Here is a 135,753-nt window from a genome sequence, read left to right on the forward strand (position 1 = left end):
ATGTATCGGTGAATGATGCATGCAGATCCCAGTAAGGTGGCTTTCTACAGCTGGCAGATGGTAATTTTGTCAGCGCCGATTGTGTTTAAGTGCAGGCCAAGGTCTTTAAGCACTGCCAATCACCACTGGGACCAAATAAATGCTGTATAAGATTGGATGGTCAATCTGTAAGATTTTATGAAGAAAAGGAAAACATTATTATTTGCAAAAACTTCTCATGTTTAGTTGCCTGTTCAACTTGTTGCTTATTTCTAAAATACCTTTACTTCAAGTTTCCCAGCTTTTATGGATCTACCATGTTTCTAAGAAGCTATGCAGTTCAGGCTTTAGGTTAATAACTTATTTACATGCCAATAATTTTATTGCCAAGTAGGCTGAAATAATATGGTGAGTTATTTGTGAGTCATAAGATGACTATGGTGCTAAATGTGGCCCAAAGATGCCTTAGAGGAAGAGGACATAATAGATGAGGCACTGTCAGAAGAACTAGAAACTAATGCATTTTGCTAGCAATGGTATTTTGGGAATGCTCCAAAATCTTAATCACTTGTCATTAAATATTATATATGCTACAACATATCTAGACTTGGCAAATTACTAAACACATAAAATGTCTGTGGTTCCTTTAGATTTATACATGAGGATATAACTTTCCAAATATATTTGTCTGAAATTTTGTATGTAAAATAAGATTATATAAAACAGTATAATGTTACACTCAGGCTTGGAAAGTTACCATTTGCAATGAGTTACAGTTATTGTGCTATAGAGCTATAGCTGGAAGGAGCTGCAAAGGCCATTTAGTCCAATCCCCTGCTAGGCAGGAATACAACACTTTCAAGAAGCAGTCATTCAAACTCTGGTCAAAGACCTCCTATGAACAAGAGTCCACTACCCTCTGAGACAATTTTTTCCTCCATTAAAAAGAAAAGTTTTTTTCTTTTTGTTTAGGCGGACTTTCTTTAATGTGCATCAAGTACTCTGTGGTTTGTGTAATCACTATCCAAGCCTCAATTGATGCATGCAGATCCCAGTAAGGTGGCCTTTTTCAGCTGGCAGCTGGTAATCTTGTCAGTGCCAATTGTGTTTAAGTGCAGGCCAAGGTCTTTAAGCACTGCATGCAGTGTGCCGATCACCACTGGGACCACCTTTACTGGCTTGTGCCAGAGTATTTGCAGTTCAATCTTTAAATCCTCATATCGTGTCAGCTTTTCCAGTTGTTTCACTTCAATCCTGCTGTCACCTGGGATTGTAACATTGACAATCCATACTTTGTTTTTTAACACAATCGTGAGGTCAGGAGTATTGTGCTCCAAAACTCTGTCTGTCTGAATCCAGAAGTCCCAGAGTAGCTTGATGTGTTCATTCTTTGTAACTTTTTCAGGCTTGCGATCCCACCAGTTCTTTGTTGCAGGCAGATGGTATTTGTGGCACAAGTTCCAATGAATCATCTAAGCAACGGTGTTATGCCTCTGCTTGTAGTCTGTCTGTGCGATCTTCTTGCAGCAGCTGAGGATGTGATCTATTGTTTCATCTGCTTCCTTGCAGAGTCTACACTTGGGATCTGTCGTCGACTTTTCAGTTCTGGCTTTGATGGCATTGGTTCTAATGGCTTGTTCTTGGGCTGCCAGAATCAGGCCCTCCGTCTCCTTTTTCAAAGTTCCATTTGTGAGCCACAGCCATGTTTTTTCTTTGTCAATTTGGCTCTCAATTTTCCCAGGAACTGTCCATGGAGAGCCTTCTTTCACCAGTTTTCTCTTCTGCTCTGCATTGTGTTTTTATGGTATTCACTCTTTGTCTTTTGCACTTGAAGCAGTTTACTACTAATGACTTCCCTCAATGTTGTTTCTTGACTGCCTTTCACATAATCTGCCAGTGCATGTTTCTCTTCTACCATTTGTTTCACTTGCAGAAGCCCTCTGCCTCCTGATTTTCTGGGCAGGTAAAATCTGTCGACATCACTACATGGGTGTAATGAGTAGTGGATTGTCATCAGTTTTCTTGTTTTTCTGTCCAGATCATCTAATACGCGTTATTTTATTCATTTTGTTTTATTTATTCATGCAAACCATAGGGACTATACATCTTTAACCAGATCTATTTCAATGACTTTTTCATGATCTTAATTGCCGCACTTTTGACCACAGAGAGAAATTCCTTGATATTTCTGTTAGGGAAAATATAATCAATGTGACACAAAGCAAAGAACTGCTAACCACTGTAAACTGCTAGCATGATATAAATCTTTATAAAACCGTTAATTTCATGATTATGTTTTGTGGCCCGCAGCAATTAAGATAGCCACCACAAGCCCCATGGAGAAATATATGCTTGCAGGATACTTGGCTCCAAATCAAAATCCTACTTCATAAATTTTCTTCACTTACAAGAACTTTGCTTTGGAAGAGCTGTAACTTTTTCCTTTAGGGACAAATAAATTAGGCAATGTAAATTTAGCTATCTTGTTATGTCATTGGCTTCTATCAGTTCAAGCGCACGTGTGTGTGTGTTCGTGCATACGAGCTTGCCTTTAAGATGCTTGTCAACTTATGGCGACCTCATGATTTTTATAGGGGATTTTTGGTTAAGGAATCATTGCAAATGATTTTGCCAGATTTTTCCTTTGAAATATAGCCATGGTTTACAAGCAAAGTTAAGCATGTTCAAGCAAGCTCAAATGAAGGTAAATCAAATGGTTACAAAAAGAAAAGAAGATTTAAGGCTTAAGAGGAAATCATAATATGATATACATGTTCCAGTCTTCTTTTCATAAGCTTTCCAAATGATTTCTTATTCAGCATAATTATCCCTAATGGATTGACATAGTTAGGAACTTTGTGTGCACTCTTTGCTCAGATTCACAGAGTCCTGCTTAAAGTCCAAGACAGCATATCTGAATCATTTCATGACTAAAGTCCTGGAGGCAAACATCCTTCTACTCAAACCAGAATAATCGCTATAAAAAGAGGCAAATAAAAAAGAAGCATGGAAGACAGAGGATTTATGAGGTGAAGAATTTATGTTTGGGCATGAGAGGATTTTGTTCTGAAACACTGGCTCATGAGGCCAGGCCTATAGCATGCAACAAAGGCACTTTTTTGGGTGAACAAATGGGCCATTTATTCATTAGTGACCGCCGGAACCCCCGGTAGCTCAATGGGTTAAACCCTTGTGCTAGCAGGATTACTGACCAAGAAGTCAGCGGTTTGAACCTGGGGAGAGCAGGCTGAGCTCCTTCTGTCAGCTCCAGCTTCCCATGCAGGGACATGAGAGAAGCCTTCCACAAGGATGGTAAAACATCAAAACATCCAGGCAGCCCCTGGGAAATGTTCTTGCAGACGGCCAATTCTCTCACACCAGAAGCAACTTGCAATTTCTCAAGTCGTTCCTGACATGAAAAAAAATTACACTACCCTATAATCCAGTTTCTGATCCCAGATTATCTGCTTTGGATTGGATTATACTGGATTGTAATCCAATTCAAAGCAGATAATCTGGGATCAAAAACTGGATTATATAGCAATGTAGATCCAGCCTAAGGTAAGTGAGCGAGAGCCAGATGCAGCTTTTCCTCCTTACTATCCCAGGCTAGTTTGCTTATTTTTTTATTCACCAATTATTTATTGTAGTTCAAATTATAACAACAACAACAACAACAACTTTATTCTTGTATCCCATCACCATCTACCCAAATGGACTTGGGGCAGTTTACATACAGCACAAGATACCTAAAAACAGAACATAAAATAAAAACAATTTAAAATACAATTAAATAAAACATAGAAGCATGAAACAGCAACTAATACTCAATGAAAAACAGTGCTCATTACCGATCTGGGAATGGGAGAAGTGCAGCATTGTAACCATGGGAAGAGGGCATGGGATAAAGTGCAAGGCTGCATAATAATTGTGTAGGTGAATTAGGGACTATGCATTCTCAAAAGCTTGTTTAAACAACCAGGTATTCAGGTCCCTATGGAAGGAGGACAATGTTGGGGCTTGCCTAATCTCCCTGGGGAGGGCATTTCAGAGCCAGGGGGTTACCACCAAGAAGGCCCACTCCCTCGTTCCCATTCATGGTGGGAATGTGAGGAGGGCCTCCCTGGCAGATCTTAGCACCCACAATGGTTTGGGGGCTGGGGAGTGGGATGTGGTCATGAAGATAGGCTGGACCTGAACTGTTTAAGAAAGGGGAAAAAAATAGAAGGCAGGAGTTTTCTATAATATGAAACTCAAAGGAGTGCTTTTAGAATGCTGAACAATTTTAGGAGAATGTGGCAGTTTTGCAAGCTGTCTAATAAAAGTTACCAACATTTACAAAGAAAGAGTCTCAATATCCATCTATGTTTCATATATTTCCAATCAGAGAAGCCAATGTCAATTTTAAAAATCCATTATTATTTCTTTATGTTGGGAAATGTACAATTATAGTAGTAGCCCACTCCATTCTCACATACAGGTATAGCAGAGGAAGAAATTAAATTTAGACTTTATCTGAAGATTATAAAGTAGTTTCACTCATGAATATTTGCATATAATCAACACAAATCCAACTTTTTGAAGAATGGTAAGGAAAGTACTATCTAATATCTGAAAGTTGGACCACATGTAGGCTGCAGATGGGTAGAAGGTCTCCGGAAGTCCCGCTTTGTTCCCACAGAAAATGATTTTATTCTGGAAAATGACATGATAATTTCTTTATTTTGAAGTAACATGTGTTCAGTTACAGATACAATGAGTAGAAAAGCTTTCAACAGATTAAAATAATTAATAAAATCATCCCTCCAAAGTAAATGCTAGAGAGCAACTTGAAAACAGCATTAAAACCAAAGGATAAGTTACTAGCATGCAAAAGTGGGATGTAAATAATCTTATGAACTGGAAATGCATTTAAATGTTTTAGTATGTTTGACATGTCTTGTTGCCTATTGTTTAAGTCATCTAACAATAGATTAGGAGATGTCTTCCTTTCTACCTCCCCATTAACTTGAAACCTTTTTTCAAAGTCAGAATACTGTTTGAAATATAAACTGAAACAAAACTTTCCCAGTCATCCCTATTGCATAACCATTGTTATTGCTGACACAGTTGGAGTCTGGAAACTGAGAACTTTCTGAATCTCACGGCAAAAGGTCAGCAGATGTTTGGTTGGGAGCCTTTCATTTGAAAATGGAAATACATTAAGAAAATTGTTTTCAAACTTTTTTCCAAAATAATTTTTACATCTCCTGTAAAATTATATTGGGATATATTAGAAAGCAGAAACATGTAACATTTGGAAAAATATGTTGTAATGTCCTTGTCTCTATCTATCTATTTCTCTATTACACAGCCTCTCTGACTGAGATATCAACATTATTTGATGATTACTGCACAAGCGGCTGAACTAATGTTCCATATAAGTGAGAACATAAATTCCTTCAGGGAAGTCTTTTGATGCCATGGGAAATGAGTGACCTTCTTTGCATTTTCTTGTTCATTTGCTCTCACGATGTCTCAATAGAGATTAAATCTCCTCTAGAAAAATATAGAAATGACATAATACAAACTAGACCTATTCAGGTGGGGTAGGGACCAAACAGAGCAAAATTGCATCCCGGTCTTACTTAAATATACAAGAAGCCTGTTTCACTGGAGCCATTTAGGACTGAATTATATGACCAATAAATTAATGGGATATTGGGAATTTACTGTGAAAGTCTATTCTAGCCAATTAAAAAAAGAGTCTTCAAAGAAAGGGTTAATTCCAGTTCAGAGAAAGAAATATGAGCTGTTCTTAGAAATAGTTCTTATTGGATCCTTAGGTTCAAAGTGGAGCTGGATTTAGACATTCAAATGGAAATCTGGTAAATCTGCAGTCTTGTGTAGGTCCCATAATGGCAAGCAGTGAGCTACAAAAAAGATAAAAATTATTTATGTGGAAATAGGAAGAAAGAAATTACTTCTTGCTAGTTGAGAAACCAGAGGCTAAGACTGTAGTTTGGTATCACAGGTTGTTGAGTTTAAGCCTAGGTTGTGAACTGCTTGCAGGAAGTCTAAGACCTTCTTCACTCCAGTTGTGTGAAGCTTCCGCTGAGTCCCACTGAGAAACCTTTCCAACTGGCATCAGATATCTCATTTACAATTCTCTCAGTATAACTTTCTCATAGATAAGATCTCCATTCAATTGCCAGGTGGCTAGCTGCAGCCAACCCAGAGCTAGCTGTCTAATGGACCCTGACTGAGAAGGTTGAAGGCTGGGCTGAACCAGAATCAGAACTGGGTTTTGGATCACAAGTGCTAAGAGATGGGAGAACCAATTCCACCCCATTTTTGACCAAAGAGGATAGAGTATACTTTGAGTATTTCCTTTGAGGGGACCAATTCTATGGGCCCTACCTCCAAGCAGTCAGAAATGACCTGAAGCATTGCAAGGTTGTTTGCGAGATTTTTGGAAACTAGTGATCTGAGAAAGCAGTGTTTGAGCTTTTGATTGAATTCTATTATGATGCTTTGCTTAGTGCCCTACTTCCATGGAAGAACTAAGGGAGGGGGTGATGAGGAATTCAGGGTGGCTTCCTCCTGCATATACGTGCTCCCCTTCTAACTGGTTTCTGTGAAATGATCAGGAGAAATCAAGCAATGCCTTAGATACAGCGAGAGCCCAGGATTGGCTTGTTGCCTTTGTGTTTTTCCATTCCCAGATACAGTAGGCGAGAACAATATGGTAACTAGCTCCTTGGAACCAGCTCAGAGACACTTATGTGTAATCCAGTGCTGCTTAACAGAGTAGAGTGTGATGTTTAACTATGTGATGCATTGGGTATAATAATATATATATATAAAGTAATAAATGAATGTATTATCATGGGCCCCATCAACATTGCCACTGATGCAGTTTGAAACTGCATTATATGGTCAGTGTAAACTCCTATAATGCAGTTTAACTGCATTGAAATATATAATATCAGTCTACACTGACCTTATAATGCAGTTTCAAAGAACATTATGTGGTAGTATAGATGGGGCCTAAGAGAGAGATGGAAATCCATGACCCATGAAGGATATCTGTATGCCCTTTCCACGTCTGAAAATCCTGTTTCCAATATCTTTGGGAAATACATTGACAAAATGGAGAATTTTGTCTACCAGCATGCATAATTCTTGTCTAAAACAAGCTTCTCCCCATAACTTTAGGCTCAAAATGCAGTTTTGGAAGGCGTAGGTACAGCCCATGAGCTTCCAAAATGTGGGGAATAAGGATGGTGCAGCTCCCTCCATAGCTGCTTATCCTAGTTTTAAAGAAGTAAAATATTAGCTAGTGCATTAGTATATATCTTTAATCATAATTTTTGAGAGAGAAAATATCTGCTTCCATATTATTTGTTAAAAAAACTCTGCCCTTTGTTGTTGTTCATTCGTTCAGTCGTCTCCGACTCTTCGTGACCTCATGGACCAGCCCACGCCAGAGCTCCCTGTCGGCCGTTACCACCCCCAGCTCCCTCAAGGTCAGTCCAGTCACTTCAAGGATGCCATCCATCCATCTTGTCCTTGGTCGGCCCCTCTTCCTTTTGCCTTCCACTTTCCCCAGCATAATTGTCTTCTCTAGGCTTTCCTGTCTCCTCATGATGTGGCCAAAGTACTTCAACTTTGTCTAGTATCTTTCCCTCCAGTGAGCAGTCAGGCTTTATTTCCTGGAGGATGGACTGGTTGGATCTTCTCGCAGTCCAAGGCACTCTCAGCACTTTCCTCCAACACCACAGCTCAAAAGCATCGATCTTCCTTCGCTCAGCCTTCCTTAAGGTCCAGCTCTCACATCCGTAGGTGACTACAGGGAATACCATGGCTTTGACTAGGCGGATCTTTGTTGCCAGTCTGATGTCTCTACTCTTCACTATTTTATCGAGACTGGACATTGCTCTCCTCCCAAGAAGTAAGCGTCTTCTGATTTCCTGGCCACAGTCTGCATCTGCAGTAATCTTTGCACCTAGAAATACAAAGTCTGTCACAGCCTCCACGGTTTCTCCCTCTATTTTCCAGTTGTCAATCATTCTTGTTGCCATAATCTTGGTTTTTTTGACGTTTAGCTGCAACCCGGCTTTTGCGCTTTCTTCTTTCACCTTGATTAGAAGGCTCCTCAGCTCCTCCTCGCTTTCGGCCATCAGGGTGGTGTCATCTGCATATCTGAGGTTGTTAATGTTTCTTCCAGCAATTTTCACCCCAGCTTTGCATTCATCCAGCCCCGCACATCGCATGATGTGTTCTGCATACAAGTTAAAAAGGTTGGGTGAGAGTATGCAGCCTTGCCGTATGCCTTTCCCAATCTTGAACCAGTCTGTTGTTCCGTGGTCAGTTCTGACTGTTGCTACTTGGTCCTTGTACAGATTCCTCAGGAGAGAGACAAGGTGGCTTGGTATGCCCATCCCACCAAGAACTTGCCACAATTTATTATGATCCACACAGTCAGAGGCTTTAGAATAGTCAATGAAGCAGAAGTAGATGTTTTTCTGAAACTCCCTGCCTTTCTCCATTATCCAGCGGATATTGGCAATCTGGTCTCTCGTTCCTCTGCCTTTTCTAAACCCAGCTTGAACATCTGGCAACTCTCGCTCCATGTATTGCTGGAGTCTTCCTTGCAGGATCTTGAGCATTACCTTACTGGCATGAGAAATAAGGGCCACTGTACGGAAGTTGGAGCAGTCCTTCGCATTTCCCTTTTTTGGTATGGGGATATAAGTTGATTTTTTCCAGTCTGATGGCCATTCTTGTGTTTTCCATATTTGCTGGCAAATGGCATGCATCACCTTGACAGCATCATCTTTTAAGATTTTAAACAGTTCAGCTGGGATCCCGTCGTCTCCTGCTGCCTTGTTGTTAGCAATGCTTCTTAAGGCCCATTCCACCTCACTCCTCAGGATGTCTGGTTCTAATTCATTCACCACACCATCATAACTATCCTCAATATTATTATCCTTCCTATACAGATCTTCTGTATAGTCTCGCCACCTTCTCTTGATCTCTTCAGCTTCTGTTAGGTCCCTGCCATCTTTGTTTCTTATCATACCAATTTTTGCCTGAAATTTACCTCCAATGTTTCTAATTTTCTGGAAGAGGTCTCTTGTCCTTCCTATTCTGTTGTCTTCTTCCACTTCCATGCATTGCTTATTTAAAAATAGTTCCTTATCTCTTCTAGCTAACCTCTGGAATTGCGCATTTAACTGGGCATATCTCCCCTTACTATCACTGTTTCCTTTTGCTTTCCTCCTTTCTTGGGCTACTTCCAGTGTCTCAGCAGACAACCATTTTGCCTTCTTGGTTTTCTTTTTCTTTGGAACGTACTTTGTTGCCGTCTCCTGAACAATGTTGCGGACTTCTGTCCATAGTTCTTCTGGGACTCTGTTTACTAAATCTAGTCCTTCAAATCTGTTCTTCACTTCCACTGTATATTCGCTAGGAATGTTAGTGAGATCATATCTAACTGGTCTGTGTATTTTCCCTGATCTCTTTAGTTTTAGATCTCTGCCCTTTATGTGCACATTTTTCTTCCTTTCCTTTGCTGTTCCAAAGTTTCTTCCTGATTGGAAGTGTTTTTGGTCCTTTTTTTTTTTTTTTGCATTTCAGGTTATTTTAGTAAAAAAAAGTGTGAAACACTTAGAAAGAAGAAAAACTCAGTATGTTTTACATAAATAATAATGTTTTGAAAAATGAATTTGCCACAATAAAGTTCTGAAACATAAAGAATCTTTGGGTGGTAAGCTATGTTCTCTTTGGGCAGGTCTTGATAGGGATGTGGGTTGCTACTACATCCCTAATATGAGCTCACTCAATGAAGAATGGTAAATGGTCAATAAGTTCAGTTGTTAGGAGAGGAGTAAGGAAGAAAGCAGTGCCTGAATCTACTTTCCTGCTTCCAAAGCTGATCACTGTAATCAAAGTTAAATATGCTAATCTGTGAAGGCTGTAAGTATATTGGAAACCAGGTTGCTGGTTGTCATGAACTTGGTGCTCTTATTTGCGTGCAATACTTGTCTTTGGGACTCTATGCAAAAGAAGGTGGTAACGGTTAAATGCAAATTGTTATTTGGAAATGGAACATTTGAAAAAGAGAAAAATTGCCCCCGAAGTGGATCATGCAATCACATTATGTTTTTTAAAATATTAATACAAGGTTAGATTTTGCTCAGCCCCACCAGTGAGATAAGGTTTGCATTGCTTCTGGCATAAATAATTAGTCCTATTTCAGTAACATTAGCATTCCATTTCATAATAATTTATGAAGAGTTTGAAGTGATTAGTAGATATTATAACATGTATTACAAGCATATGTAGAGCACATTTCCAGCTGGCTGACAGCGTATTGGGGGGAAAAGGAAAGGAAAAATTAAATACAATTAACATGCAAGCTATTGATAAACTGAATTCCATCTATACATCTATAATGGGAGAATGACTTAAGGCATCTCCTAATGATCCATAGCTTTGAATTAGTGGCAGATGATGTTTCCATATAAAGCGTGAAAAATACAAAAGCACAGCATCTGTGCTGGTTAAAGTGAATGTGGACTTGGCTGCTTTCCTAGAATCTTGCATGCAGATAGAGAGGCAGTGAAGAAAGAACAGAAGATTGCAAGACCTTTTCTGTTCAGCAAGAAAAGAACAATGCCAATATTTAAAGATTACTTACTCCTCTATTCCTCTATTTTAAGATTGTAAGTCTTTCAAATCAAAGCATTTTTGAAAGTCACTACTTGAAATTTTTAGGTTCCATTTTCTTGGAGTCACGTTATTGATTGTAGAGTATTTTCCAAATAAGATCTGAGGTATCGGCAAATGGTGCCCCATCCCCCTTTTTTGATTTTGACACTCTGGCCAACTAGGGGTTATACCCATTTAAAAAATGTGGAAGGAGACATCTAGTGCATCCTTGAATCAAGACTCCATCCCAGTGTGCAACAATAGCTGCTCAGTGCAGAGCTGATAGGCTATGAATGTGCAACCAGGCTTTCTCAGCTGCTCTTGAGCATGGAGAGAAGAAAGAGCAGCTTACACTGGGGTGGAGGCTATTCTTTCTTTCCCTAATGCTCATGTGCAACTAGAACAAACCCTGCTGCACTCCTGCAATCCCACAGTACTTGGGGAAACAGAAGGACAGAGTAAACAGCCCTTACTGCCTCACCTTTTCCTATTATTCTGCTGGTGGAAATTTAATGTTCCACTAACACAATGTTTCTAATATCTTTGGAAAATACATTGACAAAATGGAGAATTTTGTCTACCAGCATGCATAATTCTTGTCCAAAACCAGCTTCTCCCCATAACTTTACTATACTGCAGCCATTGAATTCTTACTCATTTTCATCTTCATATGAACTGTGGCATTTCTTTTCTCTACAGAAGTAGAAGAACATGGGTCAATTCTGTATGGCTTAGCATATCATAATAATTCTGCATGGAGATATACTGTACAGCCTGAGGCCTCATGCAGTCATTCTATGTCTTGTATGGACTAGGAAGGATTAGAGAAACTTATGTCCCCATAGCTGGTTGCAAAACAATTACAACAACACTGAAATCTATTGTGTCCTCTATACTTGAAGTGAAAAGACATCAACACTTGTATATAGAAAAGTCAAGGACAAAGGGAACCCTGTAGTATATGCCTGCTGTCTTGTTTTTCACCTGTGTTTCCTAGATCTATGCAACTCAGAGTGTTTTGTTTCTTGCCTTCACGTAAAGGTCACCTCCCCTTCTTTCCAGATGTCTTTAATGTGTTTTATTCTTCTTTGTCTGAGAAGGGAGCACCATAAGGCTTCTCCACATCAAGATGGCATGCATGGTAGTCAGCATTAGGAACTCTTATATCAAAGTTAGGTAACTTTCTTCTGTCTAGCTACTCTTTCATTGGAGATGTATTAACATACTTGCAACAATAAAGTAAGTTTTTTACTTTTAAAAACTTTACCAGAGGATTCTGCATATTTTCTTTCCTGTTCCCTACCATAAGATCATACACAGAACAGGCTATGCAACACTCAGCTTTGCTAGATGCCAAATATCTGTACTCTAGAGATGTCAGTATTACTTTGATTCTACCTACTCCACAAGGAATGGCTATAGGTTGGGAAAAGCACTTCAGATGTGGTACAGCAAGTCTGGTAGTAGGATTCGTTTGATATAAGGAGGGAAGGAATGTCAAGCTCTGCAGCACCCACAAAATGGACATATGCAAGTGCAAGGAAATTGTACACCAGCATTTGCCATTAACAGGATGTCAAACAATGTGTGAAAACAAGCAGTCAGATATAAACAACTGACAACTCAATATATAGTAGCAGAATAGTATTGTGATTTTTTTTGGGGGGGGGGGCGGGAAACACACGACTTATTCAACTTGAGATGTCATGGGTAAACCAGTTTCACAAACAAGCTTGTCTCATCTGAAGTCCAGTGTGCAGAAGGAAATAAGTGATGGGCTATTCAGGCTTTTCTCTTGTTTCTGCTCTAAAAATCATGATCAATCAATGTAGATAAAAGAGAGATTTCACAAATCTTGGAGCTTCGTTCACAGGACATAAAACCTACCTAATTAAAGGATGAAATTAAAACCACTTCATAGAATGTATAATATAATCTTTATTTTTTTCTAATCTCTTGGAAAGTTACATAACAACCGTGCTTTAGTTAGGACACCATTTATAGACATTTAAAATGCATCTTAATTTATAAATATTTTACATTTGGTCCATAGAATGTTGCAGTTTTCTAAATTATACTGTACTCTCTCTTTTTTAAAACAGGCTCTATATATATTTTAGAATGTGTATATATTACATATATATTTTATATAGAGATAAATTTGCTTGGTGTTTAGAGAATAATTCATTATTGCAAAAATCATATATGATCATATATTCTTTCTTTTAAGGGCAAATACTACAAAAAGATACAGCTATTCACAGTTTACACACAGTTCTACAACACTATTTTGTGCTATATATGATAAGTTTGTGCAGAATTTTGCTAAATAGCAAATCTGTCTAACATCTGTCATAAGTGTTCTACAATCAAACATTGAATACTGCATTTTCCTTGGAACAACATGGGACTTGGTTACATAAACAATAAAGAGAAAGTTTGAATTTGTACGTTAAGTCTAATGGAATTCACAGTTATAATGTATAATGAAGCATGTGAAGTATGACAAGTTTTCTTGTTCTTCTAAGCCCTGAAAATCTACAAGATGTTTGGATTTATTTGCAAGTTCATCTATAGACATTTAGCATGTATCATAGATTTCTGAATATTTTACAGTTGACCTACTGTATGAAACAGTTTAGAACCTACTAAACATTACTCTTTTTATGAGATTTTTTATTTGTTAGGTTGAAATATATGTATATATATATTTTCTACAATAATGTGCTTGACATTCTGAGAATAATACCTTATTGCAAGAACATATGTTTGTCACCTTCAGACAAAAACAACAAAAAAAACCCAACATTCACAGTTAACAGGTTGTTCACAGAGAAGTTCTACATAAAGTGTGTGCTATCTAACATAGTACGTTGCACAAGGTTTTGCTGAAAAGCATGTTTCATTGCACAGTTCTGTCACAGTCATTTAAAATCAAATTATCACAGACCACTTTCCCCATGATTCTCACTCTCTTCTCTCATAGCTGCCAACAAGAATTGCCATTATGGACTCTTCAAGTTTGCAATTTTCTACACAGGAAAAGCCCTATTAGCCAGAGAAGCCTGTGTGGAAACTGCAGACCCGAGCCCAGCGTGACACCGCATATGGCAAGACCGTTTAGTCACATCACCACCTTACCACAAAAAACACATCCCAAAGTAAAACCATAAAAATAAAATTCTTTCTTCAAAGTGCTTCATAATAGCTTTGCTAAACCAAAACTTTATTTTCGATAGACCTTCAACAGACTGACTAGAGCAGTGCCCATTTTAAAGCCCTAAATTTTATTCCTTGGGGGGCATTTGATCAAGAAGCAATTTGGTCCTGTTTCGGTGCTGAAATATTACACCTGTTGATGGTGCAACAGAAAGAAAAAACATAACCTGGCTTTAAATGAGAATGTGTACAGCTGTAAACATGGCAAACTTTAGAAGAGGTTTATCACAATTTGAAATAAAAATGTTGTCATATTACCATTTCTGTTTTGCTTTTTAAAAAATGTCCAAATACTCTGACAGGTACTTATTCTGAAAATAGTCTTAAAAACAAATAACTGTAAAATAATGCAAAAATATTAAATTCTAGAGGCCCAATAAATATAGGTAGTGGTGCAGTTTAAACTGTGCTGTATATCTAGAAATAGTTTGTTAATGGTAATTATATAGGAATGATTTAAAATACTGTTGTAAGTAAGGAGACTTTCAAGAAAATTAGAAAAACCAACCCAAGAATGAAGTTGGTCAATACTTTTAGGGCAGTGTTGTCACTGTAAATTTTCCTTGTAAAAAATACTTTGCTGGTGAATACAAAACAGCATTCCAATTTAACTGTTCTCAGAAATAACAGTCTGGGATTCAAAGAGTAAGAAAAATATTAATAAAAGTCAGCTGCACAAAACTTTAAATTGTTGCACTAAAAGGTAGATTAAAAATGGCCTACTTGTGTTGCCTATAAATCCCAAAGATATTCAACTCTTTGTGTGAGAGAATAAAAATGTTAACAGTCTATGGATTGCCAGAAAACACAAACATTGTCAATAACTGAGCCCACAAAAATGGTTTGATCATACCCACATTGCTTCCCTTATAGTGGTGATGGTCTTTTGTGCCACTAGAGGTAGGTAATTTTATTCTCAGACATAAATTTGTGGTCATTTTCAACCATGTTTCATTTGTGTATTTGTGTTTGCCCCCCAGAGGAAGGTTTGAATCATTTCCATGACCCAGGCATTATATGTATGCTTCTTTGTTTGCAGAGTTGCTCTGCTGGGCTTGTTCAGGTCCATTTTCAGGATGAGCAATGTCTTCACTTGGTTGAATCATTACTTGGATACGCTAAGTTTAATGGGAGGAAAAAAGAAAGAAAGATCACATCACCTTTATTACACCAAATGTCTTTATATGATACTCTTTAAATGTGTTATGTGTTTAGGGAAGGAAGAGAGGAGAAAGGAACGAAGGAAAAAAGAGTCTGCAGTATTTTTCATCTTCCATACAACATCAAAGAAGGCTTGGCATTGTAACTCCATGCAAGGAATAGTCAAAACTAAATTTAAAAACACCAATTTTGTCCAGCTATTCTTACTCGTGAATTGCATGAGAAGCATCTACTCAAGGTGTTGAATAGAAATTATGGCAAAACTTTTCAATGTGATTTGCTTTTGGAACCTGCAAATGCTTGTTTCAGAGTAAAGGGAAGCAGAGGATCCACATTCTTTTGGTTGAATACAAATTCTAATTGGAGAAGAATTCCAGTTCTGTGGAAACAGCCCTGGTTTACAAGTTAAATAACCGTTTAAATGTGCCTGAGGAAGTGGGTGGTCTTCTCTCAGTTTTCCTAGGAACTTCTTCCTAATATTGAAGGGACTAGAGCAGATAGCAAACACATATTGGTTCAGTCAATTTTGTCGAAGGCTTTCATGGCCAGAATCACTGGATTGTTGTAGGTTTTTTCAGGCTATATGGCCATGTTCTAGAGGCATTTTCTCCTGATGTTTCGCCTGCATCTATGGCACTACCTCACTACCTCTGAGGATGGTTGCCATAGATGCAGGTGAAACGTCAGGAGAAAATGCCTCTAGAACATGGCCATATAGCCCGAAAAAACCTACAACAACTCAGTCAATTTTGTTCTTGACAATCATTTTGAAATGCTTTCTGAAATGGCACATTCTCTAATATGTAGCAGTGCCAGTTACATTTATAGGGTTTTATTTTGGGTTTTCATTGATGTTCTAAGATGGGAATGGCATTTCTATATTTTTATTAGTTTTGTGTGGATATTAAAAAGCAACATCTTTGTTGCTGGCATCAGCACTCATTACCCCAAGCCTCTTCCTCAAGACAATCTACCGGTATTTACATGCCTAGGAGCAAACATACCTGAAATATGAGTCAGAGAAGCATTTCTTCTCTACCATGCAGTGTATCTATACTGTATAATTAATGCAGCTTTACACCACATTATCTACCATAGCTCAAGGCCATGGAATTATGGAATTTATAGTTTGATGAGGCACTAATACTCTTTAGCAGAGAAAGCTAAACACCTTGTAAAATTACAACTTCCATGATTTCATAGCATTGAGCCATGGCAAGAGCCATCATCGACTAAACAGGTAAACTTAAAGGTTGACGGTTCAAATGCGGGGAACGGGATAAGCTTCCATCTGTCGAGCTCTAGCTTCCCATGTGGGGACATGAGAGAAGCCTCCCACAGGATGGTAAAACATTGAACATCCAGACGTCCCCTGGACAATGTCCTTACAGACGACCAATTCTCTCACACCAGAAGCGACTTGCAGTTTCTCAAGTCGTTCCTGACATACACACACTCAAAGCCATAGCAGGTAATGTGGTGTAAGGCTGCATTAATTATACAATGTAAATGCACCCATAGCTGTAGGAATTAGAATAGCTAAATAAGACTGGATGGAAAGGGCTACAGAAACAAAGGACTAAAGAAAGGGAAATATGGCCAATGAACAACAGTGAAGATACCATGAGAAAATAGAACAGAACAGAATGAAGAGATCTGTTTAGGTTAAAAGAAATTGGGGGAAAACTCCACATATACAAGTATAACAATTATACAATTATAATACAATTATTGTGAGTTCAGTTTCCCATACCAAAATGCTATCTGAGAATTAATCACTAATCACTTTCAAGAAGGCAATGGGAAAGGAAATGAGATGGAGAAGCCTGTAGAAAACTGTCAACACTGTAGTCCACTTTGAAGTCAGGTGCAAATCTTATATGGATTTTCTTTAAAAGAAAATTCTCAGCTGGTAAGCACATAGAATCATGGAAAGGTTCTATGTATCTAATGATTGCTATTCTTCAGTTTGACAAAGTATGGGTTGCAACAACAAAAAGGGAGCCGTAGGGGACATTTCATTGCATTTTAGCAATATTATTTACTTTTACACTTCAATTGAAGAACAAGAACTTTCCCAGTTGTAGGTATGATGCAGTGTATATTGCTTACCTGTTTTAAGGAGCCTTTCAAGGTAAGGAACATGTATGCCATGTAACCTGGGATCAGCACCATCGATGAGAGAGCCATGAACCATCCGACTCCTTGACCCCATTTGGGAAATACGTAATCACCCAGAGTGAGAGGAGTCATTTGCACAGCACTGAAGATAAATACTCCCTGGAAAATATATTTGAAACATTGTTACTAGTTTGTTATGGTTTTTCTGATAACTCTTCACTTGTACAAGAAAGCAGAGGTTATACTTTTTAATCTTCTCCATCTAGCCAATCTCTATTGGTATATATTTGTGCAGAGACCCATTGTAGGTTTCAGATATGTTTTATTTTATTATATCCATTAAGGGTGTCCTTGCAAAGTATATAAAATATTACATGTATAAGAGGGACAAATGGTTTCATGGCTATCAATATGTCAGCAAATTAGAAAGGAAAGGAAAATTCCCCTTCTCTCATGTTGTCATTTAACATTTTAGAAAAGTGTATGTGTAGATGCAGTTGTTGTTCATTCGTTCAGTCATTTCTGACTCTTTGTGACTTCATGGACCAGCCCACGCCAGAGCTCCCTGTCAGCCATCACCACCCCCAGCTCCTTCAAGGTCAATCCAGTCACTTCAAGGACACCATCCATCTATCTTGCTCTTGGTCGGCCCATCTTCCTTTTTCCTTCCATTTTCCCCAGCATCATTGTCTTCTTTAAGCTTTCCTTTCTTCTCATGATGTGGCCAAAGTGCTTCATCTTGGCCTCTACTATTCTTTCCTCCAATGAGCAGTCAGGCTTTATTTCTTGAAGTATGGACTGGTTGGATATTCTCGCTGTCCAAGGCACTCTCAGAACTTTCCTCCAGCACCACAGTTCAAAAAGCATCTATCTTCCTTCGCTCAGCCTTCCCTATCGTCCAGCTCACATCCGTAGGTGACTATGGGGAATACCATTGCTTTAACTATGCAGATCTTTGTTGCCAGGGTGATGTCTCTACTCTTCATTATTTTATCAAGATTGGTCATTGCTTTCCTCCCAAGAAGTAAGCATCTCCTGATTTCCTGGCTGCGGTTTGCATCTGCAGTAATCTTTGCACCTAGAAATACACTCTGTCACGGCCTCCACGTTTTCTCCCTCTATTTCCCAGTTGTCAATCATTCTTGTTGCTATAATCTTGGTTTTTTTGATGTTTAACTGCAACCCAACTTTTGCGTTTTCTTCTTTCACCTTGATTAGAAGGCTCCTCAGCTCCTCCTCGCTTTCAGCCATCAGAGTGGTGTCATCTGCACCTCTAAAGTTGTTAATCTTTCTTCCAGCAATTTTCACCCCAGCCTTGCATTCGTCAAGCACCGCACATCGCATGATGTGTTCTGCATACAAGTTAAATAGGTTGGATGAGAGTATACAACCCTGCCGTACGCCTTTCCCAATCTTGAACTAGTCTGTTGTTCCATGGTCAGTTCTTACTGTTGCTACTTGGTCCTTATACAGATTCCTCAAGAGAGAGATAAGGTGATTTGGTATGCCCATACCACCAAGAACTTGCCACAATTTATTATGATCCACACAGTCAAAGGCTCTGGAATAGTCAATGAAACAGAAATACATGTTTTTCTAAAACACCCTGCCTTTCTCCATTATCCAGCGGATATTGGCAATTTGGTCTCTTGTTCCTCTGCCTTTTCTAAACCCAGCTTGTACATCTGGCAGCTCTCTCTCCATGTATTGCTGGAGTCTTCCTTGCAGGATCTTGAGCATTACCTTACATGCAGTATAGATAAGCATATCCCTGCACAAACAGTTGAGAGCCTCTACGGGTTACTAATGTTTTCTGTTTATAAAAGGATGTTTTAATGAGGTATGTTACTTTACTACTGTGTAAAGCACAAAGGAATTCTGCATTTTTAATTTGAATGTCCTGTGATTTACAGTGAGAAAAATGATAAAAGACAAGATATGAAAAAAGTGAGTTCACTTTTTATCTCTCTAGCTAAATTGCATTCTACTTTGTATTGTTATTAAATATAATTCATATTCCTAGGCAAATGTTTTTTTCTTACTGCCACAATGATTGGAGTAAAGAAAGACCAGCAGAGTTTCCACCAGATGCAGGGCCTGTACCCAACCATCTCCTGGATGTTATCATAAAATCTGTTTACACCTAAAGGAAAAGAAGAATACAAAAATAAAATGTGGGCTGAAGCCAATATTAAATGTAGAGAATACATAGAAACCCCTGTGTGTATATGTATGACAGTCTTAAACTTATAAACAGATCTATTCCAAAATATATCACAATCAAAGACCAAAAGTTCTATAGTCTTATTCCCATGCAGTCAACAGTTCATAGTAGACTTGATACTAATGGATAATAGCAAAACCGAAAATTGGAGAGGAGGGAGGAGAAGGATTTTCCTGTTACAAAAATGGGGAGGGCAGGACAGGAAATTCTCTGGGTATCTGTTGCCCAGGAATACAATTAAGCAGCATAAGAGCTGTAGAAGACAGCTATGTTCATCCTTGCTGGAAATAGCCTGATTCTCAAAATGACATTTTTTATGCTATAGCATCTACCTGCCCTTAGATATGTTAAAAAAAGATTATCTTATCCAACCAGAGGTGAGATCTTACTGGTGCTTTATTCTGAGGCCACTCAGTGACTAATTATTTGTGAGTACAGTAGAGTCTCGCTTATCCAACATAAACGGGCAGGCGGAACATTGGATAAGCCAAAATGTTGGATCATGAGGGATTAAGGAAAAGCCTATTAAATGTCAAAATACATTATGATTTTACAAATTAAGCACCAAAATGTCATGTTTTACAACAAATAGACAGAAAAAGCAGTTAAATACACAGTAACGTTATGGAGTAATTACTATATTTACGCATTTAGCACCAAAACATCAAATGTATTGAAACAGCTGTGGATCTGGGTGGGAGGCAGACTGCACTGGATAATACAGAATGTTGGATGAGTGAAGGTTAGATAAGCAAGACTCTACTGTATCTCTAAACATGGGCAGAAAATTGTTAAAATTTCTCATTGCTTCAAAGAATGAAATAAGCAAAGAATGGCTTCCCTAATTAACATAAGGTTTTTGAAAGGGTAACATAATGGTATTTTCTCACTAACCTTTCTATTTTTGATTAGCTTTAGGCCAACATGACAAACGTTTTACTTGATGTACAATCTTGTTACTTTCTGTGTTATAGTTTTATAGCTTATTGCAGGCTCTATTGTACACAGCCCTTTCCTTAAAGGTTTAATTAGCATCAACACTGGTTACATTTCAGTGCCAATTTTAAAACTGACTCTTCACTAATGCTTTTAGGACTGAACATACATTTAGTGGGACATAGGTTTTTGCTTTACATTCTGTAGATCCTGCTCTCCCCCCACCACATGCAAACACTTTTTCAAAAATCATTTTACATTGCGTTCAACCATATAATGTTATTTCCTTGTCTATATTCCACACAGATATCTTTAAATTCGGAACAGGGTATGATTATTTTAATGCTTTAATAAAAGAACACTACTTGTGTTAATAAATTTCAAGATACCAAAACATCACATACCATAGCACCAGGATATGGAGATACACTCAAAGAACACAAGAAATAACAGACTCATTCCACTTGCAGAATAGTAGTCAAAGAGCTTGAACACATACAGCCCGCCCTGCAATGTATAAGATGTGTTCAGTTCATCACATTAAATATGGGATATTTAGTGACTGTGAATTAATTTAATCAAAAAAGTGAAAGCCATGTAACATTCCTGCAACATTGGTGTTATGCTCATGGGCATTATGCTAATCAAAATCATTAGTGCAGTGGTAGGAATAATTTAGTCCTCCAGATGTTGTTTGACTACAAGGGTTCCAGTAGCTAAAGTCAGTACAGCCAAAGCTAAGGAATTCTGGGGGATGTAATACATCATTTGAAGGGATGCATAATTCCCATATCTGTGCTAGGGGATGTTGTTGTTTATTCCTTCAGTCACTTCTGACTCTTCGTGACCTCATGGATCAGGCCACGCCAGAGCTCCCTGTTGGCTCTGGCCACCCCCAGTTCCTTCAAAGTCAAGCCAGTCACTTCAAGGATATTTTCCATCCATCTTGCTAAGGGATATTGATACACAAAGGTTTTGAAAAAGCTGTATCCCTCCCCCCCCCCCTAAAACTCACCATCTTAAAATCATAATGCTAGAGAAAACGTTTATTGCTTAATGGGTAGAAAATATAACCACAACAAGATATCAATACATGTTTTACCTGAGTAATATTGGACAGTCCTATCAGATAAGAAACAACACACACGATGGCAATGAAGATTTCTCTTCGACTGCGCAACAATCTTGGAAATTCATCCACTAGAGCTGTTATGAATCCTTCAACGGTACAGAACTGAAAGTGGAATTAGAGTTTACATATAAATCGAACCAATAACATTCAGTCCAGCTTCACATGCATTCATTCTAACACTTCTCAATTTTTTTTTTACAGATCAATAATTCTGTAGCTGGCATAATATGACCAATCTGTGCAGTTTTCATATACTTCAGAGGCAGAGAAAGTACAGCCTGTGGACCACGAGACCCCGCAAGGATATTATGGACACAAGAGGGGCATTTTTAAACAGAAAATAACCTAGGATTTTACCTCCTGGATTCCCCCTCCCTTGCTAAATTGCCCCTAAGAATGATGTTGAGGATGGGGGAATTTGATGTGACACCCAAGGCGTCAGGCATCTTAACATATTACAAATGTTCATCCTTTATATTTCATGTATAAAAGGAATTAAATTTGTATTCCAAGTCTACAATCCTGTTAAACTACCTGTAGACTTTAAGACATGCTTGATTAGTATATTAAGATATGTCACAAATAGAAATAATGGGAAGAGCATTATTTTTATCCAGCCTAATGAGCCACATACCTCTATCCCTACCATAATTAAAATAGCTGGGTCCCGCTGAGAACACCTGCTGGCATGTAGACTGACAGTAAAAATATTGATTCTGGTTAGCTTTTACTTGGCTTTGAATGTCTTTGCTTTTAACCCTGGTTTTATTTTGAACTATTTATACATCCGTAAATTATTTAAATTGCTTTGGGTGCCCTTGCTAGGAATTAAATTGTTTTAACTGGCTAACCTATTTTACTGATTGAATTTATGGCTCAGGTTAGATATAAAATAAATGGTTGACATGTATTGTCAAAGGCTTACATGGCCAGAATCACTGGGTTGTTGTAAGTTTTTTGGGCTGTATGGCCATGTTCCAGAAGCATTCTCTCCTGACATTTCACCTGCAGAGGTTGTGAGGATGCCTGCCATAGGTGCAGGCAAAACATCAGGAGAGAATGCTTTTGGAACAAGGCCATACAGCTCGAAAAACTTACAACAACCCAATGGTTGACATGGTTTACAGACCCTAGTGAAACTACAAGAAACCTCTGGAAAAGTCTCTCTGGAGTTTGAGGTCAGGAGTGTGAGGCCACGAGTAGGCTATTATTATATTTTCCTTTCACCTAAATCTTAAAAATGCTCTTTCCAGGATAAACTGGTATCTGGCATCTTTAATGGACTGGATGAGGACAGACAAACTGAAACCCAATCCAGACAATACAATACATAAGAGCTCCTGCTGAATTGAAACATAGATCAAGGACGAGGATTTAGCCTATGCTGAATGGAGTTAGTAAAGTGTATTCCTAGATTCAGACCTGAACCTGGATGTTGCGATTGGTGGTTATGTGGGGTACAAATACACAATTAAAGTTCACAACCATCATCACATCAACAGCTTAATGAAATGCACTGAAATGTAGTCAGCACATACTTTAGCAAAATGTGCATAGTATATATTACCACATCTAAAACAGAGCTAGTGTGTATAAAATAAATAATACATTAAAAATAACACATTATACATTCATAGTTAATCTAGTTATGGTAGCCAAATTTAAAAACATAGTCATTTTTTGATCATGAAGACCTTGAAGCAAAATAATAATAAGAGACTCGGGGGAGCAATCTCAAAGAAACGTTGTATGATATTTAGTTTTCCCTAGTCCCTTATAACAGCATTGAAGAATACCTGAAAAATTCTACTTTGAGGGGGCAAATCTATTGTTCAATAGGATTTTATTATAATCCATTTTCCAATAAATTAAAGTGAAGAATACCAAAACTTTCCAAAGAAAAGGCTTTTCTATATAAAATAACACACAACAATTGTGCAGATAAATGTGCTGGTAGAGCTTTGTGCTTGCTTCTTAGATAAATATTTTGGTTCACATGCTGACCCTATTGAAAGTTTAGTGAGTGATCACTATGCCACTAAAGTACTTTGTGGCTTTTGTCATCAGATTATGACTGGCCTACATTTCTGGCAGGCACTTGGAAGAATGTTAAGACTGGCAATGTGACAATAAGCATTACAGTGTGGTATAGGAGGGCTAAGGTTTGTACATTGCAGGAGGCCACTTTCAGTGGTACAGTATGCCTGTGGTGACAGTAGAGAGCAAATATTTCACATTATTATGTACTACCAATGGAGCAATTGTACAGGGGGTGAAACAAAGAAACCACAATACCCTCAGACATATTTAGTTTGCAAAGTATTAGGCTACTTTTCTCAGCTCTTGAAAGTAGCCCTAAAGCCACAGTCAGTTAAGGATGTTTGACCCAATTAAATTCTCAGCAATTTCCTCAGAATAAATTATTAATGAGTTTTTTCTCCTTCAAAAAAGAGTGTCATGCTTCATGAAAGAATGATCAAAATGTAACAGTATTTAACTTTATTTTCAATGCCGTTATGTAATGCCATTGCTGTTGTTAATTTTAGTTTCCAAGGTGTATTTATCTCCTCTCTTCTCCCTCCCTCGGTTTGCTTCCTTTTTTTTCCTTCTCCTTCCTGAGTTTCTGGAAAAATGTCTTTTCCATCCCAGCACCCTTGCTTTCTCCATTCTCTTTCTCTGTCTGTCTGTCTGTCTGTCCATCCATCCATTATCTATCTCATTGATGCTCCTGCTCTAGTCTTTTCCATCTCTCCTCTTCTCTTTAACTTTCTCTCTCCCCCCAGTTCTTGTGGCTACATTTGTCTTATCTTTCCTTTGACATCACTCTCTTTCTGCCCTCCATATTCTTTTCTCTTTTCTCTCTCACTTCTCCCAACAAAATCCATCCTGTTCTTCTCTATTTCTCTCGTCACTTCTTTTATTTTGGCTTTCCCCACAGAAAACCTTGAAATTTATATTGGAATATATCCCCAGCATTTTAATGTTGTATGTCCCAATAAAACCAATAGGTCTTATTTCAAAATAGACATACATTTGTTTCCATGTGTTTGTGTTTATTGGAAGCTTCTCCTACCTCTTGTATTCAATTTATGAAACAGAGAAAAAGTCCAGTTTTTGACTTTTTGTGAAAAAAAACCAGAAGTCATGTTAGAACCCACAAATCATGTTCTCTGCCAGAATCTCTCTTGGTAAGTTGACGAGGTAGGAGATGATGGAAGTCATGACTACCTCACTGAACTCGCTGAGACTGGAAAAATGGTGAGGACTGCCAAGAGCTGTTTATCCTCCTCCTCCTCTCTTTGAGGCAAATGCACTTTTTCCTGTTTTAGGGCCCCCAAAATGCAAGATTGCATCAATTGCAAGACACAGCCAGTTTTTGAAACCCCTAAAGCAGGAAAAAATGAATGATATAATCAGTGAATTATGGTATATCATTAATCACTGACCTCTTGATTTTGTACATGTGCTTTAAATAACAACAACAGTATTGCATCTGTGTTACCTGACTGTCAATTCCAAGCATGAGCAACATGGAGAAGAAAAGTATTGCCCACAGTGGAGAAACAGGGAGTTGGGTCACAGCTTCTGGATAGGCTAAAAATGCAAGCCCAGGACCTGGTGATGGACAAAAAAAAATCAAGTATTGTTTATGTTAAGACTAATGCAAGAGCTAACGGAATATTTTTTGTTACTGATATTTTAAATTATAATTTGTATATCATATATCAGAGTACAAGAATACTAAAGGTGGAGAAACTAGTGGTTATGACTGATAGCAGTATCTAGAAACATATAAACTAAATTCCAAGACAATACCAAATTATATTATCTTCTTAATATTACAAATATTATAAATTAGGTTCAAAGATGTAAAATGACATACAGTAAATTCAGAGAATGAAATGTTCAAAATGAAAGCAATGCAGAATCTTATGACCTCATCAGATGGGGTAAATTTAGCAGCAAGTTGGTGCTGTGGTGACATGCACCGGTTCACCTTGCCTTTTGCCATGCAGTCTGCTGGCGGCATTCCCTAACACGCAGCTACTTCTGGTGGGGCTGCAAGGTAAAAAAAGAAGTTGAACTGGTTCATGCCACCACGGCATGCACTTCTTAGGCTCTTCAGACAGATTCTCCCTTTCCAGCCAATCTTTCATGTTCAATTGAGATCAATGGGAGGAGTTGAGTGGCCAATGCTTCCCGCCATGGGTTTGGATGATGGGTGAGTCAGATGATGTGGGTTCTCCATGCTCCCTGATGGGTACTGCTGGATTCGCTATGATGCGTGGCGATTCTTGGCAGCCCATCTGATGAGGTCACTAATAACCCATGCAGACATACAAAGTATGCTTTGCTGTAATTATTACTTTACAAATTATGAACTTAAAACACTGAACTTTCATTCCAGACCCTTGTTCCTTAGCTACAATTTGTACTATCCCATTCTTGTTTACAGTCCGACAATATCTTACGACAGTTGTCACCATAGGTTATTGGGTGTTGTTCTGAGTTGTTTTATATGCTATATGTTTTACTTTATTGTATTGTACTCTGCGTTTATTTCATGCTCTACTTTGGGCATTTTGGGCCATGTGTAAGCTGCCCCGAGTCCCTTCAGGGAGATGGAGACAGGGTACAAGAAAAAAGTTATGTGGTGTAGAACCTTGTCCATGAACAAGAAAGTATAGTCATAATGATGTGATAATGGGAAAATTCCATTTGTTATTTTTTCTTTCCAGTTTTACTATCCCTTCCCATTTCCTCTCGCTTTCTCCCTTTTGGATCTCTTGCCTCCCTTCACTGCTTTATTTGTAGCTTTGCCTTGGTGTTTTTTCTTCATACTTTTCAGTTCCATTGAGCTAAACATTTTCTGATCATAGTAGATTTTGGAGAAAGCATCCTTCTCTCCATAATTATCCCATCTATTGGTTGTATTTCTACACATTAACACTGCTACAATTTGCACACTTTTTGTATGCCCACACTTACAGACCCTTTGCTTCCTGACTTTCTTTAGTACAATAGATACTGATCTTTCTTTAGTGGCATGAAAACATGAATTGATAACTCACTCATGCAGGTAAAAAGAGCCCTATTTTCCTAGACAGCTTCCAGGAGGGAGATTTCCCCATACATTTCCTATTACTCTCTCCATTTCCACTTTCAGACAACCTCTCTCTCCTTTTTCCACTAGCAAAGAAGTTCACTAGGAAAAGAAGACAGTAGACAGAAACTGCAGATCTTGGGGACAACAGAGTTAACATCAAAGTCAATGTCAAATACTTTCTAAAGAAATTCAGGCCTATTGCTGCTGTTGTGAAACAAATCTGCTGTAACTATGAGAATAGTAAGTTCTTTGTCCTTTTGGGGTTTCCCATGGAAAAGGATGGGGTCATGTCACTTTCAGATGGCTGGATAGCAGAACAGCAAAATATTAGGTAAGAGCAACATTGTTCAGGAAGTGTTAATGGCCCCAATAGCTACCTGCTGAATCAAATCATACTGCAAGCATTAAAATGTACCACACCTGATTTTGCAACTTCTTCAATAGGACGTTTGGTGACATAAGCCATAAATCCTACAATGGAGAATATCACAAAACCAGCAAACATACTTGTGCAAGAGTTTATGCAGCATACTATAATAGAATCCCTGAAGGAAGAGAGAGAGAAAAAAGGATAGTGACACTGCATGAAATCAAGAGGTTTATCAATATTTTCAATGGGAGGACAGTTTATTTAATGCATATAACATTATAGGCAGAGCTGACTATTGTGAATAACAATAACAACAAATCAATATACTTAATCTGTAGTTAGTTCTTTGTCACTTGAAATCCAAATTATTTCTCGGTTTGTCTCTTATTACTTTTGTTATATAAGATGCTACAGAGGAAAAGAGACTATTCCCACCATGCATTACAGTGTTATGGGTGGATGAACAAGCTTCAGATTGCATTAACCTCTATGCTGCAGTATATAGAACTACCTTTCCTCCCTAGGCATTCTGAATTTGGGAACCACTATGGAGCTTGCTCCTCTGACATTCAGAGTAGGGCTGTGTATACCCCAAAAGTGCCTCTATTCTGGGTTCTCATATAGTTCTAAGACCAGCTTGCCCATGGTGCAAGCAGAGGTGACATGTTTCACCTGGCATTGGTTCTATGAGGTGCATCTTTGCTCTGGCCCCAGGCCACTGCTAGGATGCAATTCATCCAAAGAAGGGGAAGGGTTGAGAAGACTTTATGTTATAGCTTCACTCTTTTTCCCCCTCTGAAGATCTTCTTCTGGTGGGCCAAATGCTAGGAAACACTGGAATACTGTATTAATACAGAAAAAGGAAAGGTAGACGTGGGTGAGAGGAAGGGCAGACTGTTTAAGCAGCAGAAGCCATAGGTTTCCATGTCAGTGTAGCTGTGGCTCCATTCATATTTTTCTCCCACTTCATAATACCCAATGAATTTCTATGACCGTACTAACCTATGATATAAGATAGAAATCATTATTCTATTGAACTTCATTTTTTCTATTAAATGGAATAATGATTTCTATCTATATCATGCCTAGATATGTGTTTTCCTCGAATAGTAGTTTTGGATCTCTTGTTAAACAATTAACTGTCACTCTGATTTTAATATATGTGCTCTATGTATAATTGGAGAGGATTCTTCAATTCTGACTTCTCTGGCCAGTGAGCTATTATCATTCCTTTTTTTTACTTATAGCCAGAATGTTCCTGCACAAGAAGTTGTAGGGCATAGCTCCCCATTTTTCTTAACACTGGTTAGGCCAGAGGTCATCAAACTTCCAAAGCAGAGGGCAGTTCACGGTGCCCTAGACTGCTAGGGGGCCGGACTATAGTTCGAAAAAAAAAACATGAACAAATTCCTGTGCACACTCCACATATTTTATCTGTAGTGCAAAAAATATATATGAAAGAATAATACAATATTTAAAATGAAGAACAATTTGTACCAACACAAACTTATCAGTATTTCAATGGAAAATATAAGCCTGCTTTTGGCTGATGAGATAGTCAAGTTAATTAAAATTGTTCTTGTTGTGTGCCTTCACATCATTCCAGACTTAGGGCAAACCTAAGTCTAAAGTTTAGAGTGGGGCCAGGTAAATGGCCTTAGTTTAGGGACCCTTGGTCTAGGCTGTTTAAGACCAGTCATATCTGGAACGCCACACAATTCCCATCCTGTTTATGCGGTGACAAATGTTTATTGTATTACCTGTAAACATTGTTGTTGAAAGGATTGTAACTTCCAAGAGCAATCAATGAACCAAGACCCAAACCATAGGAGAAAAAGATCTGGGTGGCAGCATCCAGCCAAACCTAATAATAAAGGATAGATATAGTTCTGTAACCTCTTGATTTGTGGTTTCTAAATATTTTCAAACATGACAATTTTGCTAGCTATAAAAATTCATAAACATAATAGTAATAAAATTTTATGAAAGTTGCAAAGCCTGAATGCTTACCTCAGAATCTGATAGCTTCTCAAATTTAGGAGTTATATAGAATAAAATGCCTTCTCTTGCTCCAGGTAATGTTACCCCACGGAAGAACAAGATCAGCAGCATGATATATGGATATGTGGCTGAGAAGTATACCACCTAATTAAAAAATCAGATGCTTAGTGTTGGAAACAAAGGCCATGCTTGATTTTCTTTGATTCACTTTAGTATTAGTTTAAGGAATACAGTGAGCAATAAATCCAGTCTAATGTTGTGAAGTCTGAAACATGATGGCATCCATATCTTCCTTTTTACATCTTAAGTGCACGCCTTCCAAATTCTCTGTTCAGTACCCTATATACCACTGTTTCTCAACTTTCCTAATGCGGCAACCCCTTAATACAGTTTCTCATGTTGTGGTGACCCCCAACTATAAAATTATTTTTGTTTCTACTTCATAACTGCAATTTTGCTGCTGTTATGAATTTTAAAGTAAATATCTGATATGCAGGATGTATTTTCATTCACTGGACCAAATTTGGCACAAATACCCGATATGCCCAAATTTAAATACCGGTGGGGTTGGGCGAGATTGATTTTGTCATTTGGGAGTTATACTTGCTGGGATTTATAGTTCACCTACAATCATTCTGAACTCCACCAAAAATGGAATTGAATCAAACTTGGCACACAGAACACCCATGACCAGCAGAAAATACTGGGAGGGTTTGGTGGGCACTGATCTTGAGTTTTGGAGTTGTAGTTCACCTACATCCAGAGAATACTGTGGACTCAACAATGATGGATGTGGGCCAAACTTAGCACGAAAACTAAATATGCCCAAATGTGAACAGTGGTGGAGTTTAGGGAAAATAGACGTGACATTTGGGAGTTTTCGTTGCATTTTGAACCCCACCAATGATACAATTGGGCCAAACTTCCCACACAGAACTTCCATGACCAACAGAAAATAATGTATTTTTTGGCGATCCCTCTGATACCCCCTCATGACCCCCCAAGGGTCCCGACCCCCAGGTTGAGAAACACTACTATATACTAATGTAAAAGTCTTGAAAAAAACTGAGTCAACATATCTATGGCTCAGTGTGAGTATCTTACCTTTATTTTAAAAGAAACCATTCCCTTTTCTGAGTAGAATAATAAAAAAGTGAAACCTTAGTCCAACCTGGGAGGACATAAAACAAGCAGTAACCCCTTCTGCTTTTTTCATTGCAGCACCACTGACCTTTTCTGGCCTTTTTGAATGCTAGGGTAAGGAAATGGTAGTGACAGCAGCCAGGCGTAGCTGGTATACGAGATTGATTTATATGTAATTACATAGTAATATGTAATACTAAACAACTACATGCTCAGTTCTTGCCATCTTTACTTTCCGCTCTCTTTTAATACCTTTTACTGCTCAATTAATTAAAAGTTTGACTGGCACAGTAAAAAAAAAAGACAATGCAAACACAGGTCCAAGATCATTTTATTATAGCATAAATATCTGTGTTATGCATCCTTTCTATGTAGCACAACTTATGTGGATCAATGTTCAATGTACATGGCTAGCAACCCTTGTGCAAGTGTGATGTTCAAATTACGTACATAGTGGCAATACATATTCACACATTGCTTTGTATACTTTATCATGGTGCTGCCTGTGTAACCATTTCAAATACGCAACTCTGCTTGCACCACTATTAGCTGGATATAATGGCTGCACATTATCCACAAAAATCATTCCACATGTGTGGCACCACTTATATCCTGGATGTCAGAAATTTATTTAAATTTAATCATAAAGATATTTAAAGGACAAATATCTAAAACTTGTTGTACTCAGTATATCTCTTGGAAAGAATAATTTATTTTAAATACAGGCATTTTTGAATACTGTGTTGATTCAACTTGCAATGTATGTGATTGTAAAATACATTTTTACCTTTCCAGTCCATCCTACTCCTTTCCAGATGCAGAAATACACTAAAATCCAAGCAATTGCTAGAGTAATTGCTAATGGCCAGCGAATTTGTCCTGGTTTTTCCAGTCCATCTGTCATTTGATGCATATTACGTCTGAAAACAATGAAAATACATACAAAGTTACCTAATTTAACTGTTTAATTAAACAGACTAAGAAATTAAAAGTACATTTTCATAAGAATGAGAAAAAAAATCTTTCTAGCTTACTCCCAGAATTCCAAAACAGCACTTGTCATGTTGGTAGTATTTGCTATACTGTAATTGGAGAAACAGTGGTCTGTGTTCCAGGGGTTATCACAGTGTCTCCATGGAAGATTCTAATTAAAAAGGTAGGGATGGGGGTGAGGGAAAGAAAAATAAAAAGATCAAAGTTTTTATAAGCCAGGTTAACCTAAAGTATATTGGTTGTTTAGAAATTAATGTCATTTTGGTTTTTCTACATATTTATTCTCCCTTAGATTCATCTCTGCCACAAGTTTGCTTTTTCACGATATTCCTTATGATTTTGCTGAGGAATGTCTGTTAAATAGTCTTTATTTTCTTTAAACAGTTATAAACCTAAGGAATATCAGTTTTTAACGGGCATGAAAAATGGCTTCTGAGCTAATCTGTTCCCAGATTTTGGAATTATCTTTTACATTCAAAAAGCTATGTGGGCTTTGTCTCAGTTATATTTTTATTGATAATTTTAATTCAGAAAAACACACCAAACCTACAACCAGACAGAAAAAGCAAGAATATAAACCATAAGACAAAAACAAAAGAAGTAAAGGTACATTTTCTTAATATAAAAACACATTACTACATTACTTAATATAAAAACCCATTACTACAATATAAAAACACATTACTACAAATAAAACACATTATTTTCTTAATATAAAAACACATTACCCTACCACTGAACACTAACTACATACATACAAATCTACAGTACCTAATCTTATAGCTTTACACTCTCTGCCTGGTGGTTACATTGTTTAGATGTGTATACAACTGGGGTAAAGTTGTGCTAAATTTAATTATGTAGGTTCTTTCCCCCAAAAAAGATGCACCTACATGAACTGTTGTTATTTGTCATCATGTTAATCATGAATTATGATGATCTTATGAACAAGAGATCTTCAAGATGCCTTTTCATCAGCAGCCCTGCTCAGATATTAGGCTTGGTTGACCCTCCAACCCCCCCTCCCCCAATGGTTCAAAACTTGTTTCAGATGTAGGGGGTGCTGTTAAGTCAATTATAAAGTTACTTCTGATTTTTTTTTAAAAAAACACTCAAAACTTTCCAAAACTTTCGAAACTTCTGAATCACTTTGTTAATGGCAGATACGCATGCACAGTAGGAAAAAACAGCACTGGCACTGGGGAAACTTCAGAGGATTCTCCCTCCCTCGTTTTTAGACCAATCCTGATGAAGCTTGATACAGTGGTAGAACACATGGACCACTGATGGCTCACCAAATTTCATAATCTTTGACTTATCCATGGATTTTTGGCAAATTTTCAATTTTTTTATAAAAACATTTTTATAATAAAGAAAATCTGTTCTTAGTTTGAAAGTGTTATTTCCTGTTTCATTGGGTGGTCTTTACTTTGAAAGTAGTTGTTCTACTCCAGAGACTTTGTTTGTGTGGCACAAATTGTGTTAAATTGGTGGAGAACAGAAATCATAGTACAGACCCATCGAGGGACATCGACTGACCTCCTTCTTCTGGGCAGAAAGGCACCATCCAAACTCCTGACATCCATTTGTTTCCTCTACTGAGTTGGAGGGGACCCTCAAGACACATCCATCCATTTATTCCTATTTGCAGATGCAATCAATCATTTTATTTTATCATTACTTACTGATCTAAAGGGCTGGCTACTCCAGTGCCTTGCTCATGGCAATCAGGCCAAAGTGAAATGATTGGTTTTTAAGCAGTTTATATTCTCTTGGCTTTACAAAAGTTGCTTATTGCTTTGCTGCCTCCTTTAGAACTCTTTATAGATTCAATCAGTTTATTTTATATTTAGATGAAGACTGCTACAGACAGCTATAGTATTTTGGGGTCTTTCAGCCATTTTGGCTAATGAGCAGCCGGGCAGTGTGGGAAATGTAGTTTAACAGCAGGGCCTTTTGCAATCTCTACCATTGGGGGGGCGTGAATATTCTGCTATTCTATGTCCTACAAAAATATAAAACCCGAATATTATAAATGGAATTTCTAGTGGTCAAGGAAATAATACAGGGTTCTATAAAGCCCTTTTTTTGTTGATACTGAACTCTGATTTCTCAAATATGAAACAAAACACGATTAAAATACATATAACAAATATATGCAGGTAAAATGCAGATCAAAATTCACCAATAAAATGCAGGTTAAAATTCACAAGTTAAAATTGACTGGAAAGGCCTGCCAGAAGTGAAAGATTAAGTTGTGCCTTTAATTCTGATAGCTGGTTGAGCTGTCAAATCTCTTCTGACAGGTTATTCCACAGTCATGGCGCAGCTAATGAAAAGGTCCTCTGGGTTCTTGCTGGTTGGAGTAGATGCCTTCCAGAGGACTTAAATGTATAGGGTAGTTTATATAGGAGAAGGTGGTACTGTAGGTAACCTATACCAAAACCATGTAGGGTTGTAAAGGTCAAAACCATCGCTTAGTACTTTGCCCAGAAACTAATTGGCAATTAGTGGAGTGGTTGTAGTATAGATGTATGCTAACTCCCAGATGTTCCCATTACCAATCTGGGTGCCGTGTTTTGAACTAATTGAAGTTTCCGAACTTGGTACTGAGGTAGACTAATATAAAGCACATTGCAGAAGTTCAACCTTGAGGTTACCATCTTTAGGACCTCCAACTCTAGGAAGGGGTGCGGCTGGTGTATCAGTAAGCACTCCTGACAGTTGCATCTACCTGGGCTGACATTTGGAGAAATGGACCCAGAAGTCCTCCCAAACTGTGAACAAAGTCTTTCAGGGGGAGTGCAACCCTGTTCAGAACTCGTTGATATGCCTGCATCCCCAAGTTAGGATCTTTGATGGCAAGCCCCTGTGTTTTGTCTGGATTCAGTTTCAGTTTGCTTTTCTTCATCCAGCTCATTACCTTCTCCAAGCATTAATTTAGAGGAGACATGCTATTCTAAGTTAAAGCTGTTTTTTTAATGGGGAAATACTCTTGTGGATTACATTAAAAGCTAGTTCAGTCAACAGTCTGCCTCCATGCTGGCCAACTAGATGTCAATGGGCAGCCAATACAAAGAAGATTGCTATAGCAGAATGATGTGCATTTTCTCCAGTGACTAGCTTTGAGATGCATGCTTATTCAGAACCTAGCACTAATATTTTGCCTTTATGATAATCTTCTTATCCAAGATTTTCTGTAGCCATTAATAACTTTCTTGACCACAACTTTGTCTAATCTCTTATTAAACCAGCCTGGTTGCAGACAGCACTATATCTTACAGAAGCAAATGGTTCAACAAAATGTACATCATTTAGTTCAGAATTTAATCATGCAACTTTCTTGGATGGCCTCAAGGCAGCACTTCCTCACCCACCTTTCCATGGTATAAATAATTCCCTTTCTCATTTTTCCTAACCTTAAAAGCAACACACATTGTATCTTTTTCTCCTAGAGGAGTCATTCCAATCCAGTCATTGTTTTCTGCACCTTTTCTAATTTTACAGATTTTTTTAAAAAAGGAAAGCACCCAGAAGAATACACACTACTACATGTATGGTTTTATTCTATGAAGAAAAGACAGTCACTCTTTCTGAACTAATTTGGATGCTCAGTAAAAGTGATGACCCCCTGACATAAAAGTAACTTTAGGGAAATGGCAATATAAACTTTGTGGAACATATAATACATATTTATTATATTAAGATAATCTTTTGCATTTCTATACTAACACGCCGTTGAAACTTTCCTTTGCCACTCTGAAATGTAATATTGAAAAACATCAGCCCTGGTCAAAGGTCTTGCTTATATGGGAGCATAATACTTCCTTCCTTCTGCTTTATATGGTACAAAATGTAACATGGATCTTTCTCATGGAAACTTGATCATATCTGCAGAGACACTATCAGCAAAACATTTCTCCTCAAAAAGGATGAGGAGTTGAGATTAGACAGTGCAATTTGATTTTTAAACTACATCAGTATATGTTTGGAAAAATTATATGCTATGCCTGTTCCATAGCATATAATTTTTATTATTTTGGGGAAGAAATTTCCATCAACAATAGAAGAAGAGGCAATGCTTCTGAATTTAAAACTGCAGGTAAGGGCTGATATGTCTGACCATCTTCCCTAGCATACCATCTGATGAAGTAGTAGTAGTAGTAGTAGTAGTTATTATTTTTATTTATACCCCACTTTTCTATCCAACAAGGAGACTCAAAGAGGCTTACATTAAAAGCCTTTTAGTACAGTTTAAAATCTACAAATATATAAACATTAAAACAGAATTAAATATAAATGGTAGACCTGTGCAAAAAAAATATGGATGTGGGATGTAAGTCATACATGTTTCAATTAATCCAGATGTACAACTCAATTTACGAAGCTAGAGCCGTGCTCCCGCCAAACTCAAACAAATCAAAACACCCATTTACAAAGTTTTCGTAAGAAGTTGTTAATTTTTGTAAGTCTCATTGTGTCAGCTTGTTTTTTAGCACAAGCAAACTCTCCTGGGAGGCGCAGCCAAAATTGCCATGTTACATGCTCTCCTCCGCCTATCAGGGCTGAGGGAGAGGGGAAGAGTGGAAGCATTTAGAGGTGATTGCCTCTAAATGCAGGAGCCACGTTACCTCTGTCACCATTGTGCAAGCTGGGATGGAGATTGAGGGTAGCGCAGGAGCTCAGTTTGTCCGTTCTCAAATTCTTTTGCATGCAGTAGCTTTTTAGCCTACAGTTTAGGATTGTTGTATGCTCATTTTAACAGCAGCCAGCCAGCAGTTTAGTGCTGGCACACCTTAGGATCCTTTTAGGATCTTTTTTCTTTGCATGCGTGGGGGGTTTCCAATAAGGATTCACCAGGGCGGCTTAGTAAAGATTTATTTATGAGGTTTTTCTATTTTTACCCATTGGATTTCTTTAATAGAAAATTAATTAATTCTATACCCGTTTTCTTTATTTTCTAGTCTATTTTAATTTTATTTAATTCTAGTCTATCAACCTATCTATTCCTATCGTTTACCATATTTTGGGACAATTGTAGTACTACCAAGTGCCAACTGCAGCTACCAACCTCTTTCTTTGATTTCTTTCCCCATATTAAATATATATAACTGGTTCAAAACTATAATTCTACAAAGTGCAGTGTTTTCTTTATTTTCTGTTTTCTGGGAGGAAAATCCCTTTCCAGGGTGCTGCTGCAGGGCCATACTACAAATATTTTGGGATCAATTTTTATTATTGGTTAGATCTAAGCAATTTATAACATTGTCATAATAGCATATATACAACAAATTATATTTATTATTATTATTAACCTCATATAACATTCTGTTGATTACATTTTATCTTTTACAGTTCTATACATCTATCCATTTCCCCCTCCCTCTACCTCCCACCACCCTCCCTCCGGGAACAGATGAGACTCTACTCATTGATTTATATGATTTGTTTGATCATGAAGATTTTTCGGTTCAGTTCCTTATATTTTCCTTTCCCTTTTCCTCTGGCTCTTCCACTTCAGCTCCCAGTTCTCCTTTGGATGACCATTCATATATTTTGTTCTCCTTTCAAATATATAATCCTGGAGCATATACTCTGATAATATTTGAGCCATTTTTTAAATTCTCATTTCCCTTCATACTAAGACAACTGTTGTTTGGATAGCTGCTATAATACATTTTGCAATTTCAATCTGGTCTTTCTTCCTCCCATTACCTTCCATTTGTTGGACAAAGAATAGGGTTTTTTTTTGTTTAATTCAGTTTTTTCTCCCTAATAATTCTTTCATCTCATCCTTAATCTTTTTGTAGAATTTTATTTCTACAAAAAAAAATTATAGTCCCACCACATATGAATAAACCCGCCCATTCCCCCACATTTATGCCAAAAACATTTTGAGTTTTTTGGCAATGTGGGCCAGTTGGTGTGGGATTTGATACCATTTTGTCAATACTTGACATTGTGTTTTCTCAATCCTTGAATGTTTAATTTCCCTAATTGCTCTTATCCAATTCTCAGTTTCATTCTCTTTACAATTTAATTATTTGTCTTTCCATACCTCAATCAAAGTGTGTTTCATGTTGTGTGTGTATGTACACACACACACACACACACACACAAATATCCCATTCCTTTCTCCTTCTTAAATTTCCCTCTTAAAATTTGGCCGGTCTGCTTCTGGCTTTCCTTTCTTTTTCATTCTATTATCCTCTGGCTCATTCCATGCCACAATAGCTAGTTTATTTCCCCACACTTACTTTTTTTTTGGAGGGAGTATAAATTGATAATTCTAGTCTACCGACCAACCTATTCCTTTACCATATTTCGGGGTCAGTGTAGTACAAGTGTGGCAACTGTCAAGTTGCATCCTGATAGTCATAAAAAACTAGAAAGTCCAAAGTTCTCTGAGGCTGAGAAAAAGTGACTCAGCCAAGATGCTAAATTGAGAAAAAAATCCCTAATAATCAGTGGATGTGCAATTATTTCTGAAATGTTGGAGGAATGATGCCCTGGTTATTTCATGTCATTGTAGAGAAATTCAAGAGGATAGCTCTTGTAGCTTCTATTTAAAAAATGTTTTTGGTAAAAACTATAAAAATTCTCAAACATCAGGTGAGTGAAACATTTTGAAACCTGGGCAACTTACAGTGGTAAATGTGTCTTACAAGTGTAGCAAGGTTCATCCTGATAACCATAAAATGACAGAAATAATACCAAAATTTCAGAAATTCGAATTTGAAACAAAACAGACCCCCTCAAGATAGTTTAAATACTTATGAAACAAAATGGGGGCATACTAAATTTGTATTTTGAAACAAATCAGATTTGTGGTGTTTTGCACACTCTTATGATATTAAAAACCATTAACAATCCATAAAAACATAAAGAAACCACAGCACCCCCTGAAATGATCTTTAAAATCATAATCTTTAAAACCCTATCTGAATAAAAAGGTTTTAGCTTGCCCCTAGAAGGACAGCAGGGAGGAGGCCATTCTGGCTTCCCTGGGAAGAAGGGAGTTCCATAGCCGAGGGGCAGCCACTGAGAAGGAAGGCTTGCTCTCTTATTTCCACCACTGAGCTTGAGATGGAGGTGGGATCAAGAGAAGGGCAACTCCTGAAAATCTCTGGGCTTGGGCAGGTTCGTACAAGGAAATGCAATCAGCCAAATAGGCTAGACATGAGCCATTGGTAGTACTGTTATCATTATCATTTTTATTTACATTCAGCCTTTCCCCATATTGAGAATCAAGACAACTTGCAAAGGCTAAAAAATACAAAAAAATCACACTAAAACAGTTTAAAATAGAAATAAAATGGTAAAAAGAATAACCATGCAAAAAAAACAAAAACAAAAACAAATAAGCACTATAGCAAATTCTGAAAGATCAAATTCTTCTGAGCAATCAGGAGGGTGCCAATGTAACTTCTGTAGAAGGGAGTTCCAGAGCCTGGGAGCAGCCATTTAAAAAGCCATTATCTCTTTTCCCACCAGTAAGAATATTGGGACAAAGAAAAGGACATTCCTGGAAGATCTCAAATTATGGGCAGTCTCTCTGTGATTCAGATGAAACCCAAACCTCTTCACTTGATTATGAAAAAATATGAAGGAAGGTGCCAATCTAACATCTACAGAAGGAAGTTCTATAGAAGAGTTTCAGAGCATCCACTAAGAAATCTGTCTCCTTTATTTCCACCAGTTCAACCTGTGAAGTTGGTCAGTTAGAGAGAAGTATCTTCCTAGAAGGTTTCAAATCATGGTCAGGCTTATATGAGACAACACGGTCTTTTAGATAACTTGGACTTGAGCTTTATATTGCACTTTGAATTGTTCCCATAAACATATAAACAGTTAATGGAACTGCTGCAGCAAGGAAGTTGTGTTCTTGTAATTTACCTACAGTGGTCTCACACCAGAAGCAACTTGCAGTTTCTCAAGTTGCTCCTGACACACACACACACAAAAACCTACAGTAAGGGGTAGGACTTAGCTTTCCCTCTGTGGTCGGTATCTTGTGTTGAACTTATCAATTTATGTACACACTATCATGACTAAGTTCTGGAGTGGCTTTGTGCTTCTTGTATACACATCTCATTATGAAGACGAATTATGTGAGCATGAGGCTCACTATGTATAGCATTTTATAGGAAACAGTGATGTCCCAGCAGGACCTGTATCATGAAGCAGAAATGTTCAGATTTGCTAGTTGCTACATGGTACTTCATGCAGCAACACAAGAAGATTCATTTTTATGGCTATCAGGATGAAACTGGGCACACTGATAGGCAACATTTACGACTTTAAGTCTGCCAGGTTTTAGAATATTTTGGTCATCCACTGATTTTTAAGATTTTTAAAAACTTTTTTACATGTAAAAAAAACTACAAAGGGTCTCCCTAATGAGACAACATAAGTAGTGCATCAATCCTGCAAAGTTTCAGAAAGATTAGTTCATCTACTGATTTCTAGAAATTATTTTTTTCAATTAAAATTATTTTTAAAAAACTACAAGAGTATATACTCAAATTGTAGCACAGTGAGACAACATGAGCAGGGAAGCAAGCCTGTCAAGTTTTACAATCAGCCTATTCATTGATTTTAAAGATTTTTTTTCAATTTAAGCACATATTATTTACCTTCCCTGGTGCTATAATGTGGGCAGTACCATTCTTCTGGTACAAGCAGAATTCTGGAAAATGTAGTTTAATGCAGGGCCTTTTGAATACTCTGCTACAGAGATCATAGCTTTCCCAAACTTCTGCTCACTCCAGAAGAACGAGGCTGCAGTTTTAAGGGAACTGAGGGGAAGGTAAGGGCTGTAAAGTTTGAGTAGGGAGTGGGAATTTAGAAAATATAAGTTTGGGGTAACACAGAGATGATGTAGGGAGGCTGACAGTGAGGAGGAAGAAGCTACTAGGACTTCCTCCCACCCACCCTCTGGATCAACAAATCTTTTACAAACCTCTCAGAAAGTTTTGGAGGCTTGTGTTTCAATTTGTAAATGCTTCAGAGGGGTCCTTTCCAATTAGTAATTTGGAGGTTCGTATTTTCAAATTGTCTGAATATCCGAATTATGAGGCAGAGCTCCAAAGCTTTGCACATTCCTAGTAATATTCAGTAATTTTGTACCAGTCGTCCAAAATGGCTACTCTATTAGACTACACTCAAGTTTTTGATATAAATTTTTGACTCAAGTGATTCAGTTTCTAATTCAATTTGAATATGCATACATATTCCTATAGCATACATCTTTCATAAAGAACCAGTTTTCATAGGTTAAATATAATCTAGGTGTCTTTCCTCCTTCTATGTCCCAGACAAGATAAAATGTAAATGATTTTCAGGTGAGGAATTATTCTGTGTTATACCACTGACTGAAATACACCAACTAGTTTTATTTTAGAGTAATATCCAGGCTTTGAAACTGGCTACCATTGTGGCCTGTTTTCAGTGTCAGTTCAAGACTACTGTTAAAACATAGTTTATTGGAGGAAACCAATTATCTGGATCTATTTCAATCTGGTTTCAGACCTGGCCATGGCACAGAGATGGCATTGGTCACCTTGGTGGGTGATCTCTGAAGAGAATTGGAGAGGGGGAGTGTGTCCCTGTTAGTTCTCCTGGATCTCTCAGTGGCTTTCAATACCATCAACCATGGTATTCTTCTGAGGCATCTCTCCAGGATAGGGCTTGGGGACACTGTTTTGCAGTGGCTCCAGCCCTTCCTGCAGAACCGGTCCCAGATGCTGGTGCTGGGGGACACTTGTTTGACTCCCTGGCTGGTGGCTTGTGGGGTCCCTCAGAGTTTTATTCTGTCTCTCATGCTGTTTAACATTTACATGAAACCACTGGGAAAGATCATCTAGATTTTTGGAGATCGGTGTCAAATTTATGCTGGTGACACCCAACTGAATGCCAAGGATGCTGTCCTGGTCCTAAACTGATGTCTGTCATCAGTAATGAACTAGATGAGGGCTAACAAGCTGAAATCAAATCCAGACAAGACAGAGATGCTCCTGGTGAGTCATAAGGCAGATCAGGGTATAGAGTTACAACCTGTTTTGGATGGGGTTGCACTCCCCCTGAAGACCCAGGTTCACAGTTTGAAGGTGATTCTGGATTCATTGCTGACCTTGGAGCCTCTGGTGTCAGCAGTGGCCTGGAGTGCCTTTGAACAGTTAAAACTTGTGCATCCATGCCTTGAGATGCCAGACTTGGCCATGGTAGCCCACATATTAGTCACATCTTGTTTGGACTACTGCAATGTTCTTTATGTTGGTCTGCTTTTGAAGACAGTTCAGAAGCTCCAATTGGTACAGAGATTGGCAGCCAGATTACTAACTGGAGCTCTGTACAGGGAGAGATCCACTCCCATGTTGCCGCAGTCCCACTGGCTGCAAGTCTGCTTCTGGGCTAAATACAAAGTGCCTCCACAAGAGGAAATGAAATTTTTTGACGGATGATATATAAAAGAAGAGGCTCGGGTGGTGGGGAACACAGTGGTGAGGGATCAAAAATATGTATAAGCGTGAAAATAACAGTAGATGCAAAAAAATTATGTATTGTAAATAGCAATGAATATTATGTGTCTTCTGCATAACAAAGATGTATAACAATGTATTGAATTATGATAATATAAATAAAATATTTAAAAAAACATGAAATCTCACATGAAATTAATTTCATGCCTCGGTAATCTATTGATACATGAATTCTAATTTGGTTTATTCCATTCTTCACTAGATGAAAAATTATTATGACTGGGGAGGGGGGCTAGATATTTAAATGTACAAATCTGTCAAAATGAATACGAGTGAAAAGAGAAGCCTGGATAAAACTAGTAAATTTGTTTAAGTTCAAAATGTTAAAATCTAATTCAACTGAGATAAGCAATGCAAGTCCCTCTTCCCCAACCAAATCATAGCCTTTGGTTATTGGCATATCTAATGTTTTCTAACACCCAGCATTGGCCTCTAGTAACTATGTCTCTTAAATGGCAATAATACCAAACTTCTAGAAGGGATTGTAACATTTAAGGGTTCACTATTTTAATTTGCTGTCGAAGAAAGAATTTGAACACTGAAGTGCAATTAAAAGGGATTTAGTACGTTTGCAAAAAGTACTAAATCCCCCCAAAATGAAAAATGAATTATAGGTGGCAGCACATTGTTGGCTACAAGTAGGATATTATGCAGATAGAAAAACCTATCAAAATATATCAAATCACTTCAGTACTGGGTTTGGAAAATTTCATATTATAGCAAAAGAATGCACATTCTCAGCATGTTTTTTTTTCCAGTTCCTGTTAAATTTCTTCAGATGGATTTGGTACCTTTTGGAAACAAACTCCACAATTGGAATTATATTATGAGCAAATTTGTCATGTAATGAGTGAAGTTGACTACATCTGTTCAAAACAGATATATTGTTATAGATATTTCATATTTATTCCTTATGTTGAAGGTTGACAACTAGCTGAAATTCAGGAGAACTACATGATTTCATGCTCTCATGTGACTTTCTTTTTCTTTGAGTAATTAACAACTCATTTTTCAAACTATATTGTTTACACAGGATCTTGTTGCAGTTACACGGAAGTTCTGAACTGGGAAGTAATTTTGAAAGTAACTTGGAAATGCGTCAGCTCACTGTCCTCCAAATATCTCTGGGTAAAAACATGTTTGGTAGGATGTTATAGAAATAGAATTAATGCCAAGGTGACACCAGTGAGTCTTCAAAGCTACCCTCTAGTATTAACTCACATCCATTTTCATCTCTATATTTGAAAAATGTGCAATCAAGCCAGATAACACAAAAAATTAGCTTTTGCAACTGATTATTTGCTTGACTTGAGCTCCTTCATTAAAATGTGTTCATCAAGTGAAGATATCATAAGGCAATTAGTCCTAACACAGTTAAGAGATCTACATTAGTCTCTACAATTGAATTATTAGAGGGCCAGTCTTCAATATCTATCTTTAAAAATCAAAACCAAGGAAGTCATCTCTTTACATATCATTATTTCCGGGCCAATGCAAAGCATAGGAGTGAGGCATGGACCCAGTTATTATGGTTTCAGAGTTTTCAACTTGTGAAAATGCTTTGACTGCCTAACATTGCCTTGAGTATTCTCCTCATAGATAGTATAACATTTAGACCCCCTTTTACAGATCTCCCACCCAAATCCCTCCAAGGGTCCTTCCACACAGCCATATAACCCAGAATATCAAGACAGATAAACCACAATATCTGCTTTGAACAGAATTATCTGAGTATTGTCGAAGGCTTTCATGGCCGGAATCCATGGGTTGTTGTAGGTTTTTCCGGGCTATATGGTCATGTTCTGGAGGCAATTTTTCTCCTGACATTTTGCCTGCATCTATGGCAAGCATCCTCAGAGGTAATGAGTCCACGCTCACATATAATCCAGTTCAATGTGGATTTTATACAGCTGTGTGGAAGGGGCTTATGTCTTTTTCCTAACCATGAAGGATACTGTAACTGCTTGATCTCCCTCTGTAAGTAACCTATGAGATCCCCTTTTTCCAAGGCTTCCATTCCATCTTTTTCTGTGAGAAAGTACATTCATCCAAATGGGTATTTATTTATTTATTTATTTATTTACTGTATTTGTATACCGCCTTTCTCAGCCTTATTGGCGACTCAAGGCGGATTCCAACCAAACAGTATACATAGTATCACAACACAATTAAAACATTACAATTACATAAACCACAGCAGCAATAAAACAACATCATTAGCGTCTCCTTATTGTCTGGTAGTATAAACATTCCTTATTGTTCTTACGATTTGGGGCATGTTTACATTATCATTGATGGTTTGAAGGAGTGATAATTGCCTCCTTGTGGAAAGCTTTATTAGACTTCACAAGTGAGCTCAAATCCCAGCATCACAATTCCTTTCTTAGACAGGAGGTCTCTTGAAGTCAGCTGCAACAGCGATTGAATTGAGCATTTTGTGTAAAAAAAAAAAAAGATGCAGGCCAGCGATAGGTAATTACACATACTTCTCCAGAATCACAGGTGGGGAGATGTGTCTCATTTATTACATCTTAGTTATATTAGCATTCTGTTTCTCCAGTTGCCCATGGATAAACTTCCAAAAATACGAGATATTTTAATTCCAAGCAGGATAGGTACACAAAATAATTCTACGAAACAGTTATTTCCCAGGCTGAAAAGTGTATTTAATTTCTCAATTTCTTTGTTCAATGTGATTCCTATGTTCACAAAATCTTAGGCATTTCAAAGGCACCAGACAGCTTCTTTAAAGGATAAAGAGGAATAAGGGGGAGGGAAATGTGGTAGTATCGCTGGCTTTTATTTTTGCACATGTCTTTGTGGGTACAAACCCACTTCTTTGGATACAGTTTTGCCCTTCATTTTCCCCTCCTTTTTATGTAGCAAGAGGTTAATATAACTACCTTTTTGAGAACTTCAGTAAAAAAAAACATGAAGTGATAGTATACCAGCAATTGACACTTTAAGAAACAAAATATTTTGTTCCTCCTTCACAACTACTATAAAACTATGAGTCATTCAAAATAAACAAAGAGGTTTTAAATGTACAGTTGCCAGTGTCATGTTTGTAAAGGAATATTCTAAACAGCTACTAAAATGAGAAAGATTGGGATTAAAAACCTACAGTTTCCTTACACAAGCTGCCCCAGAACACCCAATTCTCCCCTTTCAGCTATGCAGATTCAAAATACACAAACTCACAGATAGGAATAATACACAATCAGCTACATTGTTTCTTTCTTTTTCTCTTTGCTGAACTCCACAGTCGTGACAAATACCTCCCTTTCCTGCTACTGTAAAAAATCAAGCGGCTACTGCCTTCCAAAGGCAAGAAAGTTCACCTTTCCTGATGTAATTTCAGTGAAATTGTACCCAAATGAGGAAAAAACGCTAAATCAAATAAAAATATTTACTACATTGATCACAATGTAGTACCAGTAAATATTAAAACCAGAGTCTTCAGTAAGCAAGTGTATTTTGAATCATGTGTTTTAGAGATGCTCTGCGAAGTTTTAGTGGCATAGCATGAGTTGTTGAGGCACCCAAAGTCTCCTATAACCCCTGCAAGTCAGCAAGTAAGGCATTGAATTTTGTCACTGTTTCTATGTAAACAGCTTTGAGTTCCCCCAGAGGTGAGAAAAGCTGTATATAAATACTGCAAAATAAATAAATAAATAAATAAATAAAGACAGACAGACAGACCGACCGACCGACAGAAAGAAGAAAGTCTGAGGGTTAGGTTAGAATGAATTTCTTAGGACCTCATCCCATGGGTGAAGGAAAAGCAGGGGGAAGTTGGGGGAACCATCTTACTTCATTCCCTACCACTGAGGTCCATCTTCTGGGATGGACAGCCACCCCACATTCCTTTCCCCATTTTTCCCTGTCTTCTCCCATTTTCTTCAGTTTGGAGTTGGATAGCACCTGACTCCTGAAGATGCATTCTGGGCTCTGGGTTAGTTGTAGGTTTTTCAGGATGTATGGCCATGTTCTAGAAGCATTCTCTCCTGATGTTTCACTTGCATCTATGGCAGGAATCCTCAGAGGTTGTGAGGTCTCCTGACATTTTGCCTGCATCTATGGCAGGCATCTCTGAGGATGCCTGCCATAGATGCAGGTGAAATGTCAGGAGAGAATGCTTCTAGAACATAGCCATACAGCCCAAAAACCTACATCAACCCAGTGATTCTGGCCATGGAAGCCTTCGACAATACATATTCTGGGCTCTGTTTCCATGTGCTTCAGAAACAGAGTCCCACGGAGTCCCACTGGAAGTGTCCTTACATTATGTGGTGGCCTCCATGGGAATCCATTTCTGAAGTGCATGGAAATGGAGCCCAGCCTGTGTGGGAGGGGATTCTTAATCTCTCTGTCCAAATCTTCTCCATTAACCTCTAATTCTGTCTTTTTCTTCTTATTATATGGGATTAAGTCTATCCTCCTCTCTAGAGCAACTGACATTCACGGTGGTATTCACCAAAAGTTCATGCCATTGGTACAATACAATATAAAAATTATCTTTTAAAATTGTGTTTAATTTGAAGTTCACAATCAAAATGTATGTTATGTTCAAATACTACAGTTCAAGCACCTACCACTTTTGTGTGTGTTTGGGGGGAGGGGGGCACTTGGGATGAATATATATGGAATATGAAGATCACTTGTCTCTAGCCAATAAAATGGTGAGCAAGCGGGCAGATGAGTTCATTCAGTAAAGTCAAATGAAATCAAGCAAAATAAAATAGCTGGCCTTAAAAATCATGTATACTATGGCATTTTAATATTTCTTCAGTTAATCAAATTGAATTAAAGAGATGATGTATCAAATGAGAGGAAGAATGTAACTTACTGTGGTAAAGGAGTTGTACAAGTAATATATTGCCCATGAAATGATCACAATGTAGTAAATATTAAGCCAGAAGGACAAGACTGCAGCAGCTAATCCTACACCTACAGGAAAGAAAAAACATGTCAGGATATTATAGATAACATATTCTTAGTTGCAAAATCATACTAGAAAGAATTTAGCCTAAAGGAGAACAAAAAAATACTTTTCTGGGCACTTATACTGGGATGAAAATAATTAGGTTGAGTATATTGATCATTTTACTCATTCTCATGAATAGCAGTAATTTCATGAGCTTTAGTCTGGAGTATTATCACTCCGGGGTGAGAAGGGCGGGGTAGAAGAAACCGAAATAAATAATAAATAAATAAATATTACAAAACTTCTTAATAACCACTGACAGCAAAATTACACTTTTCATATAAGATTGTGTTGAAAGACATGGTTTCTTTGCCAGGGAACAATTGCAGGAAAGTTTATGGGAAAGATATTTAACAAGAAGGGCAGTTATGTTTACTGAAAATTACCAAACTCAGATTGCTGTAGAAAGGAAAGAAGATGGATAAAATGGAATTCAGTTACCAGATTAATTTCTATGTGGCTTAGAAAATTAGCTGACAGGTGGGAAATTGTCCATTGAGAAATAAATGCTGTGGATGATGGATTGCATCAATGTCAAATATTGAAGGAATTAATAGGGAACTGTGTAACCAGTGGTTCTCAGCCTGTGGTCTGCCAGGTGTTTTTGTCTACAACTCCCAGAGATTCCAGCCAGTTTACCAGCTGTTAGAATTTCTGGGAGTTGAAGGCCAAAACATCTGGGGACCCACAGGTTGAGAAGCACTGATATAGACTTTATAGACTTTCCTGGTAAGCTACAATAACTGAATAGTTAGGAGGTCACTCCCTTCCTGTCTTGCTTATACTTCCAAGGGGGAGCAGTAATAGCACAAAGGAACATTAGCAATACCATATTAATGACACTCTATTAACACATAATGAGTATGAAAGCAAAGCTACAATGAAACAGAAGATTTACTTTGTCAAAAACAACAGATATCCTTGTTTGAGACGTTCATTCTGCCTTCCCACAAATTCAACCAGATATGGAGTCAGGAAAATAGTGATGACTTCAATGCATTTTGACAGCTTGATATTTGTTTGAGGGATAAAAGGGCAAACATTACACCAACAAAGTGAAAATCTGTAGCTATTCCCTCACAGATGTGTGAAATACATTTTGTCATATCTTACAAGTAGTAGTATTTTGATCAAATTGGAAATGTGCTGAAGTATGAAAGAAGGGACATTATGACTGAAGCTGTAACATTTGCACTCTGAAACTGCTGTTGATGCATGAGATGTGATAGTGTGTACATAACACTTACAGCTGAAATAATTTTTAAAATGAAAAAATCTTATTTTCTTTTATTCCCTCAAGTTCGAAATAACAGCTATTTCATCAGTAGTAACACCTATAAATTTAATGCATACTTTAATGCTATTGTGTAACTTTGAATTATTAGTTGAGGAAAAAAGCAACAATGACTTAAATAATAATAATACTTAATTCAATAGAGTACCTTTAAACATTGGAGCAAGCTTCCAGACTCCAAGACCTCCTATGGACGTGTATTGGCCAAGTGAACATTCCAAAAGAAACAGGGGAACTCCAGCAAATATTAAAGTAAGGAAATATGGAATCAGGAATGCCCCTGAAAGTGTACAGAAAAAGAACAATTTAAACAAAGTGTAATCATTTTTTGTGATTTTACTAAGTGCAATGATGAGCATTGATTTTGGCATTAATTTTCTCTTTAAATTAAGCAATTCTTTTTAAAATTGCAGTATTTGCTATATTCACACACTTATAGGATACTCTCTCCAAATTCTAAACTCTTACTATTGTCAGAAGTTGGAGCTAAATTCAGTGTTGTGCTGGAGTGCTTTAGACCAATACCACTTTCTCCTTCTCTCCTACCCAACTCATGCAACTGCTAGAGTGGTGGTTCTTAGCCTGTGGGTCCCCAGATGTTTTGACCTTCAACTCCCGGAAATCCTAACAGCTGGTAAACTGGCTGGGATTTCTGGGAGTTGTAGGCTAAAACACCTGGGAACCCACAGGTTGAGAAAGTCTGCGCCAGAGGTCAGCTTTGGAGAACTTCTCAGACCTCTATAGAGCAGATTTATAGGGGTCTTACTGCCTCCTGTCTCCAGAATTATGCTAATGGAACTTAGTAGTCCAAACTGAACCACTTTTTGGTTTCACTAATTTTTCTAGAACAAACCATTAACAGACTCCTTAACTTCAGTAACATGGCTTGTTTGACATGTGATACTATATGTTGTTACTAACTGCTGCTATGTGAAGTTTGATTTATGATGATCCTATGATTGAAAGACCTGACCTTATTAATATCACTCTTGCAGGAGTTCTGCTTTGTGGTTGTGATGTATGGCTTGAGTCACACATTGTAGAGAGGATCTGTCACTCAGTGATACAGCACAAGTTTTGCATGTAAGGTCTCAGAACCCATCCCTGAAAACTCTTAAGAACTGGAAAAAACAATACTTGAAACCATGGAAAACCAGAACCAGTCAGCACCAATGACACTGGGTTAGCTGGACTAATTTCTGATTAAGTACATGGTAGTTTCCTAGGGTCTTGTGTACTGATACTGCATTTCTGTCTGGTTTTTCAATGCATGAAAGAAGATACATATTCACCAACAATGATTATATTCAATTTGCTACTGAACAGCTAAACCAGGGGTCCTCAAACTAAGGCCCAGGGGCTGGATGCAGCCCTCCAAGGTCATTTTCCCGGCCCTCGCTCAGGGTCAACCTAAGTCTGAAACGACTTGAAAGCACAAGTTCTTCATTTTAATTATTGTATTGTTTTAAAGTGTTTTTTTGAACTACAAATAAGATATGTGCAGTGTGCATAGGAATTCATTCATATTTTTTTCAATTTATAATCCGGCCCTCCAACAGTTTGAGGGGCTGTGACCTGGCCCTCTGTTTAAGAAGTTTGAGGACCCTTGAGCTAAACATAATAAAGGGTTGTTGGCTTTTAAAATCAAACGAGACTTTCTTATTCTCATTGGCAGCTTTTTTCCAAAGGATAAAAGCAGATGTTACCAAAGTAAACAACTATGGTCATAGAATCATAGAATCATAGAATCAAAGAGTTGGAAGAGACCTCATGGGCCATCCAGTCCAACTCCCTGCCAAGAAGCAGGAATATTGCATTCAAACCACCCCTGACAAATGGCCATCCAGCCTCTGCTTAAAAGCTTCCAAAGAAGGAGCCTCCACCACACTCCGGGGCAGAGAGTTCCACTGCTGAACGGCTCTCACAGTCAGGAAGTTCTTCCTAATGTTCAGATGGAATCTCCTCTCTTGTAGTTTGAAGCCATTGTTCCGCGTCCTAGTCTCCAAGGAAGCAGAAAACAAGCTTGCTCCCTCCTCCCTGTGGCTTCCTCTCACATATTTATACATGGCTATCATATCTCCTCTCAGCCTTCTCTTCTTCAGGCTAATTTCAAATTTGGTCATTTCAAAAGAGGCTGCCTGCCACAGCTGTTACCAGTGATAATGAAATATAATTGTTTGAAGAATGAACCAAGGTAAATAGTAAGCGGATCAATTCTCACTAATCTTTCTGGACTGCTCCAATTGTACTGGAGGCTGGCAGAAGGGACTCAGCGTACTTCCCAAGAAATCTAAACAACTGGGTGAAAACTCAACTATATATATTATGGATTAGGTATGCAGTGCGGTAATGTTTTCAAATGTATTGACTTTCCTTCATTGAAGCAACCCTTTTTCTGATGAAGACATCCTGTGGTACACTGTCAGTGATGCTCCAAACTGTAGATTGGCACAGCTTTCAACCAAGGTATTGGCAGAAGTATTCCAAAATGGTTAGCAATTCTCTCCAAAGAATATCTTCATACCTTTCTAAGATCTATATTAGGAGCTTTAGTCTATCCTCAAGTGTACCTTTCTTTGCTGTTGACATTGAGTGCTAATTCGAAGTCCTGGGATATACTAAATAATTTAATGAACCAAAATATATACCTCCTCCATTTTTTCCACAAAGGTAAGGGAACCTCCACACATTTCCTAAGCCAATAGCATAGCCGACACAGGACATAAGAAAGTCAAATCTCCCCTTCCAGGTGTCTCTGTCTGGAATGTCTCCTTTTGTCTTCTGCACCTTCACTACCAATGTCTTAGGCTTGTCATTGGTGATTGAGGCATCACTGAGTTCTGTGGAGATTTGTCCATCAGCTACTTTTGTTCCATTTGTTGCCATGTCTCTAGGTTTAGACTGAGCGGCTCTCGCAGCTGGACGAGAAATGTCAGCACCAGTCCACGTGGACAGCAGTTTTGCGGCTCTTGACTCCCCAATTAAAGATTGATGTGATTGTTAAAGTATTAGTAGAGATGGTGCTCCAAGTATTAAAATCCAAATTGGTATCTTGCAATAGGTGCTTGTATTAATCTGTAAAACAAGATTAGGAGACATTTATATTTACTTGTCTCAAGTATCACTTGCAAGCAACAAAATTCAAAGCCTTCAAGTAATTTGAATAGTCCTTCAATTTGCAACCTTGATTCAAAAACACCAGTGTAATTACATTTCTTATCTAACTACAAAAGCCCTTCTGGGAGAGAACAAGAATTTACCCAATGGCCTCCATAAAAATGCAGCTTATAAAAGAAACACATAGAGTAGGGAATGTATAAACCTATACAGTACTTGTTTTCCTAAAGTTAAAAGTCTTTTAACTCCATTCATTATGAAGAGGAAGTGCCAGGAGAAGCAAAAAGAATGAAATAGAGATAAAAGAATAAGGCACTTATTCAACAATAGTTTTGGTAAAGTATTAGTCTTACTAATAACTGTAAAACACAGAAGACTTTTTTCAGAAGGTGTGGGAGACAATTGGAAAGTTACAGGTTAATTAAAGGAGAGATAAGGGTTTTGAGAAGATAGGTCTTTTGACAGTGAGGATGCAATCCAGTTGGAGTGTGCTGATGCAAAGTTGGGGAGGTTATAGTAAGTTCAGCATTATTATTTAGTTTCAGATTATGTTGGTTCCCAAAGCTCCAGCTAATGTTACCTGGCTTCACTGCTTCTTCAATTTCCACAGTATAGGAAATCTTGACAGCCCTAATTCTCTGCAATATTCCAAATTTTAATTCAGAATATTGCACATGCTGTTTTCCCTAGAATGCACTTCCTCTTCTGAACACCCACACACAGGTAATGAAACTCATTTTCATTTCCCCAAAAAATACTATAACGCAATCCACAAGGAGTGTACATTTTCTTATCTGGGAGAATGATTAATGATGATAATAGAAAGCAGTCTGAAAGAGCTTAAACACTATTTTCTAGCACCACCTGCTGAAGGAAATAAAGAAGTGCTAATATGACATTTCTATTTTTCCAAAATATCCTAAAGGCATCAGATAGCCTGGTCATAACAAATTTCTACATGGAACACTTTGAGAAATAAGCCCTGAAAACAGTAACAAAAAAGCCTAATACATGGTTAAGATTTGTGGATGACACCATCAACATTTGGAGCCGTGGAGAAGAAGCACTAAACAAGGTTTTGGACCACATCACCATCCACAAACCAAAGCAAGAATTGAGTCACACAGTTTAAATTAAAGCTGTGCAAATTGAATCTGTGAACCCCAATTTCTCCAAGGTGGACTGAACCACCTAAACTGGGCTCTTCAGGCCAATGGGTATTCTGCAATAGATACCAGAAGAGCTGCAAGAACAAGAATAAGCCATGAGAGTAAAGGCAAAGATCCACCTGCAGGAAAAGTGTTCTTACTATACATCAGGGGAACTGCTGACCTCACAGGAAAACAGATGAAGGAGCACAACCTACAAACAACCTACAGACCCACTAAGAAAATTCAACAAATGCTACACTAAGAAAATGATAAGAGGGATTCTCTACCCACTGCAGGAGTCTACCATATACCATGCAGCTGTGGAAAATCTACATAGGGGCCACCAAGCGCAGTGCCCACACACATCAAAGAACATGAAAGGTACTACAGACTAATTCAACCACGGAAGTCAGTTATAGCAGAACACTTGATGAAACAACCTGGATACAAAATATTATTTGAGAACACAGAAATGCTGGATCACTCTTACAATCATGTCAGACTATAAGGAGAAGCCATTGAAATCCACAAGTATGTGGACTATTTCAACAGAAAGTAGGAAGCCATGAAAATAAACAAAATCTGGTTACCAGCATTAAACAACACCAGAATCAAGATAGCAAATAAAGAACACCACTCAAAAATGGGAATTCCAGAGAGCAAACAGTCAAGTGCCAGTTAACACCTCCCAAACAGAAGATGCCTCCAGCCACAACAGCCAGGCTATCACTATGCAAATACCATCACTGATTGACTTTGTAGCTACAAGGTTACTCAATGCTAATCAAGTTTGCTAATCGTAACATTCATGCTTGCTTCAAACAGACAAGGGTTCTTTCTCCCACCCTGGACATTCCATAGATACACGCGCGCACACACACACACACCACTTGCCTCACCTCCAAAAGACCAGTGAAGATGCCAGCCACAAATGCAGGTGAAACGTAAGGGGAGAATCCTACTGGAACATGGCCATACAGCCTGAAAAACTCACAGCAACCCAGGCATCACATATCCCATCTGATCGATGGAAGCTCACCAACACTATCAGAGTATTTCTAAGAAAACCATATGAAATTCGTGTTCTTGACATAAGTTGAGAGTCAATTCGAAGGCACATAAAACACATACTCATTGTACTGAGATATTCCACTTGCTAATTGTAACATTCATGCTTGCTTCAAACAGACAAGCGTTCTTTCTCCCACCCTGGACATTCCACAGATTCCATACAAATTTATAAAATAAAATTTGTATGGAATCGCAACAATATGAACATTATAATGAAGCTATTTCACAGTGGGAGAAGGAATAGCAATAGTAAATCTTTCTGAAGAAACAACAGAGGCCTGGCACCAAGAGACTACCAATTATGATGTAAGGTTACTTTATTAAAGGTCAATAAGAACAAAATGTAAATTCAATGCACTCTGGAACTGAAATATTCAAAGTCCTCATCACGTATATGTAGTCTATTGTGATGTTATTATTCAGTTTCTTCCCTGATTTCAGGACAGCGAACAAAATAGCATGTAATGAAATGCATTTGGACAGTAGCCTTAATATACTGGGGATATAGGAGCAATTTATCTAAAATCAAGAGCAGCCTCTAACTATGATATTCAGTTTGCTTCTGAACACCTTTGAAACCTCGTAAAAACTTTTTTTGGTGGGATTTTATTTTCACATTAAAATCAGAAACAGTGTGAAAAGTAAGGAATTGTATCTGGTTTCTCACTCAGAAATGACATTGGCACCTCCATTATGAAGAAAACCTACATTTCCTTCATTACACATTTTGAGTCTGGGCTTTGAACAATAATAGTGATATTTTTAGAAGAAAAATTGAGCTTTTCCCAACAATTAGAATGAACAGGAATTGGGTAGATAATTTGGGCTCAACACTATGTAGCATATTAACATGTTAACCATAGATTTGGGATTCAACAAATGGTATGTAGATTCGTTTGTTTTATTGATGTTTTAAAGTCCAATGTATGCAAATTAAAATTGAGCTCCCTTTCTAAAAAGCTACACCAAACCAATTTATTTTCCTACAAACAACTGTATAGAATATTGCATTCAAATATTCCAACTGTAGCTTTAAAAAATTGGAAAGAATTGACTGAAGGTGGCTTGACTCAATAATCACCTTCAATTAGCATCATTTGCATTATATGCATGCTTCTCTATTAAATTTGAGTGTATTAGCATTTTCATTTTTCCAGTAATCCTTTTCATTTATCTGTAGACTAAATTCCTAAAACAAATTTCTAAAGCAATCCCTCTCACCCTCCACATATACAGAATTAAAAACACTTTACAGGACTCCAAAACCACAGTACAAGCATGCTGCTGACAAAGAAGCTCCTTTTTACAAGGCCTTTTAGGGGTACCCAGGGAAGCTCTATCTGTTTTCCTTGTCTTTGGTCTAGCTAGAAAAGAGAGGTGGCTTTTGTTTGTTTGCAGGATTGACATTGGGAGAATAGTGAAAGAGGACTGGAGAGAGACTATCGGTTTTGAACGGCAGCAGCATGTCTGTAATAAATAACACAAATAAAGCTTGATCTGGGAAATAATGGGATTCTAGAGTCTAACTGATCCTACTGTAACTGTGTATGCTCATGTGCAACAGGCAGAGTAAGCAGCTGCTTACAGAACAACTTACAAGCATTTGTGAAAAGCAAAACAGAAAGAAAAGAAAAATAGATTAGCTGTCCTTACCAGTAGCTACCCCAAGCATGTTGAAGAAGGATATTTTCCCCTACCAAAACAGAAATCATAAGAAAAGTAAAAGCTGTTGAAAGAATAAAAAATGTATCCTGGAATGCATTTTGGAAGAAGTTCTCAAGTGGTTACTAGAAAACTCGAAGTGTTTTGGAATAAAAGGTTTGCTCAAATGTGTTGAACCTTATTGGATGTGTGTGTGTGGGGGGGGGGGGGGGAGGTGTTTGAAATAAAAAAATCTCTCCCTATTTTTCCATGTGTTTTCTATCTCTAGTACCAAAGTTTCTGTTAGAAAGCAGGGATATATTAATATCATTAACTGAAGTATATCTGTGAATGAGACAATGGTAACACTACTGCAAAATCTCCAAACAACTTGCATGTGTGAACACACGTGTGTGTGTGTGTGTGTGTGTGTAGTAAGAGGGAAACTCTTTTCACTGAAATATTGTTAATTTTAAATTTGCATATTTAACAAAAGAACAATAAAAAACCTACACACACATATACATAAACATATATTCTTTTGAACAATCCCTCCTATTATCCATACATTACTTTCCCCCCATTATACTACTCCCTCCTCCCAGTGATCTCTAATCTTTTGAGTCGAAGAAGCTCATATGCATCCCTGTTCCTCTTTCTCACTGAAACATTCTCCCATTCTTCCTTCTAGCACAATTATCATCATGTAAAAATTTCATTCAGGGCTCTTCCACACAGCCATATGTCCCAGAATATCAAGGCAGATCATCCACAATATTTGCTTTGAACTGGGTTATCTGAGTCCACACTGCCATATAACTCAGTTCAATGTGGATTTTTTACAGCTCTGAGGAAGGTGCCTTAAAGATTCTAATAAAGACCAAGTAGGAAAACCTTCTATAACTCTTCCTCCAGAATTATTAGCTGTAAATGTTGCATTTGGGGGGGGGGGCATACTACATAACATGAGAAATTGGGAGGGGGTCACTGCAGAAAACAGAAAAGTGCCAAAAGTTTAAAGTCAGAAGCTACTCCATGATTAGATATCATTGAAAGAAATAGTGGATCAGTGTTGTGATGTCTTAAAAAGGACTATTTATATATTGCCTTTCCTATAGCAGACTTAGAAAGGAAGCATGTGTGGCTTCCTTTCTAAGGCATATGAACTGAGGGAAAAGGTTTTTGCAAGCCCTACATTTGATTATTGACCATCTACTATATTAATCAACACAAATAGAAAGTCTTCCCCGCAAGGCTGTCCTTCATTAGTAATGTATTATGTGCAGTGTTCCCTCACTTATTACAGGTGTTACGTTCCAGGACCACCTGCGAAAAGTGAAAATCTGTGAAGTAGGGATGCTATATATGTATATCAAGTTTCAAGGGTGAGGCAGAAGCAAGGAGAGATTTAAAGGCAACACATACCTTTTTTTTTTTTTGCAAGCTATCTCTGCTTTGCTTTGCAATCTCTCTTGATTGGCTGCCTCTCTCCCCAGGGGAAGGGTGAAACCCCCTTCCACACTATATCATTGCCAGGAGGAGGGATTAAACCGCTGCTCTGAGCCATGGCAACCATTCATAAACTGGGAGGCAAAAACCCGTGAAAAGCAAACCGCGAGGTAGCGAGGGAACACTGTATCTCTGTGTGAGAGCATTCTCCTTCTCAAGAAAGGAGAACATCAGACAAAAGAATCCTTAAAACAAAGGAAAGGGCATTAATTTTAGAATATCTAGACTTAGAACCATTGTTACTGAGTTTATTATAAAATTCCAGAAGTTTGTTTTTCTCCCTGAAAATGTGCAGCAAATGATCATAGCATTACCTAGGTGTAGTGAGAATGACACTTACAACAATTAAGTCTATCTACAAAGTTGGCCAGACAGGAAGGGAGATGCGGATTATGTGGATTATAATAATAACCAATCTTTATATCCCGCTTTTCTCCCACAAAGGGACCCAAACCTGCTTCCAGCATATTAAAAATACAATTCAAAATCAGCAGAATCAAATCACGAATATAGAATATAACAAGCAATCACTAAAACATAAACATAAACAGACAACAAAGGCTAACACCATAGGAAAGATAAGTGAGATTATAATGGGGTATTTCAGTGATAACACTAACACAAAAGTAACATATACTACAAGAATGGATCTAGACCAGTGGTTCTCAACCTGGGGTCCCCAGATGTTTTTGGCCTACAACTCCCAGAAATCTCAGCTAGTTTACAAGCTGTTAGGCTTTCTGGGAGTTGTAGGCCAAAAATATCTGGGGACCCCAAGTTGAGAACCACTGATCTAGACTTTTCTTCCTGTCCAACTGCATCACCGTTGCAAAAAGGAGTTGAAATGCATTTATTTTCATCTACCTTTCTATGTTTCCTCACCCATGAGATACAGTGGTTACATTTCACCATAAGATGGAGAAAAACCAACTACAAATCACTACTTATCAAGTTAAATTGTTTTCACCTATAGTACTTAAGGTTAAGTACAGTTTATGCTTCAGTATACAAATGTAACTGCTATGAAACAGTAAATGGAAGCATTATTGGGCCCTTCCACACAGCCATATAACCCAGAATATCAAGGCAGCTAACCTACAATATCTGCTTTGAACTGGATTTTCTGAGTCTGCACTACCATATTATTATTATTATTATTATTATTATTATTATTTTACTGACACAAAAACAAAGTATGTCACAACAAATGAGACCTATATGCTGGATTTCGTATCACAAAATCACAAGTCAAACACTTCCCAAGCGTCTAGGACTGTGTGATGTATTTTCGAATGATGTGCGCAGATCCAAGTAAGGTTGCCTTTTTCAGTTGACAGATTGTGATTTTGTCAATGTTTATTGTTTCCAAATGCCGGCTGAGATCTTTTGGCACGGTACCCAGTGTGCCAATGACCTCTGGGACCACCTGTACCCATTTATGCCAGAGCCTTTGCAGTTCGATTTTGAGGTCCTGATAACGGCTGAGTTTTTCCTGTTGTTTTTCCTCAATGTGGTTGTCATCTGGTATGGTGACACCAATAATCCAAATCTTTTTCACAATCGTGATGTCTGGTGTATTGTGTTCTAAAACTTTGTCAGTCGGGATTCGAAAGTCCCACAGCATTTTTGCGTGTTCATTTTCTGCTACCTTTGCAGGTTTATGATCTCACCAGTTCTTTACTACTGGCAGATGGTATTTGTGACATAAGTTCCAATGAATCATTTGGGCCATATAATTTTATTTTATTTATTTATTTCGGGTACTTTTACCCCGCCCTTCTCAACCCCCGAGGGGGGACTCAGGGTGGCTTACAAAAAGGCACAATTTGATGCCTACACAGAATACACATAATGTACAAAACCATAGTTAAAACAGTTATCACAGCTAAAAACAATCAAAACAATCAGTATATAACACATCAATAAAACTATTCTCATGCTCAGCGTTCGTCTTTCAGAGTTCCATAATTCCATTCCATTAGTCAATTCCTGTCCATTGTCAAAGTCCTTTCTTTATCTGCCAGATTGTCCGAATGCCTGGTCCCAAATGCATGTTTTCAGTTTTTTCCTAAAGGAAAGGAGTGATGTTGCTGATCTAATTTCCCCGGGGAGTGAATTCCACAGGCGGGGGCCCACCACCGAGAAGGCCCTGCTCCTCGTCCCCACCAACCTCACTTGTGATAGAGGCGGGTTCGAGAGCAGGGCCTCCCCAGAAGATCTTAGACTCCGGGGAGGGACGTAGAGGGAGATCAGTTCGGACAGATACACTGGGCCGGAACCGTATAGGGTTTTGTAGGTCAAAACCAGCACTTGTGGCTCTGTTTGTAGTCCATCTGTGCGATTTTCTTGCAGCAGCTGAGGATATGATCAATAGTTTCATCAGCTTCCTTGCATAGTCTGCATTTTGAGTCATCAGCTGATTTTTCGATCCTGGCCTTAATTGCATTGGTTTTGATGGCTTGCTCCTGGGCTGCAAGAATCAGGCCTTCTGTCTCCTTCTTCAGTGTTTCATTTGTGAGCCATACCCAGGTCTTCTCCCTGTCAACTTTTCCTTTAATTTTGTCAAGGAACTGCCCATGCAATGCTTTCTTGTGCCAGCTGTCAGCTCTGGTTTGGAGTGCAGTTTTCTTGTACTGATTTTTTGTCTGCTGCGCTTTGAGAATTATTATTATTATTATTATTATTATTATTATTATTATTCTATTATTAATTTGCCAAATTTATATCCTGGCCTTCTCAACTCTGAAGGGGACTTGGAGTGGCACACATAAAGGCACAATTTGATCAATGTTCAATGTGGATTTTGTACAGCTATGTGGAAGGTGCCATCTTTCCACAGAAGCAAGAGAGAGACACAAGAGAGCACACAAGTATTTTGTAGGTAGGAACATATTTATTTTGGTGTAGATTTCTGAACATGTAGTTTTCACAGGCAGTGTTATCATTTTGGAATCCCCAAACCCGTTTCCATTTTTTAACAAAAATGATTCAGAACTAAATCACTTAAATAGGAATGTTGCATGAACCTGAACACTTAAAATACCAAAGAAATTGTTTTACAAAAGAATTACCAAATGAACATATTTGGGACTTTAATGCCAATTATAAGAGAGAGAAAAATCATCTTGGAAAGGATGAATATCTTGAATTAGAAAAAGGAATACAGTCTGTACCTTTGCATGTCTTGAGAACCATGAAACTAGGCCTTTATCTCCTAAGGCTACATGAATGCTTTGTCTCTGACTGCTGTGATTCTCTCCAGCTCCTAGAAGAAATAAACCCCAGGCTTTACCGTCATGTCTCTCTACAGCAATTCAATTACTTAGGCTGCTTCCACTCCCGTTGGCTGCTTTACTGCTACACGAGTGACTTTTTATATTAGCTGCAGCTGGGCTAGCTGGTGCCTAAAGGCATGGGCAGGAAGTAACAACAGCAAAAGGCTAGAGAGGCAAAGGGTTTACATTTTGTACGTATTAAGACCATGCTTCATTTTTAGATGAGTAATATACCAATAGCTAATTAATTATGACTATAATGCATATCCAAGCAGGAAGATATATACAGTGTTCCCTCACTTATCGCGGGGGTTCCATTCCAGGACCACCCGCAAGAAGTGAAAATCCAAGTAGGGGCACCATATTAATTTTAATATTTATACATTTTTATATGTTTTATATATTATTTTTTTACCCACACTTCCTTACACACCTCCTGTCCCATCCCAAGGGTGCCTGCCTGCCTCCCTGGCCTCCGCAGACCCCAGCAGAACCTCCAGAGCCACGCAGGTAGCAGCAGGCCAGGAAGGCAGGCCAGGAAGGCAGACCTTCCCTGCCGCACCTCAGGTCGTTGCATTTCCGAGTTCTGTGGAGGCAGGCCTTCCCTGGTGCGCTTCAAGCTGCCATACCTCCACGGTCCCTGGCCTCCACTGGATGTAAATATTTTATATTAATATTTTCAAACACCCACAAAACAGTGAGTCCACTAAAAGTGAACTGCGAAGTAGCAAGGGAACAGTGTATGGCACTGCCACATGTATAGAAGAAACACAGACCAGAATTCTTCCTTATATGCATTATAGTCCATCACATATGAAGGGCACTAACTTATAAATGGTGGATTCAGTCCCTTCCACACCATGGTCTCATTGAGAGTCCCGTTGAGAGCTCTCATACATGTTTTATAAGGGATATGTGTTGTAGTACAGCGTGATAGTAACGTTACTACTACTGGTAGAAAGGAGAAGAGGGCTGAGCAGATGTTGGAGGAGGAGCAGCAGCAAAAGCGGATTAGAGATATTTTCATGGCAACTGATTCTGAATCCTTCGAGGGTTTCTCAGACTGTGAAATGGGGAAAGGAGAGGAAAGCAGGGGAGTCAAGCTGGCTACTCGCGAACGAGAATCTGATGAGGAGATTCAAAGGAAGCGTATCCGTGATATACTTAGCGCTCCAACAGAGGAGGAAGACTTTATGGGTTTTGGGAGGAGTGATGGGACTGAGAGTGACATGGGGGAAAAGGATGATCTTGACTGGACCCGTGTACAGGAGATTAGGGATATCTGTACTCAGCCTACCTCCAGTGATAGCTTTGAGGGGTGTACAGAAGAGTGGCAATCTGGGAACACTTGGCAAGATCTAAGTCTTGACAGACGCTGGCAAAGGTGGAGAGATGGGAGGCTGGGTTCAGCTGTAAGGAATGGGGCAGCTGAGAGCGATGATGAAAGGGTGGGGAGCAGCTCATCTTCTGATGATGAGCTTTAGGTTATAAGTTGGTTTGGTTTCAATGGGTCTTTGCAGAAGGCAAAGTGTCTTTTCGGGTGTGAATCTTTGTTCCTGCCATTACTCTCAAGCTTGGGTCCTTGGACTACAGATCTCCGTGTTTCCGTGATTCCTTCTTGAAACTCCGTAAGTGAAGACTTCAACTCTCCCGTTTTGACTCCGGACCGTGTTTGACAACGACTATGTTTTTTGGACTATCTCCTCTTGTTTTGAACGTGTTTGGACTACAGACTGCCTTTAGACACAGGTTTTGCTCATTCCCACTTTGTTTTTGTATGTTCTTTGGACCCTTTGAATTACAAGCAGATTGCTGCATATTTTTGTTATACCGGATTATATGCCAGGATAATCTGGATTATATTTAAATTGGTTTTTTTGTTCTTGAGGCTTCTGGGTCTTGACAATATGATTTTAGCTTCCTTGAATTTTGTAAAACTGATTTTATTCCACTTCTTATTGACACTATCACCTAAATATGGTTACATTTTCTTACATTCTTTTTCAGTTTTAACATTTTCCTCCATTCATACTAGGAAACATGTTTTGTTCCCCTGGCTTTGGAAGCATTATTGGGCTCTTCCACACAGCCATATAACCCAGAATATCTGTTTCAAACAGGATTATCTGAGTCTGCACTGTCATATATTATTTATTTATTTATTTGCCAAACATATCCCAGCCTTCTCAACCCCAAAGGGGGCTCAGAGCAGCACACATAAAGACAGCTTCCAGCTCCATACAGGCCCCAGCTCACCTGATACTCCTCACCCACCTCTCCTTTGCTGAAACTAGCTAATCTGGGGAGAACCACCATGGTATAGTGATTTGATCATTGGACTACGACTTTGGATAGCAGAGTAAAAATGCCCACTTGGCATGGAAACTCACTGTGTGACTACAGCCAAGTCACACTTCTCAGCCTCAGAAGAAGGCACTGGCACACTCCTTGTGAACAAATCTTGTCAAGAAAACCCTGTGATAGATTCAGAAATGACTTGAAGGCCCACAATAACAGAGGTCATCTATAGGTGAGGGAAGGAGCTGGCAACAGCATTCCGAATCTTCATTGGCTTTTCATTTTTCTTTGCCTTCATGTGTTGAACTAATCTGACCTTGAAAGTTATCTGAGAGTAACCCTTTGGATAGTGACACAACACTGGTGCAGAGTGTTACAGTCTCCAGAGCAGGTGGAAAGAAATGACTGTTGGAAATGTGAGAAGAGAAAGACAAGTGAAGGTTCACAATTTTTCTCAATTTGCAAAGAAGTTTCTTTCTCTGCTTCTGTGTCAACCGAAGGCACTCTCTGGAACCTGCAGTCTAGAATCTGGGACAGGAGAAGAACTAACAGGAAGAAACAAAGGTTGGGTAAATGTAAACTTGAAACGTCATGTACATTTTGATGAACTGAACATATTTAAACTTAAGTCTCAGTAGGGAAATATTAAAAACAATAATTACTCAGAAACACAGAGTCCTTCCACACGGCCATATATCCCAGAATAGCAAGGCAGGAAATCCCACAGTATCTGCGTTGAACTGGGTTATCTGAGTCCACACACTCACACCAGAAGCAACATGAAGTTTCTGAAGTCGCTCCTGACACACACAAAAAAATTGCCATATATTCCACTTCAAAACAAATATTGTAGGATTTCCTCTCTTGATATTCTGGATTATATGGCTGTGTGGAAGGGCCCATAGAGGATGACTGCATGTGAACTATTTAATGGTGTTAAACAATAGAGTTAAATAAAGTGAACTATGATATAAAATACTTTTACAAAAATACTCTGTTACTATTTAGGGAATATCTTGCAGTCTAAATATGCAACTAAAAAGTAAAATGACAACTCTAGCAGTTTTCCCGATAACAGTGTGAAATAAATGCCTTGTTGTCTTCTTATGGTATTTTGTGATATGTGGTAGGAAGGTTCAGGCATGGCCAGAAACATTTTAGTGCTTGAAGAAAAGATGAAGTGGAGAGATTGCCTGCACATACTGTATCTGAATTGTAAGATAAATCTTACTTCCACACTGGTGGCGGGTCGTATACTAGTCTACTGCTCTTAAGGACAGAAGTTTATCATAAGGAAGAGATAAGGCCAGATTACATGAGATCGCCAATTTTTGCCTTCAAATCCTTCTTACTGCTTGGTAGCTCTCACCCCTCATCAGAAGCAGCTGCCTTGCTTTCAGGCTTTTTCGCAGTTAAGGTTTGCAATAGCTTTGGACTTAATGAAGTAGCTTTGGATTTGAATAGCGTTACAGTAACTACAGGGTTCATATGCTTTTTGTTCTCACTATATCACATGTTAATAAACTTTACAGATGACATAAATAGAATGAGAGGTTCAAAGATCCATGTAAGCCATTCATGAGTACCTATGTATAAGCGAGATGGTTTGCATTTCCCTTCCAGCTATTCCAGCCCAACTATTGACCCAACCTAGGTAAGATTCAGAATGCTAAAATTCTAGTAACAATTGATGCAGATTTAGCATATAAAGTTCATGAAGAGAGAGTCGAACCACCATTATTGTCAGTAGTAATTGGACATATACCTTGCACATATATACCTGGTTGTGGTATGCGAACTCTGTAACTCCTTTCCAAGAGAAATCTTATTGGTGATCCAGATAGCTGAATTTAAATGTGATGGAAAAAGCATCAAGTTGTTGACTCTTAAATTGATGTTTGTCATTGTATCTTTGCTGCCAGGGAGAAATACTCCAAAACACACAAAATCAAGTATAATTATTTTTTGTCACCATTTTGAATCTACGTTTGTTACTAGAACCATCCCAATCAACAACTGTTCTGTGGCTGTTGGGTCTCAGTTCCTAGCATTTTCAAGTCTACCCAAAGAAAGTAATAATTTTGAGAGCTTCTGTTTTATTGTGATGTATTTGATCCTTGATATCTCTTCCCTCCTCTCTATTCCTTTATCTGACACAAGTATGAAGGACATTAATAGTTTTTACTAAATAATTAAATGACACCAATAATTGCATGCCTTTATGGACTAAATGTAAAACCATCAAAAGATGTAGTTGTAGATTGTGAAATATTGTCAGGATTTTAAAACAAACAGAAGCAAGAAGTGGCCAGGAACACTCAAGGTATTTATTTTACTTTTCCATTGTGTAGAATAGGGTGTAAAACTAAACAGATTTACCATGAAGACAGCTAAATGGAGATTTCATGAGCATTGCTTCATATTAAATGGCATATAATTATCATGTTCATAGAAAGGAGAGTATTACATACACCTGGATTTTTATTCAAAATGAAATGGTTTCAAAGCTTCAATGTACTTTGTGGTATTCTGGTTCAGCTTCATTTGACGGACTTCATTTCACTGAACACAGCTCTCCTTGCAATTTTAGTTGCACATTTTTAGTTTATTATCCATGACTGAATTAGTGGCACAAGCAGCTGTGAAATGTTAAAGGCTGCCACCTTTCTTGACTTAATGCCAGGGCAGGTTTATGTGACAGTCGTACAATAACGGTGTGTGCATTTCTTTGGCAAGGTAAAGGTAAAGCAGGAGGCATTCTCTCTTCCCAATTCTTTTAGGTGCTTGGTTAAAGCAGATGGTAAGTTTTTGCAAGATTGCTTAGTTTATTTGTGTAGCCATTAGTGGCTTGCTGGTGGATGAGAAGGCATAGGTACCTTGGGTGCTGCCATGGGGTGGATCTTGGAAGCTGACTCACATGGGCACCCAGACACAGGACTGTTTGGTAAAAAAGGAACAGTGCCCAGAAGCACAATTAGGCTGCTCTGCTGGAAATGTTAAAAGCAGGGAAGGGGAAAAGGTTCTGTTTTCTATCCTTTCAATGGATGGGAGAGATAAAGGTAGTTTAACAAGTCATAAGACAGCTGCTCATTCTTGGCTGACCACCTACAGAAAAGAGGACATGACTGCAGGCATGTACCAAAAAAAAAAGCACATCAAGACACAACATCCTGTAGCCAAGCAGCATGTTAGACAGCACTTCCAGATGTAACATTGCTGTGTAAATTAGACCACAGTTTAGAGCATACCCTCTGGTGAGTACAAAGCACTCAGAGGCAACTTGCTGTCTTTCATGGCCGCAGGGATTCAGCAGCCTGCAGAGTCTGGTGGATGTAGAATGGGGACAGGCCTGCAGCGATAGAAGAGAACTGGCCTAGCCGTTGCCCTTTGGACCAGTCTAGTTCTCTAGGAGAGCAAATGGAATGAGAATATTAACATGTTGTGCACTTAAAACTATATAAGACTCTTTTCTGATTATTCATGAATTTGGACTACAATAGCAACAGGCATGTTCTCAAGGGGAGGAAATCTAAAGCCAATCTTAAAAGCTTTAGGATTTTCTCTTTGTTCTGTGAAATTACCATTAGAAGTAAACAAAACATCCTTTCATCCTTTCTCAAGCTTCCCTTCCTTCCTTGTTTCTATATGCATCACATGCTTTTCAGAGAATGGGGACACAAGAAGCAGTGTTGCTACATTGTCCAGAAGCATTGTATATTAAATATTTTTGTTCACAATGCATGACATTAGAAAGGTACAGGAAACTGATTGTACAATATTTCTGTGAACCTGAGTATACATTGTAAATTATTTCTCCAATGAATATTAATAAACTATATTACATGAAATCATAGAAATAACTTGGAATTTTAAATATTGATTGCAATTTCTGGTTGCTGTATTCTAAGAAAATTTCCTCCATTTATCAGTTTAATTTACACACATATGAAAATATAACTTGCAAGGAATTGTGCAGATGTTGCTTTCTAATCTAGATGCTATGAACAGTGCCTTAAACATAAGCTGAGCCATCAGGCTGGCAAGTGCCTGCTAAGTGGTCCCAAAGTGCACATATATACTGTAATCTATCCAGCATCTGGGATGAATGTATTTATGACGTGTCAGCAGACCCTTTGCAGAAGGCAATGGAAGAAAGAGAAATATCTATCAGAATTACAGTTTGAGGTTGCAGGAGGCTGAAAGGATGGATGAAGGGAGGCATATGCATGTAATATATGCAGTTTACAGTGTTTCAGGGGTCTTATTGAAACGTCTTTGTGCATCTTGTAGACTATAAATTAATTCTATATTATCAGTATATTTATATGACTTGCAAAAAACAGTTCAGCTGGCATAGGTATATTATCAGACTGAAAAATGCAGTGTCTTCTGAAATTAAAGGATAATTAATTGGTTAAATAGGAAGGCTATGCCATAGCATGCCATGCAATCGGAATAATGATCTGTTTAACAAAATATACTTGGTAACTACATTGTGCCTCAAGGCTTTGAAAAGCTACACTGCCCTGTAATTACTACTCCTTAAAAAAAATCCCAAAAGATTCTAACAATGCTTCCAAATGAATGATAGTTGGGAAACTCTCTTTTATACATTTTACATTCTTGGCACTTTTATTACAGTTAATCGTTTCATTGTAATCTATAAACCATAAGATGATTTTCTTCTGATTTTTTGTCTTCTTTAGTTGACATATGCTTGCAATATTATCAATAGTTCTTCCTTTTTAAAATCTATTTTAGACGTATGGTATATCTTGCTCCATATATTGTGAAAGTCTACACTGAGCATTACTTTGCATACATGAAAGATTCAGGCAATACTTCAATGGTTACTACAATCCTTGATATCCTTTTCTTGGGAACTGGGATATCTATTGAGTTGGACATTTTGTTGGACATTGTTTTCCTCTGTTCTACAACCTGCTCCTGGTTTTATAAAGAAAATGGATCTTCTCTATCTTCTGCTTCCAATTTTGTAGTCTATTCAATTTCTATTTTGGTCATATGGTTTTGGGAAAGAAACAGCCTTGGTTTTCTTGGTGGATAACTGATACCAGATGAGGGGGGAGTGAGATTGTATTGGTTCTCCTGAGTCTCTCAGTGGCATTTGATACCATCAAGCACAGTATTGTTTCTGTTGTCTGGGTGATTTGGGACTTTGAAGCATTGCTTTGCAATGGTTCCAGTCTTTCTTGGCTGCACATTCCCATAAGGTGCTGCTAGCCTTTTGGCCATTAGCTTCTGGAATTCCAAAGGGTCAATACTGTCTCCTATGCTTTTCAACATCTACATGAAGCCACTGGGAGAGATCATCTGGAGCTCTGAAGTTGGGTTTCATCATTATGACGATACCCAGCTCTATCTCTGATGCCAAAGAAGCTGTGATGGTACTGAATCATTGTCTGGCTGCTGTAAAGGACTGGGTGTGCGGATATACACTAAGGCTTAATCCAGAGAATTTTAAATCTGTCTGGTCAGTAGGAAACCCAACCTGAGATTAGGATAACTGCTTGTTTTGCATAGGGTTTCTCTCTGTCTTTGAAAGGTTCATAACTGTACTGTTTCTGAAAAGCCAGGCTGCTGCAGATATACAGTAGTTAAGAATATTTTCAAAAGCAAGAAAGTTGTTTCCAAAGATCAACAGCTGAATATTAAAGGCAGAGGTTATGGAAATGAAACATGTTTTGTTCTGAAATACAAACTATCAATTGTAGAAAATACTGTCCTGGCAAATACCTTAGATTAATGACTTGAAAAACAGCATAAAATAAGGTTTCCTTTTGGGGAAGAGAGGACACAAAATAACATCTGGAACTGCACCTCTGTGATTTACTCCTCTCTGGAACAGCTCCAACAGCTGTTAAAATCGGTTTCATTTCTAATCATTATCAGATCAGTGAGTTGTATTCTATATATTTTAAGTAAAAACAAATCATAAGGAAACTTTGCCTCCTAAAGTATCATGCCAAAACATGCACATGTTAAAAAACAACAGGAATACTTGTTTTAAATGGCACCTATAAGCAGCATATGAACCATGAGAACAGTGAAAAGCATCATCATTTCCCCAGGTACCAGAATTAATATTTTAGTATTATTTAACAGGCATTAAGGAACAACACATACATTACAGTAGCTTCTTTGATCCTACTCATCCCATGTGCTATTGTTATTGCTGTGTGCCTTTTGGACTTATGGTGACCCTATGACAGAGTTTTCTTGGCAAGAGAGTGTTTTCCCTCAGGCTTCCTCTGAGGCTGAGAGTGTTAGACTTGCCCAAGGACACCCAGTGGGCTTCCATGGGCAAACATGGATTTGGCCTCCTAGTCGTAATCCAATGCTCAAATTACTATACCATGCTGGCTCTCCTCCCACATATCACATTAAGCTAAGTATTGTAAAAGAGCCTAAGGTTAGATCTCTTTACAGTGGAGTATTCTGTTCCACTCCCACTTCAATTCTTCTCCCACACAAATACTGAGTTGTCTTCAGAAGGATTGACAGTCATGCACAACCCTCTAAGAAAGGCCAGGAAACCCTTTAGTTCTTTTACAGAAAAAAAAATTCAAGGAACAGATTCATATAGAAAAGAAAAAAAAAGAAATTTCTTTGGAAAGCATTTCTGAACACCCCCAAGCAGGTTTACTCCACAGTTCTCTCAGATATATTTGTATCACACCATACCCTTTCCTTGAACTCTCTGCCCACCATGTTACCAAATTTATCCCTTCTGGCCCATTTCTATATTTAAGGATTTTTAACGGAAAAACTCACTTCCCTTAGCTCCCTTTCATTCAACATTCAACATTCAACTGCTTTTCATAAATTGAACACAGAAGAGTACAGTCCTGTTGCCCCATGTTTACAGTAGTTGTTATTATTCTGAGGAGCATCTAAATGCTGGAGGGGACTTTGGATGTAAAGGTGACTAGGAAGGACCCCAAATCTTGCAAAATTATCACATAACATTATGATAGAATGATTATTCCACTTCAACTGTCATGACAACATTGAATAGAAGCCAGGGATTTGCAGTTTAAGAAAGATATCTAACCCAGAGTGCTCTTGGATCTCACTAAACTATAAATCTCAGGATTCCACTGCATGTTGTCATGACCGTTATACTGGAATATAGCACTATAACAATGTCATGTGATAAAGAACTCAAATAAGCATGTGATCCAGTCAAAGCTCCACATGACTCCATGTCCTTCAAATTAAATGTGGCTACTTTAAGCTCATTTTGTAAGGACACATCTACACCGACTACTTTGGTTGGTCTGGGGCTGGATCAGCAACATGGCGGCCAAACATTCCATTAAGTGATATGGGGAAATGCAGGGCAAGCTCACCTTAACAAGGTCTTGCTCTATGTAAACTGATAATCTGAATTTTGACCCAGAATTGGAACTATGCCCTGACTTTGGGTCCATCTGAACAGTTGGATCAGTTCCAGAACAGAAGCAGCTGTTCCCATTGCCATCCTGGGTTTCCTGGGATCACGCAGTCATTTATCTGACTGCAGAATGCTAGTTCACCCAGAAGAATTATGCATTGGATCAACATTTTCTAGGGATGAAATTTACAGGAGTAACAAAACATCTATGGCAAAGCATGAGAGATATTGAACGGTGCTGCTAAATTTCAATCCTAGCACTTTAGCTGCCAGCACTTTAGCTCATTTGCACTGAAGTGGTCCTTTTAACCTGCCTTACCTCAGCACTTTTTCTCCCTCCATGACGCACTTTATGTAGACACGTCAGAATCAAGTGTTATGCCTATTGCACTTTAACAAGTGTTATGCCTATTGCACTTTAACAACTTTCTATATCTGTGTTATGCCTATTGCACTTTAACAACAAGTGTTATGCCTATTGCACTTTAACAACTTTTTATTATCTGTATAGTTGATATAATTTTGTGTGCACTTTAAGAACGAGGGATAAGCGGATTGACAGTGTTTTATTGTGAATTTTCTACATCCCCACCCATGCTACTATCCATTCCCTGGTATTGGTATCTGTTAACCCTTCTTGTAACCAGTGGTAGTATAGGTAAGGAATGGAGTGGACTGAGGAGTCCCGGAAGTAATATAGCATGGGATGAAGCTATGAATGTAGACTGCGTCATGGAGGAGGGAGGGTGTTCCAGTGGCCGGGGAGCCCCCATAGAAGTCGTGGTGGGGAGGGGGAGATACGGGAAAGGGAGACCTTTAATTCGGCCTAGGGAACGTGGATCAACATTAGTAATTCCAAAGCGGTCTCCTGATGTGGGAAGTCGGTGTAACCAGGAAGGCGGTCCCTCCGGGTTGAAGGTGATGCTGTTGAACGCCAGATCTGTCAATGGTAAAACAGCTTTCATCCAGGATTTGATCCTGGATCAACGGGCAGATCTGGCGTGCATCACAGAGACCTGGCTGGATGAAGCTGGAGGAGTGAATTTGACCCAGCTTTGTCCACCAGGTTTCTCTGTGCAGCACCAACCGAGATCCGGAGGGCGGGGAGGCGGGGTTGCAGTGGTCTATAGAGATTCCATTCGTCTGACCAGGGGCCCCATCCCGCAGTCAACAAAATTTGAATGCGTCCACCTGAGGGTGGGTGACCGGGACAGTTTAGGGATTCTGTTAGTGTACCGTCCACCTCGCTGCACTACAGACTCCCTGACTGAGCTAGCGGGGGTGGTCTCGGACCTGGCGTTGGAGTCCCAACGGCTACTTGTGCTGGGGGACTTCAACGTCCACGCCGAAGCCATCTTATCGGGAGCGGCTCAGGACTTCATGTCTGCCATGGCAACCATGGGGCTGTCCCAACAGGTATCTGGCCCCACCCACAGTGCTGGACATACATTGGACTTGGTTTTCTGTCAGGGATGGGAGGAAGGTGGCGGTGTTGAGGAGTTATCCATCTCTCCGTTGCCATGGACCGACCACCACCTGGTCAGCTTTAGACTCACTGCACCCCCTAACCTCCGCAGAGGTGGAGGACCCATTAAGTTGGTCCGCCCCAGGAGGCTTATGGATCCGGATGGATTCCTGACGGCTCTTGGGGAATTTCCCGCCACCTCGGTTGGTGATCCTGTCGATGCCCTGGTCGCTCTCTGGAATGGGGAGATGGCTAGGGCAATAGACACGATCGCCCCAGAACGTCCCCTCTCGAGTAGCCGAGCTAAACCAGCTCCTTGGTTCACTGAGGAGCTGGCAGCGTTGAAGCGAAAGAAGAGGGTACTAGAGAGCGTGTGGCGTTCGGATCCGAGCGAGCCAAATCGAACACGGTTTGTGTCCTTTTTAAGGGCATACGCCGCGGCAATAAGAGCCGCAAAGAAGACCTTCTTTGCGGCCACTATTGCGTCTGCAAAGAACCGTCCGGCTGAACTGTTCCGAGTTGTCAGAGGCCTGTTAAAGCCCACCATGCAGGATGGGTGCCCTGATGACTCGGCAGCTCGCTGTGAAGCCTTTGCTCAGTTCTTTGCAGACAAAGTCGCTTTGATCCGCTCTGGTCTGGATACCATATTAACGGCAGTCTCTGAGGATGTAACACGAGCATCTGCTTGTCCGGTTTTGATGGATTCATTTCAATTGGTTCAATCCGAGGATGTGGACAAGGTGCTTGGAGGAATGAGAGCTACCACATGCATCCTAGACCCCTGCCCATCCTGGTTTCTGAAGGAGGCCAGAGGGGGATTGGCCGAGTGGGTGAAGGTGGTGGTTAATGCCTCCCTTCGGGAAGGCATATTTCCAGCCAGCTTAAAGCAAGCTGTGATAAAACCGCTGTTGAAGAAACCATCACTGGACCCCACTCAATTCGTCAACTATCGGCCTGTTTCCAATCTTCCCTTTTTGGGCAAAGTCATGGAATGTGTGGTGGCCTCACAACTCCAGGCATTCTTGGTAGACACGGATTATCTGGATCCGGCACAGTCTGGCTTCAGGCCGGGGCATGGTACCGAGACAGCTTTGGTCGCCTTAGTCGATGATCTGCGCCGGGAGCTCGACAGGGGGAGTGTGTCCCTGTTGGTGCTGCTGGACCTCTCAGCGGCCTTCGATACCGTCGACCACGGTATCCTTCTGGGACGCCTCGCGGGAATGGGTCTTGGAGGAACTGTTCTACAGTGGCTCCGCTCATTCCTCGAGGGTAAGTCTCAGAAGGTGTTACTGGGGGACTCCTGCTCAACCCCACAACCTTTGTCTTGTGGGGTTCCTCAGGGTTCAATATTGTCTCCCATGTTGTTCAACATCTACATGAAGCCGCTGGGTGAGATCATCCGGAGTTTCGGGGTGCGATGTCATTTGTACGCAGATGATGTCCAACTCTGTCACTCCTTTCCACCTGTCACTAAGGAGGCTGTTGAGGTCCTGAACCGGTGCTTGGCCGCTGTGACGGTCTGGATGGGGGCGAACAAATTGAAATTGAATCCAGACAAGACAGAGGTACTCCTGGTCAGTCGCAAGGCCGAACAGGGTATAGGGTTACAGCCTGTGTTGGATGGGGTCGCACTCCCCCTGAAGACGCAGGTTCGCAGTTTGGGTGTGATCCTGGACTCATCGCTGAGCCTGGAACCCCAGGTTTCGGCGGTGACCAGGGGAGCATTCGCACAGTTAAAACTCGTGCGCCAACTGCGCCCGTACCTTGGGAAGTCTGACTTGGCCACGGTAGTCCACGCTCTGGTTACATCCCGTTTAGACTACTGCAACACTCTCTACGTGGGGTTGCCTTTGAAGACGGCTCGGAAGGTCCAATTAGTCCAACGGTCGGCAGCCATGATACTAACAGGAGCGGAGCACAGGGAGCACACAACTCCTCTGCTGCACCAGCTCCACTGGCTGCCGATGTGCTACCGGGCTCAATTCAAAGTGCTGGCGTTGGCCTTTAAAGCCCTAAACAGTTCTGGCCCAACCTACCTATCCGAACGTATCTCGGCCTATCAGCCCACCAGGACCCTAAGATCTTCTGGGGAGGCCTTGCTCTCTATCCCGCCTGCTTCACAGGTGCGGCTGGCGGGGACGAGAGACAGGGCCTTTTCTGTGGTGGCCCCTCGGCTCTGGAACGCCCTTCCCATGGAGGTAAGATCAGCCTCCTCGCTGATGGTATTCCGAAGAAGACTAAAAACTTGGATGTTCAAGCAGGCATTTGCCTAATTCGGTACAATGAATGTGTTGATTACGGATTGGTAATATGGATGATGCAATTGGACCACGATTTTAGTTAGGAGATGTATTGGATTGTGATTTCGTGTAATATTGTGTATTATGTTTTTTATGGTTTTAATTGTATACTGTGCACTGTATATTTTGTTGTAAACCGCGTTGAGTCGCCAATTAGGCTGAGAAACGGCGGTATACAAGGACAGTAAATAAATAAATAAATAAATATACACACAGCAACCCTCTGTACAGCTTTCCCTACATCAGCGGTTCTCAACCTGGGGGCTGTGACCCCCGGAGGGGTCGGTTGGCAATTCTGGAGGGGTCATGGCAGGGTCTTGTTAGACCATGCCTCCTCCTGCAGGCCCCATGCGCCCTCAATAGCGCACCAAACAGATACCGAGGCCTTTGCAGAAGCTACTGGGTGTGTGTAAGAGAGAGAGGCAGGGAAGGAAAGGAAAGAGGAGAGAGAAGAGAGCCTGGCTGCGTGCCTCCTTGCACCTGCAGGGCTTCCCTCTCACCTAGTGAGCAGGGCCTGCACTTCTCCACTATGCTTTAATTATGTTCAGTTTTTAACAATGGGAATACATCCTGCATATCAGATATTTACATTACAATTCATAACAGTACAGTTATGATATAGCAACAAAAATATGGTTGGGGGTCACCACAACATGAGGAACTGTATTTAGGGTCATGGCATTAGAAAGGTTGAGAACCACTGCCCTACACAGATCTATAAATAAGGGGCATGCACATTGAAACATTTTTAAAAAGAGCAAAATGAAATAAAATGAATTTCTAATAAGAACATTAAGTAACACAGCAGACATGAAGGCCAGTACTACCCTTGACCATCACAGGTGATGTCCAGTATGTGATACACAGCTACAAAGAAAACAAAAACACTTGGGTGCTGTAGTCCCAAAATTAACATTTCTAGGATGAAGATCCCCATTATATATGTCATATGTTTAAGAGATAATAGCAACTAAATCAGTGGCTTTACGCCAAATGCAATTATTCCAGATTTGATATAGGTGTTAGAAGACAGCAAAGAGAACCATTCCAACTAGCCATTTTTTCTTATGACCATAAAATAAAATTCTTTATAATATACACCTAATTATTTACATGCAACTGTGCTGTATTAACAGAACTGAGGCCGGTCTCGTGAGAACAGTATATGTATACCCTGAGTACACAGGTAGACAAAGACAATCAACGCTTCATAAAAATTCAGATTGTGAAGAATTACAGGAAGACAATTACAGGAAGACAAAATTATATTTAGGAAAGCAATTTATTGAATAGCTCTAGCTGTTCAAAATTCCCTGGGCTCATTCCACTCTTAAACATATCATTGAGATTTTCTTTTGTTAAAATATTCTTAATTCAGCAGAAATATAAGTGGCTGCCAAAGATTTGTTAATGCATCATATAGAACTCCAATGTCATCAAGAAATGGGGTATCATCTAAATTTTCCTATTTTCTTTGTTTATCTGACAAAGGAAATAGAGCAAAAAGTCCTGGGAGATGCACCTCAGTGTTCTGTATCCACCTACATTTCTGGAAGGATGTTCCAAAGATAGAGGCTAAAACAAGATGTAGATGAAGTCATGATTTGTTTTGACTGATAATCTTGGAAACTTGAAGCTTTTCAGCAATGACTATATATTTATCTGTAAATAAAGAGACTATAGTTTCTTGATAGCCATACAATGCCACTGTATTTTGAAAGAGAAGCTCTGTTAGGTCTTCCCCATAGTTTATAGAACATTTCTGTAGGAGGTGGAGAAGAGAAAGCTTATATTTGATGTGGTTCAAATCTCCACTCAGCCATGGAATCTTTGGAAACCATTGTACATTGAAACCTTGGCAAAACCCACCTCTGAACAAATCCTGCCAAGAAAACCACAGGATTCATTTGTCTTAGGATCACCATACATCAGAAATTACTTGAAGGCATACAAAAACAACAACAGATATCTGTTGCCCTTTACAGTGAATGCATCACTCAGAAACAAACTTGTTTCCTGCCATTTTTTGTGCAAATTTTAGCTCTGTATTTGCTTTTTGAATTTGTCTTAGTAGCAGGGATAGCACTATACCTTACGCAGTGCTATTCCTCTTCAGGGGTGATTTGAATGCAATATTCCTGCTTCTTGGCAGGGGGTTGGACTGGATGGCCCATGAGGTCTCTTCCAACTCTTTGATTCTATGATTCTATTATTCAGTACATTGTAGAAATAGTGATTCTAATAGTTCATGTTTTTCACTATCAATTCATTGGTAATGTTCTGAACTAATATGATTCTTGAACATGTAAGAAGAGCCATGGTAGATCAGAACATGAGCCTGTCTTCACAGTGGCCAACCTGTTGCCTAATTCCCCAAGCAAGCCTTCCTCCTGTTCAGCACAGCACAAAGTCTTATTGTTCCTGGTGCAATATGGGATATATAGCAATAATTGCAGAACTTTGTCCAATCTAACTTTTAAAGCATTCTGAGTTGATTGCTATGAATTCACATCAACACCTCATCCATTCTATTGTTATGAGCTGTACAAATATATACTTCCTTTTATCTGTCTGGAATTTTACACTATTAAGCTTCAATTGATAAGTTATCAACTCTCCAAAATTATAATCCTGGTTAGCTCTCTTTTTCAGTTGTGTTGAAAAGTTGTGAGTTTATATTTCATCATCACAGTTTCCCATCACAGTATCCTCAGCAGATTTTAAATGCTGCAAAGTGAATTCAAAATGGAAGTTCTTTGTTAATTCAGTGGAAAAGGCAGAATTTTGTCCTTCCCTGTAGTCATGAGCAAAAGCAAACAGCTGTAGTCTCTCCTAGCGATGTTGCTGTCTCTGTTTCCATCTGTGAAATGTTAAAAAGGTCTGTCCTGAATATTCCAGCCCCTTGGTAATTCTGGTTGCCAGCATTCCTTTTTGCTATGCTGACTGATGCTATTCACTTTGTGGGAAGGAAGATGGTTTTTAAGGGGGTTTTCTACAGTTTTTTATGGAGTAAGACTAAGACAATAAATTAAATCATATGAACAGTCTTGTATTAGATGTTTTGGAGGGGGTTTGGGTGATTTCATTTGGCCTGAACACAAGGCAGGAAGAACTGAAAAGCAATTACATGTGACTGTTACCTTTTCAGCTACCAATTCAAGTTAAACCCAAAATTCTTTTTTTCTTTTTTCTTTTGATGCTCAGGCTTCAATCCAAACCTCTGGGTTTAAATGGGATTTCATTTTGAAATGAAAGCAGTTTAAATGGAAACAAGAAATCTCCACCTCCTGCCAAATCAGGAATTTAAAACTGTGTGCAGCTGAAGTGTCTTGCAATCTCTAAGTTTCTGGCTTCAAGTGATAAGGACAAACAATCAGTAAGCTTGCTCTGAAGGTAAGAGATAAACTGAAGTATTGCCTTTCATCTCACTTCAAAAAGTAGGAGCTCAAGATAAGTTTTTTATGTTTTGAAAGAGGTCAATAGGTGAAAAATAGCAGTCTTTTGCTTTGCATGCTGATTGAATTTCATTAATATATTGACAAAGCAACACACATTTCTTTTTTCTCAAGTTATTTTTAACACGACACTTTTTTTTCCACAGAGCTTACAGCTGCCACAATCTCCCTTCAAAGTAAGCTGCTCTAATAAATGGTGTTCTAATGAAAATTTACATGATTGAATACAGCAACTCCTTCTCTAAAATAGCCTTGTTCAAATGGACAATACTGTTGACATCAGAAACACTAGTTTCAGAGTCTTTGCATTACGAATAGCTTCTTCTCCTGCTTTATGTAATGGCAATTTTACTATTAAACAACAAATGAAATTTTGATGAACTGGCTATATAAGTGGCTATCCATGCCACTAGTAATTCATATGGCTTGTGTTTTGAACTGCAGCTATAACAAAGTGATATTTGTTTATTTATTTGAGGAACAGGCTTTTGTCAAATTTCACTATCTCAGTTAGCTGAGGGTGTGTTTTAAACTGCAACAGACTCATTCCGTTGGATTGGAGAAATAACTTTAAGATATGAAAACGGTAATACATATTTGACCTAAATTGACCATTTAACATTACAACATTAGAGTAATCATCCATGTCACTGTCATCATCATCAGCATCAAAACCTACCCATTTTAAAATCTTCAGTCTGTATTATTTCTTTTTCCAAGGGATCATAGTAGATTTCAAAGAACAAAGTACTTTTACTTTTCATTTTAATATTTGCATACCCTCCATTCCAGTAAGCAAGCTAACCCTGAATATATGTTTTAAAATCCACCTGAAATAATGAAGCAATGCCAAACAAAGATTCACTTGCTGATTTGGAAATAGAACATTTAAAATATGAAGACCTGGAAATTTTTAAAAGCATTTATGCCATGTTAATTTGCACAAAGCTTGCCTATATATATAATAAAGAAACAATTCACACAGTACAACAAGCCATATGCAAACCATGCACTAACTTGTGGAAATAAAAGCTGGAATGATAACACAATTCAAAGGCATAGTTCCTTCTCCACAACCAGGGAGAGGTAAATCCTGTTATATTCAGAGGGGGAGAAATGATTTTTAAAATTATTCAACAGATGCAAAACTCTTTCCAGCTTACATCTTACTTCTAAAACTTCTTGAGGTTTGAACTATGTCAGATGTTTTACAGTAATGGCAATTTTATAAATGTGGGATTGTTTCCAAAAATGATACTCTGTTGCTGTCCAATTTTCACAGATGGTACATCTCAAAGAGTCCCTGTGGACCTTAATCCCAAGGAGAGGTAACCACAAGGTAAAGTGTGGACTTAAGGTTTCAAACAAGCATCTTTAATGTTGTTTAGGGGAGAGCTGACTGCTGATGCTGGAACAAAGAGGGAATGCTCCAAGGATCTCATTACTTATTTCATCATGACTGATCTCCTATTTTAGATAGTTTTGAAGTCTTAAATGGATGTCAGGTAAGGGAAAAGCGAAAAGGAAAAAGATAAGTAACTTGCTATTCAGGACTTTATCTGAAGCTACTCTCTTACTCTGAAGTATCTGACATGCACAGTGTCCACCAGCAGTGTCTTCTGGAATAACATGCCAATGCCTAATAGATTGGAGAAATTTAAAACAAAAACAAAAATAAGAATCCTCAAAAGTATATTATCTGAAGATGTTTTAGAAAATAATGAGAAATTGGCTATCATTATAACAAAATTTCCTAGTGCCTGACCATTATACCACTTTGTAATATAGGACTTTTTATCCTGGTGAAAATATTTCAGAAAAAGTGCAAGCATCATTGTTTGTCTAAAAAAGAAGAAGAAAAGTAACCTATAACTTGATGACACTTTATTTTTATCTGTTAGACAATTGTGTAATGGCAAAGGTCAACTTTCAACTTTCAAGCTGTATCCATGTATTTTGGGTCCACTGGAAATGATGTGATATCATTTTCAATGTCCATTTTTGGCATTTTTATGTCTTTTTGGTAGACCTTGGGGTTATTTAACTGGAAGTTATTTTTAACAAACATTTCTTACTACTCAGGTTGGAGAAACATGACATGTTGGCTCCCAGATACACTGGGGGCCATGATTGTGGGCAGGGCATTCCTGATCCCTGTTATAGAAACACAAGCCAATAATAATAATAATAATAATAATAATAATAATAATAATAATAATACTTTATTTATACCCTGCCACCATCTCCCCAAGGGAACTTGGGGGGCTTACATGAGGCCAAGCCCAACAAATGCATCAGTACAACAACAAAGCAAGCAAGCAAATAAAACAATATAAATAATATCACTAACATATAAGCAATAACACACAAGAGGTTTAAAACACTATGGGCATGGGGCCAGATGTAGTAGATTAAAAATCTTAAAACACTGGGTGTGTACAGAAGTAGGATATGTCTAGAACAAGGAGGTCTTAGAAAGTAATATAGGGAGATCAATCCAGCGGGTAGATAAAGTGGACATACTGCAGAAAATTGGTTAGATCAGGGCCTTATTTCCTTTATTCAGGGAAGGCACACTGGAACGGCCATGTTTTCAAGCTCTTCCTAAAGACTGCCAATGTGGGGACTTATCTAATATTCTTGCAAAGTGAGTTCCAGAGTCGGGGGGCAACCACATAGAAGACTCTCTCCTTCGTCCCCACCAGTCATGCCTGTGAGGGGGGCGGGAGCGAGAGCGGGACCTATGCAGCAGAAGATAATCCAGGGAGGTGGACTAGCTAAAAAGGATGTACTAAAATGCATATATCGACATTTCACAGAAAGTTTCTGTGAACTCTCCACTGAAGAAGATATCTTTCCAGGGACAGGGAAATATTATTATTATTATGATTAAATTTGCAGGCAGTCAAGAAAAGAAAACAGGAGCAACTGGTCAGGCTGCCTGGCTCTCACACATAAATACTTATGGCTTCATTATTTAGTATCAAAATGTTGGAAAGAAGTGTCTAACAAAAAGAGCCACAGGTTCTTCCCTGAAATGGGCACAAAACTCCAGTTCTTCTCTGAAGGCAATGCTGAATACAAATTTTCTTAAGAGTTACCATAAGACCATGGTTTGCAGAACAAACGGGGTAGAAGAGCTTGAGCAACTTCAAAGCTAGGCTTGAGAGCTGGCCCATTTGAAATGATCAGGCATCAAAACTCCTGTGTGGTCGAACTCCACAAACAACTTACAACCAGAAGCATCCTACTTTATTGCCATGCCATTATAACAGGGTCTTAAATGTTGTCTATTTCTTGATATACTTAACCGATTTCACGGAATTCCATTTGCTATTTTCTCATTGTCTTCGTGGTAGTCAAATGTTAATTACTTTAGTTGGTGATGCAGATTGAGGAACCCTTATTCAAAATGCTGGGACCAGAAGAATTTAGGACTTTTAATACCTGTGGTTTTTTGTAAATACATAATCAGGTATCTTGGAGATAGGATGCAAGCCTAAACAAAAATTCATTTATATTTCATATATACTTTACAAATATAGTCTGAAGGTAAATACAACCAGAAAAGCAAAAGTGTTGCTATCCCAGTCACTCATTTGGATCCATATGAACAATTGTATAAATTCCCAATGATTTTGTGATCTATATAAACTGTATGTATATGTGAGAAACTATAACTCCTTTTTTCCTTTCTTTGCCTAAAACATTTTGGTTTATTAAAATATACCATGCATTCACTGTTCAGTTCATGGAAGTTTAACATTTATTATATTCAGCCTGATAACAGCGTTCTGTTCTCTCTAAAAGGTACATTAGACTAGAGGATGACTATTGTTGAATATGAAAATAAAGTAAGCAACAAATTAGTATTTCAAAATACACAATTCATGCATTTTAAAAAGCTGAACATTACATGGTGAGTTTGAGCAGAACTGAAATGGAAACTTGCATAATGTATTTTTCTCCCCTAACCTCTTTCTCCTACGTGCCCTTATCTGGCATTCTAGAAATTCACATAGCAAACTGTTGAATGTATTTTTCAAAAAGGGATTATTTTCCTGTCTCTTTGGGGGAGGATAAATGCTTCTGGTTGTTATGGCGCAGTAATTACAAATGAACTAATCAACATAATAAATTAGCCTGTGAAATAAATTTCTTTTATTCTCACTTTCAGTACAGAAATGCTATGAAAATATAGTTTATATATAGGTAGTCACGTGTCCTCCTTTACAGAGAAGACACCTCTATTTGAAAGCATCCTTTGTTGCTGGGGCCATCTGGTCCATGTCCAATTTAAAGATAAAGAACCATAGGAATGGAGAGCACATCCCCTGAAGTTGCCCGGCAACAATAAACAACAAAACAGAAGCCCAATCCAGCAGACACAGGGGTCACCTGGTCAAGTGTTTCCCACTATCATGAAATGGAGGGTATTTTAATTTCCACCATGGCAATTATTTCTAAATTTGCATCTATACATATAAATTAGCACATGCCATTATGCAGAAATTTGTGTTCTTTCTGGTGGTTGATTTCAATTTATTAATGTACAAATGGCCAACATGTTGACACACTACATCATTAGAGGTCTTCAGAATGTTTTCCTGTCATAGGTCCATGTAAATGGATTCACATTAAGTTTCAGATTTCCTAGAACAAATCTGTAGAGAAAAAGCTGGGCTTTGTGCGTACAATATGGATTTCAGACACCTTTCTAAACAATATGTTAATTATCAATTGTATTTCATATTTCTCTTTTGTGTAATTCTTTGCATACCACTAAACTCCACTAAACTGAATGAGTTTTACTTAGGAACAGTCATGTATAGGGTTTCCTTGTTTGTTAAATCAGTAGAATATATCACATTATTACTGTCAATAGAGCAAATATGTAAATGACTGCATAGCTGTAGTCTAGCCAAAAACTCATGAATAGACCTTGGAAGTGCACTGGCTGAGGCAAATAGGATGGTTACAATTTGTACTGAACTCTAAGCAGAGTTGTGGATAAGATCTTTGTTTTAACTGGAAAATGATAAGTAAGAGGTAGTGAACGCAACTGGATGACGAATTAGTTGTGTGGGCCCAGGAAAGATTAAAAAGAGGCTGAGATAAAGCCTAAGGAAGACTGCTTTAGGCAGTCTGCACCATCGGAAAAGAACAATGTTTTAGCTTTACAGCAGCCTAGTGTAAGCATTACAGCGCAGGGAACTTACATTTTGGACTATAACTTCCAGAATCCATTTGCAAGTTTTCATTTAAAATGTTTCCAAGCTCTAGGGAGAGCTGGGAGATAGTATCTTGACCACAGCTGTGCAACGGGCTTGATTTCCACAGTCCACAAGCTGATATGTGCCAAAGTGTTTTACAGATGTTTTGAGGGAAGAGAACTGGGTCTTCTGACCATATTTGTAGTGAATTTGAAGTTTTAAGTGAGAAATTAAACAAAAAATGTCAATGGTTGGGTATGTATATTAAAGGAGAATATGCCACATGACATATCAAAGTCCCAAGCTCTTTAGCACTTGCGATCTCATCACAAAGGCTGTCATGGCGATACTGGCAGTGCACATTGTGGGGCATGGGGAACCAATCTCTCCATGTCCTGCATTGCCTGACTCACAGGGGGAAGTGTTGACCACCCAGCTTCCCCCCCCCCCCCCCGTTGTTCCTAGTGCAACAAGGGAAGCCTCCCATGTTGCTATCACAGTGGCATGCTCTCCTTTGCCTTTCCTTTAACCATGGAGCCCTACTGGAAGTAGCTGTGTGTCATATAATGGGAGCAGGCGGGCTCCATGCTTAAAGGGAAAGTGAAATGGCGAACCTCCATCTGATGAGGTTGTTGGAGTGCATCACAAACATCTTCAAAGTAAGACTGGAAGTGTATTAACAGTCCGCACAATTCTTTTAAAACTGCTGAATTGGTTGCCTAATAAAATCCTTTGAAATGTATGGGATCCACAGGCAACTTGAAGGTGCATACACATAATATAATTTCTATATTATAATTTCTATATTATGTTCCACCTCAAGAAAGCCCAGTGTAGAACATGTGGCAATTATACAGGTTCTAGCCTGACACCTAGATAACCTTTGAAGCACTTATAAAGCAAATATATATGAGAAGTAAATCAGGATCTCTCAGTAGATCTCTGAATAATCTTGACTGTGACTCCCATTTGCAAGGAATATATAATTTTATTGCATAAGTCAGGTTACTGAAATGAATAACCTCAAAAAGTACAAATCACTTTGAGAACAGAAAGCAAATTCCTAGACTCAGAGATATGACTTTCTTTATTTGATAAATCCAAACTATATGTCTATGCAAATCTGGAGGTGGGAGGACAATATACTAGTTTACTGGTAGGAAATGGGAGGATAGCCCCCATAATTTTTTTTCATTGGGGGAGGGGGGAATTTACTATTTATTTATTTAGAACTTTTGTATCCTGTTCTCCTCTACCTCTGTGGAGGGACTCAAAACAGCTACACCATTTTCAGCCTTGCATAGTTTGCCAATCCAGGGTCATGATGGAGGCATGGGGAGATTGTACCTAATGGGTTCCAGGACAACCACCTGGTATCTTCCTAGAAGAATTCTTTGGGCCCTTTCCATTTTGAGGAACAAAGTTAACAGTAATTCTTTTGGGCCTCTCTGTTTTACCAATGTATAAATGATTTTTAAATGGCTGAATAAATTGCATAAAACAAGGCATACAGTTTTAGCTGCTGAGCTGAAGTTATTCCTCAAGAAAACTCAGGTTATACATTCACTAGAAGAAAACACTGCTCATGTATCCATTCTCACATTAAGATTTATGCTCCTTGTAAGTATTACTGGCTATTGAAAAAAGGAATTTCAACCTCAACCTGATCTTTCTATTTCTTATATGTCAGTATTAGTTATTTTTGTTTAATTCTGCTTCTTTATTCATCTACTAAATACTGAGAATGTATCAGATAAATCTCAAAACAAAAGAAGACAGAAAAAAACCAGAACAATATTTGTAAACATCTTCCACACTCTAAAATAAATGTCTGTCTACTGATGTTGCCTTAATATCGTTTTGGTCTAATGTGTTAATATATAGGTGTCATAATGTGTTGGGTTTTTTCTTCTGTAGTGAAAATGCATTTGATTACTTATCTGGCTGCAATGGACCTACTATTAAAGTAAAATATATTTGCTTATTCTTAGTGACATGTAAGCAGGGGATGGCAATTTAAAGAAAATAACCTCTTATTAGCCAAAGAGGAACTGTCTCAAAGTAAAGCTTTTTGAATACATTTTAAATGTAACCAATAACAGTTTGCCTGAAAAAGGAACCTTTAACTCTGTATTAAATACAGAATTGAAAGCTAGTGAGAAATATAGTTAATGTGCCATTTTAAAAACTAGGTATATGGTTTGAGACATATTTCTAATTTGCCAATACAGATGGCTTCTCAAACTATATAACTATAACACTGTGGTCGATTTTAACTGTCGTGGCTTCTCCTGATGGCATCCTGATAGTTGTAGTTTAGAGACAGGCATTTAGTATTCTAGTGCCTCCCCATATTAGAAACCCTAGGATTTCATAGGTTACAGCCATGGCAAGTAAAGTGTAATCATTATGGTAAATTCCAAATGGAATAGGCTTTAACTTGTTAGTTTCAATTGTGTATGTGTGTGTGTGTGTGGGGGGGGGGGGAGGTGGGGGGGTTAATTTTTAGTTGGGACTAACTTGATTTAGACTTTCAGTTCATCTGTTGAAAAGACTGTGTATACTTTTGCAAACCCTATCTCTCTCCTGCTGCTACTTTCTTCCTGTGAGTTTTGTGTATAAAAAAGCAACAATTTTTATAGAACACCTGAACACCAGAAATAGAAGTCATTGTGTAGACATAAGTATCTGTAAGGTAAGTTTCCTCTGCTAAAAAAAGGAAATCGAACAGCATTACTTTTTCATGTCATATAGGTCATGTTATTGTTATACATATTGTTATATGTATAAAAGTCAAGAGGTGAAGTGGTTCTCAACCTGTGGGTCCCCAGATGTTTTGGCCTTCAACTCCCAGAAAACCTAACAGCTGGTAAACTGGCTGGAATTTCTGGGAGTTGTAGGCCAAAACACCTGGGGACCCACAGGTTGAGAACCACTGTGTCAAGGGAAAACAAAAACATACAATTCCTAAGTAATGTTGGGGAGCTTATAATACCAGATCTAAATAGTGCAACATCAGCCTTTCTCAAAACATGTAACTAATAATAATATTAATAATAATTTTATTTCTTATCCGCCTCTCCTCATAGTTCGAGGGAGGTTACGGCATCATAGCTAAAACACATAATCAATATATAAAATTGATGTATTAAAATCTACAAATACACATATTTAAATATGTAGAACAAAGATTAAAATATAGTGAACACAAAACCTGAGTTTAAAATTCATGATTAAAACTGACTGCCAGAAGAGACAGGTGTTCAGATGTGTTTTAAATTCTAGCAGCTTTTGTAGAGGTATACACCAAAATTGGAGAATATGCTACCTTTTAGTTATTGTTAAATTGCAAGTTTCCTGAATTGTCACTACTGGTTTTATAGCCTAGTTCTAGTGGGAGGCTCAAGTATTGTCCATACCTTTGCACACACAAATTGAATTCTGTTTTGAGTCATGATATTTAAATCTCTCATACTACATTTTAGGACTATAAATTTATACATTGATTTTTTTTATTCAGTTATGTAAGAGCAGCCTGGATATCTTAAAAGAAATCTGGTGTTTATAGCTGTGTTAAGACAATTCACTGTAATTAAGGTAATTAAAAATACAGGTGCAATCTTATTAATTTTATTTATATTCCCCCTTAGCCATAATAATGATAATAATAATGATGATAATAATAATAATAATAATAATAATAATAATAATGCAAACTTTATTTATAGACCACCCTCTCTCCTCGAAGGGACTCAGGGTGTTCACAAGAAAAACAAAAATGACAAACATTCAGTGCCAAAAACAAATAAACAGAACTGAAGGCAAAACATATAATAAATAGACTCAATAAACTTATAAACAACAAGAACCAATGGTTTAACTAAACAAATCTGTGGGTGATAATGTTCCATAATATATAACAGCATCCCTTATACAAAATGGTTTGCTTTTGGGGTTTTTGATCTCTTGTGGGATGGAGTTCCATAGCATGGACATCCACAGTGAAGACTTTCTCGTCCTCACCAATGTGACACTGGCTGCTACATGAAAATAAACAGTTTTCGACTGCTTGTATTTTTAAACCAATGCCACCCTTAATAAAAGCCAGTTACAATGCAACAACAGTAAAAATGACAAAATACAAAATGTATAAATTTTAATTGATAGAGTAGCTCTGGTATCATCTAAACTCCCCCCTGTCTAACAAAACCCTGAGTTTCCTTGAAAATATTCAGGGTCTGAGATTTCATGGTTTTCTCTGATTTCACATTTAGCAGAATAAGTTTCCTGCTAAAGAAGTTTACCTTTTTGGGAAAGAAAAGTACATCTAAAATTAGTCCACCTCGGGCTACTGAGCTACAGTGAATGCTTTTATAAGTGAAAAAAAATCACTAAATCCATGACCAGCTAAGACAGCGTTTCCTATCAAACAGAAAAAGAAAAGAAGGCAAGAAAGAAAAAGAAAAGCTTGACACATGACAATGTTATGTGATCAGAGTGAAGGATATCTCCTTATAGTCCCAGGTTGGTTTCTTTTAGTATACAAAGAGCAGCCATTAGTCTTGATAATTGGTCTACAGATAAGGTCGTTAAGTGAGCCTTTGGGCAAGCAAAGATGTGCAGCACTAAGGACAGTTCCAAGTGTTCTCTAAAGATGATTGAAACTGAACTGGGGCCTCTTATACTGGTAGTCTACTGCCTCCAGGCTTTATCAAGTAGAAAAGGGGCAGCTCCTTGATCTGAAGTCTAGCATACTGTGGTATTTCAGCACTTCAACATGGGACCATGGAGCTTTGGAGGAGGGTGGTGAGGCCCTGTGCTGTGGTCAGGCCAGGGAAGTGGCACAGGCATGCAGGATAATGAAGTCTGCGTTCTAGCATATCCGAAATGATGGGTTGACTTGTAGGTATCAGATGCAGACCCGCCAGGGAGAGAAAACATTCAGTTACTTTTTTTGCTAAAATGCTACACATTTTGAAAGTCAAAGTTCATTTTAAAGTTTCAAATTCTGAAAGTATTTTGAAAATTGGAAATCATTTTTTTTTTTAGATTTTGTATAATACTTTGAAGACCTGCAATTTCATGCAGTTTCCAACTATACCATGCATCATTGCTATAGTCAGTTTGTCAGCTAACAGATATGCAATCCTCCTTCATTTCATCCTCCATATTTCATCAGCCTGGCTGAGATCTTTCCTGGGGTAAAGTATCTGGGTCACAATGCTGGAGGTACTTAGGGGTTATCTTGGGTTTTTATATTTGTATTTACTGAATACAATATTTGAATGTTGCCTTTTTGTTTGTTGGAATCCACTTTGAGTCCCCCAGGGGAGATAGTGTGGAATATAAATAAAGATGATGATGATGATGATGATGATGATGATTATTATTATTTGAAACACAACAAGATGAGCCCACAGCACACACTCTGCTGACTGTTGTATTGGATCACACGTCAGGACACTTCCCAAGTGTCTAGGACTGTGTGATGTATCTGCGAATAATGCGTGCAGATCCCAGTAAGGTGGCCTTTTGTAGCTAGCACATGGTAATCTTGTCAGCGCCAATTGTGTTTAAGTGCAGGCCAAGGTCTTTAGGCACTGCACACAGTGTGCCAATCACCACTGGGACCACCTTTACTGGCTTGTGCCAGAGTCTTTGCAGTTCGATTTTTAAAACCTCATATCATGCCATCTTTTCCAGTTGTTTCTCTTCGATTCTGCTGTCACCTGGGACTGCAACATTGACAATCCATACTTTGTTTTTTAACATGATTGTGAGGTCAGTATTGTGCTCCAAAACTCTGTCAGTCTGAATTTGGAAGTCCCAGAGGAGTCTGACGTGTTCATTTTCTGTAACTTTTTCAGGCTTGTGATCCCACCAGTTCTTTGTTGCAGGCAGATGATATTTGTGGCACAAGTTCCGATTAATCATCTGAGCAATGGTGTTATGCCTCTGCTTGTAGTCTGTCTGTGTGATCTTCTTGCAGCAGCTGAGGATGTGATCTATTGTTTCATCTGCTTCCTTGCAGATTCTACATTTGGGATCTGTAGTCGACTTTTAAATTCTAGCTTTGATGGCATTGGTTCTAATTGTTTGTTCTAATTGCTACCCGAATCAGGCCCTCCGTCCCCTTTTTCAAAGTCCCATTTGTGAGCCACAGCCATGTTTTTTCTTTGTCAATTTGGCTCTCAATTTTTCCCAGGAACTGTACATGGAGAGCTTTCTTTCGCCAGTTTACGCTTCTGCTCTGGATTGTGTTTTTACAGTATTTTCTCTTTGTCTTTTGCACTTGAAGCAGTTTGCTACTATTGACTTCCCTCAATGTTGGCTGCTGACTGCCTCTCACATAATCTGTCAGTGCATGTTTCTCCTCCTCTACCATTTGTTTCACTTGCAGAAGCCCTCATATCCCATTATAATGATTCACCGTGCCCAGTATAATCTGATCACTTTATTGATGGAACTGTTTTCATCAAAAGAACTTAAAGGGCAATATTTTCTTCTTCCTGCAACCTCCACTACCCCCTATATATCTCTAAAACTTCCTCCAGAGGAAAGATTTCAGGCAACTGAGAAGATGAAGGTAAAAAGAGGGAGGAAGACCTGTCATGCTAGCTGAAATCTGCTAACATGAAGTAAGATCTGGAATTAAATGAAGCAGATAGATAATAGAAAGACAAAGACAAAATAGAAAACACCGCTGTACTTAGTTGTAGCCCACATTAGCCCCTTTTGTATTCTCTTGATAGCATTAATGTTAACACTATTGAAAGTATTGTTCAGGTGGAATGCTCCTACATAATGCAAGGAATTATATCCTTCATTGCCATTTAATCAGCAAGCCTAATTAAGTCTCAGCACAAAATGTTTCCTGGGAAAGCAACTACATGTGGCTAATTGCAGCCGGATGGAATAGCAATTATAGATCTCTCACTAGGCAAAAGAGAAAAGTTTATAAAAATAAAGAATGCTTTCAAAGTTTTCTTCCCCAAATTTCAGGAATGTCTCAAAATTGTCTTAATTTTATTATGATTTCTGTGTGGCTTTCCTGTTTTAATGATGAATTAAATGAATTTAATGCATTGAAGAAATTATTTAAAGGTCTGTTGTTTTTGTGTGCCTTCAAACCATGTGTCAACCTATGGCTACCCTAAGGTAACCCTATCATGGTTTTTTTTTCTGAGACAGAATATGGGTTTTCATGGTTGAGCAGGGACTCAGATGTTGGGCTCCAGTCATAGTGCAATGAAGCTGTTCTTGATTACACTGTGATTATTTCCATTCTAATTAACCATGTCACTCAGAACATCACAATTATAAGTAGTATGGCGTACACTTCTTTACAGTGCTCTAGAAGTAGAATTTTACTTAATATAGAATCATTGTAATACTATTAGATAGATAGCATATTTTCAATTTAGCTTTGTAATGAAACTGACCCAAAAAAACTCCTACACGAGTAAGATGAAAGCCACTTAAATATCATGGACCATGATGACCTTCCAAAGTTTTGAAATCAAAAACCATAGGCTATTAGAGAGGGATTGAAGATATTAGAGAGGAGTGACAAATATCCTGAAAGATATTTAACTTATGCTGTAAAATTAGTCTGGAAGTCCTCCATTCCTTTGCAACAATGTGTAACAAATTATTTTCCATTTTTCAAATTATATTGCACAATAATCAGAGAGCATTCAGATAGGTAAGATGGTGAATGTACTAAAATTGGAATTAATATAAAAAGGGAAGTGTGCCAAAGAGATATTTCAGATGAAAAATACATTTTAGTAAGATCTGTACTAATCAGAATAACTTATTTCAATCAGACAGTGAAATGACTAATTTGAATGGAAGTTGAAAGAGATGTGGTTTCCCACCCCTCTCAATAGACTAGGGGAGGGTTCTTGTCATTAGTCAGCTAATCTAGATTCCTAGAGCATTGTTAAATCTTATTGGCATCCACTGCCAGGTAAGCATGTATCTATTCTTAATTTAACCTTACCAGTGCCAGCATGCTTGGGCAGCATCTCCAATTATCAGTTTATAGGAACAGCATGGCTTAAAGGCAACATTGTTCATTTGGAAGAGTAGGGCAAAATGCAGCAGAGAACTAAATTAGTAAATTAATAAGGTTAAAGTCTGATCCTGTCAGCCCCATGCTGCCAGGTAACCAAACATGCTTGGGTGCAAATTAGCACCACAACATGTGGCATAGTTAATCATACAAAACAATGGGATTGTTAGAACACAACAGCATGAGTGAATATCACTTTACTAGCATCTTGGTGGGATGGGTATACCAAGCCACCTTGTCTCTCTCCTGAGGAATCTGTACAAGGACCAAGTAGCAACAGTAAGAACTGACCACGGAACAACAGACTGGTTCAAGATTGGGAAAGGCGTACGGCAAGGCTGCATACTCTCACCCAACCTTTTTAACTTGTATGCAGAACACATCATGCGATGTGTGGGGCTTGATGAATGCAAAGCTGGGGTAAAAATTGCTGGAAGAAACATTAACAACCTCAGATATGCAGATGACACCACTCTGATGGCTGAAAGCGAGGAGGAGCTGAGGAGCCTTCTAATCAAGGTGAAAGAAGAAAGCGCAAAACCTGGGTTGCAGCTAAACATAAAAAAAACCAAGATTATGGCAACAAGAATGATTGACAACTGGGAAATAGAGGGAGAAAACGTGGAGGCCGTGACAGACTTTGTATTTCTAGGCGCAAAGATTACTGCAGATGCAGACTGTGGCCAGGAAATCAGAAGACGCTTACTTCTTGGGAGGAGAGCAATGTCCAGTCTCGATGAAATAGTAAAGAGTAGAGACATCAGACTGGCAATGAAGATCTGCCTAGTCAAAGCCATGGTATTCCCTGTAGTCACCTACGGATGTGAGAGCTGGACCTTAGGGAAGGCTGAGCGAAGGAAGATCGATGCTTTTGAGCTGTGGTGTTGGAGGAAAGTTCTGAGAGTGCCTTGGACTGCGAGAAGATCCAACCAGTCCATCCTCCAGGAAATAAAGCCCAACTGCTCATTGGAGGGAAGGATACTAGAGACAAAGCTGAAGTACTTTGGCCATATCATGAGGAGACAGCAAAGCCTAGAGAAGACAATTATGCTGGGGAAAGTGGAAGGCAAAAGGAAGAGGGGCCGACCAAGGGCAAGATGGATGGATGGCATCCTTGAAGTGACTGGACTGACCTTGAAGGAGCTGGGGGTGGTGATGGCCAACAGGGAGCTCTGGCGTGGGCTGGTCCATGAGGTCACGAAGAGTCGGAGGCGACTGAACGAATGAACAACAACAGCAGCACCCAGAAAATACTATGGGGCATAGCAATAAGATATCATTATAACATGTGATATTTGAACATAAGCCATCACACTCAGAACAAAGCTACAATACCTGATAACTGAATCATCAGGAACTAATAGTTGACTATATGTTTTATTCAGCAAGAAGACGTGGCAAGGGGAGTCATTTTTGTGGTCACTCTGAGGTGGATTCCTATCCCCAAAAAGCCACACTTCACCTTATAGTTGGTATCTTTTTGTCACTGTGTGAGACATCATCCATTTATTGAGCAAATTTTGTTTACCAGAGTCTATGTTATGCCCTCTCACTACTGTGTTAAAATACTTTATCTGCTCCTCTGCAATATAACGCTACTTGTTTGTGAATTTCTACATTTAGTTTGACATTTCCTATTCCTATTTTAACTCTTTTTTATTGATGTTATTATTTTGACTATCTTAATTATTTTAAGTATATCATGCTAATTTGCACCCAGGATTAATTTTATGATAAAATATCATTGGAACGAACTAAGTCTCCACATTCCATTCATAGTTAAACAAGTGAATAGAATGAGGGATATTTTGAGAGGGATACTTAGCAGCATCTGATCTGTTAGTTAGGTGTTTACTTTAGCAAGTAGCATTAAATTAGTGTTATTGAGAAACATCACACATCAAAGGGACAGCTATAAGAGAAGAACAATGAAGATCGAAGCACTCTCAAGTCTGACAGATTTATTATGTCATAAGCTTTCACGGACAAGAACCCATTTGATCAGGCACATGAAGGTGAGCATAAATATTACACAGTTGTTCATGGACACTGATGACACAATAAATCTGTCTAACTTTCATATGCCACAAGAGATAAATAAATACCTTATTTTTTCTAGCAGGATTTTTTGTTGGAAGAGAGATAGTATACTGCTTCATATGAGTGAGAAAATTGAGTGTGGTGTTTGGAAGGGAGGAGGGAAAGAAAGGAGGTGGAAGAGAGATAATATTAGTGTGTATATGATTGCCCTTGCCTAAATTTGAAAAGAGCAAATATCATGACAGCATCTGGGGCCCTCCAAGCTATAGAGATCTGGATCTTTGCCCACTAGTCTGGCCCTGCTGCAATAATGAAACAGATGACTGTCATGGTCCTTCTAAAGCCACTGCATTAGATGTCTAAAATGCCTTCCAAAAAGAAAAAATACATTATTTTTGTTTGAGGCAAACTTCAACAGGAGCCTGGAGGCTATAACAGGCAGAACGAAGGATCCGTGTAAGGCAGCAGTTTTGATAGTTGGTGGTTTGATGATCTTGCATGTTCTTGACAGGATCACACTCTGCCTGGAGGAGCAGGTTTCTAGCTTGATGAGGGCACTCCTGGATCCATTCCAGCCTTACTGCTTTGTTCCAAGGCAAATGGCCTGGAATGCCTTTTACCAGCATCACCTAGTTCACTATAAAACTGGGAAATTGTCCAAAAGTTACAGATATAGCAAGACAGACAGACAGACACACACACTGGTATGCTGATTTCCTCTGATTTTTTTCTGGTCCATGTCAAAATGCTGATTGTTGTCTCAAAGGCCTTGGAAAACCTATTTGCAAATAGGCCCTTTTGCAAAATCAGCAAGCATAATTTTTGAATTTTAACATTAAAGCCTTCTCTATCCGTGACTGCCAATTTCAAAGGCTCTTGCTTATTTCTATTTAGAAGATTTGTAAGCACTACTTTCCTATATTGCTTTTTAAGTATTTTACATCAATAAATCTTGGCTAGCTTTATGTTACTGGCTTTGCTCTTAAAACAGCTATTTTTTTATTTTTAAGAGACATACAGTAAAGATATCCAGTTATCCACCATAAATGTTGGTGCAAAATTTTTACATTGCTCTAAAATGTTAGTTTAAAACCCATAATATGTAAAACTTCCCCTGGAGTTATGAATTTGAGAAAGTACGGGTTCGAACTAATAGCTCTATAAGCAATTAATTGGTCTTATTGCTAAGATGGCACAGGATTGCAACCAACATGCAATAATCCTGTATGTGACATATCATGGTGCAACAGACCATTGAGATATTGTAGAAGGAGGTATCCAATATGTCCTTGTATAATGCCACCCCTTAAGAAATTGCAGCTTTTCTGTGTTAGGATATGCTTTCATAACCAGTTACTGGTCATTGGAAAAGAGAAAAACACTGTCCTCCTTGACCTTCAGTACATCCTGGAAGAGTTTCTTCAAAGGAGCAACCCATGGGTCACTGCTGGTCAGTGAACCATCAGCTAACTGTTTGCAAAAAGGCTCCAAAAAAGAAAGAAACAGTTGTAGCTAATGGCTACGAAGATAGTACCAGTTGTTGGTACATTAAGGTAAAAATTGCCAGTACACCCTGGAAAGGTAGCCTTAAAAATACTGCTAGAGCATATCAAGAGTTCTTGCTAGAGATTCAGAAAGGTGTTGGTCATCCCTTTCTTATGATGCACAGTTATAGCCAGACATTACCAAGGCTTCCCTGATCCCCACAGATTAATAATTGGCTACTGGGGTACACCCTGGCACTATCAGGCTATGTTGAACTGAGCAGAGCTTTTTCCTTCACCAGTGTACTGCTGGATCTCAGAATGTGTAACCTGAAAGAAGTTTCATTACATTGGAAAATGAAACGAGTTCATTGTCATAGCTCATAATGTAAGCAGACTACATTAATATGGCAAAAGAGTTATTAGGTTTGTCTTGGCTCCTCATTACAGTATGAACCTATGGTTTCACCTACCCACATCCAACAAAATACATCATCTAAACTTTGCTAGGTCCTCCAGGTGATTCTATGGTTTTCTTCTTCCAGAATTGTGCTGAAGGACCTAGCAAATTCCTAGAGTTGATACTTCTCTAGGAATTTTCAGGTCCTCCAATGTCTTTGGCAGGAATTGTTAATTTCAGTAGGGTTTCCAGTTATACATTATTTCCTGTTTCTGTGTAAGTTCAGTAATGTATCCTGTATTGTATATAATCCTCACTCTGGAATCTACTTTGGAACTACAAACAAACCACAGAACTACACCATCTGATCACTAGGGGGCAATGACATGAATGTATGTTTTATATCTTTTAACATAAACAGAGTCTTATCTAGGCATCAAAAGATTTTTTGGCACTTGATAATCTTCACTAAAGCAGCATGTTCATGCCCTTCAAGATTTGTTGTGAGAAAATGTTTATCTTAGTTACAGTATTCAAATTTTTGTGAGGCTTGTATGGTGTTTCTGAGAAATAATTTGTGTATGTGGCAAATGGCAAAAAATGTATGTAAATGAGAAGTAAAGTAGGTAAAGTAGGTAGTGCATGTTTATAATAATAAATAAATAATTTTTTGAAAATGTACAAAAAGTGTAGAAATTTCAGTGAAGGAGATACAAACTATTAAACAAATACAGGAGGGGAAGAAAAGGAAGGTGGGCTTTGGAGAAAGCAAATGAAAAGATGGGAAGTTTTCTCCCGTCTTTGTTCTTATCCACTGATTGTTCACATAATGGTTTCCCTTTCTTCAATTCTGCCAGTTTTTTTTCCATATCAAATTGATGGGTTTCTAGTTTCCAGGACATTTTAAGATTATTTAGTTTCTTCCTTGAATATGATGTAAATCAATAAAATTCCAATTCCTGATGCTTTGATATGGTGCAATGATATGTCCATAAGTACATTTTAAGCACTGGAATTTAGCTCCAAGAAATAGACTTGTATTTCAGAATTGTAATTCAACAACATATATGATGTTTTTTCATGGAAAGAGAAGTTCACAGCACTGTATCTATTCCTTTCAGGTTTAAATGCTTAGGGGGACTTTTTTCACAGTAAACCTACTTTTATCACTTATATTAGCCTCTAGATCTGAAGTTCTCCACTAACTATACATTTAAATGTTCTGGGTTCAGAAAAACAGAACTTATCAACTAAGTAATGAAGAGAAGTTAAATAATAAACAACAATAGAATTAACTATTGTGTCTCTAAAATTGTGGCATTCTTTTAAGAAATGTTTTCTCAGTCAGGTAAACTTTCTGTTTTATTTGAGGACACAAGATTGATTTAAAACAACAGAGGTTTCTTACATACAAAGAAAATAATAAACGTTAGCTTGAATCTGTGGCAGGAAGTATTCTTTCTATTCTGTGCCTCACTCAAAGGGGAGAGAGACAAAAATTGCTCTCTAGTGGAAGTCCTCCCTTCAGTATCAGCTGTCCAAGGTACTGAACCTTAGCCCACAAACAGGCCCTGCTTCAGGGTCACAATTCTTCCCCAGACATCTCAAACCAAGTTCTTGAAGAAATCCCACTGATAGTGGCATAAAAAAGCAAGAAGACCTTTCTTCTTTCATCTGTCACAATCTTAATTGTAAGTTAAGATGAAGGAACAAGAGAAGTTGCTTAGGGCAAAATTGTCTAATTTTGAAAAACATTTGAACAGCCCTTTTAAAGCATCCTTCAAGTTGATTTTGACTTGCAGCAATTTTATCAGAGTTTTATTGGCAAGCTTAATTTGAAGGCAGCTTGTCATCACTTTCCCCTGGAAGAATGTGATTTCCCAAGGTCACCATGGGGTTGAATGGAGATTCAAGCTTTGGTGCCCCAGAGTCCTAGTTCAACACACAAATGATTACACTAAAGTTCTGGCCCAACAGTCTGTGAGTTAATCATTCAAACCACAGCATATGAACAGTTCTACACAGCTAGTGCTAATGAAGATGGTGGGGGCTGGCTTTCTGAACTGCTGTTTGATGTGTTATTAAAAAACCAGTGAAAACCAGTTTGACTGGAGGCCACAAGAATCATAGCTCTATTATATTTCAAGACTTAGAATTATTATTATTATGTTTACTTCTACTCCTCCTTCCTTCCCACAGGAACTCAAGGCAGCTTACAATAACATGACATAACCCATTTAATTTAAAATATGGCAAAATCAACTCCGCAACCATTAAAAATATTTGTGTCATTAATGCAAGTTAAAATACAGTTAAGATATAATAAAAATAATTGTACCATTAAAATTACATTTAAAGCTAAATGTTGTCCCTAACTCTCACCCACGTCCTCCCTCACATGTCTGAGGACAAAGAAATGTCTCAACTTGCTTGTGAAAAACCAGCAGGGTTGAGGCCCTCCTGGTTTCTCTTGGGAAAGAGTTCCGCATTCTGAGAGCAGCCCCCGAAAAGGCCTGCTCCCTTGGTCCCACCAAGCATGCTTGAGCTGATGGTGGGGCAGAGAGAAAGCCCTCCCCAGAGGATCATAGATTTCTAACAGGTTCATCAATTCCAAAGCAAATCTGCATACAATTTCAGTAGAAACAAGGCTTTCTGGCATTATGCTTGAAATATGCTTATAGTTACTGCCACTAGATGCTAGTTGCATATTGAAATCATGAGGTGTACTATGAGGTGTCTGGAGAGGGCCAGAATGGAGCATAGTCCATCATACACATCCCTCAGAGGTCATGTTCTAAATTTAAAGTCAGAACCTAATTTTCCTATCTAGCACATTATCTGATGAAACACTTCTTTGTAGGTTCAAATATAAAAAGTTATTAGGGTTACATTACATGATATGTTAAATGCACTTTTGTTATTATACCCGAGAGGAAAAGTGTATGACAGTGATCTGGGTCCAATAAATGTTTCTCCACAGAAATGTTACTTTTCTGCAGAAATTGTTGTTTGCTCACAGAAAATACAATTTTCTGCACAAACAGCTATGAGAGAATTCTATGCAGAGTAAGTTTTAAGATGTAGGATTTGAAAACTGGTTTTTGAAACCTTTCTCACAGTGTGAAGACTAAAATTACCAATTGCTTCCTTCAAAAGTAAGTGAAGTATGGCAAATAAGCCAGCTGATCAAGGGGTGGTGTACCTAATGTTGTGGATGGGGAGTAGGGGTGGGGTTAGGGTTACTTGTGAAGGATAAGATTGAACTTCTTGGGTTGAAATCACTTTTATTCCTGGATGACCAGGTTGCTGCTATGAGTAAGCACATTTTCACATATACTTCAGCCTCCCATTTCCTTTACATGTGATTGCAATTACTTGGGGGGGGGGGGGGGTCCAGAAAGCGTAATGTTTAAAATGTTGCTAAGTGTATCACAGCAATTTGAAGCCTCGTAGGTGGAAAAAAGTGATAGAAGAAACCTTATTAATTCCAACAGCAAGGACCTTCCTCAGGATTCCATGTTAACTTGAAACGTTTATTGAAAACCATCATTTTTTTGGATTTGTAATGTTAGCTTTACTTAGTTATTTAATAAATGTATGAGTTAACACAAAAAAAGAATTTTGTGCTGTTTGGATAAGCTCACTGGTTCTGCAGTTAATTGTGCCTAGTTGTTACACTGCTTCAAATATTACTATGTTCCTTTTTTTAAATGATTATGTTCCCTCCCAGTACACAGCATTCCTTACTTGTCTTCATTCTGAAGAACTATTTAAGTGAGTATTGTAAAAACTCAGTATCTAGCAGTGCAATTCTATATGAATTCATTTAGAAACAATGTTCAGACTCCGTATAAAAAGAATTACTAGTATTTACTGTTTCTTAAATAAAATTTGTAACCTGCTTTGAATAAATATCTATGTAGAAAGCACACATAAATAAGATTGCACTAAACTGAGTTTTCAGGAGATGAACTAAATAACTTAGTAAAACAGTTGTATACATTTCCCTCATTCAACAGTTCACTCTCATTAGGTTTAGGTTCCTATTTTGGAGGAATTATTATGAACACAAGGGAAACAGTATGTTTTATTAGGAAGTTTTTTGGGTTACATTTACACTCTGTTATTGATGAAATTAATTGACCCCAGGGAAAGGGTGTTTTGTGATTAGTTATAGACAAGAACAGCAATTGTTGATAAATATGATATTTGTCACATTTTTAAAAAACCTCAAGAACATCTTACAATTAAAGTTTACAAATGCTATTGATAAGATAATATAAATGCACCCCTTCCCTCAGAAAAACATCCAGGGGCAATTAATTGATCTAGGGGCAGTATTTGAAAATCAGGTAATCATATCCTATCAAAACAGAAAAAAAATGTGTTTTAAAGATTATGGAAGAATCTATTTTTGAATTTTTTCTAGGACTCAATAATTCTATGATCTCTTGCAAAAGAGAAAATGAAAATATCATATAGCATGAATTATCAATTCCTTCCACTCAGCTAAATGGAAAATATCTCCATAAAGATTGTATGTTTGTTTGTTTGTTTTTTAAAAAAATATATAGAAAAAGACTGCCTTCCCCCAACCCACTGAGAATAAATAAGCAAGCTGAAACTCTCACACACTAGGTATACATACATACTACCAGAAGATAGGAAGCCAAAATAAAGTTACAATATATGAATTGTTGATTAGCATCTAAATAAACTAGGTTTTCCAGTTGACAACCAAAGGTAGAAAATGAGATTTTAAAAGTCTTAAATTATCTATATATAAGAAATAGCATTTGAAATTACTGAAAGCTTTTGACTAAACAAAAATAATCATGCAAGTAATTATTGAAGATAACAGTGTCTTCAATAACCAGACTTTCTAAATCTTTCCTTTTATAAGAGCTTATCTTTACAAACAAGAAGACATAAATCAATGCTAGATTGAGAGAATACAACCTCCATTCCAGATATTGATATATGGACTCACAGATTCCAAAATGCCAGAAGTATATTCAAGTCCTCAAAAATAGTAAGTGGTTGTCTCCTCTAGAGAACTGGCAAGGGCAAGTGTTTCTTTTATCCTTCTCGTCATGGTTTGCAATGCATTGTAAAGCATGCTGTGAACTGGACAGTGTCCGACTTCCTACTTCCTGCTCGACTAGTGGCTGCCCTGGGAAACCATGGACCCCAGAACAGAATGGGGATAAACAGGCGCATTGTATGACTGTGACACTCCCTCGGTGAGGTTTTATTCTTAGGGCCATTCTCCATGTTAGTCTTTCCAACACTTCCTTTTAATATGCAAGTCAAAAAGTGGTATAAAAGATTTGTGGAAATAAAACGTGAAAGGTATATCAAGGAATGCCTATTTATTTCCATTGAACAACATTCAGAGCAGCTTAAAACATGTCTAGGATGTTAAGCAGGCAGATCACATAATCCATCAATTACTTTTTATATTTCTTTGGGCATTTTCAGAGAAGTATATTTTAAAAATCATTGTAGACAGTCATTATTGTATAGCCACCATACCAAAAGATTGACTTAACAATAATCAATCTTACAACAAAACATTATCATAAACGTCTTATGACAAAATTCATCACCAATATGAACATTCAATAAGTGAGGTCAAGCTAGCTCAGTGGAACCTTGTTCGCTTTGAAATCAATAAGGCAAGCTTGTCATCTCAATGTTCTATTGGTTTCAATAGGAACAAAGATCAGTTAACACCATCTAGCTCAAATACTGTAAAGTATATTTTCATTTGCTATTAGTGAACTTTGGTTTTCAAGTAGGAATGACAAAAAATGTCATATTCTCAACTTGAGCCAAAACTGAAATGTCTTCTAGCATTATGATACCAGGATAAGAGTAAATGGTGCTGTCTACTTTTTATAGTATGGAAAATGTGGCATCTAGTAAAGATTGTAGCCCACCCCAATCTCAAAGAAGCACAATTTCTGTAACTACATGATTTTAGATCCTGGGTATAATGCGTACTTTTACACAATTATCTGATACAAACAGCAACCATATAACAGTGGGTTGTTGTAGGTTTTTTGGGCTGTATGGCCATGTTCTAGAAGAACATAGCCATACAGCCCAAAAAACCTACAACAACCCAGTGATTCCAACCATGAAAGCCTTCGACAACCATATAACATACCTGACATCATATATTTAAACAGAAATACCTGGAAAATGTACTGTTTCACATTTTAAAATCACATAAATAATGAAGTGGGCCTATTAATATTTGCTGGGATTTGGTTCTAGATTTGCTCCCCTCATGCATACCAAAATCTGTGGATGATCAAGTCCCATTACATAAAATGGCACAGTAAAATGTAGTTAAATATGTTTTTTTTAAAATGAGAAGACACAGATGGTTCAATCTATGGATACAAAATGAGTGAATACCGAGGACTGGCTGTATTGCTATGAGGACCGTAGACTGTTGCTGTGATCCTGATACATTTCTCTTCAAATAAACAGAAATTCATCACAAAAAGAAGAGGATGTGTATACTATAAAATAATGTTTTTATTTGATGTTCCAGTTGATAGAAGTAGTGACGGCCATCAAATTACAGTAGGATAACAGACATATACAGTTCCATAGCCAACATAACTGTATATCTATCTAATATTGGAGACCACAACTAGCCTGTGCTGTTCCACTCCTCTTCTCTGCACAGTTACCATGGGTAGCCAACTGGCCACTCTAGGAGTAGAATGCTCAACTGGATGTGCATTTGGGTTGTGGTAACATGACCCTTTTTATTCCATTATATTCTTATCATCATGCTAATATTTGAATCACTAAGTTTAGACAAATCCACTCATCAAGGTAATTATAGCATTTCCTTTTTACTGTTCGGGCTTTTAAAACGAAGCTTTAAACTCTGCACTTGTTTACTAGGAATATAAATGTTCATTCCTCTCATTCTAACAGCAATCAAGGTGAATAAGCCATATGTTTGTTCCTATACAATTAAAAACAGTCAAGTCTCCCCCTTCTTTGATTTTCCTCCTCCTCCTCCTTTTTCTTTTCTTCTTCTTCCTTTTCTTCTTTGCCAGCATCTTGATTCTTTCAGTGTATGTTTTGCACCCTATTGCAAACTTGATGCAGATGGCATAGGGAGCCATGCAAAATATCCAAATAAGTGCAAATTAGAAGCCATTCAAGCACCTTTTGTTAGAGTTTGCACATACTTTCCACAGCTCTCCACATATTTTATATTCTCTCTCTCTCTTAAACACCTCTTGCTTTCTTATTCTTAGGAGACAAGAATTTCATCTGTGAAATTTCTTGCAGCATTAAGGGGATGGAATTAGTATTTTGTCAATAATTATTGACATCAACTTTTTTGGTTATTTCCTCTGATACTTTGGTCAAGTTTTAAAATTGAACCTAAAAGAAGCAGATATCAATCTATAAGAGAATGCTTGTTTGTCTATCTATCTATAAACACAGCAGAGAGCATGATTCTACACTGGCATAAAGCTCTGCTAGGTGCATCTTTGATTCTTCCCCCAGTTCCCATGTCCATTCAGTGTCCATTCAGTGTCTGGGGAAGGACAAGAAGCTACTGGGCAGTATCCTGCCATAGCTTTGAAGCCAGGAGCAAAAAGAAAACAACATCCTCCGGATCTTTGGAAGCCTGGGCGGAGGGTGAGTTCTTTGTTCCCTGCTGCTGAAGAGCAGCTGGATTCTGCCTTGGTGCCCCTGCCTTCCCTTGAACACTAAATGGCCATGAAAGTACACTACAGAAATAAATAGGTCAGCAGTGCAAATAGGAATATCATTGACAAAGCAGGTAGTTGAGCCCTCCTTCCCCAACAACTTGCAAATGACACATTTCAGTTGTTAAACTAGTTTCTTTCCACATATGTTACCAAGAGTATTCAGGACAAAGAGTCCTGGAATGTCCCAAAGTAACTCTTAAAGCCAATGACAGAGAACCCTGGGAAAACCGGAGTGCTTTTCAACAGGTTCTTGAATATTGGCATTTCTGAGCATGGATTTGAGTCCATTTATTATTTCATGTAGAAACTGTCTCAAAGCAGAATGGTATGGCTACCAGGATGTGGTGAGGAGACTGCACTAACCCCAGCCCCTCTAGCACTGCCACCATCAATTCCTGTTTGTTATTCAAATGAGAAGCATGAAAAAGAAAGCATCGCCTGCTCACAGAGGCTCTCCATGTAGTCCATAACTCTGATTTTCCAGCATTGTGAATCACAAGGAGCTTCTGCATATAGGAAGGCTCCCTTCTTCATACAATTGAATGCTATATGTAGAAGGCAACGAAAGCATACAAGCAGGAGGACTAAAATACTCTTCTGTCCTTGCATGTTTATTATCCCCACTTTTTGTAACATCTGAATAGGGTTTCTGGCACATTCATTCTGGCACAGTAACAGAAATTATGCATGCCTGACACTTGTTTGGGTTTTTTTGGCTCAATACCTTCTCTCCTCGACCCACTGCAAATGTGCCAAATACTGAGGAAAATTTCAAAACACCTTATTGTTCAGTGAAGTGGCTGATGCGGTGGTGAAAAGGGACTAATTCCTCTGCAAACAGAAGCAGATGCAAACTTTTGGGTTGCGCTCCAATTTTGCAAACATTAAAAAAGCCATAATAATAACCCTAGGCATCTTGTTTTCGTCTCAAAGGAATCCATTAACTTAGCTAGCTCCATTATTTACCTGGTGATTGGAAATTTAAGATGGAGTGTGAAACACAACATGGCAGAAAACTCTTGAAATCAAAATGCAGTACAGATCTCGCTACCAGAGCAGTTACATTATCTTGTATGGCACGTGCACAGTTACCAAGGCAACCAGTATCCTTCAACCAACTCTATTATTATGGCTATTACAGGCTTTTAGGCTCTCTGGTGTCCTAGCTATCACTATGAGCTGGTTTGTACTAATAACCCTCCAGTGCAGATGCAAGTAGAAAAGCATAAAATACATGGGAGGAATACTGTTTTGCAGATAGACATTCAGCATTATAAGCCAGTGGCAGCTTGGGAAATTAATTTCTATCAGCTAGAGGGAAGCAAATCTTATATAACTATATTTATTAAGCCAAATAAATGTGGTGACAGTTCATGGCAGACCTTGAGTCCTTGTGATGAATAAATGAATCTAATGGTCAAATGGGGCCTCAGTATTTGCTAATTTTGTGAAAGACAAAATCTCTGCACATTTATTGCAGGGAGGAAATTAATTAGCTATTCCTGAAATGATCAAATGTGGTTCTCTTAGAAGCAAATGATGAGTATGTCATTTTAGAAAAATGAAGCTAGGAAATGACAGATACTACCTTTTCATGTTACCTCCCAAAGTTCGAGAGAGGAGGTTGGCATTATCATATTTAAAATAGTTAAATTTGGCTTCTGAAATCCATCTTTTAATGTCTGAGGAAAATTGTTTCCATCAATAATTGTCGAAATTGTCTTCTGTTATATTCAAGCATTTACATATCAAGGAACTACAGCAACCTCCTGATGCTCCATATGGTTTAACAGAAACTTTTTTTTATCTAACAACCAGGAAGCTGCAAGCAGAAAACAAATGCTTATTGCATTTTATTTGTATCAAAAGCATCTTCCAATTAATCATCCATCAATCCTTAAGGTAAGAGATTTGTTCTAGCACTTGAAATGCACTTTTTGTTTTGGGAGGTAAGAATACTTTGGTTCTGCGTTTAATGAACCCCATACTTATACACTCCATAGAAACCCATTGGTCCATTTAAGTTACATTTCAAAAAATACAGCCTTGCACAGCAACAGCTATTATCTACAGCACTACTTTTTGTGAGAGAAGCAGATCAAACCTGGACAAATACACTCTGCTTACCCATGAAATTTCTTGCTTCAGTTTGCATTCAGAAAATGTTGAATCAGTGTTGAATTGGAGTCCTAGAACTGAGGAATGAAGAGATAACACATCTTCTGATCCTCTCTAACTTCCTGGCTTAGTCCTCATGTGTTTTCTAAATGCCTCTGTGGCACCTCTCTGCCATGTACAGCTCTGGTTCAGCTTCAAGTCAAGCAATTTGGTTTAGGATTTAGTCCTAAGTGGGTTTTTTCACCTTTTATAGAAACAGGATTCTGGGTTAACTGTTAATAAAGTTGGGTTCACAGAGGACATAGCCTTCAGTCCATAGTCCAAACTGAATGAAACAAAGTGGATGTGTTGCATTCCCATAGAATAGGCAGCATCTACACAGGGCCCATAGAAAACTGCTTGCCTTTTTTCTGGGGAAAAAAGTGGATGGCATTTAGGAGAAGGTTTATACAGCTTACTATATTCTGAAGTAACTAGAGACTTCATCCCATGAACGGGGAGGGAGGAAAGTGGAGAGAACCTTCTTACTTTGTATGTACTATATTTTCTCATCTTCTGGGATGGGCAGTCATTCCACTTTCTTTCTCCTTCTCCCCGTCTTTTGCCATTTTAAGCCGTTTGAAGTCAGGTGCTGCCTGATTCCTGAAGACAAACTTAGGGCCCCATTTCCATGCACTGCAAAAATGGAGTCCCACAGAGTCCCACTGGAAGTGCATGGAAATGGAGCCCTAAGTCAATGTGTAAGAGGGACAAACTACTTCTCCCCATACACTATTTTATCAACAAGCCCAGTCTGTTTAGTGACCAGATCCCTTGTTCCCATGTATATTTCAAACTATGAAAAGAGAGAAAAACAACAAGCCCAAGAAATATCCAAAAGGCCATTCCCAATTAATTTGAATAGCACTCTGATAATATCAAGAAATGAATCATAACAGCAACTATGGAGATATATTCAAACAAGGCTTATAGTAATTCTGTAGTTACTCGGTGATATAAAATTGCATGAAGCTATAGAGAGAAATTATCTGAATTTAAATTCAATCCAAAGTGTACTCCAAAGTACACTCCCAGACCTTAGATAACACATTTGGCAACAGTGATTCAAGATGTTAAATTTTAAATGTCTGATTTAATTTTAAATTAAATGTTAACTATATACACTTCTACTTCAACTCTACTGAAGACCTGAAGCTCACACAATTGCAAACATGTTTACTTTCATAAAAGTAATTTTAATTACATTTGTTTTTTTAACTTTTGTATCAATGACTCAAATGTTTAACTGTTTTTTATTTTTGTAGATACACACACACACATATATATACATACACACACATACATTCACACACACAAATGCACATACACACACATTCTGTTGTATCATACCATTATTAGGTGCCTTGAATCTTTATGGAGAAAAAGGCAGTATTAAAATTAAATAAATAAATACAAGAAAAAAGGGGTTCAAACTATATCTTACCATGCCAAGACAGAATGCTTGTGCAAATTCATAAATACTTGTAAAAACTCATTCTTAGTGTTGGGGTTCAGCCTGAGTTTGAACTTGAACCTGATTCTCTGTTTGTTCCTCCTGTTGCTAATGAAAATATAATTACTGATGCTAATGGAAATGTACCTTTTGATGCCAATGCTCCTGAAATTAGTGAGGAAGAAACTGCTGTAGGTTTGGAAAATGCCAATGTTCCTGAAATTAGTGAGGAAGGAACTTCTGTAGATTTGGAAAATGAAAGTACCAGTGTTCATGAGAATGTTTCAGAGGGAGACCTTGAACTTTCCCTCCCTTCTGCACCTGTTAACTGTAATGACAACAGAAGGGGCCAAATTTGGGAAGACAGAAGTAAATCACTCAGTTTCCGTCGATCCTCCCGAATTCAAGAATTAAAAACATTGGCTTCAAAACAGAAGGGCGGTTCACGGAACCAATTCTTGAATTTTAATTGCCTTACGCCAGGCTGACTGTCTCAGTTCAGGCATCGTTTCAGAATTGATGAAGACCTTGGCAGTTCTCCCGGTTCCCTGGCCATAGTTTGGGAAGATTTCTAGGATATCAAGTACGGTTAGTGGATTGCTAACAGGTTCCAGTATTTCACAGTGAGGCTTTTGGTTTTGCTTTGTCCATGTAAATTCATGTTTGCGGATTTTGCTGTGGCTTTTGACTTGCATTTTTCCTTTATTTTGTAACCATTTTTCTTCAATAAAAAAGGATTGTTCTTCACAGCCAAGTGTGGTGGATAGTTATCTTAGGGCCTCGTTCCCTGCTCTGGATTGCAACACTTAGAATCAAGTATGTTTATGATAATCATTTCTATGCATAACAATTATAGTCATGAAATAACGACATCTTATGTTTCTAAATAACACAGTTTATATGATAAAAAGTTACTACCTATGAGATGTGGTAGGGACATTGGGTGGTGGAGAATTAACACCGATCTGTGTGGCACATGGAATAACCAAATAATATACTAAGTAAAACAACAACAACAACAGAGATCTTTCATTTACATAGCCATGTTCTGCTCCACAATAGTAAATGTGGACTTTTCTCTAATAAACATGTTGACCTACAAAAACAATTTGCCACTCCCAAATTATTCAAGTGCTAGGCTAGTACTGTCTTCATCTATCCTTATTTTCTTTTACCTATCACAGGAAAATCACTATCCCAATTCATTTATATTTTGACTTTGGGCGAGAGGTTGCATAGTGCATTTTAAATATGTATTTTTGTTGTTTATCAAAAATAATACATTACTGAACATGTGTTAGAATTCTTTGAGTTTAAACTCTTCCTAACATATCTAGGAACTAGAACTGAATGTTTGGATTTAGAAAAAAAAGGTTTTGCATTTTGTACAAGTATCTAAGGCCAGATGTATCTATTCAATAAAATAAGTCAGAATAAGTGGCTATCTGGAGCACTAAATTTGCTGGGAAAGTACATTTTAATGACTTACGATGCAGAGAGAGAAAGGAAAAGTACACTTGCAAGTAGAAAGCTAGAATTTGATGGAAACTGGTGGATCAGGGCCCTTTTTTGCTGATGTGTTAGTTTTATTGTAGGAAATGTTTATGCCAAAAGAAAATAACATTTTCTAACTGCATTCTGGAATGATACTGTCCACTTCTGCAAGGATTCCATCAGCCAGTTCAGGCATATGGGTGGTCAACCCATAGCAAACTTTGCTTGTGGTGTATTTTAGCATTTATTCTATGCTTTATTTTTCTTACTACACAAGAATATATTGAGAAGATATTCCTCCTTGCTCCACCTGGCAGCATGTGGGGGGAGGGGGGGGTCCATATAGATATGCAGAGTGCTATAGAAATTGATGAACAGCCCCACTATACCTCCCAACTATCATGTTCTGGCAAGGACAATCCTCACAGGTCTTGTGTCTTCCAACTTTTCATCTGCTTTAAAAACTTTCAGCAGCTGACCTCAGTTATAAAGAACTAAGTGCAAAGTGCAAAAGTAGCTTGAACTCAAATCAGAATCGAAAAAAAAATGTGTGTCATTATAAAATCTGGTGTTATAAAACTGTACTTTCTAGGGCCAGTAAACATGTAGTCATGGTGCAAAATGAGTCCTGTATACAATAGCAGTGCCTTAAGCAGCATACTTTGATCCAAAGCAGCGAATATCTCCATGAATGTATCCTCCTTGGACACAGATGAAGCAGTCAGAAAACTGGTCCCAACATATTACTATATGGTTAGAAAGAGAAGTCCCATTAATTTTTAAAATCCTTTTTGTGCCTTTCCTATACATGAAGAGGATTTGTCTTGCATTAAAAACTCATATTTGTTGTCTCCACTAACAGCAGTTTCCTAACGTATATTTTATTTTCCTGCTGCAAAAATGTGTCCTGCTGGTTATTAAAATAATGTTTGATATATAGGATTTGCAGCTGGTTGTAATAATGCAATCACCTCTCTGCAGAGACCTGCATTCTATTTATATAGAAAGTCCCTGGTTCTGTAGGTTTGTACTTAAACTGAATTTGTATGTAGGTCTAAACAAATACATTTGTATGCATGTCGGGGTGCATCTACACTGTAGAATGAAGGCAGCTTGACACCACTTCAATTGTCCTGGATCAATGCTATGAAATCCCGGGGGCTGTAGATTTACAAGTTCTTTAACCTTCTCTGGCTAAGAGTGCTTCTGCCTCACCAACTATACAACCCAAAGTTGCATAGTGTTGAGCCATGACAATTGATATGGTGTCATATTTCAGTAATGCTGCAGTGTAAATGCGCCCTATAAGGGCTAGGTAGCAAAGGAGACAGATGCAAACACAAGGGAATTGGGAGGGGAGGAGAGAGCCTGTTCATACAGAGTCATATAAGTCAGATATTTGCGATTTGGGGACTGCCTGTATGGTAAACCGAAGTACTTCAGTTGTTTTACACCCTTAACTTTTCCCAATGTAAAAATTCGGGTTTTGAGCTACTATAGCCTTTCCATGAAGAAAATAAATCTTTCTGAAAATGGAAGATCTTAATGAAAAGTCCTGTGATCCTTTGGAGGAAGGTGAGACATTTTCTTTTTCTAATTTCCTGGGCAGCCTGCCATGACATTCACCAGGCTTCTCTACAATCCTCCAGACCCAATTTTCAGATGACACATTGTGGGTTAAGAAGAGAAGAATTTTGCAAGCAGAACTTTGTTTTTGGTACTTCAACTGTATAGTCCTTGTGGTCTCTTCCAATTCTATGATTCTAAGACTTTTAAGGTTTAGAACATATCGTAAGAAAAAATAAAATTGATAAGCAAATTTAGTGATGCGCCTTTTCCAGATATCTGGAAGCAGAACACATAAATAGGTGTATCTACACTGTAGAATTAATGTGGTTTTGACACCACTTTAACTGCCATGGCTCAATGCTATGAAATCATGGGAATTGCACTTTTACAAGGTCTTTAGCCTTCTCTGCAAAAGGATGCTGGTTCTTCATCAAACTACAAATCCCAGAATTGCATAGCATTGAGCCATGGTTATTGAGGTGGTGTCAAACTGCATTAATTATATAGTGTAGATGAGCCCTACAGTATGCAGCAGGTTTGAAAGCCCTAAAATAAATGGTGAATAGGAGTCTTACAAGTGATGATCTCTGTTTTTGGAAAACAAAATGTTCACACAGGCACCTTTTTCTGATGTCTCACTGTTTCTATTTTCATCTATGAAATGCCACTGAGTATGATGTTAAAATGGATACAATTAACTAAACAACCCCCACCCCCTTTGGTGCCATGTTGATCAGGCTGTTTGCTTTCTGAAAAACTATTTCTTATCTAACATGAACTTAAATGTCTTATTTAAAAATAGATATAGTAAGTCACTTCAGATTTTGACCCTGTTTTTCAGCACTGTGTCTTGCCAAGGGTTTCTCTCAGTTTAAATCAATACATCCAGAGCTGGGCCCCATGAACATTTGTATACACATACTTGATTTTTATGTGAAAGAACAGAGAAAAGGAGAAAATGTGAAGGAGAAAATCCAGTCTCTGAGCACAAGGGAAGGCTTTGAGTCTTTTTTGGTTTTGTCCCTGTTCCCAGTTGAGACTGAGAATCCCACTAAGACCTTGAAGAAATGGCAACACCTCCACTTCCTTTATCTGCCAAACAAATCCGATTAAATGGGCAGCTGAAGAAAGGGGAATTAATTTGTATTCCTAAAAAGGACACAGAGAAAAGCACATAGATTGTCAACCACCTTTAAGGGGGAATAGCATGTGGGTCAACCAGTTCCTCCTGAGTAGTCTACTCTTGGGAACACTGAACTATCTGATAATTATCAATTCAATGCATCATCTTTGCAGGATTTACATCACAGATAATGTATTTTAATACATTGAAAATAGTAAACATTGCATATATAATACTTGGACCATTCTAATGATGGCCTACATTTAACATGTCAGAACTTATTGTAGAAATTTTCCACTGTAAATTTTGCTTGGAGAAGAAGAAACATTGAGCAATGTACACTTGCTATAAACCAGCGATGGGCTGTATTGGCCCTCCAGATGCTTTGGACTGCTGCATCCATCATCACACATAAGCAATGGTAATGTATATATTATTGCAAACCACTGGCATTGTTAGTTCTAGCATGTTTTTGAGTAACCAGTGTTTTATTCTATTTTAGTCAATAGATTAGGAAACAAGATAAAAGTCGCTTGCTTTTGAAATAGTATGAAATCATATGTAACTATCGTGTAAAAATAAATATCAGAATTCCTCTTTCTTAGTAACTTTATATGTAAGTTCATGCTCAGGGAAATTTGCTGCTTTATAATTAAATGCAATGGACTGTCAAAGAACGGTCACTTGTGTGTCTCTGACTTTTAAATTTCTTTACCTCAACACTACATCTGTTTAACAATAATCAAGTAGCCATATATTTTATGAATACACAAACTAGTCATATAGTTAATGTTAAGTAGCAAAAGATAGAATTCCAATCATTGAGAAAGATGGGCATTCTATCATTTTATTTAACACATCAATTAAGATAATACACAATTTACCAGAGCAAAAGCATAATAATTAGGCACTTTGAAAAGAAAATCTATTTTCCCAGATTGTTATTTTGAAAATCTGTTATAAAGCATTTTTTACATGGACTTAACTGGGAATAAGTTATATTGATGAACTTATTATCCTGCCTATATATTGGAAAGGTGTATACTAAAACCCTATAAAATCATATAATAATTTGTATATGTAGCTTTGCAAAATTTATATCCTCAACAGAGAGTAAAATGCACAAAATGGTGTGTTTGAATGTGCACATTAATTGGTTTCTTGGTCTTCACCGAGTTTTAATTAAATTATATGTAGAGTTGCCAGGTGAACTAAAGGAGAAGACCCCTGTGTCTTTAACGGTTGTGAAGAAAATGGAATTTCAAGAAGCAGGACTGCTGGAATTTCCTCTTCTATAGAACAACTGAAGGCCCAGAAGCCTCTTCTCTCATTTCATCTGGTAAGCCTAATGATGTGGCATTTAGTCAAACTTGATGTAATGAAAGTCATGTCTTTCCATATTTATCAGATCAATACACATTTAAATATTTGTTTTCCCTTGCATAATCTGCTCCCTGCTTTTAACAGTTACTCAACATGAATAAGAATATATATGTGTGTGTGTGTGTGTGTGTGTGTGTATGTTAAAATTTAAGGAATCAATTTTAAATTTACCATAGGTGGTGATGATACTTATTGTTTTACAAAACTCTACATACTGAATAAATTAGTAAAACTAATTTTGCACTAAAAGAATTAAATAGAGATTTAGGTCTTAAACCCAATTATTAATCCTAACAGAAGTACAAGTGGTAGCTTATTCAGCAATCAGTTCAGTGGGTCTACTGTCGTTGAGATTAGTTGGACTTAAAAATTAAACATAGTTCATCTGTCCAGCCCAACAAAGACAACATGAAACGATTAAAGAAGAAAACAACAGTAATTCACAGATATTGCAAGTAATTCAAACAAACTAGCAATTCCCAAAATAATAAATAAATAAATAAATAAATAAACCCCAGTACACAGAATATCAAATAAATAATCTTTCATCTAGATAATGGGAGTTCTTATTCTTCCACTTCCACACGTCAAGGCCATAAAATCTGTTCTCAAAGGTTATTTCTTTGGAGGAGATTTGGATATTTGTAGGTTGCACAAAAAAGCTAAAATCTGTCTACAAAAGGTGTCAGTTATGTTTATAAATGGACAGAACTCAATATTTTTCCCACATCAGAAATGTGAGAAAAATGTTGGTACATTTAATCATATGTGGTTGCCCGGAAGTACTGGACTCAAATATATATGATACTGGAGGAAACTGTTAAGGTCAAAATCATGATGAAACCAGGTTTTTATTTGTTGGGAATGCTGGACAATCAATGAGAAAGGAAACAGAAGATTACTACTATATATGATAACTGTAGTGAGAATCATCTATGCACAGAGATGGAAAGAACCAGTCATCCCAATGCAAGAAGAATGGCTGATGAAGATTTGTGAACTAGCTATGATGGACAAACCGATGATGCTGATTAAGGAGAGATCCTTGACCAACTTTTAAAAAGATTGGGACTCGTTTAGCATTTTTGCAGCAATTTTCAGCTATTGGATTTCTGAATGAGAGGCATGTTATTAAAAGTAGGAGTGTGTTTATATAATATCTAAAGGGAGTAGAAAAACAAGGAGTTAAAATCAACAGAGGTTTGTAGAATAGTTCTAGCAGTTACATATCTAGTATGTGTTTATTAGTGTAGGAATATTTTAGGTTAGGGTGATTCTTTTAGATGTAACTGTGTTAGATGTAGTAGTTTTAGCTTTATATATTATAAACATTTGCTTTGCATATTGTTTTTGTTCTTTATATATTTTTAATTATTATTGTTATTATCAATGACAATAATAACAATAACAGTAATAATATTTTCCCCACATCTATATCTATGCTATTTAGGTAACCAATGTTTGTGCAACACATAGAGTGCTATACAAAGCATACATATGATTTTTGAATATTTGAAAACCTATGAAAGCCAATGCTTGTTAATGAGAATTGTATTTAAAGAAAGAATCAAAGGCACCAATTATAAGCATGTTATCATAATACCCTATCAATTTCAATGAGAAACATAACTAAATCAAAGTGTAATACTATGCATGTTTACTCTAAAGAATATTCTACTTAATTTGGTAGAACTTGCTCCTGTGAATAGCAACGGTGGGCAAGGTATAGTCCAAAGGCTTTAGGAGGCTCTTGAGATCCTGAAATACAGCCCATGGCATCCTGGAAGTCCCCCCCCCCCCCATTTTTAAAATTTCCAAACTGCTACAGAGGTGATTTCTGCCCTCAAACTGTCCAAAGTCTCCCACAACTGCCTTCAAAGGCAACAGTTTCTTCCCCTGAACTTCCCCAACCCCATCAAAACAGATCCACCCTCTCCCCCCCCCCCCCACAAAATGGCAGTCAGAAGTGATACCACAGCACTTTGGTTACACTGAAATGCACTGTGGTGGCCTGCCAGATGGGTGTAGCAATGAGAAACAGCCCCTGATGCATTTTCAGTTGTCAACTGCAATGTATAACATTACAGTCTGAAATGTGCAAATATGTATTCCCTAAAAAAACCCCCTAGCTTCCTGATGATACTGACAGCCTTGCTACTATTAAGTTTCTTATCAAGTGATGTAGCTTACCTGTGGATATATTTGGGAGGAACTATTAAAGCACTATCTATGTTACAACTGTTAATATCTTCAGTCCCTTTAAACATATAAAAATATAAATTACAATTAACATGCCTTATTAGGATGGAGTTGAAATGACTTCCCATTACAAGGGAAGTCATTGTTGACTTAATGTGACCTTTCATGTATAGCAGCTGTCTAGTTTGCTTTTGATTTCAAATGAAAAACAAACATTTCATTTATCTAGATTTTTAAATAAAAATATAACTGACAGTTTTTAATTCTAATTTGAATTTGAATGCAGTCTACAGAAAAATTATAACTCAAGAATGCCTTGGACATCAGGTTTTATAAGTAAGTGTCCAGAATTTAGGTAACTTTTAATTTATTTTTTAATTTTTTAAGCAGGAACGCTGCCCAACTAGCTAAAAATCGGATGCAGTATCTTGCTAGCTTTTCTTGACAAAATTAATGAAGACAAATTTCACTGAAGAGAACATTTAAGACAGTTCAGACATTTTCCTTTAAAATGTACTGATTTAGGTTGTAGTCTATCAGCTAAAAAAAGCTTAAGTAGCTGAACATTTGCATGTATGTCTTCGTCAGAGTATTTAAAAGATTATATAATATAATAAGAGTGCACCTTGTCTGCAATCATTAGATCACTACAGTGCCACAAGACATTATTATCTCATCTTTGGTCTTCTTAAACCATGTTTGCAAGTGACCTTGTCTTTCCAAAAGGAATTTTGTCACAATAACGATTTTTCCCTTTCGATTCTCCATTTAGTCATTTCCACTTCAAGACATGTCTACGAAATTTACAATAATTAATCATGCCTTCAATACTAACTATTCAGGAAAGATCACCAGTGACAGGCCACTAAGGTGCAGTTATAGTTATACCATTGGAATTTGCCTAAAACTTAGAAAGCATTTTCGAAATTCCAAACCCATATTTTGCATTTAAGTTGCATTTTCAGGTTGTGGAATACATTTTGAAAAATCCAGTAACTGAAAGTGGCTACAGTGGGGATTCTTTGGGAGAAAATCAAATAAATAAGTCAACTGGATGCTATCTCGATGTTTTTAGTGGTATTTGAGACTGTATGATATAAAATGTTATTGCAATAAAACATTACCTATTGAGGTTTGTTAAAAAAAATGTTTTTTTTACCAGTGATTTAAATGTAAGGACTCATGTATGCATCATTGTAACATCATACAGAACAAAGTATGCATCCATTGCTTCTTTCTTTTTTGGAGAAGTAGAATATATAACCAATTGAACAGCCTGCTTATATCAAATATCTATATATTTATCAAGCAAAGGTAATTTTAATAATGCAACTTCATATAAAACATTGTGCCAATAAATCATGCCACTGATCATTTCAAAAATGTAAAATTGTTAAACCAGATTGTTTGCCTCAGGTAAAATGAATATGAACTCCACCCTCTTCTCAGGAAAATGCATGTGATTAGCTGTATCACTCATTTACCAGCTGACAATGCAATCCTATGCACGTATATTCAGTCATAAGCCTCATCAAATTCCACTGGACTTACTCCTTGGCAAGTGTATACAGAAAAATGTCATCAGATTATAGTTTCTAGATTACTTCATCACTGAACTAAAGAACATCATAGAAATCTTAATGAAACTATTAACAAATCTATTCCTGTAATCGTGTCTTCAGTTGCATCTTTGTCTATAATCAATTCACCTTGGTAGTTGCACAGTCATGTGATCAAATTAATAATAGTGACATTTTAATTAACTTTAACTCTTACTATTCTCATCTTCATCACCATCACTATTACTGTCATTGTCACTATCACATGGCCATCACAATCACTAAAAGATCCTCACAAAACATAGTCCAAAATCTTGATGCCACACAAAGTATGATACTTTGTCACCAACCCAAAGAACAACAAGGCCAGACACAAGAAACTTTTGTTCTCAAATGGCCTTTTGCTACTGATTCACCTTACAGAAAACTTTTATTGCCAGAAGAGATTCATAATCCAGAACTGCTTTGTGCATCTTCCACTGCACTTGTACTTTCCACCTGCATTTCAGGTTGTCATCTCACTTTAGTGAAATGCTTCAACACAAGCCCCGTGAACTAAAATAAACTGTTGGTGATGATGTTTGGGGTATAGAAGCACACAACATATCCAAAGAGACTCCTTACTGTGTGTCAGTCCCAATTTATGGTGTCTGAGATATAGACTTCATCCAACATCATGGTAAATAACAACCTTAATTAATCATGGTACACACAGAATGTTGCAATTGTTCATGCTAAAAATTGCCATATTGAAGATATATGTAATGGCACCGTATTTGTTATAACTGAAAAAAACGGCAAAACAGTTTCTGTGACCACTGCCTGCAGGAGGAGGCTTGTAGCACGGTCCCCTCATAATTCATATGCCCCTCCTTTCACCACATTCACATTGCAATATTTACAATAATTTCTCCATCTAATTTGGGTAGATGAATGACTGATCACCATCTGTTTTGCTAAAACTGCAGCAAAAGGCTCACAAAACTTAAAAAATAAAAGGGAAAAGGATGATATTTGAAAAAAAAACCTGGATAATGGCAAAAACCAAATCAGTCCCAACACTTTACAAACACATGACCCTTTCGGGAATAAGAAAGAAACAACTGAAAATGGGGGGGGGGGGTCATCATCAGAAAAATGGGGGACAGAAGGGGAAATATTGGTTTTGTATAAGTGATAGCGTCATTTCTCTTTCTATTTCAGGACAATTCAGTTTTTCCATTCCACGATAATCCCGAATGCTGCCATTATTTTAATATGGGAATGCCAAAAGAGTATGTTAACAGCTCCAGTACACTCTAAACTTTACAAGCTCACACAGCATTCAATAAAGCCACATTTTAGTAAAAATTCTCTTGGTTTGGAGTGCCTTATGCCTGATAGAATTTGATATCCGCAGCACCACATACGTTACTTTGTAGCAAGTATTACAGGTTTTACTTTCTTACTCCCAAGTAAGAAATAATGTATCAGATGATTGCCCAGATTATTATAAAAATTAATCACACCCTTTTCCTTAACTATATTTATATATATCCAAAAGAACACCAGTAAATTTTACATCCCACTAATAATATAATACTCTCTCAACATTGCTTAAACAGCTTCCAATTTGTATTTGTTTAAAATGATTTCTTGGCATTCATAATCCTCCGTTTGATTAAAGTTTGAAAAAATCTCCAGAAGCTATATATCTACATCTAATGTTGAAGATCGTGCCACAATTACTACTTTAGAGACCACTGTGCCTTCTATTCTTAGATGTATGAGTGTACAGTATATATATATTTATTTACACATTGGATTCAGCCTTTTCCTTGAAATTCAGACCCATAGGACAGACAGTCCCTCCAAGGAAAGTGAAATCTTAAAGAGATGGGGCATATACTTCAGAACCCATTATTGTCCTATTTTGATGATCAATGAAGTGGAAGAATGTGATGACATCATTCTCTTTGAGGTTAGCAATTCATTGCTTCTGGCTATCAAAAGCCACCCAGTAAAATGAAAAGAACACAGTGGGGAAAAGGTTATGTTCTAATTAATGTTATGATAAAGATTTCTTTTATGTTTTCATTCTAGACTTTGAAGGATGTGTCATGGTCTATTTCAACATTTTTCAAATCCGTTCTGTAAGCATATTTTAAAATCAGAGGCATTTGTTGTGTATTTCAATTAATTCTAAAGGAAATGAATGCAAACAGCAAATGATTCATAAAACTAAGCAACTGAAATATTTTGTCTGTAATCCCACACAAAGTGTTTGTAAACCTCAGAGTTTAATAGGATTTAAAAACCCGACTGGGTTTAGGATCATATTTTCATGTATAAGAACTTTATCCTATATATTAATCTAATAATATAGCACAAACACAATCTGTTTAAAGTTAAGTACTTCTTAGTCGTTAAAACTCTTAAAGTGAAATCAATAGAATTTCAGAATGATCTGAGTGAATCATTTTTTTCCGCTTGTTTTAAAATAGGCATTTAATGTCTTATAAATGAGCTCAAATTTTATATCCAATTATTCCTGAAACCACAATATTCTAGAATATATTTTCCTTTTTTAAAAAAAGATTAGTACGTGGAAAAGAAGTTTGCTTTGCTTTAACTGGTAGCTATTTCTGAACATCATAAATTGCACAGATTATATGCCCGCAATCTATTCCTGACCTGGTTTCCTTTAAAGTTCACTCACTTCAGTTGAGGATATTTAAATATATTCCAGTGCATCAGAACAAAGAAAACAAGTAAGCAGACATTATTACCTAGTAAATACATTAAAAATGAGTGAATGCATTGCAAAATTGCTCTTTTATCAATCTAAATCTTAATTCAGTACCAGACATTACATATATTAATTTGAAACATCTCGATTCTTTACAGATGTTATTTTTTAAAAATTGGCACAATTATATATAATTCTTTGTAAATTGCCGTGGGTTAGAAAACATGTGTTTAAGGTGGTAATTTTAAAGAAAATGCCAATTTTTGTATTCTTCCCAGAATCTTTGCTTTGTGTGTATGTGTGTGTGAATATTTAAATTCATATATATGTGTGTGTGTGTTTTCTGCCTATAGATTCTGCGCTATTTCATCTCCAGACAGCATATGTTCTGCAAGCCTACTCATAAGTAAGTCCAACTAAATTCAATGAAATGCATTCCAAAGGGAAGAAGCATTGTACTTCAGGATATACTGCAGTTGGCAAAGGAATCCAAATTGCATATTTTAATTAGACATCACAAAAGAACAAATAAAGATAAGATGCAGCTTCTGTTCAATATACAATACTGAGATATATGAATCATTTGCTGTTTGCATCCATTAGCTTTGGAATTAATTGAAATACACAACAAATGCTTCTGATTTTGAAATATTCTTACAGAAGGAATTTGAAAAATGTTGACAAAGACCATGACATATCCTCCAAAGTCTAGAATACCACCCACAGATGAGGGATGCATATATTTTAAATTCATAATACTAATTTTATCTGGACATTTTATTTATTCTGCAACATTGGCATCGCCGATGAAGAAGTCACATCGCATGAATGAACAAGTCGCACACCACTTTGTTTGCAACTGTGAGGTGTCATTCATGGCTGTTTTGGTTGTAATTTCTGACTCATCACACAAAATGTTTAACATTCTTAGTATCCTACTTGAAAAGGATTGGGCCATGAGTAATGGCATTTCCATTGACTTCTCATCTCCTTTCATCTCAGATTTAAACAGAGGTAACAGCATACATTAAAACGAAGATGAGAGGTTGTCTAAATCATTGCTGGTTGTTAGACTGATTTCCTGGCTCGGCTTATTTAATCTCTTTAGCATACCATTCGAGTACAAATGTTATGGTTTGCATAACACTGCCATTTCACTAATAGACCATTCCAGACTGTCTCCTTTGAGAGAACGGAAAGATTTTAAGTAACCAGATCTTTTAACATGCTGTATTTAGTAACATTCAGTGTGATCCTCGACTTGTTTACTTGGAAGTAAATCCCATTGAGTTGTATGAGACCCAAATAAATGTGGTGACCCATAAGTAGAATTGAAAAGTCAAACAAACAAAAGACCCCCCGTTTTATCTGGGATGGAGGGGGCAGCTTGCATGGACATAGTTCTGCCTCCATGTCTCTCTCCAAGTGAGCCCTCCACAGGTAAATTGAGGTTAGGCGAGAGTTCAGCACCTGAAAGAAATCTGCCCCTGGGGAGAACAAGGAACAAACATGTCTCCTCCAATACTGACATTAGGCAAAGGTTTTGCTCAGTGACCTTCACTGCCAAAGCTCTCGGCTTTTGGAGCATCTCAAGCATTTTGTGGGGCTGTTGATGTCATTGTGCTGGGAAGGCAACAAGACAGAGGGCAAACAGAGGAGAAAATGGGAAGTGACCAAGGAACAGCGCTGAGAAGAGACCAGGCTTTGTGTTCAGCTGGTAACCCATTCTTCCCCCACTTGTGCCTGGAAATGGGCAAACAACACAGAGCAAACAATCGTCTTTAACACAACCAAAGCAACATCAGAACCGAGATCTCCCCTCTATAGTTAAAGCAATGAATTTCCCTCAGAAGGGGTATTGAATGAAGTGCAAGTGCCAATGTGGAGTAGGTTTTCCTTGTCTCCGTTTCAGGCTGTGTAAAAAGGCCACGTCTTTTCAAAATACAGATGCAAATCAACGGGCTGGTATTCAACTGACTTGTCCCCCCCCCCCCCCCAAATGTGGAGTAGGTTTTCCTTGTCTCCGTTTGTGGTCACCAGTATCACTTTATTCTCCATCTCCACACTACAGAACATCGGGTTAACCCAGGCATTGCAAAAGGCTGTCTTTTCAAAATACAGGGGCAAATCAAGTGGTTGGTATTCAACTGACTAGTGCCCCTCCCCCCCAAAAACCCCCAAACCAAAACAACGACGACAACAACAACAACAACCCTATCCCCAGTCGCTTCTGTGCTCCAAGATATTACACAACACCCAGGGAAGACAGCAAATGCGACGCGTGAAGTAGTTCTCCCAAGGTGGGCGCTAGGCAGTGGGCACCCAACTTGGAGGGTCAAAGGCAGGCGCCGGGAGTGTTGGAGGAGAGGGAAAGTGTCGGGCAGGTGGGCAGGCGGGCAGGCAGCGCCACAAGTAGCAAGCCGGCAGGCAGGAGGCGTCCCGGGGCGGGAGGGGAGGCGCAACCTTGGCTCCGGAGCCTCGCTTACCTGCGCGCTTCGCCTTCCCTGTCCGCCCCTTCCAGCAGGGGCCCTCCAAGAGGAAGGAGGAGAAGGAGGAGGAGAAGAGCGGAAGGCTCCGTGGCCGCCTTCCCAGCATTGTCTTCCTCGGCGAGCCCCGGCCGCCTCTCCGCTCCGCTCCGCCCCCCCTCCCCTCCGCCCGGGCAGGCACCGAGGGGGCGCGCGCCTCTTGGGCTCCGTCAGGAAGGGAGCGCGAGGCAGCCCGCTCCCAATGGGGCCACGCGGGACAGGAGAGCAGAGGAGGAGCGAGGCGCGCTTCTCCTGAGAGGTGGTGTCCGTCGAGCCCCTGGGGCCCCTTGGCTGCCAGAGCCTCGCTTGCCCTCACAGCCCCCTCCCTTCATGCCTCCCTCCCTCCCTCCCTCCCTCCCTCGACCACCCCCAGCCCACTCGGACTTTGCCTGGCTCCAAGCCCTCCCCTCAGCGCCCCTCCCCAGCCCACGCGCCCCTCTCCGGGCTCCTTCCCTCCCGCCCGACCGACCTGCTGCTGCTGCTGCTGCTCCTCTTAGGGTCCAAGGCAAGGGCTCCTCTCCTCCTCCGCCGCCGCCGCCGCCCCGCGCGCGCCTTCGCTTCTTTTCCCTCCTCGCGCCGGATTCGTGCTCCTTGACAGCTCGGCGCCTACTCTCTCGCCCGCCCGCCCGCTGCTCCTTCCCTCCCTCCCCCGCGACTCCCGGCTCTGGCCCCTTCGCCTCGCTCCCTGTGGGCTCCACGAGGCGACGCGCAGGACGAGTGGCGGAGCCCCGCCTCCCCCGCCCCCTTCTCCCCTCCCCTCCCCCCTCCGAGACCCACACCTGGCCCGCTGGCCTTAGCTGCCCCCGCGAAGACCCACCGCCCGCTCCAGCCCACTCCCTCCGCCCACGGGAGCCACCCCAGTGCAGGCGGTGCCAGGCGGAGGGCGAGGCTGGAAGCCCTCCAGAGCCACGGGCCCTCCTTGGAGGGGGAAGGGCAAGGCCCCCAGGGCAGCCTCCAAGCCACCTCCTCTTTGGGGAGAGGGACACGTTGGGCAAACGCCGGCCCTCCCGGTGTTTTGGACTTCAGCTCCCACCATTCCTAAGAGGCCCCCCATCCTCTTCTAAAGTCAAAGAGGGAGGGCCCACAGGACTCCCCAAGGCCAGGCAGAGTTCTGTGGCAGGTTGATTGACAGGGCAGCCCTGGCCCTGTGTGGCACCTCTCCCATGGTCTCACCTTCCTCGACCCCTGGCAACAGGCCCTCTGGGTTGAAGAGGCAGCTGTCAGAAAGCAACTACCACCCATGACAGGATCCAAAGGGAATGTGTTGACTGGGATCTCACTGGAGAAAACTTGGGCGGGAGGGGTGGGGAAGGTGTCAATTCTTGGAGCTTTGCTCACCACAGTTGTCTGCACAGCAGCAGTAAGTGAGATCTAGGGAAATGGGAAGCCCTTCGGTCCTGTATACCTCTATTCAAATTAATATATTTAAACCCAGGAGACTGTGAGAAGGGGTATCCTGGTGACAGGTGGACTGTCTGCTTACCAGCCAGCCCATTACCCCACGCCCTATCCTTGTTGTCTCTAAGATTATGTTGGAGTCTCCTTGGCTTGTCCTCCTGGGGGACTTCAACCTCCAAGTGGATCTTGATCAAAGCTTCACGTCCTTCAGAACAATCATGGGTCTAACTCTATCCCAAGTGGTATTTGGTCCAGTTCATGATGTAGCACACATTCTATGTTGGATGTGATCATTCTCTTCTTAGTGTGGACAGCTCATTGCCTGGTATATTTTAGACTTTCTGGCATGCAGGGTTTCTGAAGGGATGATACACCAAATAAAGAGGTTGAAGCTCAGTTTAAGTTGTGGAAGGAGGAAATAACCAGGGTAGCAGACCCAATTGCTCCCTGTATCCATTCCCCTAAATGGAAGCAATCTTACCTGAGCGTTACTTTCAGCATACACCATTGTAATTGTGACCATAATGAGAATAGTGGGAAAGCAGAAAAAAATCTCATTCCACTAAATTAGAAGCATATGAAGCATTAACGCAATGGCTCTCAACCTGTGGGTCCCCAGATGTTTTGGCCTTCAACTCCCAGAAATCCTAACAGCTGATAAACCGGCTGGGATTTCTGGGAGTTATAGGCAAAACACCTGGGGACCCACAGGTTGAGAACCACTAGTTTAACATGCAATGGTGTTTACAGCAAAAAAATTGTTAGCACCAGTGACATCCGAGCTTATGGAAAAAAGAATGAAGATCCAACAACAGTTTACTGTGAACGTGTTTTGTGTCCATTCTGATTTGGATATCATAATTAATCCTATGGATGAAATTTGGTCCCTAATTTTCCAACAATAATGGATATGTTCCCATTCACACAGCTCATTCATGTGAAAGTGTGAGGTACATCATATGTGCCCTGGATCCTCACTGTTCTTAGCTTTTAAAAGCAGGAAAATAATAATAATAATTTTATTTCTAACCCACCCTCTCTCTCCAAAGGGACTCAGGGCAGCTTCCAAAACAAGGCAGACATTCAGTGTCCCATACAATATAAAATAACAGCTTACATTAACATTTAAATAAAATGAAAAACAGAAAAACAATCCTCGACAAGCAAATGGACTGTGGCCTCATCAAAAGCATTGAGCAGCTGAGTTCTGTTTAAAAATAGGAGCATGAAATCTAAGAATATAAAATGACAAGTGGCACTCCAAATAGATGGATGCTAGCAGGGTGATCAGCCAGATAGGGGCCATGGAATATTACTCAGCTCCCTCTCCATAAGCTAATGTACACAGGTATGTTTTAAACAGCTTTTTAAAGCTCTTTAAGGAGGGAATTCCATAGAGAAGGAGCAAGCACGGAGAAGGCCTTCTCTCTCTCCCCCGGCAACTGCCCTTGGGATGGGGGTGGGACTGAGAGAAGGTTCCCTTCCAAAGATCACAAAGTCTGTGTAGGTTTATAAGCGAAGATACGGTTCCTCAAATAGTCTGGCCCTGAACCATTTAGGGCCTTGTAGGTAATGACCAGCACTTTGTATTTAGCCCGGAAGCTGGGCAGCAGCCAGTGGAGCTGCCGCAACATTGGAGCCGTATACTCCCTGTGCAGCACTCCAGTTAGTTATCTAGCTGCTGATCTCTGAACCAGTTGAAGCTGGTTGATCTCTGAACCACACAGAGTGAGATGTGACTAAAGCATGAACTACTATGGTCAGATCTGGCATCTCAAGGTATGGGTGCATCTGGCACACGTTTTAATTGTGCAGAGTCGCTCCTGGCCCCACTGACACTTGGGGCTCCAGGATCAATGATGAGTCCAGGAACACTCCCAGACTGAGAACCTGCATCTTTCAGGGAAAGTGTGACTCTGTCCAGCACAGCCTGTAATCCCACATCCTTCTGACTCTCCAGGATTACCTCTGTCTTGTCTAGATTTAACTTATTTTATTTATTTATTTTATTTATTTACAGTATTTCTATACCGCTTTTCTCACCCCTAAGGGGACTCAAAACTTCAAATTGTTGGCCCTCATACAGTCCATTACTGATGACAGGCACCAGTTCAGGTTCAAGACGGCATCCTTGGTTTTAGGTGGAAAGAAATACTAGAGAAGGGGGGACTATCTTCCTGAGAAAAGGAACACACACATCTTTGTTTCAACATATAACTTGGGAAAGTTCTGTCATGCTTAAAGAGGTAGTTGTAAGACTTCAGATGAGTAAACACACATCATACTGTAGGTTTTAAAATTTATACATACAGCCAGAAGCACTGTTGAATTTTAATATCCATCAGGGTTGAATTTTAACCGTAAGATTAGATGCTAGCTGTCATTTTTCTAGAAGATAAGCAATCATCTCTATAATCAGCTTTATTCCATATTCATACACAAGCACGTTTAAACATGAGAAATAACAATGCCGTCCTATCTGTGTTTACTAAAAGTGAGTCCCAGAATTTCAAGTGCAAAGTGTGTGCATTTACCTTGGAGTAAAATTGACTGCACTTAGGGTTTTTTTTATGTCAAGAAGTTACTTGAGAAACTGCAAGTCACATAAATTTGCATAAGTTTGTACTCTATGCCCTATAATTCTCAGACTAATACTTTCTTTAGTGTGGTGCCTTATAAGGATTTTAAAAAGAACAACTTAAAAAAATAGCAATAGTAATCCCCAAACATTACCATGATGATGATGATACTATCTTTTATTGCCCTTTCTCTGAATGAATAAAGGACCAGACAACATGTAGGTTCAATTTGCTTGTCAAAATAGCTACACAGATGGACTAGGCAGTACAAGGTCATTCTGCTGTCAGAAACATGCCCTTCCCAAATGAAAACCAGGACACATGGACAAAGCATGGTCAAGATGGCAAGAAAAAAAAGAATGAGGAAGAACACACAAGCAAGACTGCAACAGTTTGCTTTTTCCTAAGCTTACTGGGAAGAGGAAGATTCTGTCCTCAGCTCTCCTTTCCCCCTGCTGTGTTAAGATGTGACCAGCAGTGCTGCAGAATTTGAAGAGGCATGAATGGAGGGTGAAAGAGAGAAACGTGCCAGAAGGAAGGTGCGTCAAGCCAACCCCGACCGAGACCGTCTTCCACCTGGAAAGGAAACTAATGCCCTCACTGTGGGAGAAGATGCAGGTCAAGAATAGGGCTCCACAGCCACCTACGGATCCATAAGAATACTGATCATGGAAGACTATCCTGCTCATCCAATGAGGGATCGCCTAAGTAAGTAAGTAAGTAAGTAAGTTAAGATGGACAGTTGAAAAAGTGGAATGACAGAAGATTAATTGTAATTGTACATGCCAAGTTGGGATAGTTGGAAGATATGCAAGAGGATCAAATGCCACCATTATGATCAGTATGACTGACATGCCCAAGGTGCATGCCAACCCAATTGATCAAAATGATGGCCATTGGGGAACACATCTGAAGTAAATTTCAATGGATGGCCAGGATATAATTCAAAACTGTAGCATTTAAATAGCCTTGACTGCGATTATTTATTTATTTATTTATTTATTTTGAGGTTTTATATACCGACCCTCTCACCTTCAAAGAGGGATTCGGACCGGTTCACAACATGTGTTAACATACAAAGAATATACAATAACAACACAATGCCACTTCATTACACGGTTAAAATATCAGCACTATACATGTTATTTAAGACTTTACTTTGAAGTTATCCCTCTGACAGTTGATATAAGCATCCAAGCTTCAGAAATTGAAGGTAGGGAACACTACTGCATAAATTAAAGTAAAATAATAGAATATAAAATCCCTTTGTTTTATGGCATTTAGTTACCCACACTCAAGACAGAGCTGCATTTTCCTGATGATGGTGGTGTAGAAATCCAACATCCAATCCTGAATCCAACATTTAATAACTATGACTTCACAGCATTTAATCACTTTTGAAATGTACACAACACTAATGTTGGCAACATTATATTGTAAGCTGGCAATATAGATAGGGATGAAGTGATACATGTCTTGTTTAGCCATATGCTCAGTTTAAATGTTTTTTTTCTTTTCATGCCAAAGTGATACAAGGAAGGAAATCAGTAAGAGAGATTGTTTTTTTTTTTTCACTGACAGTTTTGTTACATTGAAGATATGTGTTATCTGAGTGAGCAGTCTAAAATAGGCTGCCATTTGGAAGCCTGGAGGGGGAAAAAGACAGTCACTGCATTAAGTGTAAAGCAAATATTAATACTTGCTCAGATAGGTGTTGGCACAGTTGATGCCATTACAATCACACCAGCTTTAATAACGTTCAGTACACTTGGCAGCAAAATCAGGATTTTAATATGGTTCTTAACAACATTGGCACAGATAATCCCAGAATCTTTCTTCTAGAATTGTCATAGACTATTATAGTTCATCAGGAACAAGACTTTTAGCCTGCTTTTACTTTTGGTCTTTGCTAATCAAACACAATCAATGTAAGGCCAGGAACAAGTAAATGGTCACTGGAAGCATTCTGATTGACACTGATCCCATTCCAGAGTTCAAAGGAGTATGTCTATATACACAAATAATAAAACAGGTTGCAGAGGTTTGTATATCATGTACTATATGACAATGAATTTCTTCTGAACCTGATAAGAGGCTTCATGGCCATTTGTCAGGAATACTTTGTTTGTGTGTTTCTGCCTGGCAGGGGGTTGAACCTTGTGGCCTCGTCCAACTCTATAATTTTATAAAATACTGATAGGCAATGGTTTAGATTCAGAATTTTATCACACACATGAGAACCTATTCTTCTGGAGCATATTCAGAGGGCTTAAGCAATCGCAGTAGCAGGGAAATAATTGCCTTCCAATTCAGCCAACAGAAAATCTCTGCTGGATCAAAACACAAGTATTTTGCTGGACCAAATCCTAAGACACTTGAATTCTGTAGAGTTTAGTGAACCCACAATATTCTCTCAGACTGGATACTATAAAGTTCAAGAATTGTTCCAGATCTGACAAAGGTGACATAACTATGAATAGGTTTTTAATTAGTTTTAAGGATTTTAACTTTTATTTTTAATACTGTTCATGTTTAATTCTATTTTAATGTTTCTATATTGTTAGGTTTTAATTGTATTGGTTTTATTGTGAGCTGCTTTGAGTTTCTTTTTTAGAGAGAAAAAGTGGTATATAAAGAATAGCATCATCATCATTAACAACAACAAAAACTAAGGATGCTCCTTGATCCTTCACAAGTATTCCTAAAATAATACCAAGCTGATTCCTGTCAGTCAGCAAGGCACAAAAGAACATGTATGGCTTCTCATGCAATTGAAACCTGATATGGTATTGGAAAGATAATAATATTGAGGATAGCTTTGACGGTGTGTTGAGTGAATTAGAACTAGACATCCTGAGGAGCGAGCTTGAATGGGCCTTAAGAAGCATTGCTAATAACAAGGCAGCAGGAGACGACAAGATCCCAGCTGATCTGTTTAAAATCTTGAAAGATGATGCTGTCAAGGTGTTGCATGCCATATGCCAGCAAATATGGAAAACACAAGAATGGCCATCAGATTGGAAAAAAATCAGTCCACATACCAAAAGAGGGAAACGCTAAAGAATGCTCAAACTTTCATACAGTGACACTCATTTCACATGCCAGTAAGGTAATGCTCAAGATCCTACAAGGTAGATTCCAGCAATATATGGAGCAAGAGTTGCTGGATGTACAAGCTGAGCTTAGAAAAGGCAGAGGAATGAGAGACCAAATTGCCAATATCCGCTGGATAATGAAAAAAAAAACATCTATTTCTGTTTATTTTTTATTATTTTAAAGCCTTTGACTTTGTGGATTAAAATAAATTTTAGCAAGTTCTTGGTAGTATGGGGATACCAAGTCTCCTTATCTCTCCTGAGGAATCTGTATAAGGACCAAGTAGCAACAGTAAGAACTGACCATGGAACAACAGACTGATTCAAGATTGGGAAAGGAGTATGGCAGGGCTGTATACTCTCACCCTACCTATTCAACTTGTAAGCAGAACACATCATGTGATGTGTGGGGCTTGATGAATTCAAGGCTAGAGTTAAAATTGCTGGAAGAAACATTAACAACTGTAGATATGCAGATAATACCACTTAGATGGCTGAAAGAGAGGAGGAGCTGAGGTCGAGACTTATAACCAAGATGAAAGAAGAAAGTGAAAAAGTTAAAACATAAAAATAAACCAAGATGATGGCAACCAGACTGATTGATAACTGGCAAATAGAGGGAGAAAACGTGGAGACAGTGACAGTATTCCCTCTCAGGACCTTATAATCTGTAAGATAAAGCTACCTAAACATTTGATAGAAGATTCAAAAACTTCACTTAAACTCTAAGATGTATTCCTCTGAAAATGATACCCTTTTAGTTCTTAAGGTCTTCCATAAATAAATTTCAGTTATGCAAATAAAAGACTACCTGGGAATTCTATGTACCACACACGTGTTTTGTGCTTCTGGAAGCACTGGACATTTTTGTACCAATGCTTTTATAGTTTTCTGTGTTTCTTTCTTACTATCTGTGCATGTTTTACAAACTGTTTTCCAGTTGTTTTGGGGAAGGGTTGATTTTAGTAAATATGCAATTTCTTCATTTTTTCTTCAGGCGACAGAACTGTTCTATGCTTTAACAAAAAAAGAAGCTTTCAAATGTGCCTTATAGGATGTGGGGATTTAAGTTATATTTATTCTGAATCTGTTGATTTTCCTTTCTCAGATGTTCATCAAACCCTTGAACCAGGGGGTGTAATGTCTTTGGTATTTTAGTAGGTTTTTAATATTCTCACTATTTGTAACTCTTTATTTTTAATACTCCTGTGTTTAATTCTTTTTAAATGTTTATATGTCTTGGGGTTTTGGTTATGCATTGTATTGTTTTTAGCATTATTAGTCACTTTGAGTCTTTTTTAAGAGCAAAAGTGACAAATAAATAATAAGAAAAAGTTCAATTTTGGAGCAAGTAGTTTAATCCAGTAAAACACCTTGTTCACCACCTCCTCTCATTAAGATGGTTTGTTAAAATTGCTGAGTTGGCCCTAATTACCAAATTAATGGATTCCAATGGGTAAACCAAGTAAAGATTTTTTTTGAAAGATTGGAAACAAGCACTTATGGACCATTTTAACAATAAGAAATTTAATAATGCTATAACACATGATCATGGATATTTGTAATTTTAGTAGGATTACTTAGAATCATAAAGATATACCATCTTTACTCAAGTAATGCACCACTGAATCTAAAGCACATCACAATTTTCAAAACCCTGAAAGCAAAGCAAGAATTTGCTGCCAAATGTAATGCATAGTGGCAGAAAGTGCTCTATTCGTAATTTGATCATTACAGTTGCCACCTAAATAATAATAATAATAATAATAATCATCATCATCATCATCATCATCATCTTTATTTATACCCCACCACCATCTCCCCGCAGGGGACTCAGGGCAGCTAACATGAGGGCAAGTTCAAAAATACAATACAGCAAAAATAAAATACAGAATGCAAACAACAAAAATTACATTAAAAATACATACAATAACAAAATAAAATAAATGAAACAAATTAACACAATATAAAATTAAACAGAATGGGCAGGCCAAATGGATGAGGTAAAATGATAAAACTCTGGATGAGTTAGGAATATAAACAAATATAAATGGAGGGGAGCCCATAAAAGATAAACAGTGGGGTAGAGTCAGTTTAGGAGGGGGGCAAGTGCACCATGGGACAACACTATAGATGGAACAATCAAAATGAAATAAATGGTTACTCTCCAAAGGAATTCCTTGTTTGAAAATAAAGCTGTTAGAATACCAAAGCTTCTAGCAATGGGGAAAAAAACCTTGGGGTGCATCTACGCTGTAGAATCAATCCACTTTAAATGCCTTGGTCCAATTCTGTGGAGTCATGGGGGCTATAGTTTGACAAGGCTTGAGTATTCTCTGCCAAATAAGGCTGATGCCTGACCAAACTACAATTCCAAGAATTGCTTAGCACTGAACCATGACAACTAGAGATGATGTACTTCAAAGAGGAGCTCCGGGTGCAGCTCCTGAAGTTTTGGCTCAGCAATAAGATTACCATATTATGTGAATCTAATGTACACTTTAATTTTGGCAAGGTAATTTAGCCAAAATGGTGAGCATTAGATTTGAGTAAATGGGGTAATATTTTTTAATTTTTTATGTGCAGAATTAATATATCTGGATTGAACTATTATTAGACATTGGGGGTTTTTTTAAAGCAAAACAACCATGAGTGAATGTTGTACAGAATAAGTCCCAAATTGGAAACAGTTTTCAGAAACTCCATCATTTTCAACATTTTTCTCACCATAGGCAGAAAATTTCTGAAATGACTCATCACTACCCCTGAGAAGAGACTTAGTGAAAGTTACATATCTATCAAAACACCATTTTTTTCTGAATTTAAATTTGGTTTTATTCAGTTCTATCTATTCCTTGATTTGATCAATACTTTATTTCTTCTTCACCCCTCCCTGCCTTGTCTTCCCTTCATCCCCATATTTCTTTAATAAGTGTACTTTAATAAATTCCATTGTATTATTCTTTCTTATGAGTTTTAGAATTTCTGTCGTGTCTCTCACGATAGTTAAACACTTAGCTAGAAATGGAGTCTGGGCGTTCTAGTACAAAGTAAATTTTCCATGTTCTCTGAAAACAAACACAGTGTACTCTTTTAGGGTTGGATCACTAAATAAACTGGTTGCTAAATTGTGGAGCAGCTGGTATTTCCAAAGGCAGCCTTACCTAGAGCACATTACAGTAATTTAGTCTCAAGGTCACTAAAGGATGTGTCATGTTGCCCATATCTTGGCCATCTAGAAGTTACCAGTGGGGACATTGGAACAAATTAATTTTGATTCACAGAGTGCCTAGAAGCAATTCTGGAAGAACCCTTGGAGAAAGGAATCAAGACCTGTCCATTTGATCACATTGCAAATTAAGTGAACTTGCACAGCCATAGTATTTCCAATACATTCCTAAATCATGTCCATGTTTTTTCTCTTTCTGTTTTTTATACTGTAACACCACAGACACCTTATTCCATGGCTTAAACACAGTTGCACTGTAGTAGCATAAAGCAAACCTTCACTTGGGTATTTTAGCATAACTTTTAATTTGACAGATATAATGAAAGCAAGTATTTGGCCTGATTATATTTTTAAAGTGATTTTGGGATCCCTAGAGATAAGACACTATTTATTTTGTTATTAATTTCCTTGTGATTAAAATGGAGATGAATATGGGTCACTATTGAAGTTTGTCTTGCCACTTCCTAAGTAATAGAATACATAAATTATACTACTTTAAAAAGTTTTTAGCAAATCATTAAGAAACCCCAGAAAATATATAGTTTTTCTATTAACATCAGTGTATTTATACTACCTCCTCCTTCAAGTGTATAACTGTGGTAAGATTAAATAGAGGTTATATGTCTTTTATTTATTTATTCATTTGAATAATGTTTATTCTGCTCTTCAGGCACATAAGGCTCCCAGAGTGACTTACAAAGATCAATAACAAGACAGTTCCTTCCCTCAGGCTTACAATCTAAAAGGCTCTACAGAAAAGGAAATGCTGAAAGGATGGGAAAGAAACAGGCAAACTAACTAGCTTTTCATGATAACATTGTTCATAATGACCAGATGGAGCAGAAACTATTCAAAGAGAGGAGGAAGAAAAACTGCAGATCTTTCAGCAGAACCAATGTGGTATCTATGATGGATGGACCACTGCCATATGATGGCTGATAGGCTGAGAAGCCCAGCAAATCTCCCCTCCCCCAAACAGAGCCCATGCGATGACATGCCTCTTATCTATTTGGTTATTCAGTCATTGAAGAGCCGGAAGATGTGCAGTATTTTGAATGGCAATACTGATTGTTGGCTTGACTATTTGGAGGTTTGTGTATGTGTTTTGCTTATTTTGGGGCATGTGGTCTCTCTGAATATATGGTCTAAGAAGGGAAATTTTCTGCTAAACACCAAACTGGTGTCAAAGTTAGGAGTCAATTCTTAGAGCTCATTCTTGGAAAAGACATAAACACATGGGCTTGTGTTTCTGGAGAGAACATGATTGTTTGTATATGCTGTTTGGAGATTATGTCAGTATTTCTGTTTGTTTTTGGTTTTTGTGCTCTTCCTAAGATACATAGTTTCTGTTGAGTCACTGACTTGGACAGAGAAAGAGTTAAATTGACTAGCAGCTACCTCAGTCTTTAGAGACTAGCAAACAGGAAAAGAAAAACAGGTTGCTGTACGTTTTTCGGGATGTATGGCCATGTTCCAGAAACATCTTTCCTGACGTTACTCCTGCATCTATGGCAGGCATCCTCAGAGGTTGAGGTATGTTAGAAACTGGAAAAATGGGGTTTATATATGGGATATATAGATGGGATATATTAGGGAGGAGCCTTTTGAATACTCAGCTAGAGAAGTCCTTGCCTTCCCAACTACATTTCCCAGAATTCTTCAGGCTCCAGAAGAACAGGGCTGTCCACGTTAAAGCCCCAGTGTGATAAGGATGCATGTCCTCTTGGGATTTATTATATAGAGGAAAAAGGAAAGCAAACATAGACACTCTGGACTTCAAGAACGCTGATTTCAATATGCTTTGTAAAATGCTGGCTGAGTGTCCATGGTCAGAAGTGCTCAAAAGAAAAGAAGTTAATGAAGCATGGGACTTCTTTAAAGTGAGATATTGAACACGCCATTGCAAACAATCCCTAGCAGGAATAAAAGCGAAAAGTGTCTAAAGAAACCAGGTTGGATGCACAAAGAACTCTTAGGTGAGCTGAGATTTCAATTAGACATACTGTCTATAGCAAATGAAGAACAGAGAGCCACCAAAGAGGAGTAGAAATAAAAAGCCAATACTTGTAGGTAGAAAGTTATAAATGCTAAAATTCAGATTCACTAAGAAGACTGACATTAATTTAAAAGGCGAGATAGCTATGTTCAGAGGAAGAACAAGGAAATGATGGGGCTACTGTGTAGAGAAGTGTTAATACAGGACAAGAAGAAGACTGAGCTGTTTAATACCTTCTTTGCCTCAGTGTCTTGAAAAGAAAACAGTGCCCTCATTGATGAAAAAGGAATAAACCATTTAGTTAGGGGGCAATAATAGTTAATAGTTAAAGAGCTAGTATAGGAATGCTTGCTGTAGCTATTCTAAATGAACTCTCCAGGGCTGAATGAGCTGCATTCAAGACTATGAAAAGAACTTGCAGAACACTGTCAATAATATTTTAGAATTATTGGAGAACATGCGAGGTCCCAGTAGATTGAAGGAAGGTAAATGTTGTCCCAGTCTTCAAATAGGAATTACCGACCACTCAGTTTAATGTCAATACCAGGGAAGATTCTAAAACAGATCATTCAACCATCAGTCTTACATTTAGAAAGAAATATTGTGAATACTAAAAGTGAGCATAGGTTTCTCAAAAGCAAATCATGCCAGATTAATCTTTTCTTCACTTTCTTCAAAGAGTTACAAACTTGTAAATTAAGGAGTTCTGTGGATGAAGTAGATATTGACTTCAATAGGGCCTTTGACAGTTCTCTATGATACTCTCACCGACAAGCTGGTGAACTGTGGGCTAAACAGTGCTAGAATTAGGCAGACCTATAATTTTTTGATGGACCAAACCCAGAGTTGCAGTTCATCCTGGACAACAGTGACTAGTGGGAAGCCTCAGGGTTCTGCCCTGGGTCCAGTGTGGTTTATTGAAAGCATATTTATCAAATCTAATGATGACAACCAATTTGGTAGAACCAACTGCAACTTTTCACATGGCCATCCCATATTCCCTGGGCTCAGGTGGCCCAGGGATATGGGACAGCACTCATTACTCATATCATTCACTTGTGTCAGTTGCTCATCACCTGGAGTGACACTAATATGGCAATCAGAGAAGGGAGCAGGAAGAGGAAGGGGTAATTTCTCCTCTTTCCCCTTCCCTTACCATGTTACTCTGGTGCCTTGGCTGACATCATTCCAGGCAATGACCATCCAACGTGAGTCATATCTGGCTGCCAGGATGAGAATTACGTGGAAGGGGATGGTAAGGGTGGTCATTCCCATTCCCATGCTCAGGAGTCCCTCCAATCTCTTCAGCAGCTGGCGGGCTGGCAGTCAACACTCCAAATCAGCCCTTGGATAAGTTATCGCACTGGGAGTGTGCGATCACTTATCCACCGGGGTGTCAGCTGCATTAAGATCACTACTGACCCAAAAATCATGAGTTAAAAGCCAGCCTGGGCCGGAGTGAGCTTCCGGCCAATTTGTGTAGTTTGTTGTCGACCTTTGCAACCTGAAAGTAGGAAATTTAGGTACCACCTATGTGTGGGGAGGTTAATTTAACAAATTTACGAGGCCATAAAAAATCTCCAGCAAAAGCATGCGGGGAATGCGAAAAGTACTTGTTTAAAAACTACTGTTTTAATTGATTAATGATTTTGTATTGTGTTGTTGAAACTGGTTGTTAACCGCTCTGAGTCGCCTGAGGGCTGAGAAGAGCGGTATACAAATGAAGCAGATAAATAAATAAATAAATACTTCATCAGTGTCTCAGATGGACGGTGAAGCGACAGCTCCCCTGGTGGCCAGAAAACTGGAATGTTGAATAACCTCTGACTGTCTGTCTATATGTGTTGTGTGTCTATGGCATTGAATGTTTGCCATGTATGTGTACATTGTAATCCGCCCTGAGTCCCCTGAAGGGTGAGAAGGGCAGAATATAAATACTGTAAATAAATAATGTAAATAAATAGATCTGCCCCCAGACATAAAAACTTGGTTTTGGGGTTTTACTGGATGGAGTTCAACTGAAGACTTTATATAAAAGAAGTAGAATAATAATTCCAAAACAATTAATCCAGCTCCCAGATGGAGCTAACCCAGATGTTATGTGCAAATGAAATCTGGATGGAGCAGCTAGTGTTGGGGCAGGATTTGGCTTCTGTATACTGAAATAACCATTTTAAACTTGAAAAGAAGATTTAACTGCAAGATCAATTGGACATTCATATTAGGTCCCAAATGAATGTGGCACTGGATCTTAGCCATAGTGGACTGCACTCAAATCAGCTTCAACAAATGATTTAATGAGATCGTTATGACTATTTGAATAGCACAAGTGCATATTCATAGTGTTCCATCATATTTTAACATCTCAGTCTTAAGACAATCATTACTGGATTGAAGCACATTCTCTCCTATTGCTTTTGGTTTTACATTGACAGAATTTTGGCTAAAAATAATTTGAAATATTATTTAGAATCACAGAATCATTTAATCTGATTTACTTCTGGGGAGGGGGAGACCAATTGAATTACTATTGATGGAGTGCTATAGAACTACCACCAACAATGGTGGAAATCAAATGGAATAGAAGTGTGTATCTGAGCAGCAATTAATGGCGAATGTTATTGTAAAACTATAAAGTTTACTACCAAGCCAATTTTAGTACAAAGTGCTAAACAAGCAGCAACACGAAGAAACCAGGAAAATGAATGTTTCTTGCTTGAATGGACCTGGCCTGGATGCCACCTATTTATGAAATACCAAGGTTCTAATTGTGAAATGGGTAGGTTTGGCCACATGGGATTGCTTTTTTTTAAAGCAGACCTCAAAGATCCACCTATTGAGCATGGCCAAGCTTCCATACAGAAACCCACCCCTAGGTATTCCAGGTATGCTTGTTTGTTTTCATTTCAGCAGTATGTAACTTGGAAGAGAGAGCAGGATTTCATTATTAAATGGCTGAGAGTTAGAAACCCTTTCTCATCTATTGCAGAATTCTGATGAGACTAAACATCACTTTGCAAGTTGCAATGGCACCCTATTCAGACAATGTCAAATATGGATAAATACACAAGTCAGGTAGTATGCTGGGCCTAACCCTCTGAATGCTTTGGGAGATATAATATGAGGGTCCTTCTCATACGATATTTCCCTGGTTCCTTAAATTGCTCAACAGAGCTCCACATGTAATACATAATTTATTTGTCCACACCACAAGTTCTAAAACAATTAGATCTGTAGGTTCTTGTGGGTTTTTTCGGGCTATATGGCCATGTTCTAGAGGCATGTTCTAGTGGCCATGTTCTAGTGGCCATATAGCCCGAAAAAACCCACAAGAACCCAGTGATTCCAGCCATGAAAGCCTTCGACAATAAATTAGATCTGTCTTTCATCTATTTCATGGCTCACTCTTTCTCAGCACAACAACACCAAGAAGTCTTTTTGTTGGGCTGTGAATCTATCAAGAGAAAAATCCTAAATATAAAGCAGGGAATGAAAGTACAAAACAGCATTGCTTTTTCTTCAAGCATTTTTGATGAGATTGATCCAAGGTGTGAAGTTATACAATGAATCAATATAGTTAGTATACAGTGTAGATACTGTATACTATAGTACTCAAATAATAAGGAATCACCCATTGTTAAAGGCAGCATTCTTTGCACTCTTAGAGGAATGCAAAATATCAAAACTCTGTGCTAG

General features: G+C 38.4%; 1 protein-coding gene and 1 long non-coding RNA gene across 5 annotated transcripts; one reads left to right on the forward strand and one right to left on the reverse strand.

Annotated features, from left to right (window-relative positions):
* Window positions 1–12,592: 12,592 nt before the first annotated feature.
* On the reverse strand, window positions 12,593–120,389 carry SLC6A1 (solute carrier family 6 member 1). Of its 4 annotated transcripts, none has more exons than XM_060765932.2 (15): window positions 120,230–120,389; window positions 50,552–50,978; window positions 48,052–48,183; window positions 46,472–46,572; window positions 31,123–31,232; window positions 30,876–31,008; window positions 28,955–29,089; window positions 28,705–28,808; window positions 26,995–27,119; window positions 24,970–25,082; window positions 21,438–21,569; window positions 20,740–20,842; window positions 19,218–19,318; window positions 17,167–17,334; window positions 12,593–15,011 (listed from the first exon to the last, which is right to left on the reverse strand). In XM_060765932.2, exons 2-15 carry the CDS (start codon window positions 50,787–50,789, stop codon window positions 14,907–14,909), a joined length of 1,800 nt encoding a protein of 599 aa, XP_060621915.2. In that variant the 5' UTR covers window positions 50,790–50,978; window positions 120,230–120,389; the 3' UTR covers window positions 12,593–14,906. The 4 variants fall into 4 exon arrangements, with proteins under 4 accessions (XP_060621915.2, XP_060621914.2, XP_060621916.2 ...); XM_060765931.2 differs by lacking the exon at window positions 120,230–120,389 and adding an exon at window positions 119,722–119,874; XM_060765933.2 differs by lacking the exon at window positions 120,230–120,389 and adding an exon at window positions 98,807–98,896.
* LOC132766687 (uncharacterized) lies at window positions 109,369–115,838 on the forward strand. The gene is made up of 3 exons (XR_009630545.2): window positions 109,369–109,787; window positions 110,564–110,705; window positions 115,711–115,838. It is a non-coding gene; the product is annotated as an uncharacterized lncRNA (long non-coding RNA).
* Window positions 120,390–135,753: the final 15,364 nt, after the last annotated feature.

This window comes from Anolis sagrei, chromosome 2, assembly GCF_037176765.1.
Source record: "Anolis sagrei isolate rAnoSag1 chromosome 2, rAnoSag1.mat, whole genome shotgun sequence".
In the NCBI taxonomy this organism is placed as follows: domain Eukaryota; kingdom Metazoa; phylum Chordata; class Lepidosauria; order Squamata; family Dactyloidae; genus Anolis; species Anolis sagrei.

Excerpts from the sequence above, each read along its gene's own strand:
- SLC6A1 (XM_060765932.2), bottom strand. The coding sequence starts at position 50,789 with ATGGCAACAAATGGAACAAAAGTAGCTGATGGACAAATCTCCACAGAA. Across the intron at positions 48,184-50,551 it reads TTGTGGAAAAAATGGAGGAG|GGGCATTCCTGATTCCATAT; the intron begins GTATATATTTTG and ends GTACACTTTCAG. Across the intron at positions 29,090-30,875 it reads GAGTAGGATGGACTGGAAAG|GTGGTATACTTCTCAGCCAC; the intron begins GTAAAAATGTAT and ends TTTTTTAATTAG.